This window comes from Palaemon carinicauda, chromosome 23 (assembly GCF_036898095.1).
Source record: "Palaemon carinicauda isolate YSFRI2023 chromosome 23, ASM3689809v2, whole genome shotgun sequence".
In the NCBI taxonomy this organism is placed as follows: Eukaryota; Metazoa; Arthropoda; class Malacostraca; order Decapoda; family Palaemonidae; genus Palaemon; species Palaemon carinicauda.
The window spans coordinates 112,659,689-112,762,188 of record NC_090747.1 but is presented as its reverse complement, the minus strand read 5'-3'; the positions used below and the strand labels follow the sequence as shown (position 1 = coordinate 112,762,188).

General features: G+C 36.7%; 4 protein-coding genes and 2 pseudogenes across 4 annotated transcripts; 5 read left to right on the top strand and 1 right to left on the bottom strand.

Moving 5' to 3' along the window:
• Positions 1-5,995: 5,995 nt before the first annotated feature.
• LOC137617386 (vitellogenin-like) lies at positions 5,996-17,821 on the bottom strand. Its single transcript, XM_068347406.1, is given in 16 exon segments — positions 5,996-7,152; positions 7,316-7,593; positions 7,982-8,345; positions 8,459-8,940; positions 8,943-8,985; positions 9,092-9,781; positions 10,397-10,778; positions 10,901-11,502; positions 11,617-11,780; positions 12,040-12,285; positions 12,434-14,068; positions 14,198-14,354; positions 14,657-15,751; positions 15,977-16,167; positions 16,284-16,526; positions 17,696-17,821. Coding segments are annotated over 16 exon segments (7,629 nt in total). The 5' UTR covers positions 17,748-17,821; the 3' UTR covers positions 5,996-6,147.
• A 3,339-nt stretch (positions 17,822-21,160) lies between these two features.
• On the top strand, positions 21,161-31,683 carry LOC137617385 (vitellogenin-like). The gene is made up of 15 exons (XM_068347405.1): positions 21,161-21,239; positions 21,549-21,791; positions 21,909-22,099; positions 22,265-23,359; positions 23,658-23,814; positions 23,946-25,580; positions 25,729-25,974; positions 26,228-26,391; positions 26,506-27,107; positions 27,229-27,610; positions 28,002-28,691; positions 28,798-29,325; positions 29,440-29,803; positions 30,142-30,419; positions 30,536-31,683. Exons 1-15 carry the CDS (start codon positions 21,188-21,190, stop codon positions 31,538-31,540), a joined length of 7,632 nt encoding a protein of 2,543 aa, XP_068203506.1. The 5' UTR covers positions 21,161-21,187; the 3' UTR covers positions 31,541-31,683.
• A 6,285-nt stretch (positions 31,684-37,968) lies between these two features.
• LOC137617384 (vitellogenin-like) lies at positions 37,969-48,481 on the top strand. The gene is made up of 15 exons (XM_068347403.1): positions 37,969-38,062; positions 38,370-38,612; positions 38,730-38,920; positions 39,083-40,177; positions 40,478-40,634; positions 40,763-42,397; positions 42,546-42,791; positions 43,048-43,211; positions 43,324-43,925; positions 44,048-44,429; positions 44,802-45,491; positions 45,598-46,125; positions 46,239-46,602; positions 46,941-47,218; positions 47,335-48,481. Exons 1-15 carry the CDS (start codon positions 38,011-38,013, stop codon positions 48,337-48,339), a joined length of 7,632 nt encoding a protein of 2,543 aa, XP_068203504.1. The 5' UTR covers positions 37,969-38,010; the 3' UTR covers positions 48,340-48,481.
• A 6,331-nt stretch (positions 48,482-54,812) lies between these two features.
• On the top strand, positions 54,813-65,280 carry LOC137617383 (vitellogenin-like; annotated as a pseudogene).
• Positions 65,281-71,709: 6,429 nt separating this feature from the next.
• On the top strand, positions 71,710-82,219 carry LOC137617382 (vitellogenin-like; annotated as a pseudogene).
• Positions 82,220-87,558: 5,339 nt separating this feature from the next.
• On the top strand, positions 87,559-98,043 carry LOC137617380 (vitellogenin-like). Its single transcript, XM_068347402.1, has 15 exons — positions 87,559-87,636; positions 87,945-88,187; positions 88,305-88,495; positions 88,658-89,752; positions 90,051-90,207; positions 90,335-91,969; positions 92,118-92,363; positions 92,620-92,783; positions 92,896-93,497; positions 93,620-94,001; positions 94,374-95,063; positions 95,170-95,697; positions 95,812-96,175; positions 96,514-96,791; positions 96,908-98,043. Exons 1-15 carry the CDS (start codon positions 87,585-87,587, stop codon positions 97,910-97,912), a joined length of 7,632 nt encoding a protein of 2,543 aa, XP_068203503.1. The 5' UTR covers positions 87,559-87,584; the 3' UTR covers positions 97,913-98,043.
• The last annotated feature ends 4,457 nt before the right edge of the window (positions 98,044-102,500 follow it).

Below are 102,500 nucleotides of genomic sequence, written 5' to 3'. Positions count from 1 at the left end.
AGCACTAGGGTTCCAACAGGGAAAAATAGGAAACGAAATAAATAAGCTATAAGAGAAGTAATGAACAATTAGTATAAAACAACTTAAGAATAATAACAACATTAAAACAGATCTTCCCTATATAAAGTATAAAAAGAGAATTATGTAAGCCTGTAAAAGAAAAAAAAATTGCTACAAGATTGAACTTTTTCAGTTTTACCGATTCAACTTCCCGATTAGGAAGATCATTCCACAACTTGGTCACATTGAGAATAAAACTTATAGCACATTGTGTAATAGTGAGCCTCATGCTTTAGAAGGCAGGACTACTAGAATTAACTGTATACCTACCATTACGAATAGGATGGTACTGTCCGGGAAGATCTGAATGTAAAGGATGGTCAGAATTATAAAAAAGAAATCATATGCAACATGCATAACAAACTAATTGAACGACGGTGCCAGAAATTAATTTCTAGATCTGGAATAAGAAATTTAATAGACCGTAAGTTCCTGTCCAACAAATTAGGATGAGAATCAGCAGCTGAAGACCAGGCAGGAGAACAATACTCGAAACATGGTGGAATGAAAGAATTAAAACATTTCGTCAGAATAGATTGATCACTGAAAATCTTACAAGATTTTCTCAATAAGCCAATTTTTTTGTGCAATTGAAGAAGAGACAGACCTAATGTGTCTCTCAAAAGTAGATTTGCTGTCGAGAATCAAACCTAAATATTAAAAAAAAAAAAAAAAAAAAAATTATACAGTTAAAGGAACATTATCAATACTGAGATCCAGAAGTTAAGGAGCCACTATCCTCGACCTACATACAATCATACTTTGAGTTTTGTTAGGATTCAACTTCATACCCCATAATTTGCACCATGCACTAATTTTAGCTAGATCTCTATTAAGGGACATTCGGGAGATGGAACTAATGCAGAGAGAGAGTTGCATCATCTGGATATGGAACGAGTTTTTTTTCTAGGCCAAACCACATATCCCACGTATATACTGTAGTATAAAAAGTAATGGGCTAAGAACACTACCCTGAGGAACACCAGATATTACATTCCTATACTCACTAAGGTACCCATTAACAAGAACTCTTTGTTTATGTATGACATATCTGTTTTGACGTTGTTACTGTTTTTAGAATGATTTATTGTTAATTTGTTCTCATCATTTATTTATTTCCTTACTTCCTTTCCTCACTGGGTTTTTTTTCCCTGTTGGAGCCCTTGGGATTGTAGCATCTTGCTTTTCCAACTAGGGTTGTAGCTTGCCTAATAATAATAATAATAATAATAATAATAATAATAATAATAATAATAATAATACTTAAAAATTCAATAATGATGCTCAGAAACGACCCACCCACTCCCAACTGTTTGAGTTTGAAAACAAGAGCCTCACGATTAACACGGTGAAAGGCAGACGTAAATCATAATCATACGAACTTCCTGACCACAAAAGAGGAATTTCTTTACAGCATTGGAGATTGTAAGAAAGGCATCACATGCTCCAAGGCCTTTATGAAAGCCAAATTGCAAACTAGGGAACAGATGATTACCTTCAGTAAACCTATTTAGACTTCTAGCCAGATGTCCAAAAACTTTAGATAATGGGAGTTAAGGAAATTGGGCAGTAATCAGCTGGACTTGAGTTACCACAAACACATTTTCATAATGGAGTAACATTACCAATTCTGCAACAAGGGCTAAAAGAACGCGTTTTTGCTAACTTGCGCAAAATAACAGATAACTTTTGAAATAAGAAATCTGCAGCCTTTATAAAATACAGAGGAAAAATACCATTTGGGTCTACACCTCCATAAGAATCAACGTCTATCAAGAATGCTTTAATTTCACGATATCGAATACCTAGACTAATTAGTTTTTGTCTCAGGAAAACAGGAATGAGGAAGATCAAGTTTCTCATTACTCTGCTTACTGCTAAACACTGTATATATATATATATATATATATATATATATATATATATATATATATATATATATATATATATATATGTGTGTGTGTGTGTATGTGTGCGTGTATGTGTGTATGTACAGTATATACATCATCAGCCAATGCTAGTCCACTATATATATATATATATATATATATATATATATATATATATATATATACATATATATATATATATATATTTATATATATTACAATGTAATTAATACTTAAACAAACAAATATTTTCTCTACCATAATGTAAACGAACACGAATAAGTATTCCTTTACAAAACACATTCTCACATACCATTCTCGCAGAATAGCAGATAGTGGAAGATCTTTGTCATAACAGGGCTCTACAGGCATAGCCATGTTAGCAGGTAAAGAACGTTCCTTGCTAAAAACAAATGCAAAGCCTGTGGTAATTAAATAGTAGGAATTTCCTTGTTAAAACAGAACTCCACAAAAATGTGCAATGCAGCCGACAGAACTTCACAGACATGTGCCATGTAGCAGACAGAAGTCCAGAAAAATGTGCAATGTAGCAGATAGGGAAGTTCCCTGCTAAAACAGAACTCCACAGACATGTGCAATGTAGCATATTGTGGAAGTTCATTGTTAAAACAAGACTCCACAGACATATGCAACGTAGCAAATAGTGGAAGTTCCATGCTAAAACACGACTCCACAGACATGTGCAATGTAGCAGATAGTGGAAGTTCCCTGCTAAAACAGAACTCCACAGACATGTGCAATGTAGCAGATAGTGGAAGTTCTTTGTTAAAACAGGACTCCACAGACATGTGCAATGTAGCAGATAGTGGAAGTTCCTTATTAGAACAGAACTCCGTAGACATGTGCACTGTAGCAGATAGTGGCAGTTCCCTGCTAAAACACGAATCCACAGACATGTGCAATGTAGAAGATAGTGGAAGTGCCTTATTAGAACGAAACTCCATAGACATGTGCAATGTAGCAGATGGTGGAAGTTCCTTATTAGAACAAAACTCCGAGGACATGTGCACTGTAGCAGATAGTGGAAGTTCCCTGTTAAAACACGACACCACAGGCATGTGCAATGTAGCAGATAGTGGAAGTTCCTTATTAGAACTAAACTCCGAGGACATGTGCAATGTAGCAGATAGTGGAAGTTCTTTGTTAAAACAGGACTCAACAGACGTGTAATGTAGTAGATAGTGGAAGTTCATTGTTAAAACAGGACTCCACAGACATGTGAAATGTATCAGATAGTGTTAGTTCTTTGTTAAAACAGGACTCAACAGACGTGTAATGTAGTAGATAGTGGAAGTTCATTGTTAAAACAGGACTCCACAGACATGTGCTATGTATCAGATAGTGTTAGTTCCTTGCTAAAACAGGACTCAACAGACGTGTAATGTAGTAGATAGTGGAAGTTCATTGTTAAAACAGGACTCCACAGAGATGTGCTATGTAGCAGATAGTGTTAGTTCTTTGTTTGAAACAAGACTCCACAGACATGTGCAATGTAGCAGATAGTGGAAGTTCATTGTTAAAACAGGACTCCACAGACATGTGAAATGTATCAGATAGAGTTAGTTCTTTGTTAAAACAGGACTCAACAGCCGTGTAATGTAGTAGATAGTGGAAGTTCATTGTTAAAACAGGACTCCACAGACATGTGAAATGTATCAGATAGTGTTAGTTCCTTGTTAAAACAGGACTCAACAGACGTGTAATGTAGTAGATAGTGGAAGTTCATTGTTAAAACAGGACTCCACAGACATGTGCTATGTAGCAGATAGTGTTAGTTCTTCGTTTGAAACAAGACTCCACAGACATGTGCATTGTAGCAGATCGTGGAAGTTCTCTGTTATAACACTACTGCACAGACATGTGCAATGTAGCAGACAGTGGAAGTTCCCTGTTAAAACACGACTCCAAAGACATGTGCAATATGGCAGATAGTTCCTTGTTAAAACAAAATTAGACATGCATACAGCAGATAGCAGAATATTCCAATCAAAACTGAATTCGATAGGTTCATGATGTGTTAATAGTTAAGGTTTCTTGTTCAAAGTGTGCTAACCGATATGAAACAAAAATTGTCTGGTAAATTTAGCCAGGCCCCCCCAAAAAAGGAATCCTTGTGAAACAAGAGAATTGCACATATTATTAGATTTTTTTATACATAAAGTAAGATTGGTTTTGATGAGAGTACAGTTTATATAACTTTTATGTATTAAATGAGACTTAATTGTCTAATGGTTTTTGAGAACAATAACAACCTACTGAAATAATGTGGCTCAATCTTTCCAGTGATCACATTTGAGAAAATTTTATAGAAAAAATTACTATAGCTTAACTATTACATTATCCAATATCTCTGGTAAGTTATATAGGATTAAAGATTAATAGGAATGATAGATTAAGGAAAGACCAGAAAATTTGGAATACTGACTTTATTTTTCTTAAAGTAAACTACATATTTTTACGATTTTTTATGCGTTCCTTAAAATCTACAAAAGCCTGGTATATTCGTCAGAGTTGGTAGCTTATGCAATAATCACAAAGGAAAAGTGTGAAAATTAGCATACTTGAGGGAAGACCATTTCAACTCCTTTGATCGCGCAGATGGCACGGTAAGCCTTTGCAACGTCACAGGCTTTTCTGCTTGCAAAGCACATCTTTCTGAAAGGCTCTGGGTTCACGACTGAATTGCATCGTGATCGAATTCCAAAGAAGGCTTGGCAGTGAAGCTTATGTATCACTGGAACCTGCATGGGACTTACAGGAGCAACTTGAGGGGTCTGGCACTGCTGATTTTCCTGCCAAGACTTGACAAGTTCTTGCATATTAGGTGCCCATGTACCTTGAGGTGTCATCCAGTCATTTCCCAGCTATGTCACTCAATCAATCTGCCCCTAAGTGTCATATCTTTTTATATTTAGCTATCATCTTGCTAACTTGAGTGCATCCACATAAGAGTTGTTCATAGAAGTGAGCTGACTGATATTCAAGCCAATTAGTGTTAGAAACCCAATTGCTCTTTTTAAAAGTGTTACATTAGTTGGTGAAGGTAAAGATGTGCCAGGAAGATAATAGTTCAAGTTCTTTCTGCTCAATTAATATGAAGCTGAAGATAGTCCTTAATCTCAAGTATTAAATCCAAAAAGTAAACTTGCAACAAAATCGTGGAATGATCAGAAGCCCAACTCCAATTGCTAAGTAAAGTTTTGTTGCTTATCTGGTTATTTCATCGCGGAAGGAACCTATGAACATAGAAAATAATCTGCTGTGTATTCAGTTGATGTTGATGTGTGTTTACTAGTTATAATAACCCTACTTGTACAGCGAGTAATGGTCTATTGGACTATCTACTGCCTTCTCAAATTACTTGCAGGCTCCAGGAAAGTTCCCAATTACTTCTCAATTGCAATTACTATGTCGGTTTCAATCGGATCTTTCCTTCAGTTGAAGACGATAAATGATTGAGGTCTATTTGAATTATGTAGGGATAGTCAAAGTTATACCTATTGTTTTGTAGTGAAAAAGCTTTTAGACATAAATAATTGTAATTTCTTACTTTAGATCCTTACATAGGAGGAACACTTGAAGGTAATCTTTCTTCATCTAATCTCATAATCTCATAAAGTAATGGATAACATAAATGATTTTATGTAAGGTAACTTTTTCAGTTTTTAACTTGAAGTATACTGTTTAATTCCATTACTAGTCAAAGGCGCAAACATTTTCTTTGGACGATGAAAAAACACGTACTGAATCGTAAAGGTCTTGATAGTTATATGAGGATGAGAAGGATGAATGTTGAAAAGAAATAGTATGTAAATGGTACAGTAACACACATAACCTCAATTGTTAATTGAAAGCCTACAAAGTAAGATAAGCAGCCCTTGCTGGTAGATTTTTTGGTGATTTCTAATTATTTAACCTTAAAGACTATATTGATTAACTTTAAAGCCTAGAAGAATATTGTATTTTTAGAAAATAGGATAACATTCTTAATATATGAACAAATGGTATCAGGATAATAAAGGGTATTATTTCTGTTATAATGCTGATATTTATTATCTTTTTTAGATACACATTATTTTTTGTATACAGTATTTTCCATGCGTTCCTTAAAAGCTAAGAATCAGGTTATCTAGCCTACTGAGTCATTTATGAGATGTGTTGCTGAAAAGCGAGAGAATTAGCATCCTAGAGGGAAGACCTCTTTAATTCCTTTAGTCTCGCAGATGGCACGGTAAGCCTTTGCAACATGGCAGGCATTTCTGCTTGCAAAGCACATCTTTCTGAAAGGCTCTGGGCGCACGACTGGATTGCATCGTGATCGAACTCCAAAGAGGGCTTGGCAGTGAAGCGCATGTACCACTGGAACCTGCATGGGACTTACAGGAGCAACTTGAGGGGTCTGGCACTGCTGATTTTCCTGCCAGGACTTGACAAGTTCTTGCATATTAGGTGCCCATGTACCTTGAGGAGTCATCCAGTCATTTCCCATCTCGCCATCATAGGTGCCTAAAAGACCAGCTACTTTGCCAAATGTCCAGCCAGACACTTCAACTGATGCTACATGGCTCATTCTGTAAACACGAAGTGTTATGAATGGTGTTCTCACTTTGATCTTTTCCTGATCTTTGATAATCTCGACTTCACCTTGAACCTCTCTAGGGCCGCTGACAGGACGTCCATTTACAGTAACGGTAAAGTCAGGTTTGACCTCCATTGTAGCTCCAGCTGCTTTCATAATGAAGTGTGGGGAAGGAGCAGACTTCTGATTTTCCATCATCAAGGAGTGAGTCTTGTACTGTGCAAGCAAAACTTTGCATGGAGAATGGGGTACTCGTAGAACTGCTCCATCAAATGTAAGGATCTCGGTTCCGTCAACAACCATGGCTGTACGATTGAAAGGTGGTAAAAGATGACGAGCATGACGAGGGAGGAATTTGTAGTAAGTCCACACAATGTTATCAACTGGAGTTGGCATAAGAGCTTCAAACCACCACAATGCACGGTCAACGACTGGAATTGGATTCAGTGATACATAAGACAAAGCTTGAGGAAGTGAGTGCACTGGTCGTCGAATAGGTAGCTGTAACTGGAAGTGACGACCTTCCATCTGAACAGGTAGGAAGAGTGCTTGTTGTACAACATTTTTAATCCACTTATCAATGCTCTTGAACATCATGTGATCCTAGAATAGAAAAAGAAAAAATTGTAATTGTATAATTTTCCCATCAATAAATAGAATATTGGTATATATATATATATATATATATATATATATATATATATATATATATATATATATATTAAAATATTACATAAATTTATGTAAAGTATGCAATTGGTCTTACAAAGTTCATATGGTTGACAATCCAGTTAACGATATGTCTGGGTTTCTTATAAAGCATGATGTTACGTCGCTGCATGTCAACATTCCTTCTGAGAGTAGACTTGATTTTGCTCAGAATCTGCTTCAATCCCTGGTATTCCTCTTGGTGGTTCCTCCAAAGGGATTCAATTTCGGATTCTACATTCCTATAGACATAACACTCCTGGAACTCTGACCACCAGCGTTGAATTTCCTGAGGCATTTCACCAGTCTTCATACCGCGAGCAGTTCCCAAAACAACTTTGAGAAAAAATACAGATTATATATACATAAGACCTCCTTCATAGTTTATTCCAAAATCTGCTATAAATAAGCAGTTTAATTTCATAAAACTTTTATATCTAACATCCTTTTAAACAACCTGTTTTATTTTCTTTATATTTTATGCAGTACATAATCTTGTGCTAATAATACCACTTATATGCAAACGTAATTATCCGGAGAAATTAATAAAAAAAAATGTTTCTTTATAGTGCAACCACGAAAGGTAATGATTTTTTTGAATCAATGCATCTGGTAAAATATACATCATATAAATCTTTATCTAAAATCTGCTAGATCCAAATTAGAATAAAATATCAAATTAAATTAAATGCTCTGAAGTATATCTTCTAAGAAATCTACTAACCTTCATTAACTACATTAGTTAATCCAGAAAATTGTTCTTTAAGAGTCCTTATCATGTCAGATACAGATGAGGATAAAGTCTGTTGGAAGTGAGCGTACTGAGACCAAAGTTTAGAGCATCCTTCAGCAATGTTAGAGACAAGGTCACTGTGAGTCCATTTTCTGATATTCTCTAATCTAGGAATGACTAAATCGTTCTCCAAATCAGAATAGATTCTCGAGGCTTCATTCTTGATTTCTTGCCAGAGTACTGACATATGGGCAGAGGGTGAACCAGAACCCTCTTTTAAAACTTCCCTGCTCATAGAATCCATCCAGTTGCTTGCAGATGAAATGTGGTTCCGCCATACTTCATGAAGATCACTCTGGAAAACATACAACGTCATTACCTCGTGACTTGATACATTGCTTCATATTCGACTAAGAAATGGGAAGCTTAAAATTTGTTATCATATTAAGAAAATATACCTGGTCATACCTTGATTTGATGGAGCTTTTCACCTTCATACTTAGTTTCCAGCTTCATCATTGAGGGAGAAGTAAGCATCAAACGAGCCATGCCGATTGGCCTTTTCTCCATGGTGTCTGGGTTGGCTTCTGAGATGCAGACCTCGACATCCTTCATTCCTTTCATACCAATCTTGGTTACATGCATTTTGTCACTTCCATGCTTCCTTGTGGTCATTTCTATAAATGCTGGTTTGCAAAGTTCAGAATAAATATCATAAGTTCCAATAAGAGAGGTCATAGCCTTGCCTTCAGCTCGTATTCCATAACAAGAAGAACTCTGATGAGGATGCAGTGCTAGAGCAATGTCTACAGCCTTTTGATTTTCATTCTTCACCATGAAAGAAATAGCAGCACTTCTGACAGTCCTCATATCAACTCTTCCTGACATCAAGAAAGAAGTGGGAGAAGAGTGAGTCTTGTGGAATTTAATGTCAAATCCATAATTACTGGACCACGGGCAGCTCGTACAATTACTTTGGGCTGAACTTTGAGTACCTGAAAAATAAATTTAATAAATTTAAATAGAAATTTAGTTTTATTTAAAAGCATGTTTCTTTATCTGATTTAAGGATGAATAAATAGAATAATCTATACAACCCACCTTTCCTGAAAGTTGTGCTTCAACGACGACAGTGTTTTTAGCAAAGATGCTGGATTCTAATTTTCCAATAATCTTATCTTCTGGTTTCTGGAAAATATCTAATTCTACAGTTCCTGTGATCTTCTCTTCACCTCTTCGAAGTTGAATATCCATTCGATGGTCCCTCTCTAGACTAGGGTGACTGATACGTCCTTCAATTCTAGACTCTCTATTCCAGTCGGAGTGAGATTGGCGTAATGCAATTTCATACTTTGCACTACTCATACCCTTGTGAGGAATGAACCTACAGTGGCAGTCAGAACAGGGTGTGCCAGTACAGTCATTACACTTGCATTCTCCCTCCATTGTGCGAGAAGGTGACACCAGTAACAGTGAAAGAGAATGACGTTCATGGTTCTTGAAGTGAGCACGATAAAGTGCAGAAGAATGAGTGGCCATAGAAGTCATGGATGATGAGGTAGAGGATAGTAGATGTTCCAGTGCCTTCATAAGTTCAGATACTTGTTTGAGGTTGAGTTCTACTTCAAATCCTTGAACTCCACCCTCAGGAGAAAGTTTTAGCTTATACATAGCACCATTTACAGGAGAGCCCATTTCAATGACCCACTTAGTACTGTATTCTCCTTGTTGATTATTCATCTGAAGTTGGGTCTTTATTGGTTGCTGGAGTGATGGACAGGAAATGTCAATCTGTAAAGTAATAATGTCGCTTTTTTACTCAGAACTTCTTACCATGAAACTGCAATAAGACAAATATTTATCATACTATTTGATGTTAATTAAAGTCGTTATTACTATGCAATGGTGGTCGTCTGAAGGCCTAGAGGTAATTTACAAAAACATGTTTGTTTCTGTATTGACGTGAAAATTCACATACTAAAATTATGGGGGGTTTTAGGAGAGAAATGCATTTCTCAATAACTTTCAATTAATCACAAACACATTTCAATTTTCCAAAACCACTGATATAGGAAATAGAGAAGATATGGCTGGGAATATTTGGTTATCTAGAAAACAAGATATAGTGAATTTTGTAAATTGATTTGGTCCTTGTAATGGATTATTCACTAAATTGGAAAAAACACTTTAATCAGTAATCTCTCGTTAGACAATGTCATAATTTCTATCCTGGAAGTTCTATAATCTTAACGTATTTATTTTCTATTATTCACTGCATTAAAAAAGGAATAAAGATTTGGCTAGGGACTTCCATTGATCAATAAAGAACAGTATCTGAAAAATTGTCTCAAACTACAGTAATTGAAAAATTGTCTCAAACTATCTCGAATATACCTAATAGTTTACCTTTAGATCAGCTTCCCTTTGGGTTGGAGTCCAATGATGCATTGCTTCCAAGTTCATTGTTGACTGTCGACCTTCAGGAGCATTAAGATCTACTTTGGTCATCATCTTCCAGTTGCGAAGTCCTTCACGCCATTCAAGAGAAGTTTGGGAATTCCACTTATACTCTTTGTTTGCGGGTGTCCTGAATGTTCCTTCTGTCTCTACCTTTGGTCCTGAGGACTCTTTCTCTACCATTACCATAGCATTCATTTTGTACATTTGTTGGCTGGGAGTAGTAACTTCTAGCATTAAGCTGTTCCTTCCAATAAACCAAGTGCGAGGATCGCTGAGCTTTAGTTCGGCTTTGAACTGATGCTGTTTCTCTAAGTAAATCAAGTTACCCCTGTAAAAGTAGAAAGTTCCAGAATATATTACCTAATATAAACATGACATTAATAGAGGTTTATGCAAGATAGATATTGATACTGAAAACAACACTGTTAAAGTGTAACATTAAGAACTTACTGGATAACACAGTCTCGTAGAGTTGCTAATGGATTAACTAGTCTGACTTCAGCCTTGATTTTCTTATTTGGGTTACGATCAGCATCCCAGGCTAATTCTGCATTTGCTCTCTTACTTTCAAAATCAATATCAAAGAATCCTTTCCTCCTCAATGGAGAAGAGCTCTTTGGCATAATGAGTTGATTAAAACTGAGGTGAAGAACTTTCTCGCTGACTATAACATTCATGGTCTTTTCTACCATGGATGGGACAATCATTTTAAACTGTACATTTGTTTCTTTTCCATCTTGAGTTGCCATGTTCCATTCTGTAGCAATAAGACGTTCTTCTCTGTTCTTTAGCTCAAATGTGAAGGCCTGCTTTCCATGCATTAATACAAGGGAAGTCGAGACTGTATAGGGTTGGAAACGAAGTAAAACAACCCTCATTTCAGTCTTTAACTGAGTGTTCTTAGAAGAGATCATAGCTGTGAGTGGTCCTTCTACTTGGAGAATAGGACTTTCTCCATATTTAGCAACTGCTTTAACTTGATACTGAGAACTTCCTTGACCTGCTGCAGAAGCTTCAAGCATCATTTTCTTCATGTGTGCTGGGATATCAAGCTAGAAAAAGTATAATCAATTAATTTCATGAAAAAGCGTTCAACGTATTGGTCTTTTATGAAAGTGATTTTTTACTATGATCAGGTAAAAGAAAAAGTAAAAAAGATTACTCACTAATAACTTCAAATGATGTGTTTCTCCAGATCGCATCATCATCATCTCGACTTCGATAACCTTTGCACTTTCTCCCTGGGAAACCACTTGTAATACAACTCCCTTTTTACTTTCTTGATTGTATAAAACAAGGTTTTTCTTATATCTGGAGCCTCCAATTTTAGCTAAAAAAGAAAACATAATATGGAAAATAAAGATCTATTACCAGTTTAAGGAAAATAAGCATACAAGGTCACCTTTCTTGAGATGAATAAGGATTTAGAAAACTACAATTATTAGAACATATTCATAGCTATTATTTTAGGTAATCATTTAAAATCTTCGTAAAAGAAAATTTGTTCCAATAAAAAACAAAAAGAAAATAAGTTAATGCTTGATGGACGATCTTAAAGTAAGTGTCAACAACCTTGATATTACACAAACCTTCAAGATTAGTTTTCAGTGCCATATCCATGAATGAGCTTCCTTCCATGACATGGGTGGCAGTCATTTCAACCTTCTCATTTCCTTTCTGACCAAACTTGAGTTCTGACTTGTACTGTGATTCACTTTCCTTCCTTACAAAAGAGACCAAGTGCCATTGTCGGAATGCAAGGTTTGTTTCAAACTTGCGCAGCCTTCTTGGATAAGGAATCATGGATCCCTCAATGTAACACATATCTGCGCTAGCTGTTGAAAGAGTTACAAAGATAGATATACATATATAGCTTTTTGAAATATTTCAACAATTCACCAAAGTTATCACATATATAAACAAATTTTATGTCATTTTTTATATGTTATGTCAATAGCAATGATTATCATATGTAATGAATACCTTCAAAGTTGAGTTGGACACGTTCCCTAACTGCAGCTAATGTCTGCAGTACCATATCCAATTTAGCTTCTTCTCCTTCTCCAATCATCAAGAACTTAGCTTCAATACCCTTTGCACTAGGATTGTACTGTCTGCTTTCACTGAAATAAGCAATCATCTCTAATTGTTTTTCTGATTGAGTCCACTTTCTGGTCATCTGGATCTTGATACCTCCTAAACGCTCGGATTCAAACGTTGCAGAGATTTTCTTTGCCTCTCCTTCATCAGTTAGGGAAATAAGAGCATTGAATTTCCTTGGTGAGGAAGATCCTGGAGTTTCGAGCTCAATCTTCATTACTCTCTTTCCTCCAGTGTTTTCTTCTCTACCCATTACACGGATTCCTCTCATACCCGAGTCGGCCTTTTCCAAGAATACTTGGATGTTAGCAGGTGGACCAAGAGGAAGACCTTCACTGCGGAAAATATTTGGCATGTTGACATTGTAACAAAGTTTAATTCCAAGCATTGGTTCCAGTTTCATTACACAAGACTGAGATTGGAATCGTGTGCTTCGTACAGATGAAGGATTGATTTTCGTCTCTTCTTGACCCATTACTCTCTTCATGAGGTAGATTTCACTCCTCATATTCAATAATTCCATTTTCTCTGGTATCTCTAATGTTACCTCAAAGCCTTGACCAGATGTGTATTTGGCATTAATGCTAGTTCCAACATTTGTTGAAATACGATTCCTCATTTTGATTCCAGTTCGAACAATATGGCAGTCATAGCCAATAAAGGCATCAATTTGAGTTGATAGACTTGGGTAGAATTTCATGACACCAGGAGTGCCGGACATTAGTCCCCTGACGCGAGATTCCATCTTAAGACCAACCATAGCAGTTCCCTCTAGTTTCATTTTGAGAGGTAATCCTTGCATTGTAGGCAAATGATAATCAAGGTAAAGCTGAGCTGCCCGTACTGTATCCAGGTTGTTTTCTGCAGCTCTATTAATCATGTCGTCAAAACTATCAAACATGTTATTGATAAGTTCTTCCATTTTGATATTTTTCATATTTCCCATTAAAGATCCAAAGGCCATTTCCTGATTATTAATGCGAGCATAGAAGTCTGCTTTCTGCATATGTCTGTTTCCATATAATTTATCAAAGAGATGAGAGATCTGTGACAAATCAATAGATCTCCTTTGCCTGAAAGAGCCTTGTAACCGTTCGTTTATCTTGTTGAATGTTTCTTCAATATTTGATGAGAGATCACGGAGAATCTGTCTTGATGAGGTTTTCCTCAGGTAACTTTCTGGGCCAAACATTTCTTCTATGATTGATTCAATTCCTTCAAATCGTGCTCCAATCTCTCCAATATTGAAAGGTGTTGCTCCAAGGGCTCCGGTAAGATTAAGGTTAACTGAGCGGGGAATGAAGGATCCTGGAGCATAGATGAGATTAGACTCCATACCAGCACCTACACCAAAGGTTGGGGCATAGTATGATAGGTCAACATTGCGAGAGATCTTTCGCCAGTCCTTGGTGAAGTTAGATGGCAGGACTATGCTTTCTAGCATATTTTTGAGATTTCCCTTAAAAGAAGCAGTGGATTCTCGGACATTCTGCAGATGACTTAAGATGAAACTCCTCACTGTAAAGATAAACGTTAAATTTGCATTTATTACCAGTTCCATACTTCAAGGAAAACCTATAAAGAAAGTGTAAGAAATCCCCTCAATAGGTTTATGTTTTGGTTCAGAAGTGAGAAACAGTAACTTACCCTGAGTATTTTCTTCAATACCAATTTTATCTGTAATCATCTTTAGATCTTCATATTTGGCACATTTGACTGCTGCTAGATATGTTCCAATACGAACTTCAGTTTTCTTTCTTGGATCAAGTACAACATTAATCAGCTGTTTGATTGCCGGATGTATCTGTAAAAAACCATTATGAGAGAGAGGAATAAATAAAAATCATGTGCTTTACCTATGAATGTTAAAACTTAGCAACATCATGAGAATTTTTTTTTCTTTTTTTTTTACAGGACTCTTTGATATAATAAGGCAGGTTAGTCATCATTGGTGAAAACTATTTTGTACTCCAAAGAGAGAAAAGCTACATTACTTTGAAATAATTATATGATACTCTAAAACCAATACTAAATTGTGGCTAACTTGATTTAGAAATTTAATGTATGATAGTTTCCTCTTTGATGTTAAATTCAGATTGGACTTACTTCTGGGGTACAGCGAACGTTTCTGAAGGCTTGTGTGGCAGCGATGCGAATACCTTGGTCCGCTTCTGAATTTTCTATGCACTGCATGATTGGTCGAGCCATTTCGGAATTCATCACGCCCATATTTCCGAGAGATTTGAGTAACACGAGAGCCTGCTTTCTTGTTTCTACATTTGGTGAAGGCGTGCAAACTTGTCCTACTTTGCTGCTTAGAGTCTCGGCCAACTGACGAACGGGAGCTTTTTCTTGGCATTTGGGATTTTGCCTGCAATAAGTATGCACCATGGATGCACCAGCTAAAGTGGTCCTTGGGAAACGTTGGTACTGTTCAAATAGAGGTTTCAAAGCTTCAATAGAGTGAATACATGGTCGGGGCATGAAGTACATTGAAGCAGCGTAAAGAGCAGCTCGTCCTCCAGTAGCCTTTCCAGAAACCAACTCTTGTACCATAACCTTAACTGCTCCTGATTCGTAAACAAAAGCTAATCCATCTAAGAACATACTTTCAAGCTTTTGACGTTGTTCACAGATCTGTCCACCACGGATCTTCTCCAGAGTTTGTGGGATTGCTTCTTCAGGCACTCGGCGCATATATTGTAAGGCTTTAGCAAAATAAGATGCGGTATCTTCTTGGACTCCATGCTTCATCTTTTGACACACCTCTTTGAGCATTGCATCTAGCTTGGCTACCATTGATGGGTCCTTCTTCATTGTATGCTGGTCGTAGCGAAGAGTCTTTCTGATAAAGCGACTAGGCAGCTGAGAAACTGCTGGTGGAACGTTGTCGGTTTCTGACTCAAATCGTAAAGTTGATTCTTGGACAGCCTCTATATACTTATAAGAACCATAGGCTGGTCGGATGATGTTCTTGTCTTTACAAGTGATGCTGGTGTAAACACCTTTTGTGATTTCTTGTTTGCATTCGGAAAAGGATTCTTCCATAGGCAAAGGAGCTTTTAACCAAGCTTTTGTTGACTCAGCTCGGTTGATATAATGATCTTGGCAGAACCGATGGTTTTTCATTTTCATCACAACAACCTTCTCTCCTTCATTTTTCACTTCATACATAGTTGAACAGTTACCGATTATATCAGTCTGTATAAAACAGAAAAAGTTTATTAATAGATTTAAATTTATACTACAGATACAATTTTCTCCTTCATAAAAACTTATTATTTACTTTGTGATTTGTTCCTATCATGATTTATAAAACAATATTTTACTGTTGTTATATCTACAAATACCTATTGGACTATTTTTAACACCGACCCCACATAAAAGTGAGAAATGATGCAGACAAAGAAGAGGAAGACTATTTACCTCTGTAAAGTTCAGACCCGTGTTGATAGAGGAGTTGGAAGGCAAGGTGTTCTGGAAAGCAGATGCAATTCCCTTTTTCATGTTGACAGACCAAACATCATCATCAGGATGGGCACAGGACTCCATCACCCGTCCGTCGATGATAGACACGACCAAGGGGTACCTCTCGAGGAATCTAGCTTCAGAAGATCCTAAAAAATGGAAGTAACCTACAATAACACCTGGTCGCTAAAGCTAAGTGTTTATTTTTTTCAGAATTTCTGCGATAAATGCACATTTCTTTTAGAATGAGGACTTGGATATTTACCTGAGCCACCTCCCATAGAGGGATTCTTCATCGTGATGGCCATGTCACAGGGAGAGAGCCAGGAAAGCTCAACCTGAGAGCGCCATTCTATGTCTGTATTGGCTCCTTCGATATCCTTGAGGTTAATTCGAGACTTCCCTGTGTACGAATACACGTAGGTCTTCTCTGGGGCGTAAAAGAGTTTGGGCGATCCGGCAACTGGACATTCTCTTGAGCATAGGTTAGTGGTTGATGGCCAAGGAGCTGCAAAAAGTATAATTGCAAAGGTGACACTTACATCCTGGTATGATGAGGATTATCCCTTATATATTTCAAAAGGTAAATCTTGAGAAGGTACAAAATTAACGAGTTAACGTTCTAGTTCTTGATGTCCAAGGAGCTGTAAAATATCTCGAAGGTAACACTGACTTCTTGGTTTAATGATAAATAATGATGGAATTTTCGAGAACTGTATAAGATTAACGAAGTTCCTAGGTTAGATTTTGATAGTATTGATGGATTGATTGATTTATGAAATTTTTGGCCCGAAGCCAAGAGGAAGGCCATTCAGCGCATATATAACTTAGTATAGAACACTAATATATAAATTAAAGTTAACTATAGTAATATATAATAAAAGTAAAATTAAATCTATAATTCAGATCGAAATTTCAAAACCACAATAAAACCATAAAACTATAACTGATAAAAAATATCAATCTCTTTTAAGAACTGTACACCTTGCTCCACTGGAGCACTCTCACCTAAATTTTCCCCAAAGGGACATATGGACTAAAAGATTATTGTAAGTTGACAACTAAAACAGGACAGAACACCAAAAAAATGCTCAACAGTTACACCCACTTGGCAAGCACAGCAGCGAGGAGTCTGCCCATTTACCCCACTTGCCCTCAGATACCTACGAGTATAATTTGTGTGCCCTATATGTAACCGAGTTAAACAATACTAGACCTTCTGTTCACCTGGAAATGCAACCATGGTTGGACAGAAGGCCCAATTGACTTTAATTTAAGATTACTATTCAAATTAGAACAGTTGGCCTGCCACTGGTCTCTACAATGAAACCTAATACTACTTTTAAAATATAAACTGGGACACCCAAGCTGGAACTTTGGCTCGCTCATTTCCTACAATTCCAACATGAGACGGAGCCCAGCAAAACAAAGACGGAGAAGGTAACTAAGCGCTGCAATAATGATAAGATGATAGATTATAGGAGTCTTATAATAAACAATTTCTAAAATTCCCAGAAATGAATACCATTTTTTCCATTCACGGTTTCAATATTTCTCAGTCAGTGGTATAATCTGTCATGTAGTTAGATCAGGACAAAATAATATTTCGTTTGTCAGTAGTATCTACTTTTATAGGTCAGCAAATCTAGTGTAAGTGGAAACATGAATGATAATTACCAGCTGATGCCGTCGCCAAGATGGCAAGAACGAATAGGGTTGAGGAGGTCATGGTGGCAGGTTGGTGTCACCACAACTACTGACTGCTACCGTCTTTGATCTGGCTTTTATACTTCCTAAAACTTTGCACCTTTGACCTTATGCCTTAGCATAGAAAGAGAGAGGGAGAAAGAGAAGTATTTTCACGTCATCTTCGACAACTCTTGTATCAAGGCGAAAATTCCTTATCATGATCTCAAGTGGTCATCATGCTTAGCGTGTGACAGGGAGTAGTGATAATTCTTATCAATGAACATAAGCCGTTCTATCACCCTAGCATTTCAGCTGAATATTTTTTGATGATTTATGTCTAGATATATTATGCTTCATAAGAAATTCGTCATGACAGGGATGTCTAGACGTGTCTGGCTTTGGTCTGATTAGTTTCTCCTTGTTCAACTACCAACTTGTGTCACTTTTAACGCACTGAAAATTTATCATTATGATTTAACCAGAAGTCTCCGATTTTGCTGTTAACTCGCAATTGTTTGATAGGCTCGTTCCATTATAATTGCTTTGGTTCTATAGTCAAGCGTTTGCATTTGCTTTCTGCTTTTGTATTCTTAATTAGTATTATTTTTCCCCCCACCTCAATTTTTCTCACAAACCCCAATGCCCTGCAACCGCATAATTTCATTCACTTATTTATATTACTTTCATTTCTCATTTACACTTTATTTCTTAATTCTATTTTTCTTTTCTGTGGGGCTCTAGAGCTTAGAGCCTTCTACGCTTTGTACTAGGGATGCAGCACGGTTTATGATAATAATAATAATAATAATAATAATAATAATAATAATAATAATAATAATAATAACAATAATAATAAGAGAGATCAAGATGGAGCTTGGATTAGAAAAGTGTGCTCTAGTATAGAGAAAGCATAAGTAACAAGGAAGGAAGGGCTAAAGCTGCCAGATGAAAGTGTCATCAAGGATATAGACGAATCAGGCTATAAATATCTCGAGATTAATAAAAGGAGAAGCCATCAAACACCAAGAAAAGAATCAAGGCTATAAAGAAAAAGCTTAACTCTGGAAATATGGTAAAGGCTATAAACACCCGGGCAGTCCCAGTAATCATGTACAGTGCTGAAATAGTGGAGTGAAAGAAGTCAGAGCTATGTAACATGAATAGTAAAGCTAGAAAGGTAATGAAAATGTACCAAGCACTGTACCCAAGAGTGAATATTGACAGACCCTATATACAATGTATTGAAGGAGGAAAAAGACATCACTATAGTAGATTGTGTCACCATCAAAAGTAGAGCACTGGAATAGTACCTTAAAACCATTGAAGATGAATGACTAAAGTGTGTCTGGGAAGAAAACTTGATAAAAGAAGATAAGACCCAGAAGTATACAAGGAGAGAACAGGAAAAAAGAGAGACTAGAAGAATGGAAAAGAAACTGAAAATTTGGTTAGTAAGGAAACACGATAGAGGCTATACAGAGGAGAACTTGAGAAGGAAACTGACGTGAGGCAAAAGAGAATCAGGCCTTAAGAACAAGATATATTCATCGAGCAATAGATGGAACTAACATCTCTTTAAAGAGCAGGATAAGTATGGTAAAAGAAGAAACCACCAACCACATCGCTAGTGAATGCTCAGCACTTGCTCAGAATCAATATAAGAAACAACTCAATAGTGTTGCTCAAGTTCTCCATTAGAGTCTCTGAAGAAAATACGAAAAACAATGTAGCAACAAGTGGTACGAACATAAACCACAAGCTATGGTAGAAAATGATCAGGCTAAATTACTCTCGCACTACAGTTAAAGAATGTACAGGGCGATACCAGCAATTGCGACCAGACATCACTCGGGTCGACAAAAAGAAAAAAGTATCACTCATAGATGTTATAGTACTGTGGGACTCAAAGAGTTGAAGATAAGCGGAGAGAAAAATAGTACCAGGACTTACGAAATTAACTGAGAAAGCTAGGGAATATGCAGGTATAAGTGGTACCAATAATCCTAGGAGCACTGGGGACCATAACTAATTTATTGAAAAAGAACCTTGAGAGGATAGGAGCCCATATAGCCACAAGACTTCTGCAGAATAGTGCACTACTTGAAATACATACAGTGAGGAATGTGATGAATTTCTAATGGAGCTGGATGTAACTCGATACCCCACACTATAAACCACCAGTCTACTATGCTGAATATTGACTATTCTTTTAACCTTCAACACAGGTTTTATAATTTTGATTCGGCATGTTTCTTTTGCTAAAATATTTACTGAATGTGGTATTCGTAATTGGCAAAAGGTGATAGGATTTAGGAAGTGATAAGATTTAGGAAGTGATAGGAATGCATAAGGACCTTCTGGTGGGTGGATAGCTTAGAATTGACAAAGGTTTGCAGCCTCCATACGCTCTTGCTTTAGTCTGGATCAGGTGACTGAGGTTAAGTTTGTATACTATTGGGTAGAATATGATGTGGTTAAATTTGGTGTAACGACTGTGAACCCTATTTTACTACTAAAACAGTTTCTCGTTCTCCTTTGAAATATTTTTTCTATTCATTACCAACAACAAACCATTTTTGTCCAGAGAATCTACCAGGAAGAGAAAAAGATTTCTAATTTCTTTCTTAGTGCAGAAAAAGTAGTTTCCGTGTATTGCTTACGAAGGGTGACAAAGACTTTCCAAATATCTTGAACTACCTTAAGACAACTCTGCAGTGGCAAAGCTTCCTGATGTGGTACATAATACTCTGTTTCGGTTCAACTTTTAGCATTATTTCTACAACAAATGTTGGTGTGAATTTCTTGTCAGTGGTTACTTTGTGCCGACTGGATTCCGAACAAGACGCAAAATTAATATTAAATAAATTTCAGGTCGAGTTTAAAATACATAATTTAATCCCAAGTAAGGGATTAAATTATGTGCAATTCAAATAGGAAAGGAGATTTTGATCAATGTCACGAGTAACTTTGTGATTCTTGTATTTTCTCTTTCCATACAAGCGTTTCGTTTGATGAATGATTGCTTAACCAGAAATTACAATTGTTTTCCTTTGTACTTTTAGATGTTTATCCCTTTGAGATGAAAGTATAAGCTATGATAATAATGACAATAACCATAATGAAAAAAAAAATAACTGTTCAGACACAAAATTAATAGGTATATTAAATTTCTTTAGTCTCAAAAATCCATTTCTGGAACATCATTGAAATCCTAGACTAGCAGATCCTGTCTACCTTATGGTATTCTTCAAACAAAACGTCAAATAAAACTTGATGGCAAATAACATGAAGGGTTATCAATTGATTAATCCCAGACAGACTTCACAAAAAGGCTGAGTGTGGCCACCCAAGATAAAAATTTCTCTCTTCTTATCTGCTTATCTATGTGAACGATCAAATGCCAACGGTCCCAGGCAGTATAAAAGCGTCTCCCATAAGGAGAATAATCAGAAGTTGTGGTGCTCTCAGCCTGCTGACACCATGACCTACTCAGCCTTATTTGTGTTCGCCATCTTGGCGGCTGCTTCAGCTGGTAATTATTCTCTATTATTCACCACTGTGCAATTAGTCTTAATCATTAACCAAATTCAGTACTTGGAATTGCTTATTATGTACTTGTTCTAAGAACTAGACCTAACTAAATTAGATTGTATATGTAGCCTAAACCTTCTTTAAATATATTTTCTGCCTGTTTGAAAGATGAATGTTTACTCATAATTAGAGCTAGAAACTTGAATCGTTAATTTTGTACCTTCTCATGATTTACCTTTTGAGATATATAACAGATACTCCTCATTATACCAGGATGCATGTGTCACCTCCACAATTATACTTTTTCTAGCTCCTTGGCCATCAACCACTAACCTATGCTCAAGAGAATGTCCAGTTGCCGGATCTCCCAAACTCTTTTACGCCCCAGAGAAGACCTACGTGTATTCGTACACAGGGAAGTCTAGGATTAACCTCAAAGATGTTGAAGGAGCCAATACAGACATAGAATGGCGCTCTCAAGTTGAGCTTTCCTGGCTCTCTCCCTGTGACATGGCCATCACGATGAAGAATCCCTCTATGGGAGGTGGCTCAGGTAAATATCCAAGTCCTCATTCTAAAATTTAACGTGCATTTATCACACAAATTCTGGAAAAAATAAACAATTAGCTTTAGCGACCAGGTGTTATCATAGGTTACTTACATTTTTCAGGATCTTCTGAAGCCAGATTCCTCGAGAGGTACCCCTTGGTCGTGTCTATCATCGACGGACGGGTGATGGAGTCCTGTGCCCATCCTGATGATGATGTTTGGTCTGTCAACATGAAAAAGGGAATTGCATCTGCTTTCCAGAACACTTTGCCTTCCAACTCCTCTATCAACACGGGTCTGAACTTTACAGAGGTAAATAGTCTGATTGGTATTAGTAAATATAACAACAGTAAAGTATTATTATATAAATCATGATAGTAGCATAATAAATAATAGAATAAGATTCTATGAAGGAAAAATTGGTATCTATAGTATAAATCGAAGGCTATTAATCTTTACTATTTCTGTTTTATACAGACTGATATCATCGGTAACTGTTCAACTATGTATGAAGTGAAAAATGAAGGAGAGAAGGTTGTTGTGATGAAAATGAAAAACCATCGGTTTTGCCAAGATCATTTTATCAACCGAGCTGAGTCAACAAAAGCTTGGCTAAAGGCTCCTTTGCCTATGGAAGAATCCTTTTCAGAATGCAAACAAGAAATTACAAAAGGTGTTTACACCAGCATCACTTGTAAAGACAAGAACATCATCCGACCAGCCTATGGTTCTTATAAGTACATAGAAGCTGTCCAAGAATCAACTTTACGATTTGAGTCAGTAACCGACAACATTCCACCAGCAGTTTCTCACCTCCCTAGTCGCTTTATCAGAAAGACTCTTCGCTACGACCAGCATACAATGAAGAAGGACCCATCAATGGTAGCCAAGCTAGATGCAATGCTCAAAGAGGTGTGTGAAAAGATGAAGCATGGAGTCCAAGAAGATACCGCATCTTATTTTGCTAAAGCCTTACAATATATGCGCCGAGTGCCTGAAGAAGCAATCCCACAAACTCTGGAGAAGATCCGTGGTGGACAGATTTGTGAACAACGTCAAAAGCTTGAAAGTATGTTCTTAGATGGATTAGCTTTTGTTTACGAATCTGGAGCAGTTAAGGTTATGGTACAAGAGTTGGTTTCTGGAAAGGCTACTGGAGGACGAGCTGCTCTTTATGCTGCTTCAATGTACTTCATGCCCCGACCATGTATTCACTCTATTGAAGCTTTGAAACCTCTATTTGAACAGTACCAGCGTTTCCCAAGGACCACTTTAGCTGGTGCATCCATGGTGCATACTTATTGCAGGCAAAATCCTAAATGCCAAGAAAAAGCACCTGTTCGTCAGTTGGCTGAGACTCTAAGCACCAAGGTAGGACAAGTTTGCACTCCTTCACCAAATGAACAAACTAGAAAGCAGGCTCTCGTGTTACTCAAATCTCTCGGAAATATGGGTGTGATGAATTCAGAAATGGCTCGACCAATCATGCAGTGCATTGAAAATTCAGAGGCTGACCAAGGTATTCGCATCGCTGCCACACAAGCCTTCAGAAACGTTCGCTGTACCCCAGAAGTAAGTCCAATCTGAATTTAACATCAAAGAGGAAACTATCATACATTTAATTTCTAAATCAAATTAGCAAGAAATTTAGTATTGGTTTTAGAGTATCCTATAATTATTTCAAAGTAATGTAGCTTTTCTCTCTTTGGAGTACAAAATAGTTTTCACCAATGTTGACTAACCTGACATATGATATCAAAGAGTCGTGTAGAAAAAAGAAAGAAAATTCTCATGATGTTGCTAAGTTTTAACATTCATAGGTAAAGCGCATAATTTTTATTTAATCCTCTCTCAAAATGGTTTTTTACAGATATATCCGGCAATCAAACAGCTGATTAATGTTGTACTTGATCCAAGAAAGAAAACTGAAGTTCGTATTGGATCATATCTAGCAGCAGTCAAATGTGCCAAATATGAAGATCTAAAGAAGATTACAGATAAAATTGCTATTGCAGAAAATACTCAGGGTAAGTTGTTTATGTTTGTCAATTCTGAACCAAAAATTAACCTGTTGATAAAATTTCTTGCGCACTTCTTATTGACATTCCTTGAAATATAGAACTGGTAATGAATGTAAATTAAACGTTCATCTTTGCAGTGAGGAGTTTCATCTTAAGTCATCTGCAGAATGTCCGTGAATCAACTGCTTCTTTTAAGGGAAATCTCAAAAATATGCTTGAAACCATAGTCCTGCCATCTAACTTCACCAAGGACTGGCGAAAGATCTCTCGCAATGTTGACCTATCATACTATGCCCCAACCTTTGGTGTAGGTGCTGGTATGGAGTCTAATCTCATCTATGCCCCAGGATCCTTCATTCCCCGCTCAGTTAACCTTAATGTTACGGGAGCCCTTGGAGCAACACCATTCAATATTGGAGAGATTGGAGCACGATTTGAAGGAATTGAATCAATCATAGAAGAAATGTTTGGCCCAGAAAGTTACCTGAGGAAAACCCCATCAAGACAGATTCTCCGTGATCTCTCATCAAATATTGAAGAAACATTCAACAAGATAAACGAACGGTTACAAGGCTCTTTCAGGCAAAGGAGGTCTATTGATTTGTCACAGATCTCTCATCTCTTTGATAAATTATATGGAAACAGACATATGCAGAAAGCAGACTTCTATGCTCGCATTAACAATCAGGAAATGGCCTTTGGATCTATAATGGGAAATATGAAAAATATCAAAATGGAAGAACTTATCAATAACATGTTTGATAGTTTTGACGACATGATTAATAGAGCTGCAGAAAACAACCTGGATACAGTACGGGCAGCTCAGCTTTACCTTGATTATCATTTGCCTACAATGCAAGGATTACCTCTCAAAATGAAACTAGAGGGAACTGCTATGGTTGGTCTTAAGATGGAATCTCGCGTCAGGGGACTAATGTCCGGCACTCCTGGTGTCATGAAATTCTACCCAAGTCTATCAACTCAAATTGATGCCTTTATTGGCTATGACTGCCATATTGTTCGAACTGGAATCAAAATGAGGAATCGTATTTCAACAAATGTTGGAACTAGCATTAATGCCAAATACACATCTGGTCAAGGCTTTGAGGTAACATTAGAGATACCAGAGAAAATGGAATTATTGAATATGAGGAGTGAAATCTACCTCATGAAGAGAGTAATGGGTCAAGAAGAGACGAAAATCAATCCTTCATCTGTACGAAGCACACGATTCCAATCTCGGTCTTGTGTAATGAAACTGGAACCAATGCTAGGACTTAAACTTTGTTACGATGTCAACATGCCAAATATTTTCCGCAGTGAAGGTCTTCCTCTTGGTCCACCTGCTAACATCCAAGTGTTCTTAGAAAAGGCCGACTCGGGTATGAGAGGAATCCGTGTAATGGGTAGAGAAGAAAACACTGGAGGAAAGAGAGTAATAAAGATTGAGCTCGAAACTCCAGGATCTTCCTCACCAAGGAAATGCAATGCTCTTATTTCCTCTACTAATGAAGGAGAGGCAAAGAAAATCTCTGCAACGTTTGAATCAGAGCGTTTAGGAGGTATCAAGATCCAGATGACCAGAAAGTGGACTCAATCAGAAAAACAACTAGAGATGATTGCTTATTTCAGTGAAAGCAGACAGTACAATCCTAGTACAAAGGGTATTGAAGCTAAGTTCTTGATGATTGGAGAAGGAGAAGAAGCTAAATTGGATATGGCACTGCAGACATTAGCTGCAGTTAGGGAACGTGTCCAACTCAACTTTGAAGGTATTCATTACATATGATAATCATTGCTACTGACATAACATATAAAAAATTACATATAATTTGTATATATATGTGGTAACTTTGGTGAATTGTTGAAATATTTCAAAAAGCTATATATGTATATCTATCTTTGTAACTCTTTCAACAGCTAGCGCAGATATGTGTTACATTGAGGGATCCATGATTCCTTATCCAAGAAGGCTGCGCAAGTTTGAAACAAACCTTGCATTCCGACAATGGCACTTGGTCTCTTTTGTAAGGAAGGAAAGTGAATCACAGTACAAGTCAGAACTCAAGTTTGGTCAGAAAGGAAATGAGAAGGTTGAAATGACTGCCACCCATGTCATGGAAGGAAGCTCATTCATGGATATGGCACTGAAAACTAATCTTGAAGGTTTGTACAATATTAAGGTTGTTGATTTTGCTTTTGAGATGGTCCATCAAGCATTAACTTATTTTCTTTCTGCTAAGTATTGGAACAAATTTTCTTTACGAAGATTTTAAATGAATACCTAGAATAAGAGCTATAAATATGTTCTATTATTTGTAGTTTTCTAAATATTTCTTTAACATAGGAAAGGTGTTCATTCCTGTTTATTTTCTTCAAACTGGTAAAAGAACTTAATTTCCATATCTTTTTATTTTAGCTAAAATTGGAAGTGCCAGATATAAGAAAAACCTTGTTTTATACAATCAAGAAAGTAAAAAGGGAGTTGTATTACAAGTGGTCTCCCAAGGAGAAAGTGCAAAGGTTATCGAAGTCGAGATGATGTTGATGCGGTCTGGAGAAACACATCATTTGAAGTTATTAGTGAGTATTTTTTTTTTCCTTTTTCTTTTGGGTCATCATAATAAAATTCACTTTTATAAGAGAACAATAAGTTGAACGCTTGTCTATGAAACTAATTAACTAATCTTCTTCTAGCTTGATATCCCAGCACGCATGAAGAAAATGATGCTTGAAGCTTCTGCAGCAGGTCAAGGAAGTTCCCAGTATCAAGTTAAAGCAGTTGCTAAACATGGAGAAAGTCCTATTCTCCAAGTAGAAGGACCACTCACAGCTATGATCTCTTCTAGAAACACTCAGTTTAAGACTGAAATGAGGGTTGTTTTACTTCGTTTCCAACCCTATACAGTCTCGACTTCCCTTGTATTAATGCATGGAAAGCAGGCCTTCACATTTGAGCTAAAGAACAGAGAAGAACGTCTTATTGCTACAGAATGGAACATGGCAACTCAAGATGGAAAAGAAACAAATGTACAGTTTAAAATGATTGTCCCATCAATGATAGAAAAGACCATGAATGTTATAGTTAGCGAGAAAGTTCTTCACCTCAGTTTTAATCAACTCATTATGCCAAAGAGCTCTTCTCCATTGAGGAGGAAAGGATTCTTTGATATTGATTTCGAAAGCAAGAGAGCAAATGCAGAATTAGCCTGGGATGCTGATCGTAGCCCAAATAAGAAAATCAAGGCTGAAGTCAGACTGGTTAATCCATTAGCAACTCTACGAGACTGTGTTATCCAGTAAGTTCTTAATGTTACACTTTTACACTGAAGTTTTTAGTATCAATAACTATCATGCATAATCCTATATTAATGTCCTGTTTATATTAGGTAATATATTCTTGATATTTTACTTTTATAGGGGTAACTGGATTTACTTAGAGAAACAGCATCAGTTCAAAGCTGAACTAAAGCTCAGCGATCCTCGCACTTGGTTTATTGGAAGAAACAGCTTGATGCTAGAAGTTACTAATCCCAGCCAACAAATGTACAAAATGAATGCTATGGTAATGGTAGAGAAAGAGTCCTCAGGACCAAAGGTAGAGACAGAAGGAACACTCAGGACACCCGCAAACAAAGAGTATAAGTGGAATTCCCAAACTTCTCTTGAATGGCGTGAAGGACTTCGCAACTGCAAGATGATGACCAAAGTAGATCTTAATGCTCCTGAAGGTCGACAGTCAACAATGAACTTGGAAGCAATGCATCATTGGACTCCAACCCAAAGGGAAGCTGATCTAAAGGTAAACTATTACTTATATTTGAGATAGATTTGACTCTTTTTACTGGTACTCTTCATAACTGAACAATACAGGAAAAAGCTTAATTTTCAATTCTTTTTTATACTGCCTCGTATAATGAACAATTTACGTCCTGATATTACATGACTTTTTTGATAGAAATTTTTTTTTATTGTCTAATGAAAAATTGAATATAGTCCTTTTTTTAATTCATTGATAGACTCAATAAATAAAGTAAGTCCATAGCAATGTGAAGAAGTCATTTAAAATATTTTTTCTTGATAACCATATATTCACAGCTAAATAATTATCTAAAAGTTTAAAAAAAGATTTCTGTAAGCAATTCAGTGATAACAAGAAATTCTGGGAACATAAGAATATTAATAATTTGCAGATTGACATTTCCTGCCCATCACTCCAACAACCAATAAGGACCCAACTTCAGATGAATAATCAACAAGGTGAATACAGTACTAAGTGGGTCATTGAAATGGGCTCTCCTGCAAATGGTGCTATGTATAAGCTAAAACTTTCTCCTGAGGGTGGAGTTCAAGGATTTGAAGTAGAACTCAACCTCAAACAAGTATCTGAACTTATGAAGGCATTGGAACATCTCCTATCCTCTACCTCATCATCCATGACATCTATGGCAACACATTCTTCTGCCCTTTATCGTGCTCACTTCAAGAACCATGAACGTCATTCTCTTTCATTGCTACTCATGTCACCTTCTCGCACAATGGAGGGAGAATGCAAGTGTAATGACTGTACAGGCACACCCTGTTCTGACTGCCACTGTGGGTTCATTCCTCACAAGGGTATGAGTAGTGCAAAGTATGAAATTGCATTACGCCAATCTCACTCCGACTGGAATAGAGAGTCTAGATTTGAAGGACGTATCAGTCATCCTAGTCTAGATAGGGACCGTCGAATGGATATTCAACTTCGAAGAGATGAACAGAAGATCACAGGAACTGTAGAATTAGATATTTTCCAGAAACCAGAAGATAAGATTATTGGAAAATTGGAATCCAGCATCTTTGCTAAAAACACTGTCATCGTTGAAGCACAACTTTCAGGAAAGGTGTGTTATACAAACTATATTATTTCTTAAGTCTCCTAAATAAATAAAGAAATATTCTTCTACTAAAACTATATTCTTATTTTAATTCATAAAACTTATATTTCAGGTACTCAAAGTTCAGCCCAAAGTAATTGTAAGTGCTGCCCGTGGTCCTGGTAATTATGGATTTGATATTAAATTCCACAAGACTCTCTCTTCTCCTACTTCTTTCTTGATGTCAGGAAGAATAGATATGAGGTCTGGCAGAAATGCTGCTATTTCTTTCATGGTGAAGAATGAAAATCAAAAGGCTGTAGACATTGCTCTAGCACTGCATCCTCATCAGAGTTCTTCTTGCTATGGAGTAAGAGCTGAAGGCAAGGCTATGACCTCTCTTATTGGAACTTATGATATTTATTCTGAACTTTGCAAGCCAGCATTTATAGAAATGACCACAAGGAAGCATGGAAGTGACAAAATGCATGTAACCAAGATTGGTATGAAAGGAATGAAGGATTTCAACCTCTGCATCTCAGAAGCCAACCCAGAAACCATGGAGAAAAGGCCAATCGGCATGGCTCGTTTGATGCTTACTTCTCCCTCAATGATGAAGCTGGAAACTAAGTATGAAGGTGAAAAGCTGCATCAAATCAAGGTATGATCAAATATATTTTCCTTATATAATCAAAAATTTTAAGCTTCCAATTTCTTAGTTAAATATGAAGAAAAGCATCAAATGCACCTTGTAGTGACGTTCTATATTTTTCAGAGTGAACTTCAAGATATCTGGAGGAACCACATTTCATCTGCAGGCAACTGGATGGATTCTATGAGCACAGAGGTTTTAAAAGAGGGTTCTGGATCACCCTCTGCCCAAATGTCAGTATTATGGCAGGAAATCAAGAATGAAGCCTCAAGAATCTATTCTGACTTAGAAAACGATTTAGTCATTCCTAGATTAGATAATATCAGAAAATGGACTCACAGTGATCTTGTCTCTAACATTGCTGAAGGATGCTCAAAACTTTGGTCTCAGTATGCTCACTTCCAACAAACTTTATCCTCATCTGTATCCGACATGATGAGGACTCTTAAAGAACAATTTTCTGGATTAACTAATGTCGTCAAGGAAGGTAGTGTAATTCTCATGAGATAGTCTTATCAGTTTTTCATATAATTGAAGTATTATTGTAAATTTGTTCTAACAGATTTAAAAGGCATTAACTTGCACATATCAGTATATTTTGTGGTTAAAGTATGAAGAAACCTACATTTCTTCATTTGCCTCATGTAAGGTCTTTTGAATTAGGTTGGTGGGTTAGTACTGAAATTTATACTGTTTAAAATTTAAATGGAAGATTACACGGTAAAATTAGGAATAAAAAGATATAGAAAATTGAACTGCTTCATTGTGGAAACTTGTAGATAGGCTGGGAATAAAACCTGTGAAAACATATATATTTTTTCACAGTTGTGGTGGGAACTGCTCGTGGTATGAAGACTGGTGAAATGCCTCAGGAAATTCAACGCTGGTGGTCAGAGTTCCAGGAGAGTTCTGTCTATAGGAATGTAGAATCCGAATTTGAATCCCTTTGGAGGAACCATCAAGAGGAATACCAGGGATTGAAGCAGATTCTGAGCAAAATCAAGTCTACTCTCAGAAGGAATGTTGACATGCAGCGACGTAACATCATGCTTTATAAGAAATCCACACATATCGTTAACTGGATTGTCAACCATATGAATTTTGTAAGACCCCTTGAATAATTGAAAAAAGAAATTGTGTTATACTTCAATATATACACCAGTATCATATTTATTAAGGGGAAAATTCTTTAATTATATTTTTTCCTTTTTTATTCTAGGATCACATGATGTTCAAGAGCATAGATATGTGGGTTAAGAATGTTGTACAACAAGCACTCTTACTACCTGTTCAGATGGAAGGTCGTCACTTCCAGTTACAGCTACCTATTCGCCGACCAGTCCACTCACTTCCTCAAGCTTTGTCTTATGTATCAATGAATCCAGTTCCAGTCGTTGACCGTGCATTGTGGTGGTTGGAAGCCCTTATGCCAACTTCAGTTGATAACATTGTGTGGACTTACTACAAATTCCTCCCTCGTCATGCTCGTTATCTTTTACCACCATTCAATCGTACAGCCATGGTTGTTGATGGAACAGAGATCCTTACATTTGATGGAGCAGTTCTACGAGTACCTCATTCTCCATGCAAAGTTTTGCTTGCACAGTACAAGACTCACTCCTTGATGATGGAAAATCAGAAGTCTGCTCCTTCCCCACACTTCATTATGAAGGCAGCTGGAGCTATAATGGAGGTCAAACCTGACTTTACCGTTACCGTAAATGGACGTCCTGTCAGTAGCCCTAGAGAGGTTCAAGGTGAAGTTGAGATCATCAAAGATCAGGAAAAGATCATAGTGAGGACACCATTCATAACACTCCGTGTTTACAGAATGAGCCACGCAGCATCAGTTGAAGTGTCTGGCTGGACATTTGGCAAAGTAGCTGGTCTTTTAGGCACCTATGACGGGGAGATGGGAAATGACTGGATGACTCCTCAAGGTACATGGGCACCTAATATGCAAGAACTTGTCAAGTCCTGGCAGGAAAATCAGCAGTGCCAGACCCCTCAAGTTGCTCCTGTAAGTCCCATGCAGGTTCCAGTGGTACATGCTCTTCACTGCCAAGCCCTCTTTGGAGTTCGATCACGATGCAATCCAGTCGTGCGCCCAGAACCTTTCAGGAAGATGTGCTTTGCAAGCAGAAATGCCTGTCATGTTGCAAAGGCTTACCGTGCCATCTGCGAGACTAAAGGAATTAAAGAGGTCTTCCCTCTAGGATGCTAATTCTCTCGCTTTTCCTCAACACATCTCATAAATGACTCAGGAGGCTAGATAACCTGATTCTTAGCTTTTAAGGAACGCATGGAAAATACTGTATACAGAAAATGTGTATCTAAAAAAGATAATAAATATCAGCATTATAACAGAAATAATACCCTTTATTATCCTGATACCATTTGTTCATATATTAAGAATGTTATCCTATTTTCTAAAAATACAATATTCTTCTAGGCTTTAAAGTTAATCAATATAGTCTTTAAGATTAAATAATTAGAAATCACCAAAAAATCTACCAGCAAGGGCTGCTTATTTTACTTTGTAGGCTTTCAATTAACAATTGAGGTTATGTGTGTTACCGTACTATTTACATACTATTTCTTTTCAACATTTATCCTCATATAACTATCAAGACCTTTACGATTCAGTACTTGTTTTTTCATCGTCCAAAGAAAATGTTTGCGCCTTTGACTGGTAATGGAATTAAACAGTTTATGTTATCCATTACTTTATGAGATTATGAGATTAGATGATGAAAGATTACCTTCAAGTGTTCCTCCTAAGTAAGGATCTAAAGGAAGAAATTACAATTATTTATGTTTAAAAGCTTTTTCACTACAAAACAATAGGTATAACTTTGACTATACCTCACATAATTCAAATAGATATCAATTATATCTCGTCTCCAACAGAAGGAAAGATCCGATTGAGACCGACATAGTCATTGCAATTGAGAAGTAATTGGGAACTTTCCTGGAGCCTGCAAATAATTTGAGAAGGCAGTAGATAGTCCAGTAGACCATTACTCTCTGTACAAGAAGGGTTATTATAACTAGTAAACACACATCAACATCAACTGAATACACAGCAGATTATTTTCTATGTTCATAGGTTCCTTCCTCAATGAAATAACCAGATAAGCAACAAAACTTTATTTAGCAATTGGAGTTGGGCTTCCGATCATTCCACGATTTTGTTGCAAGCTTACTTTTTGGATTTATTACTTGAGATTAAGGACTATCATCAGTTTCATATTAATTGAGCAGAAAGAACTTGAATTATTACCTTCCTGACACATCTTTACCTTCACTAACTAATGTAACACTTTTAAAAAGAGCAATTGGGTTTCTAACTCTAATTGGCTTAAATATCAGTCAGCTCACTTCTATGAACAACTCTTATGTGGATGCACTCAAGTTAGCAAGATGATAGCTAAATAAAAAAAGATATGACACTTAGGGGCAGATTGATTGAGTGACATAGCTGACTGGGATTGTCCCTGACTTTCAACTAGTGGACCTGGAGTTTAGTCTCTGCTCACGGGATGATGGATTTAAGGTAAAATCACAAATTTATTCTCCCTGTGAACTAGGGATAACAGGCTCTGGGGATCAAAGAGATCTGCTTGCAGAGTAATATGCAGCTAATGCCTGGTCCATCCTTATCTTAGCTAGTAGTATGGAGACAGGGTGAGTTCTATCATAAATCGATACGTTCGGTCTCTTAAGACATTTTATGACAGTGCACTGACCGGTTCCTTACCTTTCCCATTCATGCACTACATTGAAAGGATTTATCAAAACTAGTTTTATACTTGTGTAGTGCATCTGTTAAATAATTGACTTTGAATAGAATGTAATTAAAAGAATGCCAATTTGAATATGGGTGGTACCTTGATATATTCTTAGTGTGTCCCACCCATTCTAAAATATCTAGCAATTTAATATTGTAATCTATCGAAGTAGAAGGAAGGCAAAGTGACCACAGAAGTAGACTTAATTTTATGTTCTGCAGAAGGTTGGAAATTCATTTTACGGTTCTAACACCGTAACTTTTAGGGATATTTACTTTACTTCCAAACTAAATATTTCACCTTTGACATGTTAAAGAACCAGCCAGGTAGAGACTTCAAATAAAAAAAAAGCCGGCACTGAGGTCTGATACTAAGTGTAATGAAGCAAAATGTCAGCAGCTTATGATTTTGAAGGTTTCCTTAGCTCCACAATAAAGACTAATTTTCAAGAAACTAAAAATCCATGATTTTGCATTATATTTAGTGCCTTTTGCACTAATGTACAAAATGACAAAGTTTAGTTGTTGTTGATGGGCACCATAGTGATTATAAGAATGAGACAACTGGTGAACCTCTGGGTAGTGTTCTTGACCCATTACTTTTTATATTTTATTCATGATATGTAATTTGGCCTAGAAAAAGAGCTCGTTGCATATGAAGATGATGCTACTCCCTCTGCTTCAATATAATGCTTATCTTGGGTTGCTGAATCAATTTAATACTGATCTAGCTAAATTAGTACACGGTAAAAATTATGAGGCCTGAAGTTGAACGCTAAGAAAACTGGAAAGTATGATTGCTAGTAGGTCGAGGATAGTGTTTACCCAACATTCAGGTCTTGCAATAATTTTTCTTAACTTCTTAAAAATCTTTTAAAATTTGAAATGTGATTCCTGTTTACTTACTTTTGAGAAACATATTTGGTTTGTTTCTTTAATTGAATAAACAACTGTCTTATTGAAAGAGTCTTAGGACTTTTGGTGATCAGGCTATTCTGAAGAAGCATTTTCATTCTTTTATTTGTCTTCTTTCGAAAATTGTTCTCCTATTTGGTTGTCAGCTGTTGAACAGCATCTTAATTTGTTGGCCAAGAACTTAAGGTCTAATGTCTCGTTACGACTATCCTTTGCATTAGATCTTCATAGACAGTGAAATCCTGCTCTCAATACTAGGTATGCATCGAATTCTAATAGTCATGCCTTCTCAATCATAGGACTATATAATGCACGGTATTCTATAAGTTTTATTCCAGCTATGACCAAGCCGTGGAATCAATCGAACTTCAAAAGTGCGTGACCAGAGTATATGGTCGGGCAGGCAACAAGGCGGGCCTTGACATAACAAGAACCCGGCAGCCCGATGCAACCAACATCGGAGAAGCCGCCTGTCTCATATGTCTTGAGCCGCGGTGAAAACGATGTGGGCCAAGTGTGTGTGCGTGGCCGTTGCAAAGCCACGACCACCCAAAACAATATACCCAGCTACTGGCATTCTGTCGTTTCCTCCACCCTTCTTCTGATAGGAGGCTGATGGCTAGCGACAGAAACCAATACTCGGACACGAGTGGGCGCCGACGAATATATATATATATATATATATATATATATATATATATATATATATATATATATATATATATATCTACTATGCCTATTGACGCAAAGCCCCTTGGTTAGATTTCGCCAGTCGTCTCTATCTTGAGCTTTTAAATCAATACCTTACCATTCCTCATCTACTTTACAGTACATAGTCCTCAGCCATGTAGGCCTGGGTCTACCAACTCTTCTAGTGCCTTCTGGAGCCTAATGAAAAGTATGGTAAAATAATCTCTCTTGAGGAATGCGAAGAGCATGCCTAAAACAATCTCTATCTACCCCTCACCATGATCTAATCCACATATGGCATTTGAGTAATCTCTCAAAGTTTAATTTCTAATCCTCTCCTACCATTTAATTCCCAATATTCTTCTGAGGGCTTCGTTCTCAAATATACAAAATCTGTTGGATATCGTCGATACAGTAACACCGGTTTCATTAACCTGATATATAGCCTGATTTTATATGTAATTTCAGGTGATTTGACTTATAAATTTTACTTAACCTAGCAATTGTCTGATTCGCTATTTTCAATCTATCATTAAATTCCAAATCTAAAAACTCCGTATTAGAGATCATAGTTCCTAAATATTTAAATGATTCCACCTCATTAATCCTTTCTCCTTCTAATGATAATTCATCTTCCATTGCATTTTCCGTTCTCATCATCTCTGTCTTTCTTTCTTGAGACCCACCTACCGTGATATTTCATGCATTCTGGTAAGCAAGCCTGGCAAAACTTGTGCTGTTTAGCTAATAAGGACAGCGTCATTAGCAAACTCTAGGTCAGTTATTTTCCTATTAAAAATCCAGTCCAATCCTTCTCCACCATCCCCATCTGTTCTATGCATCGCAAAACCCATGAGGAGGATAAACAACATAGGTGACAACACCTTGCTAATAATACTCAGCTATTCGTTGGAAATTCATTTGATAGGACTCCACTAACATTAATTTTGTGGTGCAATCACAATTTCAATCACTTAATGACTCAGTGCCGATATCTAGTAAAGTTCGTGATCTAGGGATATTGCTTGACTGTAACTTGTCTTTCAATGCCCAAATAAATAATGTAGTAAAAACTGCTGGTTATCATCTAATAAACATTGCTTTTATAAGAAAGTGCCAGGATGAAAATTCTATAAAGAAACTAGTGATTAACTGTGCTATTACCAGGACTGACTACTGCAACTCCATCTATGACAATTTACCAAAAGTACAACTTAAGAAATAACAAAACATAATAAACAGAGGAGCAAGACTGATAAAAGGTGTCCCACCTAGAGAAAGGATCACTCCTATACTAACTGATTTACACTGGCTGGTGATTAAAGCAATAATTGAATTTATATGTACAATAACCCACCAAATTATCAGAACCGGTCGTCCAAAATAGTTAAGAAAATTGCTACATATAACGCAGCCAACAAACTATTGGAACCTAGATATATGTCTACTGTAGGCTCCAGAGCCTTTATATATGCAGCCCCGAGACTATATAATAGGCTCCTATGAGACATACGAATGATTGAAGACAATAAGGTTTTCAAGAGGAAACTGAAGAATCAACAGTAAATGAGCAATGCGTGATATGATACGTTGAATACTCTGAACAAACGAGATATAACAACAGTGGAGGTCCTGTAGAGAGTGGGGTGCCCCTGCTGTATGGGACTGGAAAAACAACCGTCTAAGTAAAGTGATAATTATCTATATCATTTTTATCTCTCATTTACACATTATTTCTTAATGCTCTTATTTTCATTTTTTGATAAGACACATCAAGATGGAGTTTGGAGTAGAAAAGTGTGCTCTAGTTAACATAGAGACACCAAAAGTAACAAGGTACGAACATCGAACATCAACCACAATCTATGGTAGAAAATGATCAGGCTAAATTATTCTCGCACTACAGTATAAGGTAGTGATCAGATGTCACGCTGGTCGACCAAACAAAGAAAAAAGTATCAGTCATAGATGTTGCAGTACTGTGGGACCCAAGAGTTGAAGATAAAGGGAGGTAAAAATAGAAAAGTACCAGGACTTACAAAATTAATTGAGAAAGCTATGGAATATGCAGGTATAAGTGGTACCAATAATTCTAGGAGCACCGGAAACCATAACTAATCTATTGAAAAAGAAACTTGAGAAGATAGGAGCTTATATAGCCGCAGGACTTCTGCAGAATAGTTCGCTACTTGAAATCACACATATAGTGAGGAAAGTGATGAATTCCTAGGGAAGCTGGATGTAACTCGGTACCCCACACTATAAACCACCAGTCTCTGTAGACTGCGAATACTAAAAAAACAAAAATGATAATAATAATCCTCATCTACTGTGGGTAGTTAATAATATCTAGGCCACAAATGAAATAAATAGAAAAGCTTTAGTAAATGAACACATTAATAGGTTTTCCCGGTGAAAGAACCTGTATTTCCCCCCTATTTCCATATATACTTTTACTCAATGTCAAAAGAGCTTTAATTACTAAATGTTGCCAGAAATACTGTTCAGTCACAATTTAGGTAATTCGAGATGTATACGATAAACCTTAAAAAATGTTCAAAACTTGCAGTCATTATCCTAAACACTTCTTCGCATCTAACTTTTTCATGGAATCTGTTCAACACTGATGGATACTGACTCTTCTTTGAACCTTCAACTAAGGTTTAATGCTTTTGATTTGGCTTGTCTTTCTTTTTCTAAAATATTACCTGGGATTAAAGTATGAGTAATAAGTAATGAATAATTCAATGAGTAATGAGTAATTCAAATAAGAAAGCCTATTTTGATCAATATCACGAGCAACTTCTTGATTCTTGTTCTTTCTCTTTCCATACAAGCGTTTCATTTGGAGAACGATTGCTTAGCGGAAAATTAATTTTTTTTTTTTTTTTGGATGTTTTGCCCTTTGAGATAGAAGTATAAGCTATGACAATAACAATAATGAAAAAAATTAACTGTTCAAACAAAATTAATTATTATATCAAATATCTTTTGTCTTAAAAATCAATTTCTGGAACATTATTGCAATCCTAGACTAGCAGATCCTGTCTACCTTATGGTATTCTTCAAACAAAACGTCAAATAAAAGCTTATAGAAAATAACAAGAAGAGTTATCACCATGATTAAACCCAGACACACTTCACAAAAGGGCTGAGTGTGCCAACCCAAGATAAAAATTTCTCTCTTCTTATCTGATTATCAACGTGACCGATAAAATGCCAGCGGTCCCAGGCAGTATAAAAGCGTCTCCCACAAGGAGAATAATCAGAAGTTGTGGTGCTCTCAGCCTGCTGACACCATGACCTACTCAGCCTTATTTGTGTTCGCCATCTTGGCGGCTGCTTCAGCTGGTAATTATTCTCTATTATTCACCACTGTGCAATTAGTCTTAACCATAAACAAAATTCATTCATTTTGAGCTGCTTACTATGTATTTGTTCTAAGAACTAGACCTCACTAAATTAAATTGTATATGTAGCCTAAACCTTTTTTAAATATATTTTCTGCCTGTTTGAAAAATGAATGTTTACTCATAATTAGAGCTAGAAACTCGAATCGTTAATTTTGTACATTCTCATGATTTACCTTTTGAGATTTAAGAGATACTCCTCATTATACCAGGATGCATGTGTCACCTCCACAATTTACTTTTTCTAGCTCCTTGGCCATCAACCACTAACCTATGCTCAAGAGAATGTCCAGTTGCCGGATCTCCCAAACTCTTTTACGCCCCAGAGAAGACCTACGTGTATTCGTACACAGGGAAGTCTAGGATTAACCTCAAAGATGTTGAAGGAGCCAATACAGACATAGAATGGCGCTCTCAGGTTGAGCTTTCCTGGCTCTCTCCCTGTGACATGGCCATCACGATGAAGAATCCCTCTATGGGAGGTGGCTCAGGTAAATATCCAAGTCCTCATTCTAAAATTTAACGTGCATTTATCACACAAATTCTGAAAAAAATAAACACTTAGCTTTAGCGACCAGGTGTTATTGTGGGTTACTTACATTTTTCAGGGTCTTCTGAAGCTAGATTCCTCGAGAGGTACCCCTTGGTCGTGTCTATCATCGATGGACGGGTGATGGAGTCCTGTGCCCATCCTGATGATGATGTTTGGTCTGTCAACATGAAAAAGGGAATTGCATCTGCTTTCCAGAACACTTTGCCTTCCAACTCCTCTATCAACACGGGTCTGAACTTTACAGAGGTAAGTAGTCTGATTGGTATTAGTAAATATAACAACAGTAAAATATTGTTATATAAATCATGACAGTAACATATATAATTAAATATGATTCTATGAAGGAAAAAATGGTATCTATAGTATAAATTTAAGGCTATTAATCTTTACTATTTCTGTTTTATACAGACTGATATCATCGGTAACTGTTCAACTATGTATGAGGTGAAAAATGAAGGAGAGAAGGTTGTTGTGATGAAAATGAAAAACCATCGGTTCTGCCAAGATCATTTTATCAACCGAGCTGAGTCAACAAAAGCTTGGCTAAAGGCTCCTTTGCCTATGGAAGAATCCTTTTCAGAATGCAAACAAGAAATTACAAAAGGTGTTTACACCAGCATCACTTGTAAAGACAAGAACATCATCCGACCAGCCTATGGTTCTTATAAGTACATAGAAGCTGTCCAAGAATCAACTTTACGATTTGAGTCAGAAACCGACAACGTTCCACCAGCAGTTTCTCAGCTCCCTAGTCGCTTTATCAGAAAGACTCTTCGCTACGACCAGCATACAATGAAGAAGGACCCATCAATGGTAGCCAAGCTAGATGCAATGCTCAAAGAGGTGTGTCAAAAGATGAAGCATGGAGTTCAAGAAGATACAGCATCTTATTTGGCTAAAGCCTTACAATATATGCGCCGAGTACCTGAAGAAGCAATCCCACAAACTCTGGAGAAGATCCGTGGTGGACAGATCTGTGAACAACGTCAAAAGCTTGAAAGTATGTTCTTAGATGGATTAGCTTTTGTTTACGAATCTGGAGCAGTTAAGGTTATGGTTCAAGAGTTGGTTTCTGGAAAGGCTACTGGAGGACGAGCTGCTCTTTATGCTGCTTCAATGTACTTCATGCCCCGACCATGTATTCACTCTATTGAAGCTTTGAAACCTCTATTTGAACAGTACCAACGTTTCCCAAGGACCACTTTAGCTGGTGCATCCATGGTGCATACTTATTGCAGGCAAAATCCCAAATGCCAAGAAAAAGCACCTGTTCGTCAGTTGGCCGAGACTCTAAGCACCAAGGTAGGACAAGTTTGCACTCCTTCACCAAATGAACAAACTAGAAACCAGGCTCTCGTGTTACTCAAATCTCTCGGAAATATGGGTGTGATGAATTCAGAAATGGCTCGACCAATCATGCAGTGCATAGAAAATTCAGAGGCTGACCAAGGTATTCGCATCGCTGCCACACAAGCCTTCAGAAACGTTCGCTGTACCCCAGAAGTAAGTCCAATCTGAATTTAACATCAAAGAGGAAACTATGATACATTTAATTTCTAAATCAAATTAGCCACAATTTAGTATTGGTTTTAGAGTACCCTATAATTATTTCAAAGTAATGTAGCTTTTCTTTCTTTGGTGTACAAAATAGTTTTCACCAATGTTGACTAACCTGCCTTATTATATCAGAGTACTGTAAAAAAAACAAACAAACAAATTCTCATGATGTTGCTAAGTTTTAACATTCATAGGTAAAGCGCATAATTTTTATTTAATCCTCTCTCTCATAATGGTTTTTTACAGATACATCCGGCAATCAAACAGCTGATTAATGTTGTACTTGATCCAAGAAAGAAAACTGAAGTTCGTATTGGATCATATCTAGCAGCAGTCAAATGTGCCAAATATGAAGATCTAAAGATGATTACAGATAAAATTGCTATTGCAGAAAATACTCAGGGTAAGTTTATGTTTGTCAATTCTGAACCAAAAATTAACCTGTTGATAAAATTTCTTGCGCACTTCTTATTGACTTTCCTTGAAATATAGAACTGGTAATGAATGTTAATTTAACGTTCATCTTTGCAGTGAGGAGTTTCATCTTAAGTCATCTGCAGAATGTCCGTGAATCAACTGCTTCTTTTAAGGGAAATCTCAAAAATATGCTTGAAACCATAGTCCTGCCATCTAACTTCACCAAGGACTGGCGAAAGATCTCTCGCAATGTTGACCTATCATACTATGCCCCAACCTTTGGTGTAGGTGCTGGTATGGAGTCTAATCTCATCTATGCTCCAGGATCCTTCATTCCCCGATCAGTTAACCTTAATCTTACTGGAGCCCTTGGAGCAACACCTTTCAATATTGGAGAGATTGGAGCACGATTTGAAGGAATTGAATCAATCATAGAAGAAATGTTTGGCCCAGAAAGTTACCTCAGGAAAACCTCATCAAGACAGATTCTCCGTGATCTCTCATCAAATATTGAAGAAACATTCAACAAGATAAACGAACGGTTACAAGGCTCTTTCAGGCAAAGGAGGTCTATTGATTTGTCACAGATCTCTCATCTCTTTGATAAATTATATGGAAACAGACATATGCAGAAAGCAGACTTCTATGCTCGCATTAATAATCAGGAAATGGCCTTTGGATCTTTAATGGGAAATATGAAAAATATCAAAATGGAAGAACTTATCAATAACATGTTTGATAGTTTTGACGACATGATTAATAGAGCTGCAGAAAACAACCTGGATACAGTACGGGCAGCTCAGCTTTACCTTGATTATCATTTGCCTACAATGCAAGGATTACCTCTCAAAATGAAACTAGAGGCAACTGCTATGGTTGGTCTTAAGATGGAATCTCGCGTCAGGGGACTAATGTCCGGCACTCCTGGTGTCATGAAATTCTACCCAAGTCTATCAACTCAAATTGATGCCTTTATTGGCTATGACTGCCATATTGTTCGAACTGGAATCAAAATGAGGAATCGTATTTCAACAAATGTTGGAACTAGCATTAATGCCAAATACACATCTGGTCAAGGCTTTGAGGTAACATTAGAGATACCAGAGAAAATGGAATTATTGAATATGAGGAGTGAAATCTACCTCATGAAGAGAGTAATGGGTCAAGAAGAGACGAAAATCAATCCTTCATCTGTACGAAGCACACGATTCCAATCTCGGTCTTGTGTAATGAAACTGGAACCAATGCTAGGACTTAAACTTTGTTACGATGTCAACATGCCAAATATTTTCCGCAGTGAAGGTCTTCCTCTTGGTCCACCTGCTAACATCCAAGTGTTCTTAGAAAAGGCCGACTCGGGTATGAGAGGAATCCGTGTAATGGGTAGAGAAGAAAACACTGGAGGAAAGAGAGTAATAAAGATTGAGCTCGAAACTCCAGGATCTTCCTCACCAAGGAAATGCAATGCTCTTATTTCCTCTACTAATGAAGGAGAGGCAAAGAAAATCTCTGCAACGTTTGAATCAGAGCGTTTAGGAGGTATCAAGATCCAGATGACCAGAAAGTGGACTCAATCAGAAAAACAACTAGAGATGATTGCTTATTTCAGTGAAAGCAGACAGTACAATCCTAGTACAAAGGGTATTGAAGCTAAGTTCTTGATGATTGGAGAAGGAGAAGAAGTTAAATTGGATATGGCATTGCAGACATTAGCTGCAGTTAGGGAACGTGTCCAACTCAACTTTGAAGGTATTCATTACATATGATAATCATTGCTACTGACATAACATATAAAAAATTACATATAATTTGTATATATATGTGATAAGTTTGGTTAATTGTTGAAATATTTCAAAAAGCTATATATGTATATCTATCTTTGTAACTCTTTCAACAGCTAGCGCAGATATGTGTTTCATTGAGGGATCCATGATTCCTTATCCAAGAAGGCTGCGCAAGTTTGAAACAAACCTTGCATTCCGACAATGGCACTTGGTCTCTTTTGTAAGGAAGGAAAGTGAATCACAGTACAAGTCAGAACTCAAGTTTGGTCAGAAAGGAAATGAGAAGGTTGAAATGACTGCCACCCATGTCATGGAAGGAAGCTCATTCATGGATATGGCACTGAAAACTAATCTTGAAGGTTTGTACAATATCAAGGTTGTTGATTTTGCTTTTGAGATGGTCCATCAAGCATTAACTTATTTTCTTTCTGCTAAGTATTGGAACAAATTTTCTTTAACGAAGATTTTAAATGAATACCTAGAATAAGAGCTATAAATATGTTCTATTATTTGTAGTTTTCTAAATATTTCTTTATCATAGGAAAGGTGTTCTTGCCTGTTTATTTTCCTCAAACTGGTAAAAGAACTTAATTTCCATATCTTTTTCTTTTTTAGCTAAAATTGGAAGCGCCAGATATAAGAAAAACCTTGTTTTATACAATCAAGAAAGTAAAAAGGGAGTTGTATTACAAGTGGTCTCCCAAGGAGAAAGTGCAAAGGTTATCGAAGTCGAGATGATGTTGATGCGGTCTGGAGAAACACATCATTTGAAGTTATTAGTGAGTATTTTTTTTTCTTTTTCTTTTGGGTGATCATAATAAAATTCACTTTTATAAGAGAACAATAAGTTGAACGCTTGTCTATGAAACTAATTGACTAATCTTCTTCTAGCTTGATATCCCAGCACGCATGAAGAAAATGATGCTTCAAGCTTCTGCAGCAGGTCAAGGAAGTTCTCAGTATCAAGTTAAAGCAGTTGCTAAACATGGAGAAAGTCCTATTCTCCAAGTAGAAGGACCACTCACAGCTATGATCTCTTCTAGAAACACTCAGTTTAAGACCGAGATGAGGGTTGTTTTACTTCGTTTCCAACCCTACACAGTCTCGACTTCCGTTGTATTAATGCATGGAAAGCAGGCCTTCACATTTGAGCTAAAGAACAGAGAAGAACGTCTTATTGCTACAGAATGGAACATGGCAACTCAAGATGGAAAAGAAACAAATGTGCAGTTTAAAATGATTGTCCCATCAATGGTAGAAAAGACCATGAATGTTATAGTTAGCGAGAAAGTTCTTCACCTCAGTTTTAATCAACTCATTATGCCAAAGAGCTCTTCTCCATTGAGGAGGAAAGGATTCTTTGATATTGATTTCGAAAGCAAGAGAGCAAATGCAGAATTAGCCTGGGATGCTGATCGTAACCCAAATAAGAAAATCAAGGCTGAAGTCAGACTGGTTAATCCATTAGCAACTCTACGAGACTGTGTTATCCAGTAAGTTCTTAATGTTACACTTTTACAGTGAAGTTTTTAGTATCAATAACTATCATGCATAATCCTATATTAATGTCCTGTTTATATTAGGTAATATATTCTTGATATTTTTACTTTTATAGGGGTAACTGGATTTACTTAGAGAAACAGCATCAGTTCAAAGCTGAACTAAAGCTCAGCGATCCTTGCACTTGGTTTATTGGAAGGAACAACTTGATGCTAGAAGTTACTACTCCCAGCCAACAAATGTACAAAATGAATGCTATGGTAATGGTAGAGAAAGAGTCCTCAGGACCAAAAGTAGAGATAGAAGGAACTCTCAGGACACCCGAAAACAAAGAGTATAAGTGGAATTCCCAAACTTCTCTTGAATGGCGTGAAGGACTTCGCAACTGCAAGATGATGACCAAAGTAGATCTTAATGCTCCTGAAGGTCGACAGTCAACAATGAACTTGGAAGCAATGCATCATTGGACTCCAACCCAAAGGGAAGCTGATCTAAAGGTAAACTATTACTTATATTTAAGATAGATTTGACACTTTTTATTGGTACTCTTCATAACTGAACAATACAGGAAAAAGCTTAATTTTCAATTCTTTTTTTATACTGCGTCGTATAATGAACAATTTACGTCCTGATATTACATGACTTTTTTATATAAATTTTTTTTATTGTCTAATGAAAAATTGAATATAGTCCTTTTTTTAATTCATTGATAGACTCAATAAATAAAGTAAGTCCATAGCAATGTGAAGAAGTCATTTAAACTATTTTTTCTTGATAACCATATATTCACAGCTAAATAATTATCAAGAAGTTTAAAAAAAGATTTCTGTAAGCAATTCAGTGATAACAAGAATATTAATAATTTGCAGATTGACATTTCCTGCCCATCACTCCAACAACCAATAAGGACCCAACTTCAGATGAATAATCAACAAGGTGAATACAGTACTAAGTGGGTCATTGAAATGGGCTCTCCTGTAAATGGTGCAATGTATAAGCTAAAACTTTCTCCTGAGGGTGGAGTTCAAGGATTTGAAGTAGAACTCAACCTCAAACAAGTATCTGAACTTATGAAGGCATTGGAACATCTCCTATCCTCTACCTCATCATCCATGACATCTATGGCAACACATTCTTCTGCCCTTTATCGTGCTCACTTCAAGAACCATGAACGTCATTCTCTTTCATTGTTACTCATGACACCTTCTCGCACAATGGAGGGAGAATGCAAGTGTAATGACTGTACTGGCACACCCTGTTCTGACTGCCACTGTGGGTTCATTCCTCACAAGGGTATGAGTAGTGCAAAGTATGAAATTGCATTACGCCAATCTCACTCCGACTGGAATAGAGAGTCTAGATTTGAAGGACGTATCAGTCATCCTAGTCTAGAGAGGGACCGTCGAATGGATATTCAACTTCGAAGAGGTGAAGAGAAGATCACAGGAACTGTAGAATTAGATATTTTCCAGAAACCAGAAGATAAGATTATTGGAAAATTGGAATCCAGCATCTTTGCTAAAAACACTGTCGTCGTTGAAGCACAACTTTCAGGAAAGGTGTGTTATACAAACTATATTATTTCTTAAGTCTCATAAATAAATAAAGAAATAATCTTCTACTAAAACTATATTCTTATTTTAATTCATAAAACTTATATTTCAGGTACTCAAAGTTCAGCCCAAAGTAATTGTACGTGCTGCCCATGGTCCTGGTAATTATGGATTTGACATTAAATTCCACAAGACTCACTCTTCTCCTACTTCTTTCTTGATGTCAGGAAGAATAGATATGAGGTCTGGCAGAAATGCTGCTATTTCTTTCATGGTGAAGAATGAAAATCAAAAGGCTGTAGACATTGCTCTAGCACTGCATCCTCATCAGAGTTCTTCTTGCTATGGAATCCGAGCTGAAGGCAAGGCTATGACCTCTCTTATTGGAACTTATGATATTTATTCTGAACTTTGCAAGCCAGCATTTATAGAAATGACCACAAGGAAGCATGGAAGTGACAAAATGCATGTAACCAAGATTGGTATGAAAGGATTGAAGGATGTCGAGGTCTGCATCTCAGAAGCCAACCCAGAAACCATGGAGAAAAGGCCAATCGGCATGGCTCGTTTGATGCTTACTTCTCCCTCAATGATGAAGCTGGAAACTAAGTATGAAGGTGAAAAGCTGCATCAAATCAAGGTATGATCAAATATATTTTCCTAATATAATCAATAATTTTAAGCTTCCAATTTCTTAGTTAAATATGAAAAAAGCATCAAATGCACCTTGAGGTGACATTCTATATTTTTCAGAGTGAACTTCAAGATATCTGGAGGAACCACATTTCATCTGCAGGCAACTGGATGGATTCTATGAGCACGGAAGTTTTAAAAGAGGGTTCCGGATCACCCTCTGCCCAAATGTCAGTATTATGGCAGGAAATGAAGAATGAAGCCTCAAGGATCTATTCTGACTTAGAAAACGATTTAGTCATTCCTAGATTAGATAATATCAGAAAATGGACTCACAGTGACCTTGTCACTAACATTGCTGAAGGATGCTCAAAACTTTGGTCTCAGTATGCTCACTTCCAACAAACTTTATCCTCATCTGTATCCGACATGATGAGGACTCTTAAAGAACAATTTTCTGGATTAACTAGTGTCGTCAAGGAAGGTAATATAATTCTTATGAGATAAACTTATCAGTTTTTCATATAATTGAAGTATTATTGTAAATTTGTTCTAACAGATTTAAAAGGCATTAACTTGCATATATCAGTATATTTTGTGGTAAAAGTATGAAGAAACTTACATTTCTTCATTTGCCTCATATAAGGTATTTTGAATTAGGGTGGTGGGTTAGTACTGAAATTTATACTGTTTAAGATTTAAATGGAAGATTACACGGTAAAATTAGGAATAAAAAGATATAGAAAATTAAACTGCTTCATTGTGGAAACTTGTAGATACGCTGGGAATAAAACCTGTGAAAACATATATATTTTTTCACAGTTGTGGTGGGAACTGCTCGCGGTATGAAGACTGGTGAAATGCCTCAGGAAATTCAACGCTGGTGGTCAGAGTTCCAGGAGAGTTCTGTCTATAGGAATGTAGAATCCGAATTTGAATCCCTTTGGAGGAACCATCAAGAGGAATACCAGGGATTGAAGCAGATTCTGAGCAAAATCAAGTCTACTCTCAGAAGGAATGTTGACATGCAGCGACGTAACATCATGCTTTATAAGAAATCCACACATATCGTTAACTGGATTGTCAACCATATGAATTTTGTAAGACCACTTGAATAATTGAAAAAAGACATTTTGTTATACTTCAATATATACACCAGCATCCTATTTATTAAGGGGAAAATTCTTTAATTATATCTTTTCCTTTTTTATTCTAGGATCACATGATGTTCAAGAGCATAGATATGTGGGTTAAGAATGTTGTACAACAAGCACTCTTACTACCTGTTCAGATGGAAGGTCGTCACTTCCAGTTACAGCTACCTATTCGCCGACCAGTGCACTCGCTTCCTCAAGCTTTGTCTTATGTATCACTGAATCCAGTTCCAGTCGTTGACCGTGCATTGTGGTGGTTGGAAGCCCTTATGCCAACTTCAGTTGATAACATTGTGTGGACTTACTACAAATTCCTCCCTCGTCATGCTCGTTATCTTTTACCACCTTTCAATCGTACAGCCATGGTTGTTGATGGAACCGAGATCCTTACATTTGATGGAGCAGTTCTACGAGTACCTCATTCTCCATGCAAAGTTTTGCTTGCACAGTACAAGACTCACTCCTTGATGATGGAAAATCAGAAGTCTGCTCCTTCCCCACACTTCATTATGAAGGCAGCTGGAGCTACAATGGAGGTCAAACCTGACTTTACCGTTACCGTGAATGGACGTCCTGTCAGCGGCCCTAGAGAGGTTCAAGGTGAAGTCGAGATCATCAAAGATCAGGAAAAGATCAAAGTGAGAACACCATTCATAACACTTCGTGTTTACAGAATGAGCCACGCAGCATCAGTTGAAGTGTCTGGCTGGACATTTGGAAAAGTAGCTGGTCTTTTAGGCACCTATGATGGTGAGATGGGAAATGACTGGATGACTCCTCAAGGTACATGGGCACCTAATATGCAAGAACTTGTCAAGTCCTGGCAGGAAAATCAGCAGTGCCAGACCCCTCAAGTTGCTCCTGTAAGTCCCATGCAGGTTCCAGTGGTACATGCGCTTCACTGCCAAGCCCTCTTTGGAGTTCGATCACGATGCAATCCAGTCGTGCGCCCAGAGCCTTTCAGAAAAATGTGCTTTGCAAGCAGAAATGCCTGTCATGTTGCAAAGGCTTACCGTGCCATCTGCGAGACTAAAGGAATTAAAGAGGTCTTCCCTCTAGGATGCTAATTCTCTCGCTTTTCCTCAACACATCTCATAAATGACTCAGAAGGCTAGATAACCTGATTCTTAGCTTTTAAGGAACGCATGGAAAATACTGTATACAAAAAATAATGTGTATCTAAAAAAGATAATAAATATCAGCATTATAACAGAAATAATACCCTTTATTATCCTGATACCATTTGTTCATATATTAAGAATGTCATCCTATTTTCTAAAAATACAATATTCTTCTAGGCTTTAAAGTTAATCAATATAGTCTAAAGGTTAAATAATTAGAAATCACCAAAAAATCTACCAGCAAGGGGTGCTTATCTACTTTGTAGGCTTTCAATTAACAATTGAGGTTATGTGTGTTACCGTACCATTTACATACTATTTCTTTTCAACATTTATCCCTCTCATCCTCATATAACTATCAAGACCTTTACGATTCAGTACTTGTTTTTTCATCGTCCAAAGAAAATGTTTGCGCCTTTGACTGGTAATGGAATTAAACAGTATACTTCAAGTTAAAAACTGAAAAAGTTCCTTTACATAAAATCCTTTATGTAATCCATCATTTCATGAGATTATGAGATTAGATGAAGAAAGATTACCTTCAAGTGTTCCCCTATGTAAGGAACTAAATGGAAAAATTCCAATTCTTTATGTCTAAAAGCTCTTTCACTACAAAAAAAATAGGCATTACTGTGACTATCCCTACATAATTCAAATAGACCTCAATCATTTATCGTCTTCAACTGAAGGAAAGATCCGATTGAAACCGACATAGTAATTGCAATTGAGAAGTAATTGGGAACTTTCCTGGAGCCTGCAAGTAATTTGAGAAGGCAGTAGCTAGTCCAATAGACCATTAGTCGCTGTACAAGTAGGGTTATTATAACTAGTAAAACACATCAACATAACTGAATACACAGCAGATTATTTTCTATGTTCATAGGTTCCTTCCTCAATGAAATAACCAGATAAGCAACAAAACTTTACTTAGCAATTGGAGTTGGGCTTCCGATCATTCCACGATTTTGTTGCAAGCTTACTTTTTGGATTTATTACTTGAGATTAAGGACTATCATCAGCTTCATATTAATTGAGCAGAAAGAACTTGAACTATTACCTTCCTGGGACATCTTTACCTTCACTAACTAATGTAACACTTTTAAAAAGAGTAATTGGGTTTCTAACACTAATTGGCTTAAATATCAGTCAGCTCACTTCTATGAACAACTCTTATGTGGATGCACTCAAGTTAGCAAGATGATAGCTAAACATGAAAAGATATGACACTTAGGGGCAGATTGATTGAGTGACATAGCTGACTGGGATTGTCCCTGACTTTCAACTAGTGGACCTGGAGTTTAGTCTCTGCTCACGGGATGATGGATTTAAGGTAAAATCACAAATTTACTCTCCCTGTGAACTAGGGATAACAGGCTCTGGGGATCAAAGAGGTCTGCTTGCACAGTAATATGCAGCTAATGCCTGGTCCATCCTTATCTTAGCTAGTAGGATGGAGACAGGGTGAGTTCTATCATAAATCGATATGTTCGGTCTCTTAAGACATTTTATGACAGTGCACTGACCGGTTCCTTGCCTTTCCCATTCATGATCTACATTGAAAGGACTTATCAAAATTAGTTTTATACTTGTGTAGTGCATCTTTTAAATAATTGACTTGGAATAGAATGGAATGAAAAGAAAGCTAATTTGAATATGGGTGGTACCTTGATATATTCTTAGTGTGTCCCACCCATTCTAAAATATCTAGCAATTTAATATTGTAATCTATCGAAGTAGAAGGAAGGCAAAGTGACCACAGAAGTAGACTTAATTTTATGTTCTGCAGAAGGTTGGAAATTCATTTTACGGTTTTAATACCGTAACTTTTAGGGATATTTACTTTACTTCCGAACTAAATATTTCACCTTTGACATGTCACAGAACCAGCCAGGTAGAGACTTGAAATAAAAAAAAGCCGGCACTGAGGTCTGATACTAAGTGTAATGAAGCAAAATGTCAGCAGCTTATGATTTTGAAGGTTTCCTTAGCTCCACAATAAAGAGTAATTTTCAAGAAACTAAAAATCTATGATTTTGCATTATATTTAGTGCCTTTTGCACTAATGTACAAAATGACAAAATTTAGTTGTTGTTGATGGGCACCATAGTGATTATAACAATGTGACAACTGGTGAACCTCTGGGTAGTGTTCTTGACCCATTACTTTTTATACATTATTCATGGTAAGTAATTTGGCCTAAAAAAAGAGCTCGTTGCATATGCAGATGATGCAACTCTTGTGCTTCAATATAATGCTTATCTTGGGTTCCTGAATCCCTTATACAGATCTAACTAAATTAGTACACGGTACAAATTATGAGGCATGAAGTTGTAGCTAAGAAAACTGGAAAGTATGATTGTTGTAGGTCGATGATAGTGTTTACTCAACATTCAGTTCTCAGCAATGACTTTTCCTAACTTTATAAAAATCTTTTAAAATTTGAAATGTGATTCTTGTTAACTTACTATTGAGAAACATATTTGGTTTGTTTCATTAATTAAATAAACAATTGTCTTATTGAAAGAGTCTTAGGACTTTTGGTGATCAGGCTATTCTGAAGAAGCATTTTCATTCTTTTATTTGTCTTCTTTCGAAAATTTTTCTCCTATTTGGTTTTCAGCTGTTGAACAGCATCTTAATTTGTTGGCCAAGAACTTAAGGTCTAATGTCTCGTTACGACTATCCTTTGCATTAGATCTTCATAGACAGTGAAATCCTGCTCTCAATACTAGGTATGCATCGAATTCTAATAGTCATGCCTTCTCAATCATAGGACTATATAATGCACGGTATTCTATAAGTTTTATTCCAGCTATGACCAAGCCGTGGAATCAATCGAACTTCAAAAGTGCGTGACCAGAGTATATGGTCGGGCAGGCAACAAGGCGGGCCTTGACATAACAAGAACCCGGCAGCCCGATGCAACCAACATCGGAGAAGCCTCCTGTCTCATATGTCTTGAGCCGCGATGAAAACGATGTGGGCCAAGTGTGTGTGCGTGGCCGTTGCAAAGCCACGACCACCCAAAACAATATACCCAGCTACTGGCATTCTGTCGTTTCCTCCACCCTTCTTCTGATAGGAGGCTGATGGCTAGCGACAGAAACCATTACTCGGACACGAGTGGGCGCCGACGAATATATATATATATATATATATATATATATATATATATATATATATCTACTATGCCTATTGACGCAAAGCCCCTTGGTTAGATTTCGCCAGTCGTCTCTATCTTGAGCTTTTAAATCAATACCTTACCATTCCTCATCTACTTTACAGTACATAGTCCTCAGCCATGTAGGCCTGGGTCTACCAACTCTTCTAGTGCCTTCTGGAGCCTAATGAAAAGTATGGTAAAATAATCTCTCTTGAGGAATGCGAAGAGCATGCCTAAAACAATCTCTATCTACCCCTCACCATGATCTAATCCACATATGGCATTTGAGTAATCTCTCAAAGTTTAATTTCTAATCCTCTCCTACCATTTAATTCCCAATATTCTTCTGAGGGCTTCGTTCTCAAATATACAAAATCTGTTGGATATCGTCGATACAGTAACACCGGTTTCATTAACCTGATATATAGCCTGATTTTATATGTAATTTCAGGTGATTTGACTTATAAATTTTACTTAACCTAGCAATTGTCTGATTCGCTATTTTCAATCTATCATTAAATTCCAAATCTAAAAACTCCGTATTAGAGATCATAGTTCCTAAATATTTAAATGATTCCACCTCATTAATCCTTTCTCCTTCTAATGATAATTCATCTTCCATTGCATTTTCCGTTCTCATCATCTCTGTCTTTCTTTCTTGAGACCCACCTACCGTGATATTTCATGCATTCTGGTAAGCAAGCCTGGCAAAACTTGTGCTGTTTAGCTAATAAGGACAGCGTCATTAGCAAACTCTAGGTCAGTTATTTTCCTATTAAAAATCCAGTCCAATCCTTCTCCACCATCCCCATCTGTTCTATGCATCGCAAAACCCATGAGGAGGATAAACAACATAGGTGACAACACCTTGCTAATAATACTCAGCTATTCGTTGGAAATTCATTTGATAGGACTCCACTAACATTAATTTTGTGGTGCAATCACAATTTCAATCACTTAATGACTCAGTGCCGATATCTAGTAAAGTTCGTGATCTAGGGATATTGCTTGACTGTAACTTGTCTTTCAATGCCCAAATAAATAATGTAGTAAAAACTGCTGGTTATCATCTAATAAACATTGCTTTTATAAGAAAGTGCCAGGATGAAAATTCTATAAAGAAACTAGTGATTAACTGTGCTATTACCAGGACTGACTACTGCAACTCCATCTATGACAATTTACCAAAAGTACAACTTAAGAAATAACAAAACATAATAAACAGAGGAGCAAGACTGATAAAAGGTGTCCCACCTAGAGAAAGGATCACTCCTATACTAACTGATTTACACTGGCTGGTGATTAAAGCAATAATTGAATTTATATGTACAATAACCCACCAAATTATCAGAACCGGTCGTCCAAAATAGTTAAGAAAATTGCTACATATAACGCAGCCAACAAACTATTGGAACCTAGATATATGTCTACTGTAGGCTCCAGAGCCTTTATATATGCAGCCCCGAGACTATATAATAGGCTCCTATGAGACATACGAATGATTGAAGACAATAAGGTTTTCAAGAGGAAACTGAAGAATCAACAGTAAATGAGCAATGCGTGATATGATACGTTGAATACTCTGAACAAACGAGATATAACAACAGTGGAGGTCCTGTAGAGAGTGGGGTGCCCCTGCTGTATGGGACTGGAAAAACAACCGTCTAAGTAAAGTGATAATTATCTATATCATTTTTATCTCTCATTTACACATTATTTCTTAATGCTCTTATTTTCATTTTTTGATAAGACACATCAAGATGGAGTTTGGAGTAGAAAAGTGTGCTCTAGTTAACATAGAGACACCAAAAGTAACAAGGTACGAACATCGAACATCAACCACAATCTATGGCAGAAAATGATCAGGCTAAATTATTCTCGCACTACAGTATAAGGTAGTGATCAGATGTCACGCTGGTCGACCAAACAAAGAAAAAAGTATCAGTCATAGATGTTGCAGTACTGTGGGACCCAAGAGTTGAAGATAAAGGGAGGTAAAAATAGAAAAGTACCAGGACTTACAAAATTAATTGAGAAAGCTATGGAATATGCAGGTATAAGTGGTACCAATAATTCTAGGAGCACCGGAAACCATAACTAATCTATTGAAAAAGAAACTTGAGAAGATAGGAGCTTATATAGCCGCAGGACTTCTGCAGAATAGTTCGCTACTTGAAATCACACATATAGTGAGGAAAGTGATGAATTCCTAGGGAAGCTGGATGTAACTCGGTACCCCACACTATAAACCACCAGTCTCTGTAGACTGCGAATACTAAAAAAACAAAAATGATAATAATAATCCTCATCTACTGTGGGTAGTTAATAATATCTAGGCCACAAATGAAATAAATAGAAAAGCTTTAGTAAATGAACACATTAATAGGTTTTCCCGGTGAAAGAACCTGTATTTCCCCCCTATTTCCATATATATTTTTACTCAATATCAAAAGAGCTTTAATTACTAAATGTTGCCAGAAATACTGTTCAGTCACAATTTAGGTAATTCGAGATGTATACGATAAACCTTAAAAAATGTTCAAAACTTGCAGTCATTATCCTAAACACTTCTTCGCATCTAACTTTTTCATGGAATCTGTTCAACACTGATGGATACTGACTCTTCTTTGAACCTTCAACTAAGGTTTAATGCTTTTGATTTGGCTTGTCTTTCTTTTTCTAAAATATTACCTGGGATTAAAGTATGAGTAATAAGTAATGAATAATTCAATGAGTAATGAGTAATTCAAATAAGAAAGCCTATTTTGATCAATATCACGAGCAACTTCTTGATTCTTGTTCTTTCTCTTTCCATACAAGCGTTTCATTTGGAGAACGATTGCTTAGCGGAAAATTAATTTTTTTTTTTTTTTTTGGATGTTTTGCCCTTTGAGATAGAAGTATAAGCTATGACAATAACAATAATGAAAAAAATTAACTGTTCAAACAAAATTAATTATTATATCAAATATCTTTTGTCTTAAAAATCAATTTCTGGAACATTATTGCAATCCTAGACTAGCAGATCCTGTCTACCTTATGGTATTCTTCAAACAAAACGTCAAATAAAAGCTTATAGAAAATAACAAGAAGAGTTATCACCATGATTAAACCCAGACACACTTCACAAAAGGGCTGAGTGTGCCAACCCAAGATAAAAATTTCTCTCTTCTTATCTGATTATCAACGTGACCGATAAAATGCCAGCGGTCCCAGGCAGTATAAAAGCGTCTCCCAAAAGGAGAATAATCAGAAGTTGTGGTGCTCTCAGCCTGCTGACACCATGACCTACTCAGCCTTATTTGTGTTCGCCATCTTGGCGGCTGCTTCAGCTGGTAATTATTCTCTATTATTCACCACTGTGCAATTAGTCTTAACCATAAACAAAATTCATTCATTTTGAGCTGCTTACTATGTATTTGTTCTAAGAACTAGACCTCACTAAATTAAATTGTATATGTAGCCTAAACCTTTTTTAAATATATTTTCTGCCTGTTTGAAAAATGAATGTTTACTCATAATTAGAGCTAGAAACTCGAATCGTTAATTTTGTACATTCTCATGATTTACCTTTTGAGATTTAAGAGATACTCCTCATTATACCAGGATGCATGTGTCACCTCCACAATTATACTTTTTCTAGCTCCTTGGCCATCAACCACTAACCTATGCTCAAGAGAATGTCCAGTTGCCGGATCTCCCAAACTCTTTTACGCCCCAGAGAAGACCTACGTGTATTCGTACACAGGGAAGTCTAGGATTAACCTCAAAGATGTTGAAGGAGCCAATACAGACATAGAATGGCGCTCTCAGGTTGAGCTTTCCTGGCTCTCTCCCTGTGACATGGCCATCACGATGAAGAATCCCTCTATGGGAGGTGGCTCAGGTAAATATCCAAGTCCTCATTCTAAAATTTAACGTGCATTTATCACACAAATTCTGAAAAAAATAAACACTTAGCTTTAGCGACCAGGTGTTATTGTAGGTTACTTACATTTTTCAGGGTCTTCTGAAGCTAGATTCCTCGAGAGGTACCCCTTGGTCGTGTCTATCATCGATGGACGGGTGATGGAGTCCTGTGCCCATCCTGATGATGATGTTTGGTCTGTCAACATGAAAAAGGGAATTGCATCTGCTTTCCAGAACACTTTGCCTTCCAACTCCTCTATCAACACGGGTCTGAACTTTACAGAGGTAAGTAGTCTGATTGGTATTAGTAAATATAACAACAGTAAAATATTGTTATATAAATCATGACAGTAACATATATAATTAAATATGATTCTATGAAGGAAAAAATGGTATCTATAGTATAAATTTAAGGCTATTAATCTTTACTATTTCTGTTTTATACAGACTGATATCATCGGTAACTGTTCAACTATGTATGAGGTGAAAAATGAAGGAGAGAAGGTTGTTGTGATGAAAATGAAAAACCATCGGTTCTGCCAAGATCATTTTATCAACCGAGCTGAGTCAACAAAAGCTTGGCTAAAGGCTCCTTTGCCTATGGAAGAATCCTTTTCAGAATGCAAACAAGAAATTACAAAAGGTGTTTACACCAGCATCACTTGTAAAGACAAGAACATCATCCGACCAGCCTATGGTTCTTATAAGTACATAGAAGCTGTCCAAGAATCAACTTTACGATTTGAGTCAGAAACCGACAACGTTCCACCAGCAGTTTCTCACCTCCCTAGTCGCTTTATCAGAAAGACTCTTCGCTACGACCAGCATACAATGAAGAAGGACCCATCAATGGTAGCCAAGCTTGACGCAATGCTCAAAGAGGTGTGTCAAAAGATGAAGCATGGAGTACAAGAAGATACAGCATCTTATTTGGCTAAAGCCTTACAATATATGCGCCGAGTACCTGAAGAAGCAATCCCACAAACTCTGGAGAAGATCCGTGGTGGACAGATCTGTGAACAACGTCAAAAGCTTGAAAGTATGTTCTTAGATGGATTAGCTTTTGTTTACGAATCTGGAGCAGTTAAGGTTATGGTACAAGAGTTGGTTTCTGGAAAGGCTACTGGAGGACGAGCTGCTCTTTATGCTGCTTCAATGTACTTCATGCCCCGACCATGTATTCACTCTATTGAAGCTTTGAAACCTCTATTTGAACAGTACCAACGTTTCCCAAGGACCACTTTAGCTGGTGCATCCATGGTGCATACTTATTGCAGGCAAAATCCCAAATGCCAAGAAAAAGCACCTGTTCGTCAGTTGGCCGAGACTCTAAGCACCAAGGTAGGACAAGTTTGCACTCCTTCACCAAATGAACAAACTAGAAACCAGGCTCTCGTGTTACTCAAATCTCTCGGAAATATGGGTGTGATGAATTCAGAAATGGCTCGACCAATCATGCAGTGCATAGAAAATTCAGAGGCTGACCAAGGTATTCGCATCGCTGCCACACAAGCCTTCAGAAACGTTCGCTGTACCCCAGAAGTAAGTCCAATCTGAATTTAACATCAAAGAGGAAACTATGATACATTTAATTTCTAAATCAAATTAGCCACAATTTAGTATTGGTTTTAGAGTACCCTATAATTATTTCAAAGTAATGTAGCTTTTCTTTCTTTGGTGTACAAAATAGTTTTCACCAATGTTGACTAACCTGCCTTATTATATCAGAGTACTGTAAAAAAAACAAACAAACAAATTCTCATGATGTTGCTAAGTTTTAACATTCATAGGTAAAGCGCATAATTTTTATTTAATCCTCTCTCTCATAATGGTTTTTTACAGATACATCCGGCAATCAAACAGCTGATTAATGTTGTACTTGATCCAAGAAAGAAAACTGAAGTTCGTATTGGATCATATCTAGCAGCAGTCAAATGTGCCAAATATGAAGATCTAAAGATGATTACAGATAAAATTGCTATTGCAGAAAATACTCAGGGTAAGTTTATGTTTGTCAATTCTGAACCAAAAATTAACCTGTTGATAAAATTTCTTGCGCACTTCTTATTGACTTTCCTTGAAATATAGAACTGGTAATGAATGTTAATTTAACGTTCATCTTTGCAGTGAGGAGTTTCATCTTAAGTCATCTGCAGAATGTCCGTGAATCAACTGCTTCTTTTAAGGGAAATCTCAAAAATATGCTTGAAACCATAGTCCTGCCATCTAACTTCACCAAGGACTGGCGAAAGATCTCTCGCAATGTTGACCTATCATACTATGCCCCAACCTTTGGTGTAGGTGCTGGTATGGAGTCTAATCTCATCTATGCTCCAGGATCCTTCATTCCCCGCTCAGTTAACCTTAATCTTACTGGAGCCCTTGGAGCAACACCTTTCAATATTGGAGAGATTGGAGCACGATTTGAAGGAATTGAATCAATCATAGAAGAAATGTTTGGCCCAGAAAGTTACCTCAGGAAAACCTCATCAAGACAGATTCTCCGTGATCTCTCATCAAATATTGAAGAAACATTCAACAAGATAAACGAACGGTTACAAGGCTCTTTCAGGCAAAGGAGGTCTATTGATTTGTCACAGATCTCTCATCTCTTTGATAAATTATATGGAAACAGACATATGCAGAAAGCAGACTTCTATGCTCGCATTAATAATCAGGAAATGGCCTTTGGATCTTTAATGGGAAATATGAAAAATATCAAAATGGAAGAACTTATCAATAACATGTTTGATAGTTTTGACAACATGATTAATAGAGCTGCAGAAAACAACCTGGATACAGTACGGGCAGCTCAGCTTTACCTTGATTATCATTTGCCTACAATGCAAGGATTACCTCTCAAAATGAAACTAGAGGCAACTGCTATGGTTGGTCTTAAGATGGAATCTCGCGTCAGGGGACTAATGTCTGGGACTCCTGGTGTCATGAAATTCTACCCAAGTCTATCAACTCAAATTGATGCCTTTATCGGCTATGACTGCCATATTGTTCGAACTGGAATCAAAATGAGGAATAGTATTTCAACTAATGTTGGAACTAGCATTAATGCCAAATACACATCTGGTCAAGGCTTTGAGGTAGCATTAGAGATACCAGAGAAAATGGAATTATTGAATATGAGGAGTGAAATCTACCTCATGAAGAGAGTAATGGGTCAAGAAGAGACGAAAATCAATCCTTCATCTGTACGAAGCACACGATTCCAATCTCGGTCTTGTGTAATGAAACTGGAACCAATGCTAGGACTTAAACTTTGTTACGATGTCAACATGCCAAATATTTTCCGCAGTGAAGGTCTTCCTCTTGGTCCACCTGCTAACATCCAAGTGTTCTTAGAAAAGGCCGACTCGGGTATGAGAGGAATCCGTGTAATGGGTAGAGAAGAAAACACTGGAGGAAAGAGAGTAATAAAGATTGAGCTCGAAACTCCAGGATCTTCCTCACCAAGGAAATGCAATGCTCTTATTTCCTCTACTAATGAAGGAGAGGCAAAGAAAATCTCTGCAACGTTTGAATCAGAGCGTTTAGGAGGTATCAAGATCCAGATGACCAGAAAGTGGACTCAATCAGAAAAACAACTAGAGATGATTGCTTATTTCAGTGAAAGCAGACAGTACAATCCTAGTACAAAGGGTATTGAAGCTAAGTTCTTGATGATTGGAGAAGGAGAAGAAGTTAAATTGGATATGGCATTGCAGACATTAGCTGCAGTTAGGGAACGTGTCCAACTCAACTTTGAAGGTATTCATTACATATGATAATCATTGCTACTGACATAACATATAAAAAATTACATATAATTTGTATATATATGTGATAAGTTTGGTTAATTGTTGAAATATTTCAAAAAGCTATATATGTATATCTATCTTTGTAACTCTTTCAACAGCTAGCGCAGATATGTGTTTCATTGAGGGATCCATGATTCCTTATCCAAGAAGGCTGCGCAAGTTTGAAACAAACCTTGCATTCCGACAATGGCACTTGGTCTCTTTTGTAAGGAAGGAAAGTGAATCACAGTACAAGTCAGAACTCAAGTTTGGTCAGAAAGGAAATGAGAAGGTTGAAATGACTGCCACCCATGTCATGGAAGGAAGCTCATTCATGGATATGGCACTGAAAACTAATCTTGAAGGTTTGTACAATATCAAGGTTGTTGATTTTGCTTTTGAGATGGTCCATCAAGCATTAACTTATTTTCTTTCTGCTAAGTATTGGAAGAAATTTTCTTTAACGAAGATTTTAAATGAATACCTAGAATAAGAGCTATAAATATGTTCTATTATTTGTAGTTTTCTAAATATTTCTTTATCATAGGAAAGGTGTTCTTGCCTGTTTATTTTCCTCAAACTGGTAAAAGAACTTAATTTCCATATCTTTTTCTTTTTTAGCTAAAATTGGAAGCGCCAGATATAAGAAAAACCTTGTTTTATACAATCAAGAAAGTAAAAAGGGAGTTGTATTACAAGTGGTCTCCCAAGGAGAAAGTGCAAAGGTTATCGAAGTCGAGATGATGTTGATGCGGTCTGGAGAAACACATCATTTGAAGTTATTAGTGAGTATTTTTTTTTCTTTTTCTTTTGGGTGATCATAATAAAATTCACTTTTATAAGAGAACAATAAGTTGAACGCTTGTCTATGAAACTAATTGACTAATCTTCTTCTAGCTTGATATCCCAGCACGCATGAAGAAAATGATGCTTCAAGCTTCTGCAGCAGGTCAAGGAAGTTCTCAGTATCAAGTTAAAGCAGTTGCTAAACATGGAGAAAGTCCTATTCTCCAAGTAGAAGGACCACTCACAGCTATGATCTCTTCTAGAAACACTCAGTTTAAGACCGAGATGAGGGTTGTTTTACTTCGTTTCCAACCCTACACAGTCTCGACTTCCGTTGTATTAATGCATGGAAAGCAGGCCTTCACATTTGAGCTAAAGAACAAAGAACGTCTTATTGCTACAGAATGGAACATGGCAACTCAAGATGGAAAAGAAACAAATGTGCAGTTTAAAATGATTGTCCCATCAATGGTAGAAAAGACCATGAATGTTATAGTTAGCGAGAAAGTTCTTCACCTCAGTTTTAATCAACTCATTATGCCAAAGAGCTCTTCTCCATTGAGGAGGAAAGGATTCTTTGATATTGATTTCGAAAGCAAGAGAGCAAATGCAGAATTAGCCTGGGATGCTGATCGTAACCCAAATAAGAAAATCAAGGCTGAAGTCAGACTGGTTAATCCATTAGCAACTCTACGAGACTGTGTTATCCAGTAAGTTCTTAATGTTACACTTTTACAGTGAAGTTTTTAGTATCAATAACTATCATGCATAATCCTATATTAATGTCCTGTTTATATTAGGTAATATATTCTTGATATTTTTACTTTTATAGGGGTAACTGGATTTACTTAGAGAAACAGCATCAGTTCAAAGCTGAACTAAAGCTCAGCGATCCTCGCACTTGGTTTATTGGAAGGAACAACTTGATGCTAGAAGTTACTACTCCCAGCCAACAAATGTACAAAATGAATGCTATGGTAATGGTAGAGAAAGAGTCCTCAGGACCAAAAGTAGAGATAGAAGGAACTCTCAGGACACCCGAAAACAAAGAGTATAAGTGGAATTCCCAAACTTCTCTTGAATGGCGTGAAGGACTTCGCAACTGCAAGATGATGACCAAAGTAGATCTTAATGCTCCTGAAGGTCGACAGTCAACAATGAACTTGGAAGCAATGCATCATTGGACTCCAACCCAAAGGGAAGCTGATCTAAAGGTAAACTATTATTTATATTTAAGATAGATTTGACACTTTTCATTGGTACTCTTCATAACTGAACAATACAGGAAAAAGCTTAATTTTCAATTCTTTTTTTATACTGCGTCGTATAATGAACAATTTACGTCCTGATATTACATGACTTTTTTATATAAATTTTTTTTATTGTCTAATGAAAAATTGAATATAGTCCTTTTTTTAATTCATTGATAGACTCAATAAATAAAGTAAGTCCATAGCAATGTGAAGAAGTCATTTAAACTATTTTTTCTTGATAACCATATATTCACAGCTAAATAATTATCAAGAAGTTTAAAAAAAGATTTCTGTAAGCAATTCAGTGATAACAAGAATAATAATAATTTGCAGATTGACATTTCCTGCCCATCACTCCAACAACCAATAAGGACCCAACTTCAGATGAATAATCAACAAGGTGAATACAGTACTAAGTGGGTCATTGAAATGGGCTCTCCTGTAAATGGTGCAATGTATAAGCTAAAACTTTCTCCTGAGGGTGGAGTTCAAGGATTTGAAGTAGAACTCAACCTCAAACAAGTATCTGAACTTATGAAGGCATTGGAACATCTCCTATCCTCTACCTCATCATCCATGACATCTATGGCAACACATTCTTCTGCCCTTTATCGTGCTCACTTCAAGAACCATGAACGTCATTCTCTTTCATTGTTACTCATGACACCTTCTCGCACAATGGAGGGAGAATGCAAGTGTAATGACTGTACTGGCACACCCCTGTTCTGACTGCCACTGTGGGTTCATTCCTCACAAGGGTATGAGTAGTGCAAAGTATGAAATTGCATTACGCCAATCTCACTCCGACTGGAATAGAGAGTCTAGATTTGAAGGACGTATCAGTCATCCTAGTCTAGAGAGGGACCGTCGAATGGATATTCAACTTCGAAGAGGTGAAGAGAAGATCAGAGGAACTGTAGAATTAGATATTTTCCAGAAACCAGAAGATAAGATTATTGGAAAATTGGAATCCAGCATCTTTGCTAAAAACACTGTCGTCGTTGAAGCACAACTTTCAGGAAAGGTGTGTTATACAAACTATATTATTTCTTAAGTCTCATAAATAAATAAAGAAATAATCTTCTACTAAAACTATATTCTTATTTTAATTCATAAAACTTATATTTCAGGTACTCAAAGTTCAGCCCAAAGTAATTGTACGTGCTGCCCATGGTCCTGGTAATTATGGATTTGACATTAAATTCCACAAGACTCACTCTTCTCCTACTTCTTTCTTGATGTCAGGAAGAATAGATATGAGGTCTGGCAGAAATGCTGCTATTTCTTTCATGGTGAAGAATGAAAATCAAAAGGCTGTAGACATTGCTCTAGCACTGCATCCTCATCAGAGTTCTTCTTGCTATGGAATCCGAGCTGAAGGCAAGGCTATGACCTCTCTTATTGGAACTTATGATATTTATTCTGAACTTTGCAAGCCAGCATTTATAGAAATGACCACAAGGAAGCATGGAAGTGACAAAATGCATGTAACCAAGATTGGTATGAAAGGATTGAAGGATGTCGAGGTCTGCATCTCAGAAGCCAACCCAGAAACCATGGAGAAAAGGCCAATCGGCATGGCTCGTTTGATGCTTACTTCTCCCTCAATGATGAAGCTGGAAACTAAGTATGAAGGTGAAAAGCTGCATCAAATCAAGGTATGATCAAATATATTTTCCTAATATAATCAATAATTTTAAGCTTCCAATTTCTTAGTTAAATATGAAAAAAAAGCATCAAATGCACCTTGAGGTGACATTCTATATTTTTCAGAGTGAACTTCAAGATATCTGGAGGAACCACATTTCATCTGCAGGCAACTGGATGGATTCTATGAGCACGGAAGTTTTAAAAGAGGGTTCCGGATCACCCTCTGCCCAAATGTCAGTATTATGGCAGGAAATGAAGAATGAAGCCTCAAGGATCTATTCTGACTTAGAAAACGATTTAGTCATTCCTAGATTAGATAATATCAGAAAATGGACTCACAGTGACCTTGTCACTAACATTGCTGAAGGATGCTCAAAACTTTGGTCTCAGTATGCTCACTTCCAACAAACTTTATCCTCATCTGTATCCGACATGATGAGGACTCTTAAAGAACAATTTTCTGGATTAACTAGTGTCGTCAAGGAAGGTAATATAATTCTTATGAGATAAACTTATCAGTTTTTCATATAATTGAAGTATTATTGTAAATTTGTTCTAACAGATTTAAAAGGCATTAACTTGCATATATCAGTATATTTTGTGGTAAAAGTATGAAGAAACTTACATTTCTTCATTTGCCTCATATAAGGTATTTTGAATTAGGGTGGTGGGTTAGTACTGAAATTTATACTGTTTAAGATTTAAATGGAAGATTACACGGTAAAATTAGGAATAAAAAGATATAGAAAATTAAACTGCTTCATTGTGGAAACTTGTAGATACGCTGGGAATAAAACCTGTGAAAACATATATATTTTTTCACAGTTGTGGTGGGAACTGCTCGCGGTATGAAGACTGGTGAAATGCCTCAGGAAATTCAACGCTGGTGGTCAGAGTTCCAAGAGAGTTCTGTCTATAGGAATGTAGAATCCGAATTTGAATCCCTTTGGAGGAACCATCAAGAGGAATACCAGGGATTGAAGCAGATTCTGAGCAAAATCAAGTCTACTCTCAGAAGGAATGTTGACATGCAGCGACGTAACATCATGCTTTATAAGAAATCCACACATATCGTTAACTGGATTGTCAACCATATGAATTTTGTAAGACCACTTGAATAATTGAAAAAAGACATTTTGTTATACTTCAATATATACACCAGCATCCTATTTATTAAGGGGAAAATTCTTTAATTATATCTTTTCCTTTTTTATTCTAGGATCACATGATGTTCAAGAGCATAGATATGTGGGTTAAGAATGTTGTAAAACAAGCACTCTTACTACCTGTTCAGATGGAAGGTCGTCACTTCCAGTTACAGCTACCTATTCGCCGACCAGTGCACTCGCTTCCTCAAGCTTTGTCTTATGTATCACTGAATCCAGTTCCAGTCGTTGACCGTGCATTGTGGTGGTTGGAAGCCCTTATGCCAACTTCAGTTGATAACATTGTGTGGACTTACTACAAATTCCTCCCTCGTCATGCTCGTTATCTTTTACCACCTTTCAATCGTACAGCCATGGTTGTTGATGGAACCGAGATCCTTACATTTGATGGAGCAGTTCTACGAGTACCTCATTCTCCATGCAAAGTTTTGCTTGCACAGTACAAGACTCACTCCTTGATGATGGAAAATCAGAAGTCTGCTCCTTCCCCACACTTCATTATGAAGGCAGCTGGAGCTACAATGGAGGTCAAACCTGACTTTACCGTTACCCGTGAATGGACGTCCTGTCAGCGGCCCTAGAGAGGTTCAAGGTGAAGTCGAGATCATCAAAGATCAGGAAAAGATCAAAGTGAGAACACCATTCATAACACTTCGTGTTTACAGAATGAGCCACGCAGCATCAGTTGAAGTGTCTGGCTGGACATTTGGAAAAGTAGCTGGTCTTTTAGGCACCTATGATGGTGAGATGGGAAATGACTGGATGACTCCTCAAGGTACATGGGCACCTAATATGCAAGAACTTGTCAAGTCCTGGCAGGAAAATCAGCAGTGCCAGACCCCTCAAGTTGCTCCTGTAAGTCCCATGCAGGTTCCAGTGGTACATGCGCTTCACTGCCAAGCCCTCTTTGGAGTTCGATCACGATGCAATCCAGTCGTGCGCCCAGAGCCTTTCAGAAAGATGTGCTTTGCAAGCAGAAATGCCTGTCATGTTGCAAAGGCTTACCGTGCCATCTGCGAGACTAAAGGAATTAAAGAGGTCTTCCCTCTAGGATGCTAATTCTCTCGCTTTTCCTCAACACATCTCATAAATGACTCAGAAGGCTAGATAACCTGATTCTTAGCTTTTAAGGAACGCATGGAAAATACTGTATACAAAAAATAATGTGAATCTAAAAAAGATAATAAATATCAGCATTATAACAGAAATAATACCCTTTATTATCCTGATACCATTTGTTCATATATTAAGAATGTCATCCTATTTTCTAAAAATACAATATTCTTCTAGGCTTTAAAGTTAATCAATATAGTCTAAAGGTTAAATAATTAGAAATCACCAAAAAATCTACCAGCAAGGGGTGCTTATCTACTTTGTAGGCTTTCAATTAACAATTGAGGTTATGTGTGTTACCGTACCATTTACATACTATTTCTTTTCAACATTTATCCCTCTCATCCTCATATAACTATCAAGACCTTTACGATTCAGTACTTGTTTTTTCATCGTCCAAAGAAAATGTTTGCGCCTTTGACTGGTAATGGAATTAAACAGTATACTTCAAGTTAAAAACTGAAAAAGTTCCTTTACATAAAATCCTTTATGTAATCCATCATTTCATGAGATTATGAGATTAGATGAAGAAAGATTACCTTCAAGTGTTCCCCTATGTAAGGAACTAAATGGAAAAATTCCAATTCTTTATGTCTAAAAGCTCTTTCACTACAAAAAAAATAGGCATTACTGTGACTATCCCTACATAATTCAAATAGACCTCAATCATTTATCGTCTTCAACTGAAGGAAAGATCTGATTGAAACCGACATAGTAATTGCAATTGAGAAGTAATTGGGAACTTTCCTGGAGCCTGCAAGTAATTTGAGAAGGCAGTAGCTAGTCCAATAGACCATTAGTCGCTGTACAAGTAGGGTTATTATAACTAGTAAAACACATCAACATAACTGAATACACAGCAGATTATTTTCTATGTTCATAGGTTCCTTCCTCAATGAAATAACCAGATAAGCAACAAAACTTTACTTAGCAATTGGAGTTGGGCTTCCGATCATTCCACGATTTTGTTGCAAGCTTACTTTTTGGATTTATTACTTGAGATTAAGGACTATCATCAGCTTCATATTAATTGAGCAGAAAGAACTTGAACTATTACCTTCCTGGGACATCTTTACCTTCACTAACTAATGTAACACTTTTAAAAAGAGTAATTGGGTTTCTAACACTAATTGGCTTAAATATCAGTCAGCTCACTTCTATGAACAACTCTTATGTGGATGCACTCAAGTTAGCAAGATGATAGCTAAACATGAAAAGATATGACACTTAGGGGCAGATTGATTGAGTGACATAGCTGACTGGGATTGTCCCTGACTTTCAACTAGTGGACCTGGAGTTTAGTCTCTGCTCACGGGATGATGGATTTAAGGTAAAATCACAAATTTACTCTCCCTGTGAACTAGGGATAACAGGCTCTGGGGATCAAAGAGGTCTGCTTGCACAGTAATATGCAGCTAATGCCTGGTCCATCCTTATCTTAGCTAGTAGGATGGAGACAGGGTGAGTTCTATCATAAATCGATATGTTCGGTCTCTTAAGACATTTTATGACAGTGCACTGACCGGTTCCTTGCCTTTCCCATTCTTGATCTACATTGAAAGGACGTATCAAAATTAGTTTTATACTTGTGTAGTGCATCTTTTAAATAATTGACTTGGAATAGAATGGAATGAAAAGAAAGCTAATTTGAATATGGGTGGTACCTTGATATATTCTTAGTGTGTCCCACCCATTCTAAAATATCTAGCAATTTAATATTGTAATCTATCGAAGTAGAAGGAAGGCAAAGTGACCACAGAAGTAGACTTAATTTTATGTTCTGCAGAAGGTTGGAAATTCATTTTACGGTTCTAATACCGTAACTTTTAGGGATATTTACTTTACTTCCGAACTAAATATTTCACCTTTGACATGTCACAGAACCAGCCAGGTAGAGACTTGAAATAAAAAAAAGCCGGCACTGAGGTCTGATACTAAGTGTAATGAAGCAAAATGTCAGCAGCTTATGATTTTGAAGGTTTCCTTAGCTCCACAATAAAGAGTAATTTTCAAGAAACTAAAAATCTATGATTTTGCATTATATTTAGTGCCTTTTGCACTAATGTACAAAATGACAAAATTTAGTTGTTGTTGATGGGCACCATAGTGATTATAACAATGTGACAACTGGTGAACCTCTGGGTAGTGTTCTTGACCCATTACTTTTTATACATTATTCATGGTAAGTAATTTGGCCTAGAAAAAGAGCTCGTTGCATATGCAGATGATGCAACTCTTGTGCTTCAATATAATGCTTATCTTGGGTTCCTGAATCCCTTATACAGATCTAACTAAATTAGTACACGGTACAAATTATGAGGCATGAAGTTGTAGCTAAGAAAACTGGAAAGTATGATTGTTAGTAGGTCGATGATAGTGTTTACTCAACATTCAGTTCTCAGCAATGATTTTTCCTAACTTTATAAAAATCTTTTAAAATTTGAAATGTGATTCTTGTTAACTTACTATTGAGAAACATATTTGGTTTGTTTCATTAATTAAATAAACAATTGTCTTATTGAAAGAGTCTTAGGACTTTTGGTGATCAGGCTATTCTGAAGAAGCATTTTCATTCTTTTATTTGTCTTCTTTCGAAAATTGTTCTCCTATTTGGTTGTCAGCTGTTGAACAGCATCTTAATTTGTTGGCCAAGAACTTAAGGTCTAATGTCTCGTTACGACTATCCTTTGCATTAGATCTTCATAGACAGTGAAATCCTGCTCTCAATACTAGGTATGCATCGAATTCTAATAGTCATGCCTTCTCAATCATAGGACTATATAATGCACGGTATTCTATAAGTTTTATTCCAGCTATGACCAAGCCGTGGAATCAATCGAACTTCAAAAGTGCGTGACCAGAGTATATGGTCGGGCAGGCAACAAGGCGGGCCTTGACATAACAAGAACCCGGCAGCTCGATGCAACCAACATCGGAGAAGCCGCCTGTCTCATATGTCTTGAGCCGCGGTGAAAACGATGTGGGCCAAGTGTGTGTGCGTGGCCGTTGCAAAGCCACGACCACCCAAAACAATATACCCAGCTACTGGCATTCTGTCGTTTCCTCCACCCTTCTTCTGATAGGAGGCTGATGGCTAGCGACAGAAACCAATACTCGGACACGAGTGGGCGCCGACGAATATATATATATATATATATATATATATATATATATATATATATATATATATATATATATATATATATATATATATATATATACTATATATATATATCTACTATGCCTATTGACGCAAAGCCCCTTGGTTAGATTTCGCCAGTCGTCTCTATCTTGAGCTTTTAAATCAATACCTTACCATTCCTCATCTACTTTACAGTACATAGTCCTCAGCCATGTAGGCCTGGGTCTACCAACTCTTCTAGTGCCTTCTGGAGCCTAATGAAAAGTATGGTAAAATAATCTCTCTTGAGGAATGCGAAGAGCATGCCTAAAACAATCTCTATCTACCCCTCACCATGATCTAATCCACATATGGCATTTGAGTAATCTCTCAAAGTTTAATTTCTAATCCTCTCCTACCATTTAATTCCCAATATTCTTCTGAGGGCTTCGTTCTCAAATATACAAAATCTGTTGGATATCGTCGATACAGTAACACCGGTTTCATTAACCTGATATATAGCCTGATTTTATATGTAATTTCAGGTGATTTGACTTATAAATTTTACTTAACCTAGCAATTGTCTGATTCGCTATTTTCAATCTATCATTAAATTCCAAATCTAAAAACTCCGTATTAGAGATCATAGTTCCTAAATATTTAAATGATTCCACCTCATTAATCCTTTCTCCTTCTAATGATAATTCATCTTCCATTGCATTTTCCGTTCTCATCATCTCTGTCTTTCTTTCTTGAGACCCACCTACCGTGATATTTCATGCATTCTGGTAAGCAAGCCTGGCAAAACTTGTGCTGTTTAGCTAATAAGGACAGCGTCATTAGCAAACTCTAGGTCAGTTATTTTCCTATTAAAAATCCAGTCCAATCCTTCTCCACCATCCCCATCTGTTCTATGCATCGCAAAACCCATGAGGAGGATAAACAACATAGGTGACAACACCTTGCTAATAATACTCAGCTATTCGTTGGAAATTCATTTGATAGGACTCCACTAACATTAATTTTGTGGTGCAATCACAATTTCAATCACTTAATGACTCAGTGCCGATATCTAGTAAAGTTCGTGATCTAGGGATATTGCTTGACTGTAACTTGTCTTTCAATGCCCAAATAAATAATGTAGTAAAAACTGCTGGTTATCATCTAATAAACATTGCTTTTATAAGAAAGTGCCAGGATGAAAATTCTATAAAGAAACTAGTGATTAACTGTGCTATTACCAGGACTGACTACTGCAACTCCATCTATGACAATTTACCAAAAGTACAACTTAAGAAATAACAAAACATAATAAACAGAGGAGCAAGACTGATAAAAGGTGTCCCACCTAGAGAAAGGATCACTCCTATACTAACTGATTTACACTGGCTGGTGATTAAAGCAATAATTGAATTTATATGTACAATAACCCACCAAATTATCAGAACCGGTCGTCCAAAATAGTTAAGAAAATTGCTACATATAACGCAGCCAACAAACTATTGGAACCTAGATATATGTCTACTGTAGGCTCCAGAGCCTTTATATATGCAGCCCCGAGACTATATAATAGGCTCCTATGAGACATACGAATGATTGAAGACAATAAGGTTTTCAAGAGGAAACTGAAGAATCAACAGTAAATGAGCAATGCGTGATATGATACGTTGAATACTCTGAACAAACGAGATATAACAACAGTGGAGGTCCTGTAGAGAGTGGGGTGCCCCTGCTGTATGGGACTGGAAAAACAACCGTCTAAGTAAAGTGATAATTATCTATATCATTTTTATCTCTCATTTACACATTATTTCTTAATGCTCTTATTTTCATTTTTTGATAAGACACATCAAGATGGAGTTTGGAGTAGAAAAGTGTGCTCTAGTTAACATAGAGACACCAAAAGTAACAAGGTACGAACATCGAACATCAACCACAATCTATGGTAGAAAATGATCAGGCTAAATTATTCTCGCACTACAGTATAAGGTAGTGATCAGATGTCACGCTGGTCGACCAAACAAAGAAAAAAGTATCAGTCATAGATGTTGCAGTACTGTGGGACCCAAGAGTTGAAGATAAAGGGAGGTAAAAATAGAAAAGTACCAGGACTTACAAAATTAATTGAGAAAGCTATGGAATATGCAGGTATAAGTGGTACCAATAATTCTAGGAGCACCGGAAACCATAACTAATCTATTGAAAAAGAAACTTGAGAAGATAGGAGCTTATATAGCCGCAGGACTTCTGCAGAATAGTTCGCTACTTGAAATCACACATATAGTGAGGAAAGTGATGAATTCCTAGGGAAGCTGGATGTAACTCGGTACCCCACACTATAAACCACCAGTCTCTGTAGACTGCGAATAACAAAAAATGATAATAATAATCCTCAATCTACTGTGGGTAGTTAATAATATCTAGGCCACAAATGAAATAAATAGAAAAGCTTTAGTAAATTAACACATTAATAGGTTTTCGGTGAAAGAACCTGTATTTCCCCCCTATTTCCATATATACTTTTATTCAATGTCAAGAGATCTTTAATTACCAAATGTGCTAGCTTTATCAGTCTACATATAATGTTGCAAAAATACTGTTGAGTCACAATTTAGGTAATTCGAGATGTATACGATAAACCTTAAAAAATGTTCAAAACTTGCAGTCATTATCCTAAACACTTCTTCGCATCTAATTTTTTCATGGAATCTGTTCAGCACTGATGGATATTGACTCTTCTTTGAACCTTCAACTAAGGTTTAATGCTTTTGATTTGGCTTGTCTTTCTTTTTCTAAAATATTACCTGGGATTAAATTATGAGTAATAAGTAATGAATAATTCAATGAGTAATGAGTAATTCAAATAAGAAAGCCTATTTTGATCAATATCACGAGTAACTTCTTGATTCTTGTTCTTTCTCTTTCCATACAAGCGTTTCATTTGGAGAACGATTTGTTACTTTTAGATGTTTTGCCCTTTGAGATAGAAGTATAAGCTATGATAATAATGACAATAACCATAATGAAAAAAATTAACTGTTCAAACAAAATTAATTGATATATCAAATATCTTTTGTCTTAAAAATCAATTTCTGGAACATCATTGCAATCCTAGACTAGCAGATCCTGTCTACCTTATGGTATTCTTCAAACAAAACGTCAAATAAAAGCTCATAGAAAATAACAAGAAGAGTTATCGCCATGATTAAACCCAGACACACTTCACAAAAGGGCTGAGTGTGCCAACCCAAGATAAAAATTTCTCTCTTCTTATCTGATTATCAACGTGACCGATAAAATGCCAGCGGTCCCAGGCAGTATAAAAGCGTCTCCCACAAGGAGAATAATCAGAAGTTGTGGTGCTCTCAGCCTGCTGACACCATGACATCCTCAGCCTTATTTGTGTTCGCCATCTTGGCGGCTGCTTCAGCTGGTAATTATTCTCTATTATTCACCACTGTGCAATTAGTCTTAACCATAAACAAAATTCAGTTCATTTTGGAATGCTTACTATGTATTTGTTCTAAGAACTAGACCTCACTAAATTAGATTGTATATGTAGCCTAAACCTTTTTTAAATATATTTTCTGCCTGTTTGAAAAATGAATGTTTACTCATAATTAGAGCTAAAACTCGAATCATTAATTTTGTACCTTCTCAAGATTTACCTTTTGAGATATATAACAGATACTCCACATTATACCAGGATGCATGTGTCACCTCCACAATTATACTTTTTGCAGCTCCTTGGCCATCAACCACTAACCTATGCTCAAGAGAATGTCCAGTTGCCGGATCTCCCAAACTCTTTTACGCACCAGAGAAGACCTACGTGTATTCGTACACAGGGAAGTCTAGGATTAACCTCAAAGATGTTGAAGGAGCCAATACAGACATAGAATGGCGCTCTCAGGTTGAGCTTTCCTGGCTCTCTCCCTGTGACATGGCCATCACGATGAAGAATCCCTCTATGGGAGGTGGCTCAGGTAAATATCCAAGTCCTCATTCTAAAATTACATAACGTGCATTTATCGCACAAATTCTGAAAAAAATAAACACTTAGCCGTAGCGACCTGGTGTTATTATAGGTTACTTACATTTTTCAGGATCTTCTGAAGCTAGATTCCTCGAGAGGTACCCCTTGGTCGTGTCTATCATCGACGGACGGGTGATGGAGTCCTGTGCCCATCCTGATGATGATGTTTGGTCTGTCAACATGAAAAAGGGAATTGCATCTGCTTTCCAGAACACTTTGCCTTCCAACTCCTCTATCAACACGGGTCTGAACTTTACAGAGGTAAATAGTCTGATTGGTATTAGTAAATATAACAACAGTAAAGTATTGTTATATAAATCATGATAGTAACATAATAAATAATAAAATAAGATTCTATGAAGGAATAATTGGTATCTATAGTATAAATTGAAGGCTATTAATCTTTACTATTTCTCTTTTATACAGACTGATATCATCGGTAACTGTTCAACTATGTATGAAGTGAAAAATGAAGGAGAGAAGGTTGTTGTGATGAAAATGAAAAACCATCGGTTCTGCCAAGATCATTTTATCAACCGAGCTGAGTCAACAAAAGCTTGGCTAAAGGCTCCTTTGCCTATGGAAGAATCCTTTTCAGAATGCAAACAAGAAATTACAAAAGGTGTTTACACCAGCATCACTTGTAAAGACAAGAACATCATCCGACCAGCCTATGGTTCTTATAAGTACATAGAAGCTGTCCAAGAATCAACTTTACGATTTGAGTCAGAAACCGACAACGTTCCACCAGCAGTTTCTCACCTCCCTAGTCGCTTTATCAGAAAGACTCTTCGCTACGACCAGCATACAATGAAGAAGGACCCATCAATGGTAGCCAAGCTAGATGCAATGCTCAAAGAGGTGTGTCAAAAGATGAAGCATGGAGTCAAGAAGATACAGCATCTTATTTGGCTAAAGCCTTACAATATATGCGCCGAGTACCTGAAGAAGCAATCCCACAAACTCTGGAGAAGATCCGTGGTGGACAGATCTGTGAACAACGTCAAAAGCTTGAAAGTATGTTCTTAGATGGATTAGCTTTTGTTTACGAATCTGGAGCAGTTAAGGTTATGGTACAAGAGTTGGTTTCTGGAAAGGCTACTGGAGGACGAGCTGCTCTTTATGCTGCTTCAATGTACTTCATGCCCCGACCATGTATTCACTCTATTGAAGCTTTGAAACCTCTATTTGAACAGTACCAACGTTTCCCAAGGACCACTTTAGCTGGTGCATCCATGGTGCATACTTATTGCAGGCAAAATCCCAAATGCCAAGAAAAAGCACCTGTTCGTCAGTTGGCTGAGACTCTAAGCACCAAGGTAGGACAAGTTTGCACTCCTTCACCAAATGAAGAAACTAGAAAGCAGGCTCTCGTGTTACTCAAATCTCTCGGAAATATGGGTGTGATGAATTCAGAAATGGCTCGACCAATCATGCAGTGCATAGAAAATTCAGAGGCTGACCAAGGTATTCGCATCGCTGCCACACAAGCCTTCAGAAACGTTCGCTGTACCCCAGAAGTAAGTCCAATCTGAATTTAACATCAAAGAGGAAACTATGATATATTTAATTTCTAAATCAAATTAGCCACAAATTTAGTATTGGTTTTAGAGTATCCTATAATTATTTCAAAGTAATGTAGCTTTTCTTTCTTTGGAGTACAAAATAGTTTTCACCAATGTTGACTAACCTGCCTTATTATATCAAAGAGTCCTGTAAAAAAAAAAGCAAATTCTCATGATGTTGCTAAGTTTTAACATTCATAGGTAAAGCGCATAATTTTTATTTAATCCTCTCTCTCATAATGGTTTTTTACAGATACATCCGGCAATCAAACAGCTGATTAATGTTGTACTTGATCCAAGAAAGAAAACTGAAGTTCGTATTGGATCATATCTAGCAGCAGTCAAATGTGCCAAATATGAAGATCTAAAGAAGATTACAGATAAAATTGCTATTGCAGAAAATACTCAGGGTAAGTTTATGTTTGTCAATTCTGAACCAAAAATTAACCTGTTGATAAAATTTCTTGCGCACTTCTTATTGACTTTCCTTGAAATATAGAACTGGTAATGAATGTAAATTTAACGTTCATCTTTGCAGTGAGGAGTTTCATCTTAAGTCATCTGCAGAATGTCCGTGAATCAACTGCTTCTTTTAAGGGAAATCTCAAAAATATGCTTGAAACCATAGTCCTGCCATCTAACTTCACCAAGGACTGGCGAAAGATCTCTCGCAATGTTGACCTATCATACTATGCCCCAACCTTTGGTGTAGGTGCTGGTATGGAGTCTAATCTCATCTATGCTCCAGGATCCTTCATTCCCCGCTCAGTTAACCTTAATCTTACTGGAGCCCTTGGAGCAACACCTTTCAATATTGGAGAGATTGGAGCACGATTTGAAGGAATTGAATCAATCATAGAAGAAATGTTTGGCCCAGAAAGTTACCTGAGGAAAACCTCATCAAGACAGATTCTCCGTGATCTCTCATCAAATATTGAAGAAACATTCAACAAGATAAACGAACGGTTACAAGGCTCTTTCAGGCAAAGGAGGTCTATTGATTTGTCACAGATCTCTCATCTCTTTGATAAATTATATGGAAACAGACATATGCAGAAAGCAGACTTCTATGCTCGCATTAATAATCAGGAAATGGCCTTTGGATCTTTAATGGGAAATATGAAAAATATCAAAATGGAAGAACTTATCAATAACATGTTTGATAGTTTTGACGACATGATTAATAGAGCTGCAGAAAACAACCTGGATACAGTACGGGCAGCTCAGCTTTACCTTGATTATCATTTGCCTACAATGCAAGGATTACCTCTCAAAATGAAACTAGAGGGAACTGCTATGGTTGGTCTTAAGATGGAATCTCGCGTCAGGGGACTAATGTCCGGCACTCCTGGTGTCATGAAATTCTACCCAAGTCTATCAACTCAAATTGATGCCTTTATTGGCTATGACTGCCATATTGTTCGAACTGGAATCAAAATGAGGAATCGTATTTCAACAAATGTTGGAACTAGCATTAATGCCAAATACACATCTGGTCAAGGCTTTGAGGTAACATTAGAGATACCAGAGAAAATGGAATTATTGAATATGAGGAGTGAAATCTACCTCATGAAGAGAGTAATGGGTCAAGAAGAGACGAAAATCAATCCTTCATCTGTACGAAGCACACGATTCCAATCTCGGTCTTGTGTAATGAAACTGGAACCAATGCTAGGACTTAAACTTTGTTACGATGTCAACATGCCAAATATTTTCCGCAGTGAAGGTCTTCCTCTTGGTCCACCTGCTAACATCCAAGTGTTCTTAGAAAAGGCCGACTCGGGTATGAGAGGAATCCGTGTAATGGGTAGAGAAGAAAACACTGGAGGAAAGAGAGTAATAAAGATTGAGCTCGAAACTCCAGGATCTTCCTCACCAAGGAAATGCAATGCTCTTATTTCCTCTACTAATGAAGGAGAGGCAAAGAAAATCTCTGCAACGTTTGAATCAGAGCGTTTAGGAGGTATCAAGATCCAGATGACCAGAAAGTGGACTCAATCAGAAAAACAACTAGAGATGATTGCTTATTTCAGTGAAAGCAGACAGTACAATCCTAGTACAAAGGGTATTGAAGCTAAGTTCTTGATGATTGGAGAAGGAGAAGAAGCTAAATTGGATATGGCACTGCAGACATTAGCTGCAGTTAGGGAACGTGTCCAACTCAACTTTGAAGGTATTCATTACATATGATAATCATTGCTACTGACATAACATATAAAAAATTACATATAATTTGTATATATATGTGATAACTTTGGTGAATTGTTGAAATATTTCAAAAAGCTATATATGTATATCTATCTTTGTAACTCTTTCAACAGCTAGCGCAGATATGTGTTACATTGAGGGATCCATGATTCCTTATCCAAGAAGGCTGCGCAAGTTTGAAACAAACCTTGCATTCCGACAATGGCACTTGGTCTCTTTTGTAAGGAAGGAAAGTGAATCACAGTACAAGTCAGAACTCAAGTTTGGTCAGAAAGGAAATGAGAAGGTTGAAATGACTGCCACCCATGTCATGGAAGGAAGCTCATTCATGGATATGGCACTGAAAACTAATCTTGAAGGTTTGTACAATATCAAGGTTGTTGATTTTGCTTTTGAGATGGTCCATCAAGCATTAACTTATTTTCTTTCTGCTAAGTATTGGAACAAATTTTCTTTACGAAGATTTTAAATGAATACCTAGAATAAGAGCTATAAATATGTTCTATTATTTGTAGTTTTCTAAATATTTCTTTATCATAGGAAAGGTGTTCTTGCCTGTTTATTTTCTTCAAACTGGTAAAAGAACTTAATTTCCATATCTTTTTATTTTAGCTAAAATTGGAAGTGCCAGATATAAGAAAAACCTTGTTTTATACAATCAAGAAAGTAAAAAGGGAGTTGTATTACAAGTGGTCTCCCAAGGAGAAAGTGCAAAGGTTATCGAAGTCGAGATGATGTTGATGCGGTCTGGAGAAACACATCATTTGAAGTTATTAGTGAGTATTTTTTTTTTCTTTTTCTTTTGGGTGATCATAATAAAATTCACTTTTATAAGAGAACAATAAGTTGAACGCTTGTCTATGAAACTAATTGACTAATCTTCTTCTAGCTTGATATCCCAGCACGCATGAAGAAAATGATGCTTGAAGCTTCTGCAGCAGGTCAAGGAAGTTCTCAGTATCAAGTTAAAGCAGTTGCTAAACATGGAGAAAGTCCTATTCTCCAAGTAGAAGGACCACTCACAGCTATGATCTCTTCTAGAAACACTCAGTTTAAGACTGAAATGAGGGTTGTTTTACTTCGTTTCCAACCCTATACAGTCTCGACTTCCGTTGTATTAATGCATGGAAAGCAGGCCTTCACATTTGAGCTAAAGAACAGAGAAGAACGTCTTATTGCTACAGAATGGAACATGGCAACTCAAGATGGAAAAGAAACAAATGTACAGTTTAAAATGATTGTCCCATCAATGATAGAAAAGACCATGAATGTTATAGTTAGCGAGAAAGTTCTTCACCTCAGTTTTAATCAACTCATTATGCCAAAGAGCTCTTCTCCATTGAGGAGGAAAGGATTCTTTGATATTGATTTCGAAAGCAAGAGAGCAAATGCAGAATTAGCCTGGGATGCTGATCGTAGCCCAAATAAGAAAATCAAGGCTGAAGTCAGACTGGTTAATCCATTAGCAACTCTACGAGACTGTGTTATCCAGTAAGTTCTTAATGTTACACTTTTACACTGAAGTTTTTAGTATCAATAACTATCATGCATAATCCTATATTAATGTCCTGTTTATATTAGGTAATATATTCTTGATATTTTACTTTTATAGGGGTAACTGGATTTACTTAGAGAAACAGCATCAGTTCAAAGCTGAACTAAAGCTCAGCGATCCTCGCACTTGGTTTATTGGAAGAAACAGCTTGATGCTAGAAGTTACTAATCCCAGCCAACAAATGTACAAAATGAATGCTATGGTAATGGTAGAGAAAGAGTCCTCAGGACCAAAGGTAGAGACAGAAGGAACACTCAGGACACCCGCAAACAAAGAGTATAAGTGGAATTCCCAAACTTCTCTTGAATGGCGTGAAGGACTTCGCAACTGCAAGATGATGACCAAAGTAGATCTTAATGCTCCTGAAGGTCGACAGTCAACAATGAACTTGGAAGCAATGCATCATTGGACTCCAACCCAAAGGGAAGCTGATCTAAAGGTAAACTATTACTTATATTTGAGATAGATTTGACTCTTTTTACTGGTACTCTTCATAACTGAACAATACAGGAAAAAGCTTAATTTTCAATTCTTTTTTATACTGCCTCGTATAATGAACAATTTACGTCCTGATATTACATGACTTTTTGATAGAAATTTTTTTTTATTGTCTAATGAAAAATTGAATATAGTCCTTTTTTTAATTCATTGATAGACTCAATAAATAAAGTAAGTCCATAGCAATGTGAAGAAGTCATTTAAAATATTTTTTCTTGATAACCATATATTCACAGCTAAATAATTATCTAAAAGTTTAAAAAAAGATTTCTGTAAGCAATTCAGTGATAACAAGAAATTCTGGGAACATAAGAATATTAATAATTTGCAGATTGACATTTCCTGCCCATCACTCCAACAACCAATAAGGACCCAACTTCAGATGAATAATCAACAAGGTGAATACAGTACTAAGTGGGTCATTGAAATGGGCTCTCCTGCAAATGGTGCTATGTATAAGCTAAAACTTTCTCCTGAGGGTGGAGTTCAAGGATTTGAAGTAGAACTCAACCTCAAACAAGTATCTGAACTTATGAAGGCATTGGAACATCTCCTATCCTCTACCTCATCATCCATGACATCTATGGCAACACATTCTTCTGCCCTTTATCGTGCTCACTTCAAGAACCATGAACGTCATTCTCTTTCATTGTTACTCATGTCACCTTCTCGCACAATGGAGGGAGAATGCAAGTGTAATGACTGTACTGGCACACCCTGTTCTGACTGCCACTGTGGGTTCATTCCTCACAAGGGTATGAGTAGTGCAAAGTATGAAATTGCATTACGCCAATCTCACTCCGACTGGAATAGAGAGTCTAGATTTGAAGGACGTATCAGTCATCCTAGTCTAGATAGGGACCGTCGAATGGATATTCAACTTCGAAGAGATGAACAGAAGATCACAGGAACTGTAGAATTAGATATTTTCCAGAAACCAGAAGATAAGATTATTGGAAAATTGGAATCCAGCATCTTTGCTAAAAACACTGTCATCGTTGAAGCACAACTTTCAGGAAAGGTGTGTTATACAAACTATATTATTTCTTAAGTCTCCTAAATAAATAAAGAAATATTCTTCTACTAAAACTATATTCTTATTTTAATTCATAAAACTTATATTTCAGGTACTCAAAGTTCAGCCCAAAGTAATTGTAAGTGCTGCCCGTGGTCCTGGTAATTATGGATTTGATATTAAATTCCACAAGACTCTCTCTTCTCCTACTTCTTTCTTGATGTCAGGAAGAATAGATATGAGGTCTGGCAGAAATGCTGCTATTTCTTTCATGGTGAAGAATGAAAATCAAAAGGCTGTAGACATTGCTCTAGCACTGCATCCTCATCAGAGTTCTTCTTGCTATGGAGTAAGAGCTGAAGGCAAGGCTATGACCTCTCTTATTGGAACTTATGATATTTATTCTGAACTTTGCAAGCCAGCATTTATAGAAATGACCACAAGGAAGCATGGAAGTGACAAAATGCATGTAACCAAGATTGGTATGAAAGGAATGAAGGATTTCAACCTCTGCATCTCAGAAGCCAACCCAGAAACCATGGAGAAAAGGCCAATCGGCATGGCTCGTTTGATGCTTACTTCTCCCTCAATGATGAAGCTGGAAACTAAGTATGAAGGTGAAAAGCTGCATCAAATCAAGGTATGATCAAATATATTTTCCTTATATAATCAAAAATTTTAAGCTTCCAATTTCTTAGTTAAATATGAAGAAAAGCATCAATGCACCTTGTAGTGACGTTCTATATTTTTCAGAGTGAACTTCAAGATATCTGGAGGAACCACATTTCATCTGCAGGCAACTGGATGGATTCTATGAGCACAGAGGTTTTAAAAGAGGGTTCTGGATCACCCTCTGCCCAAATGTCAGTATTATGGCAGGAAATCAAGAATGAAGCCTCAAGAATCTATTCTGACTTAGAAAACGATTTAGTCATTCCTAGATTAGATAATATCAGAAAATGGACTCACAGTGATCTTGTCTCTAACATTGCTGAAGGATGCTCAAAACTTTGGTCTCAGTATGCTCACTTCCAACAAACTTTATCCTCATCTGTATCCGACATGATGAGGACTCTTAAAGAACAATTTTCTGGATTAACTAATGTCGTCAAGGAAGGTAGTGTAATTCTCATGAGATAGTCTTATCAGTTTTTCATATAATTGAAGTATTATTGTAAATTTGTTCTAACAGATTTAAAAGGCATTAACTTGCACATATCAGTATATTTTGTGGTTAAAGTATGAAGAAACCTACATTTCTTCATTTGCCTCATGTAAGGTCTTTTGAATTAGGTTGGTGGGTTAGTACTGAAATTTATACTGTTTAAAATTTAAATGGAAGATTACACGGTAAAATTAGGAATAAAAAGATATAGAAAATTGAACTGCTTCATTGTGGAAACTTGTAGATAGGCTGGGAATAAAACCTGTGAAAACATATATATTTTTTCACAGTTGTGGTGGGAACTGCTCGTGGTATGAAGACTGGTGAAATGCCTCAGGAAATTCAACGCTGGTGGTCAGAGTTCCAAGAGAGTTCTGTCTATAGGAATGTAGAATCCGAATTTGAATCCCTTTGGAGGAACCACCAAGAGGAATACCAGGGATTGAAGCAGATTCTGAGCAAAATCAAGTCTACTCTCAGAAGGAATGTTGACATGCAGCGACGTAACATCATGCTTTATAAGAAATCCACACATATCGTTAACTGGATTGTCAACCATATGAATTTTGTAAGACCCCTTGAATAATTGAAAAAAGAAATTGTGTTATACTTCAATATATACACCAGTATCATATTTATTAAGGGGAAAATTCTTTAATTATATTTTTTCCTTTTTTATTCTAGGATCACATGATGTTCAAGAGCATAGATATGTGGGTTAAGAATGTTGTACAACAAGCACTCTTACTACCTGTTCAGATGGAAGGTCGTCACTTCCAGTTACAGCTACCTATTCGCCGACCAGTCCACTCACTTCCTCAAGCTTTGTCTTATGTATCAATGAATCCAGTTCCAGTCGTTGACCGTGCATTGTGGTGGTTGGAAGCCCTTATGCCAACTTCAGTTGATAACATTGTGTGGACTTACTACAAATTCCTCCCTCGTCATGCTCGTTATCTTTTACCACCATTCAATCGTACAGCCATGGTTGTTGATGGAACAGAGATCCTTACATTTGATGGAGCAGTTCTACGAGTACCTCATTCTCCATGCAAAGTTTTGCTTGCACAGTACAAGACTCACTCCTTGATGATGGAAAATCAGAAGTCTGCTCCTTCCCCACACTTCATTATGAAGGCAGCTGGAGCTATAATGGAGGTCAAACCTGACTTTACCGTTACCGTAAATGGACGTCCTGTCAGTAGCCCTAGAGAGGTTCAAGGTGAAGTTGAGATCATCAAAGATCAGGAAAAGATCATAGTGAGGACACCATTCATAACACTCCGTGTTTACAGAATGAGCCACGCAGCATCAGTTGAAGTGTCTGGCTGGACATTTGGCAAAGTAGCTGGTCTTTTAGGCACCTATGACGGGGAGATGGAAAATGACTGGATGACTCCTCAAGGTACATGGGCACCTAATATGCAAGAACTTGTCAAGTCCTGGCAGGAAAATCAGCAGTGCCAGACCCCTCAAGTTGCTCCTGTAAGTCCCATGCAGGTTCCAGTGGTACATGCTCTTCACTGCCAAGCCCTCTTTGGAGTTCGATCACGATGCAATCCAGTCGTGCGCCCAGAACCTTTCAGGAAGATGTGCTTTGCAAGCAGAAATGCCTGTCATGTTGCAAAGGCTTACCGTGCCATCTGCGAGACTAAAGGAATTAAAGAGGTCTTCCCTCTAGGATGCTAATTCTCTCGCTTTTCCTCAACACATCTCATAAATGACTCAGGAGGCTAGATAACCTGATTCTTAGCTTTTAAGGAACGCATGGAAAATACTGTATACAGAAAATGTGTATCTAAAAAAGATAATAAATATCAGCATTATAACAGAAATAATACCCTTTATTATCCTGATACCATTTGTTCATATATTAAGAATGTTATCCTATTTTCTAAAAATACAATATTCTTCTAGGCTTTAAAGTTAATCAATATAGTCTTTAAGATTAAATAATTAGAAATCACCAAAAAATCTACCAGCAAGGGCTGCTTATTTTACTTTGTAGGCTTTCAATTAACAATTGAGGTTATGTGTGTTACCGTACTATTTACATACTATTTCTTTTCAACATTTATCCTCATATAACTATCAAGACCTTTACGATTCAGTACTTGTTTTTTCATCGTCCAAAGAAAATGTTTGCGCCTTTGACTGGTAATGGAATTAAACAGTTTATGTTATCCATTACTTTATGAAATTATGAGATTAGATGATGAAAGATTACCTTCAAGTGTTCCTCCTAAGTAAGGATCTAAAGGAAGAAATTACAATTATTTATGTTTAAAAGCTTTTTCACTACAAAACAATAGGTATAACTTTGACTATACCTCATATAATTCAAATAGATATCAATTATATCTCGTCTCCAACAGAAGGAAAGATCCGATTGAGACCGACATAGTCATTGCAATTGAGAAGTAATTGGGAACTTTCCTGGAGCCTGCAAATAATTTGAGAAGGCAGTAGATAGTCCAGTAGACCATTACTCTCTGTACAAGAAGGGTTATTATAACTAGTAAACACACATCAACATCAACTGAATACACAGCAGATTATTTTCTATGTTCATAGGTTCCTTCCTCAATGAAATAACCAGATAAGCAACAAAACTTTATTTAGCAATTGGAGTTGGGCTTCCGATCATTCCACGATTTTGTTGCAAGCTTACTTTTTGGATTTAATACTTGAGATTAAGGACTATCATCAGTTTCATATTAATTGAGCAGAAAGAACTTGAATTATTACCTTCCTGACACATCTTTACCTTCACTAACTAATGTAACACTTTTAAAAAGAGCAATTGGGTTTCTAACTCTAATTGGCTTAAATATCAGTCAGCTCACTTCTATGAACAACTCTTATGTGGATGCACTCAAGTTAGCAAGATGATAGCTAAATAAAAAAAAGATATGACACTTAGGGGCAGATTGATTGAGTGACATAGCTGACTGGGATTGTCCCTGACTTTCAACTAGTGGACCTGGAGTTTAGTCTCTGCTCACGGGATGATGGATTTAAGGTAAAATCACAAATTTATTCTCCCTGTGAACTAGGGATAACAGGCTCTGGGGATCAAAGAGATCTGCTTGCAGAGTAATATGCAGCTAATGCCTGGTCCATCCTTATCTTAGCTAGTAGTATGGAGACAGGGTGAGTTCTATCATAAATCGATACGTTCGGTCTCTTAAGACATTTTATGACAGTGCACTGACCGGTTCCTTACCTTTCCCATTCATGCACTACATTGAAAGGATTTATCAAAACTAGTTTTATACTTGTGTAGTGCATCTGTTAAATAATTGACTTTGAATAGAATGTAATTAAAAGAATGCCAATTTGAATATGGGTGGTACCTTGATATATTCTTAGTGTGTCCCACCCATTCTAAAATATCTAGCAATTTAATATTGTAATCTATCGAAGTAGAAGGAAGGCAAAGTGACTACAGAATTAGACTTAATTTTATGTTCTGCAGAAGGTTGGAAATTCATTTTACGGTTCTAACACCGTAACTTTTAGGGATATTTACTTTACTTCCAAACTAAATATTTCACCTTTGACATGTTAAAGAACCAGCCAGGTAGAGACTTCAAATAAAAAAAAAGCCGGCACTGAGGTCTGATACTAAGTGTAATGAAGCAAAATGTCAGCAGCTTATGATTTTGAAGGTTTCCTTAGCTCCACAATAAAGACTAATTTTCAAGAAACTAAAAATCCATGATTTTGCATTATATTTAGTGCCTTTTGCACTAATGTACAAAATGACAAAGTTTAGTTGTTGTTGATGGGCACCATAGTGATTATAAGAATGAGACAACTGGTGAACCTCTGGGTAGTGTTCTTGACCCATTACTTTTTATATTTTATTCATGATATGTAATTTGGCCTAGAAAAAGAGCTCGTTGCATATGAAGATGATGCTACTCCCTCTGCTTCAATATAATGCTTATCTTGGGTTGCTGAATCAATTTAATACTGATCTAGCTAAATTAGTACACGGTAAAAATTATGAGGCCTGAAGTTGAACGCTAAGAAAACTGGAAAGTATGATTGCTAGTAGGTCGAGGATAGTGTTTACCCAACATTCAGGTCTTGCAATAATTTTTCTTAACTTCTTAAAAATCTTTTAAAATTTGAAATGTGATTCCTGTTTACTTACTTTTGAGAAACATATTTGGTCTGTTTCTTTAATTGAATAAACAACTGTCTTATTGAAAGAGTCTTAAGACTTTTGGTGATCAGGCTATTCTGAAGGAGCATTTTCATTCTTTTATTTGTCTTCTTTCGAAAATTGTTCTCCTATTTGGTTTTCAGCTGTTGAACAGCATCTTAATTTGTTGGCCAAGAACTTAAGGTCTAATGTCTCGTTACGACTATCCTTTGCATTAGATCTTCATAGACAGTGAAATCCTGCTCTCAATACTAGGTATGCATCGAATTCTAATAGTCATGCCTTCTCCATAATAGCACTATATAATGCGCGGTACTCTATAAGTTTTATTCCAGCTATGATCAAGCTGTGGAATCAATGGAACTTAAAAAGTGCGTGACCAGAGTATATGTGTGTATGTATAACATATATATATATATATATATATATATATATATATATATATATATATATATATATATAGATATTATATATATATAAACAGTATATATATATACACATTATATATATACATAAATATATATATATATATACATATATATAGTATATATATAATGTATATATATATATATATATATATATATATATATATATATATATATATATGTATATATATACAAACATGTATATATATACATTTATATATATATATATATATATATATATATTATATATATATATAAATATATAAATAAATATATATATATATATATATATATATATATATATATATATATATATCATCTCCTACGTCTACACAAAGAGGCTCGGTTAGATTTCGTCAGTCATCTCTACCTTGAGCTTTTATATCAATACCTTTCCATTAATCATCTACTTCACGTTACATATAGTCCTGAGCCATGTAGGCCTGTGTCTACCAACTCTTCTAGTGCCTTCTGGAGCCTAATTAAAAGTATAGTGAACTAATCTCTCTTGGGGAGTGCGAAGAGCATGACCAAACCACCTCCTTCTACCGCTCACCATGATCTCATCCACATATGGCATTTGAGTAATCTCTCATAGTTTAATTTCTAATCCTATCCTGCCATTTAATTCCCAATATTCTTCTGAGGGCTTCGTTCTCAAATATACAAAATCTGTTGGATATCGTTTCATTTTCATACCACGACTCATGGTACAAGTGGTACCAATAATCATAAGAGCTCTAGGGACCATACCCAAGTCATCGAAAAGGAATCTTGAGAAGATATGAACTAATATAGCCGCAGGACTTCTGCAGAATCGTGCAGTACTAGAAAACACACATATAGTAAGGAAAGTCATGGATTCCTAAAGAACCTGGATGTAAATCGATACCCCACACTATAAACCACCAGTCACTGTAGACTGTGAATAAAAAATTATAATAATAATAATCCTAATCTACTGTGGGTAGTTGATAATCTCTTAGCTATAAATTAAATGAATATAAAATCTTCAGTAAATGAACACATCAATGGTTTTCCAGGTGAAAGGACCTGTATTTTCCCCTTATTTCCAAATAGGCTTTTACTCAATGTCAAAAGAGAGGTTTGCTTCCCAAATGTGCTGTCTTCAGTTCTTTTGGTTTATTAATCTACATTTTTTTTTCTAGTAATGTTGCCAAAAAATACTGTTCTGCCATAATTTAGGTAATTTAAGATGTATATGATCAACCTTAACAAATTTTAAAAACTTGCAGTCATTATCCTAAACACTTCTTCACATCTACATTTTCATGGAATCTGTTCATCACTGCTGAATATTGACTATTCTTTTAACCTTCAACACAGGTTTTATGTATTTGATTCGGTATATTTTTTTTGCTGAAATATTTACTGAATGTGGTATTCGTACTTGGCAAAAGGTGATAGGATTTAGGAAGTGATAGGAATGCATAAGGACCTTCTGGTGGGTGGATAGCTTAGAATTGACAAAGGTTTGCAGCCTCCATACGCTCTTGCTTTAGTCTGGATCAGGTGACTGAGGTTAAGTTTGTATACCATTGGGTAGAATATGATGTTGTTATATTTGGTGTAACAACTGTGAACCCTATTTTACTACTAAAAAAGTTTCTCGTTCTTCTTTGAAATATTTTTTTCTATTCATTAACAACAACAAACCATTTTTGTCCAGAGAATCTACCAGGAAAAGAGAAAAAGATTTTTAATTTCCTTCTTAGTGCAGAAAAAGTAGTTTCCGTGTATTGCTTACGAAGGGTGACAAAGACTTTCCAAATATCTTGAACTACCTTAAGACAACTCTGCAGTGGCGAAGATTCCTGATGTGGTACATAATACTCTGTTTCGGTTTAACTTTTAGCATTATTTCTACAACAAATGTCGGTGTGAATTTCTTGTCAGTGATTACTTTGTGCCGACTGGATTCCGAACAAGAGGCAAAATTAATATTAAAATTTCAGGTCGAGTTTAAAATACAGAATGTTAAGAATAACTTTTTCCCCAAGTAAGGGATTAAATTATGTGCAATTGAAATAGGAAAAGAGATTTAGATCAATGTCACGAGTAACTTTGTGATTCTTGTATTTTCTCTTTCCATACAAGCGTTTCGTTTGACGAATGACTGCTTAACCAGAAATTACAATTTTTTTCCTTTGTACTTTTAGATGTTTATCCCTTTTAGTTGAAAGTATAAGCTATTATAATAATGACAATAACCATAATGAAGAAAAAAATAACTGTTCAGACACAAAATGAATAGATATATTAAATTTCTTTAGTCTCAAAAATCCATTTCTGGAACATCATTGAAATCCTACACTAGCAGATCCTATCTACCTTATGGTATTCTTCAAACAAGACGTCAAATAAAAGCTGATAGAAAATAACATGAAGGGTTATCAATTGATTAATCCCAGACAGACTTCACAAAAAGGCTGAGTGTGGCCACCCAAGATAAAAATTTCTCTCTTCTTATCTGCTTATCTATGTGAACGATCAAATGCCAACGGTCCCAGGCAGTATAAAAGCGTCCCCAGAAGGGAAAATAATCAGAAGTTGTGGTGCTCTCAGCCTGCTGACACCATGACCTACTCAGCCTTATTTGTGTTCGCCATCTTGGCGGCTGCTTCAGCTGGTAATTATTCTCTATTATTCACCACTGTGCAATTAGTCTTCACCATAAACAAAATTCATTCATTTTGAGCTGCTTACTATGTATTTGTTCTAAGAACTAGACCTCACTAAATTAAATTGTATATGTAGCCTAAACCTTTTTTAAATATATTTTCTGCCTGTTTGAAAAATGAATGTTTACTCATAATTAGAGCTAGAAACTCGAATCGTTAATTTTGTACATTCTCAAGATTTACCTTTTGAGATTTAAGAGATACTCCTCATTATACCAGGATGCATGTGTCACCTCCACAATTATACTTTTTCTAGCTCCTTGGCCATCAACCACTAACCTATGCTCAAGAGCATGTCCAGTTGCCGGATCTCCCAAACTCTTTTACGCCCCAGAGAAGACCTACGTGTATTCGTACACAGGGAAGTCTAGGATTAACCTCAAAGATGTTGAAGGAGCCAATACAGACATAGAATGGCGCTCTCAGGTTGAGCTTTCCTGGCTCTCTCCCTGTGACATGGCCATCACGATGAAGAATCCCTCTATGGGAGGTGGCTCAGGTAAATATCCAAGTCCTCATTCTAAAATTTAACGTGCATTTATCACACAAATTCTGAAAAAAATAAACACTTAGCTTTAGCGACCAGGTGTTACTGTAGGTTACTTACATTTTTCAGGGTCTTCTGAAGCTAGATTCCTCGAGAGGTACCCCTTGGTCGTGTCTATCATCGATGGACGGGTGATGGAGTCCTGTGCCCATCCTGATGATGATGTTTGGTCTGTCAACATGAAAAAGGGAATTGCATCTGCTTTCCAGAACACTTTGCCTTCCAACTCCTCTATCAACACGGGTCTGAACTTTACAGAGGTAAGTAGTCTGATTGGTATTAGTAAATATAACAACAGTAAAATATTGTTATATAAATCATGACAGTAACATATATAATTAAATATGATTCTATGAAGGAAAAATTGGTATCTATAGTATAAATTTAAGGCTATTAATCTTTACTATTTCTGTTTTATACAGACTGATATCATCGGTAACTGTTCAACTATGTATGAGGTGAAAAATGAAGGAGAGAAGGTTGTTGTGATGAAAATGAAAAACCATCGGTTCTGCCAAGATCATTTTATCAACCGAGCTGAGTCAACAAAAGCTTGGCTAAAGGCTCCTTTGCCTATGGAAGAATCCTTTTCAGAATGCAAACAAGAAATTACAAAAGGTGTTTACACCAGCATCACTTGTAAAGACAAGAACATCATCCGACCAGCCTATGGTTCTTATAAGTACATAGAAGCTGTCCAAGAATCAACTTTACGATTTGAGTCAGAAACCGACAACGTTCCACCAGCAGTTTCTCACCTCCCTAGTCGCTTTATCAGAAAGACTCTTCGCTACGACCAGCATACAATGAAGAAGGACCCATCAATGGTAGCCAAGCTAGATGCAATGCTCAAAGAGGTGTGTCAAAAGATGAAGCATGGAGTCCAACAAGATACAGCATCTTATTTGGCTAAAGCCTTACAATATATGCGCCGAGTACCTGAAGAAGCAATTCCTCAAACTCTGGAGAAGATCCGTGGAGGCCAGATCTGTGAACAACGTCAAAAGCTTGAAAGTATGTTCTTAGATGGATTAGCTTTTGTTTACGAATCTGGAGCAGTTAAGGTTATGGTACAAGAGTTGGTTTCTGGAAAGGCTACTGGAGGACGAGCTGCTCTTTATGCTGCTTCAATGTACTTCATGCCCCGACCATGTATTCACTCTATTGAAGCTTTGAAACCTCTATTTGAACAGTACCAACGTTTCCCAAGGACAACTTTAGCTGGTGCATCCATGGTGCATACTTATTGCAGGCAAAATCCCAAATGCCAAGAAAAAGCACCTGTTCGTCAGTTGGCTGAGACTCTAAGCACCAAGGTAGGACAAGTTTGCACTCCTTCACCAAATGAAGAAACTAGAAAGCAGGCTCTTGTGTTACTCAAATCTCTCGGAAATATGGGTGTGATGAATTCAGAAATGGCTCGACCAATCATGCAGTGCATAGAAAATTCAGAGGCTGACCAAGGTATTCGCATCGCTGCCACACAAGCCTTCAGAAACGTTCGCTGTACCCCAGAAGTAAGTCCAATCTGAATTTAACATCAAAGAGGAAACTATCATACATTTAATTTCTAAATCAAATTAGCCAGAATTTAGTATTAGTTTTAGAGTATCCTATAATTATTTCAAAGTAATGTAGCTTTTCTCTCTTTGGAGTACAAAATAGTTTTCACCAATATTGACTAACCTGCATTATTATATCAAAGAGTCCTGTAAAAGAAAAAAGCAAATTCTCATGATGTTGCTAAGTTTTAACATTCATAAGTAAAGCGCATAATTTTTATTTAATCCTCTCTCTCATAATGGTTTTTTACAGATACATCCAGCAATCAAACAGCTGATTAATGTTGTACTTGATCCAAGAAAGAAAACTGAAGTTCGTATTGGATCATATCTAGCAGCAGTCAAATGTGCCAAATATGAAGATCTAAAGAAGATTACAGATAAAATTGCTATTGCAGAAAATACTCAGGGTAAGTTTATGTTTGTCAATTCTGAACCAAAAATTAACCTGTTGATAAAATTTCTTGCGTACTTCTTATTGACTTTCCTTGAAATATAGAACTGGTAATGAATGTAAATTTAACGTTCATCTTTCAGTGAGGAGTTTCATCTTAAGTCATCTGCAGAATGTCCGTGAATCAACTGCTTCTTTTAAGGGAAATCTCAAAAATATGCTTGAAACCATAGTCCTGCCATCTAACTTCACCAAGGACTGGCGAAAGATCTCTCGTAATGTTGACCTATCATACTATGCCCCAACCTTTGGTGTAGGTGCTGGTATGGAGTCTAATCTCATCTATGCTCCAGGATCCTTCATTCCCCGCTCAGTTAACCTTAATCTTACGGGAGCCCTTGGAGCAACACCTTTCAATATTGGAGAGATTGGAGCACGATTTGAAGGAATTGAATCAATCATAGAAGAAATGTTTGGCCCAGAAAGTTACCTCAGGAAAACCTCATCAAGACAGATTCTCCGTGATCTCTCATCAAATATTGAAGAAACATTCAACAAGATAAACGAACGGTTACAAGGCTCTTTCAGGCAAAGGAGGTCTATTGATTTGTCACAGATCTCTCATCTCTTTGATAAATTATATGGAAACAGACATATGCAGAAAGCAGACTTCTATGCTCGCATTAATAATCAGGAAATGGCCTTTGGATCTTTAATGGGAAATATGAAAAATATCAAAATGGAAGAACTTATCAATAACATGTTTGATAGTTTTGACAACATGATTAATAGAGCTGCAGAAAACAACCTGGATACAGTACGGGCAGCTCAGCTTTACCTTGATTATCATTTGCCTACAATGCAAGGATTACCTCTCAAAATGAAACTAGAGGGAACTGCTATGGTTGGTCTTAAGATGGAATCTCGCGTCAGGGGACTAATGTCCGGCACTCCTGGTGTCATGAAATTCTACCCAAGTCTATCAACTCAAATTGATGCCTTTATTGGCTATGACTGCCATATTGTTCGAACTGGAATCAAAATGAGGAATCGTATTTCAACAAATGTTGGAACTAGCATTAATGCCAAATACACATCTGGTCAAGGCTTTGAGGTAACATTAGAGATACCAGAGAAAATGGAATTATTGAATATGAGGAGTGAAATCTACCTCATGAAGAGAGTAATGGGTCAAGAAGAGACGAAAATCAATCCTTCATCTGTACGAAGCACACGATTCCAATCTCGGTCTTGTGTAATGAAACTGGAACCAATGCTAGGACTTAAACTTTGTTACGATGTCAACATGCCAAATATTTTCCGCAGTGAAGGTCTTCCTCTTGGTCCACCTGCTAACATCCAAGTGTTCTTAGAAAAGGCCGACTCGGGTATGAGAGGAATCCGTGTAATGGGTAGAGAAGAAAACACTGGAGGAAAGAGAGTAATAAAGATTGAGCTCGAAACTCCAGGATCTTCCTCCCCAAGGAAATGCAATGCTCTTATTTCCTCTACTAATGAAGGAGAGGCAAAGAAAATCTCTGCAACGTTTGAATCAGAGCGTTTAGGAGGTATCAAGATCCAGATGACCAGAAAGTGGACTCAATCAGAAAAACAACTAGAGATGATTGCTTATTTCAGTGAAAGCAGACAGTACAATCCTAGTACAAAGGGTATTGAAGCTAAGTTCTTGATGATTGGAGAAGGAGAAGAAGTTAAATTGGATATGGCATTGCAGACATTAGCTGCAGTTAGGGAACGTGTCCAACTCAACTTTGAAGGTATTCATTACATATGATAATCATTGCTACTGACATAACATATAAAAAATTACATATAATTTGTATATATATGTGATAAGTTTGGTTAATTGTTGAAATATTTCAAAAAGCTATATATGTATATCTATCTTTGTAACTCTTTCAACAGCTAGCGCAGATATGTGTTTCATTGAGGGATCCATGATTCCTTATCCAAGAAGGCTGCGCAAGTTTGAAACAAACCTTGCATTCCGACAATGGCACTTGGTCTCTTTTGTAAGGAAGGAAAGTGAATCACAGTACAAGTCAGAACTCAAGTTTGGTCAGAAAGGAAATGAGAAGGTTGAAATGACTGCCACCCATGTCATGGAAGGAAGCTCATTCATGGATATGGCACTGAAAACTAATCTTGAAGGTTTGTACAATATCAAGGTTGTTGATTTTGCTTTTGAGATGGTCCATCAAGCATTAACTTATTTTCTTTCTGCTAAGTATTGGAACAAATTTTCTTTAACGAAGATTTTAAATGAATACCTAGAATAAGAGCTATAAATATGTTCTATTATTTGTAGTTTTCTAAATATTTCTTTATCATAGGAAAGGTGTTCTTGCCTGTTTATTTTCCTCAAACTGGTAAAAGAACTTAATTTCCATATCTTTTTCTTTTTTAGCTAAAATTGGAAGCGCCAGATATAAGAAAAACCTTGTTTTATACAATCAAGAAAGTAAAAAGGGAGTTGTATTACAAGTGGTCTCCCAAGGAGAAAGTGCAAAGGTTATCGAAGTCGAGATGATGTTGATGCGGTCTGGAGAAACACATCATTTGAAGTTATTAGTGAGTATTTTTTTTTCTTTTTCTTTTGGGTGATCATAATAAAATTCACTTTTATAAGAGAACAATAAGTTGAACGCTTGTCTATGAAACTAATTGACTAATCTTCTTCTAGCTTGATATCCCAGCACGCATGAAGAAAATGATGCTTCAAGCTTCTGCAGCAGGTCAAGGAAGTTCTCAGTATCAAGTTAAAGCAGTTGCTAAACATGGAGAAAGTCCTATTCTCCAAGTAGAAGGACCACTCACAGCTATGATCTCTTCTAGAAACACTCAGTTTAAGACCGAGATGAGGGTTGTTTTACTTCGTTTCCAACCCTACACAGTCTCGACTTCCGTTGTATTAATGCATGGAAAGCAGGCCTTCACATTTGAGCTAAAGAACAGAGAAGAACGTCTTATTGCTACAGAATGGAACATGGCAACTCAAGATGGAAAAGAAACAAATGTGCAGTTTAAAATGATTGTCCCATCAATGGTAGAAAAGACCATGAATGTTATAGTTAGCGAGAAAGTTCTTCACCTCAGTTTTAATCAACTCATTATGCCAAAGAGCTCTTCTCCATTGAGGAGGAAAGGATTCTTTGATATTGATTTCGAAAGCAAGAGAGCAAATGCAGAATTAGCCTGGGATGCTGATCGTAACCCAAATAAGAAAATCAAGGCTGAAGTCAGACTGGTTAATCCATTAGCAACTCTACGAGACTGTGTTATCCAGTAAGTTCTTAATGTTACACTTTTACAGTGAAGTTTTTAGTATCAATAACTATCATGCATAATCCTATATTAATGTCCTGTTTATATTAGGTAATATATTCTTGATATTTTTACTTTTATAGGGGTAACTGGATTTACTTAGAGAAACAGCATCAGTTCAAAGCTGAACTAAAGCTCAGCGATCCTCGCACTTGGTTTATTGGAAGGAACAACTTGATGCTAGAAGTTACTACTCCCAGCCAACAAATGTACAAAATGAATGCTATGGTAATGGTAGAGAAAGAGTCCTCAGGACCAAAAGTAGAGATAGAAGGAACTCTCAGGACACCCGAAAACAAAGAGTATAAGTGGAATTCCCAAACTTCTCTTGAATGGCGTGAAGGACTTCGCAACTGCAAGATGATGACCAAAGTAGATCTTAATGCTCCTGAAGGTCGACAGTCAACAATGAACTTGGAAGCAATGCATCATTGGACTCCAACCCAAAGGGAAGCTGATCTAAAGGTAAACTATTACTTATATTTAAGATAGATTTGACACTTTTTATTGGTACTCTTCATAACTGAACAATACAGGAAAAAGCTTAATTTTCAATTCTTTTTTTATACTGCGTCGTATAATGAACAATTTACGTCCTGATATTACATGACTTTTTTATATAAATTTTTTTTATTGTCTAATGAAAAATTGAATATAGTCCTTTTTTTAATTCATTGATAGACTCAATAAATAAAGTAAGTCCATAGCAATGTGAAGAAGTCATTTAAACTATTTTTTCTTGATAACCATATATTCACAGCTAAATAATTATCAAGAAGTTTAAAAAAAGATTTCTGTAAGCAATTCAGTGATAACAAGAATATTAATAATTTGCAGATTGACATTTCCTGCCCATCACTCCAACAACCAATAAGGACCCAACTTCAGATGAATAATCAACAAGGTGAATACAGTACTAAGTGGGTCATTGAAATGGGCTCTCCTGTAAATGGTGCAATGTATAAGCTAAAACTTTCTCCTGAGGGTGGAGTTCAAGGATTTGAAGTAGAACTCAACCTCAAACAAGTATCTGAACTTATGAAGGCATTGGAACATCTCCTATCCTCTACCTCATCATCCATGACATCTATGGCAACACATTCTTCTGCCCTTTATCGTGCTCACTTCAAGAACCATGAACGTCATTCTCTTTCATTGTTACTCATGACACCTTCTCGCACAATGGAGGGAGAATGCAAGTGTAATGACTGTACTGGCACACCCTGTTCTGACTGCCACTGTGGGTTCATTCCTCACAAGGGTATGAGTAGTGCAAAGTATGAAATTGCATTACGCCAATCTCACTCCGACTGGAATAGAGAGTCTAGATTTGAAGGACGTATCAGTCATCCTAGTCTAGAGAGGGACCATCGAATGGATATTCAACTTCGAAGAGGTGAAGAGAAGATCACAGGAACTGTAGAATTAGATATTTTCCAGAAACCAGAAGATAAGATTATTGGAAAATTGGAATCCAGCATCTTTGCTAAAAACACTGTCGTCGTTGAAGCACAACTTTCAGGAAAGGTGTGTTATACAAACTATATTATTTCTTAAGTCTCATAAATAAATAAAGAAATAATCTTCTACTAAAACTATATTCTTATTTTAATTCATAAAACTTATATTTCAGGTACTCAAAGTTCAGCCCAAAGTAATTGTACGTGCTGCCCATGGTCCTGGTAATTATGGATTTGACATTAAATTCCACAAGACTCACTCTTCTCCTACTTCTTTCTTGATGTCAGGAAGAATAGATATGAGGTCTGGCAGAAATGCTGCTATTTCTTTCATGGTGAAGAATGAAAATCAAAAGGCTGTAGACATTGCTCTAGCACTGCATCCTCATCAGAGTTCTTCTTGCTATGGAATCCGAGCTGAAGGCAAGGCTATGACCTCTCTTATTGGAACTTATGATATTTATTCTGAACTTTGCAAGCCAGCATTTATAGAAATGACCACAAGGAAGCATGGAAGTGACAAAATGCATGTAACCAAGATTGGTATGAAAGGATTGAAGGATGTCGAGGTCTGCATCTCAGAAGCCAACCCAGAAACCATGGAGAAAAGGCCAATCGGCATGGCTCGTTTGATGCTTACTTCTCCCTCAATGATGAAGCTGGAAACTAAGTATGAAGGTGAAAAGCTGCATCAAATCAAGGTATGATCAAATATATTTTCCTAATATAATCAATAATTTTAAGCTTCCAATTTCTTAGTTAAATATGAAAAAAAGCATCAAATGCACCTTGAGGTGACATTCTATATTTTTCAGAGTGAACTTCAAGATATCTGGAGGAACCACATTTCATCTGCAGGCAACTGGATGGATTCTATGAGCACGGAAGTTTTAAAAGAGGGTTCCGGATCACCCTCTGCCCAAATGTCAGTATTATGGCAGGAAATGAAGAATGAAGCCTCAAGGATCTATTCTGACTTAGAAAACGATTTAGTCATTCCTAGATTAGATAATATCAGAAAATGGACTCACAGTGACCTTGTCACTAACATTGCTGAAGGATGCTCAAAACTTTGGTCTCAGTATGCTCACTTCCAACAAACTTTATCCTCATCTGTATCCGACATGATGAGGACTCTTAAAGAACAATTTTCTGGATTAACTAGTGTCGTCAAGGAAGGTAATATAATTCTTATGAGATAAACTTATCAGTTTTTCATATAATTGAAGTATTATTGTAAATTTGTTCTAACAGATTTAAAAGGCATTAACTTGCATATATCAGTATATTTTGTGGTAAAAGTATGAAGAAACTTACATTTCTTCATTTGCCTCATATAAGGTATTTTGAATTAGGGTGGTGGGTTAGTACTGAAATTTATACTGTTTAAGATTTAAATGGAAGATTACACGGTAAAATTAGGAATAAAAAGATATAGAAAATTAAACTGCTTCATTGTGGAAACTTGTAGATACGCTGGGAATAAAACCTGTGAAAACATATATATTTTTTCACAGTTGTGGTGGGAACTGCTCGCGGTATGAAGACTGGTGAAATGCCTCAGGAAATTCAACGCTGGTGGTCAGAGTTCCAGGAGAGTTCTGTCTATAGGAATGTAGAATCCGAATTTGAATCCCTTTGGAGGAACCATCAAGAGGAATACCAGGGATTGAAGCAGATTCTGAGCAAAATCAAGTCTACTCTCAGAAGGAATGTTGACATGCAGCGACGTAACATCATGCTTTATAAGAAATCCACACATATCGTTAACTGGATTGTCAACCATATGAATTTTGTAAGACCACTTGAATAATTGAAAAAAGACATTTTGTTATACTTCAATATATACACCAGCATCCTATTTATTAAGGGGAAAATTCTTTAATTATATCTTTTCCTTTTTTATTCTAGGATCACATGATGTTCAAGAGCATAGATATGTGGGTTAAGAATGTTGTACAACAAGCACTCTTACTACCTGTTCAGATGGAAGGTCGTCACTTCCAGTTACAGCTACCTATTCGCCGACCAGTGCACTCGCTTCCTCAAGCTTTGTCTTATGTATCACTGAATCCAGTTCCAGTCGTTGACCGTGCATTGTGGTGGTTGGAAGCCCTTATGCCAACTTCAGTTGATAACATTGTGTGGACTTACTACAAATTCCTCCCTCGTCATGCTCGTTATCTTTTACCACCTTTCAATCGTACAGCCATGGTTGTTGATGGAACCGAGATCCTTACATTTGATGGAGCAGTTCTACGAGTACCTCATTCTCCATGCAAAGTTTTGCTTGCACAGTACAAGACTCACTCCTTGATGATGGAAAATCAGAAGTCTGCTCCTTCCCCACACTTCATTATGAAGGCAGCTGGAGCTACAATGGAGGTCAAACCTGACTTTACCGTTACCGTGAATGGACGTCCTGTCAGCGGCCCTAGAGAGGTTCAAGGTGAAGTCGAGATCATCAAAGATCAGGAAAAGATCAAAGTGAGAACACCATTCATAACACTTCGTGTTTACAGAATGAGCCACGCAGCATCAGTTGAAGTGTCTGGCTGGACATTTGGAAAAGTAGCTGGTCTTTTAGGCACCTATGATGGTGAGATGGGAAATGACTGGATGACTCCTCAAGGTACATGGGCACCTAATATGCAAGAACTTGTCAAGTCCTGGCAGGAAAATCAGCAGTGCCAGACCCCTCAAGTTGCTCCTGTAAGTCCCATGCAGGTTCCAGTGGTACATGCGCTTCACTGCCAAGCCCTCTTTGGAGTTCGATCACGATGCAATCCAGTCGTGCGCCCAGAGCCTTTCAGAAAGATGTGCTTTGCAAGCAGAAATGCCTGTCATGTTGCAAAGGCTTACCGTGCCATCTGCGAGACTAAAGGAATTAAAGAGGTCTTCCCTCTAGGATGCTAATTCTCTCGCTTTTCAGCAACACATCTCATAAATGACTCAGAAGGCTAGATAACCTGATTCTTAGCTTTTAAGGAACGCATGGAAAATACTGTATACAAAAAATAATGTGTATCTAAAAAAGATAATAAATATCAGCATTATAACAGAAATAATACCCTTTATTATCCTGATACCATTTGTTCATATATTAAGAATGTCATCCTATTTTCTAAAAATACAATATTCTTCTAGGCTTTAAAGTTAATCAATATAGTCTAAAGGTTAAATAATTAGAAATCACCAAAAAATCTACCAGCAAGGGGTGCTTATCTACTTTGTAGGCTTTCAATTAACAATTGAGGTTATGTGTGTTACCGTACAATTTACATACTATTTCTTTTCAACATTTATCCCTCTCATCCTCATATAACTATCAAGACCTTTACGATTCAGTACTTGTTTTTTCATCGTCCAAAGAAAATGTTTGCGCCTTTGACTGGTAATGGAATTAAACAGTATACTTCAAGTTAAAAACTGAAAAAGTTCCTTTACATAAAATCCTTTATGTAATCCATCATTTCATGAGATTATGAGATTAGATGAAGAAAGATTACCTTCAAGTGTTCCCCTATGTAAGGAACTAAATGGAAAAATTCCAATTCTTTATGTCTAAAAGCTCTTTCACTACAAAAAAAATAGGCATTACTGTGACTATCCCTACATAATTCAAATAGACCTCAATCATTTATCGTCTTCAACTGAAGGAAAGATCCGATTGAAACCGACATAGTAATTGCAATTGAGAAGTAATTGGGAACTTTCCTGAAGCCTGCAAGTAATTTGAGAAGGCAGTAGCTAGTCCAATAGACCATTAGTCGCTGTACAAGTAGGGTTATTATAACTAGTAAAACACATCAACATAACTGAATACACAGCAGATTATTTTCTATGTTCATAGGTTCCTTCCTCAATGAAATAACCAGATAAGCAACAAAACTTTACTTAGCAATTGGAGTTGGGCTTTCGATCATTCCACGATTTTGTTGCAAGCTTACTTTTTGGATTTATTACTTGAGATTAAGGACTATCATCAGCTTCATATTAATTGAGCAGAAAGAACTTGAACTATTACCTTCCTGGGACATCTTTACCTTCACTAACTAATGTAACACTTTTAAAAAGAGTAATTGGGTTTCTAACACTAATTGGCTTAAATATCAGTCAGCTCACTTCTATGAACAACTCTTATGTGGATGCACTCAAGTTAGCAAGATGATAGCTAAACATGAAAAGATATGACACTTAGGGGCAGATTGATTGAGTGACATAGCTGACTGGGATTGTCCCTGACTTTCAACTAGTGGACCTGGAGTTTAGTCTCTGCTCACGGGATGATGGATTTAAGGTAAAATCACAAATTTACTCTCCCTGTGAACTAGGGATAACAGGCTCTGGGGATCAAAGAGGTCTGCTTGCACAGTAATATGCAGCTAATGCCTGGTCCATCCTTATCTTAGCTAGTAGGATGGAGACAGGGTGAGTTCTATCATAAATCGATATGTTCGGTCTCTTAAGACATTTTATGACAGTGCACTGACCGGTTCCTTGCCTTTCCCATTCATGATCTACATTGAAAGGACTTATCAAAATTAGTTTTATACTTGTGTAGTGCATCTTTTAAATAATTGACTTGGAATAGAATGGAATGAAAAGAAAGCTAATTTGAATATGGGTGGTACCTTGATATATTCTTAGTGTGTCCCACCCATTCTAAAATATCTAGCAATTTAATATTGTAATCTATCGAAGTAGAAGGAAGGCAAAGTGACCACAGAAGTAGACTTAATTTTATGTTCTGCAGAAGGTTGGAAATTCATTTTACGGTTCTAATACCGTAACTTTTAGGGATATTTACTTTACTTCCGAACTAAATATTTCACCTTTGACATGTCACAGAACCAGCCAGGTAGAGACTTGAAATAAAAAAAAGCCGGCACTGAGGTCTGATACTAAGTGTAATGAAGCAAAATGTCAGCAGCTTATGATTTTGAAGGTTTCCTTAGCTCCACAATAAAGAGTAATTTTCAAGAAACTAAAAATCTATGATTTTGCATTATATTTAGTGCCTTTTGCACTAATGTACAAAATGACAAAATTTAGTTGTTGTTGATGGGCACCATAGTGATAATAACAATGTGACAACTGGTGAACCTCTGGGTAGTGTTCTTGACCCATTACTTTTTATACATTATTCATGGTAAGTAATTTGGCCTAGAAAAAGAGCTCGTTGCATATGCAGATGATGCAACTCTTGTGCTTCAATATAATGCTTATCTTGGGTTCCTGAATCCCTTATACAGATCTAACTAAATTAGTACACGGTACAAATTATGAGGCATGAAGTTGTAGCTAAGAAAACTGGAAAGTATGATTGTTAGTAGGTCGATGATAGTGTTTACTCAACATTCAGTTCTCAGCAATGATTTTTCCTAACTTTATAAAAATCTTTTAAAATTTGAAATGTGATTCTTGTTAACTTACTATTGAGAAACATATTTGGTTTGTTTCATTAATTAAATAAACAATTGTCTTATTGAAAGAGTCTTAGGACTTTTGGTGATCAGGCTATTCTGAAGAAGCATTTTCATTCTTTTATTTGTCTTCTTTCGAAAATTGTTCTCCTATTTGGTTGTCAGCTGTTGAACAGCATCTTAATTTGTTGGCCAAGAACTTAAGGTCTAATGTCTCGTTACGACTATCCTTTGCATTAGATCTTCATAGACAGTGAAATCCTGCTCTCAATACTAGGTATGCATCGAATTCTAATAGTCATGCCTTCTCAATCATAGGACTATATAATGCACGGTATTCTATAAGTTTTATTCCAGCTATGACCAAGCCGTGGAATCAATTGAACTTCAAAAGTGCGTGACCAGAGTATATGGTCGGGCAGGCAACAAGGCGGGCCTTGACATAACAAGAACCCGGCAGCCCGATACAACCAACATCGGAGAAGCCGCCTGTCTCATATGTCTTGAGCCGCGGTGAAAACGATGTGGGCCAAGTGTGTGTGCGTGGCCGTTGCAAAGCCACGACCACCCAAAACAATATACCCAGCTACTGGCATTCTGTCGTTTCCTCCACCCTTCTTCTGATAGGAGGCTGATGGCTAGCGACAGAAACCAATACTCGGACACGAGTGGGCGCCAACGAATATATATATATATATATATATATATATATATATATATATATATATATATATATATATATATATATATCTACTATGCCTATTGACGCAAAGCCCCTTGGTTAGATTTCGCCAGTCGTCTCTATCTTGAGCTTTTAAATCAATACCTTACCATTCCTCATCTACTTTACAGTACATAGTCCTCAGCCATGTAGGCCTGGGTCTACCAACTCTTCTAGTGCCTTCTGGAGCCTAATGAAAAGTATGGTAAAATAATCTCTCTTGAGGAATGCGAAGAGCATGCCTAAAACAATCTCTATCTACCCCTCACCATGATCTAATCCACATATGGCATTTGAGTAATCTCTCAAAGTTTAATTTCTAATCCTCTCCTACCATTTAATTCCCAATATTCTTCTGAGGGCTTCGTTCTCAAATATACAAAATCTGTTGGATATCGTCGATACAGTAACACCGGTTTCATTAACCTGATATATAGCCTGATTTTATATGTAATTTCAGGTGATTTGACTTATAAATTTTACTTAACCTAGCAATTGTCTGATTCACTATTTTCAATCTATCATTAAATTCCAAATCTAAAAACTCCGTATTAGAGATCATAGTTCCTAAATATTTAAATGATTCCACCTCATTAATCCTTTCTCCTTCTAATGATAATTCATCTTCCATTGCATTTTCCGTTCTCATCATCTCTGTCTTTCTTTCTTGAGACCCACCTACCGTGATATTTCATGCATTCTGGTAAGCAAGCCTGGCAAAACTTGTGCTGTTTAGCTAATAAGGACAGCGTCATTAGCAAACTCTAGGTCAGTTATTTTCCTATTAAAAATCCAGTCCAATCCTTCTCCACCATCCCCATCTGTTCTATGCATCGCAAAACCCATGAGGAGGATAAACAACATAGGTGACAACACCTTGCTAATAATACTCAGCTATTCGTTGGAAATTCATTTGATAGGACTCCACTAACATTAATTTTGTGGTGCAATCACAATTTCAATCACTTAATGACTCAGTGCCGATATCTAGTAAAGTTCGTGATCTAGGGATATTGCTTGACTGTAACTTGTCTTTCAATGCCCAAATAAATAATGTAGTAAAAACTGCTGGTTATCATCTAATAAACATTGCTTTTATAAGAAAGTGCCAGGATGAAAATTCTATAAAGAAACTAGTGATTAACTGTGCTATTACCAGGACTGACTACTGCAACTCCATCTATGACAATTTACCAAAAGTACAACTTAAGAAATAACAAAACATAATAAACAGAGGAGCAAGACTGATAAAAGGTGTCCCACCTAGAGAAAGGATCACTCCTATACTAACTGATTTACACTGGCTGGTGATTAAAGCAATAATTGAATTTATATGTACAATAACCCACCAAATTAT

What these genes read in the sequence shown, in the direction of transcription:
- LOC137617385 (XM_068347405.1), top strand. Translation starts at nt 21,188, where the DNA reads ATGACCTACTCAGCCTTATTTGTGTTCGCCATCTTGGCGGCTGCTTCA. An exon ending in CACATCATTTGAAGTTATTA is followed by an intron (nt 26,392 to 26,505) that starts GTGAGTATTTTT and finishes ATCTTCTTCTAG; the next exon opens with CTTGATATCCCAGCACGCAT. An exon ending in AAGCACAACTTTCAGGAAAG is followed by an intron (nt 28,692 to 28,797) that starts GTGTGTTATACA and finishes CTTATATTTCAG; the next exon opens with GTACTCAAAGTTCAGCCCAA.
- LOC137617384 (XM_068347403.1), top strand. Translation starts at nt 38,011, where the DNA reads ATGACCTACTCAGCCTTATTTGTGTTCGCCATCTTGGCGGCTGCTTCA. An exon ending in CGGGTCTGAACTTTACAGAG is followed by an intron (nt 38,921 to 39,082) that starts GTAAGTAGTCTG and finishes TGTTTTATACAG; the next exon opens with ACTGATATCATCGGTAACTG. An exon ending in AAAAGCTGCATCAAATCAAG is followed by an intron (nt 46,126 to 46,238) that starts GTATGATCAAAT and finishes TATATTTTTCAG; the next exon opens with AGTGAACTTCAAGATATCTG.
- LOC137617380 (XM_068347402.1), top strand. Translation starts at nt 87,585, where the DNA reads ATGACCTACTCAGCCTTATTTGTGTTCGCCATCTTGGCGGCTGCTTCA. An exon ending in CTCTATGGGAGGTGGCTCAG is followed by an intron (nt 88,188 to 88,304) that starts GTAAATATCCAA and finishes TACATTTTTCAG; the next exon opens with GGTCTTCTGAAGCTAGATTC. An exon ending in TATTGCAGAAAATACTCAGG is followed by an intron (nt 90,208 to 90,334) that starts GTAAGTTTATGT and finishes TTCATCTTTCAG; the next exon opens with TGAGGAGTTTCATCTTAAGT.